Consider the following 131,448-nt stretch of genomic DNA (forward strand, 5'->3'; position numbering starts at 1 on the left):
AAGTCTGTACACGAACCAGACTTTTTAAACTTTTTAAAATATTTGGATTTTACATTTTTTAGATGTGATAATCTGGGAGTAAACCAGGGTGGTTTTGAAAAAGCAGTCGAAGGAATTGACTTAGGAATACACACATCTAAGAGGGAGTTTAGGGTGATATAAAAAGAATTAATGGCTGTATTCATATCAACTGAGTCATATAAGAAAGACCAATCGGTTGAATAAATAAGCTGATTCAGCAAGGAATAATTTCCTTTGCGAAAGCAATAGCGGGGCTTATTGGCTGATTAGCACGAAATGGAAGGATTACAATTTAGCATTGCAATCTCTAAAGTTGGATGATAGACATCCTCAGGAAGAGATAAAGGAGGTGACCTAGACACATTAGAAATAAGGTAGTCGTTAACAAATACAAGGTCAAGTGTTCTATTCATATGATTAGAAATTGAATTGATTTGAAACAACGAAAGATCAAGCATGCAGTCTAAAAAATCGTGCTGTGCTGAGGGCACTAGATAATTTTCAGCAGTGAATAATGACCAAGAGATGTTCGGCAAATTAAAATCACCCAACACCAATAATAGGTCATTATCCCGCACGTGTGAAGAAACTTCTTTAATACAAGTAATATGATTCATATAAACTTGAATATCAGAAGAAGGTGGGACATAAGAGCATGTTACATAGATATTCCGTGTAGGAAAAGACACCTTAACTGAGACAATCTCAGCGTCAGTAGGCGTACTAAAACAGAATAGTTCAGACTGGAGAGTGGCTTTAACGGCAATTAACACCCCACCACCTCGAGTCGGCCGATCATTTCTAAACAAAATAAAGTTATTCGGTAATATCTCAAAATCAGATATGGTTGAGTTTAACCATGTTTCTGAAAATGCTATTATGTCCGAATCGAAGGAAGTGCTGGCAATAAAAAGATTTTTCAGCTTTGAAGTGAGACCTCTGACATTCTGATAATGAATAAAGATTTGGTCAGAAGATGAAGCTAGTTTTTTGGGGCAGAAATGGTACCCTGTATTGAAGGGACTGGAAGGGTGACAGGCTGGTTACGCTTTTTAGGCTTGAACTCATGAACAATCATGTGTGGTGGCCAAAATTTGGGATCACAAATGATTGGGAACATATCATGTGAAACATTTATTTTGAATGATGATATTTCACGAGGGGTGGAGAAATTAAATTTAGTTATTGACACGCTAGCAGAAGATTTGCTAGCAATATAGGCTGCCAATGACTCAGAAGTGGTGTCCGACGAAAGTCGAGACACAAAAACTTGCCTACGAGGGGCAACTACCGTTAAAGTAGGCGCTGATGGGGCTGTAGGTAATACAGGAGTTGGAGGAGCTAACGAGGCACAATGATTGCTTTTAACAATCTGCGCAAGATTGCGCGCAGGTCTACCTTTGCGGCCAGGAGCTGACGGGGCTGAGGCAATTTGATTAATTGGGACGGAATCAGGTACGGGCTCTACTGGGTCTAGTACAGGGCTTGAAGCCGGGGTAATTGGACAGTCGCTTGGAGAAGGCGATAAAGACAACATTGGAGATACCTCCAAGTTGCTAGGAAAAGACAAGAAAGTCGTAGGAGTCTGAACAGACGTAGAGGGCAATTGCAAAAGTTGAGGCTCCAACCGGCGATTGGTTGGAGACTCAAATTTATATTTGCCTAGCAAATCGAAACTCGAGTCAAAATTACTCGAGAGCTGCTTAGCCACATTATTTAATTTTAAGAATTGACTTCTCACAGAATTATACATTCTGGAGAAATCAATTTGCTTGTCGATGCATTCTGGGCACGACCAACGCAAGCCACCGCAGCCCTTCTTGGCAATAGCAGCGATCTTGTCGCAATCACGCCCAGTGAGACCTGCACATTTAGCATGCATCATATTCTCACACAGCCAGCAATTAACAAATTGCGGCAGTGCAGAATCGTCAGCCTGCTTGAACGTGCACGGTTTCTTACAGCACGACATAATTATTAAATGCACAAGCAACTTGCGAGAGCGCAGAGCAAAACGAAACGAAAACGGTGCACAAGTAAACACTCAAAAAACAATTATTCGTACACAAACAAATTGTTTGGTGCGAAAAGCAATAGAAAGAAATTTGTGAGAGCGCGATGCACAAGCGGAAAGTATGCAGCGAACACACGCACAAACAAGTGTATGCACAGGGGAGCACAAAGGCAAAAGACTTAAAACAGCCAATAACAACAAACACGGAACTGACGCCGCGTTTTATAAAATGTAATAATTAACAGACACGCTGCACAACAGATGACACTTTGCACAGTTTATAAAAGCTTTTTAAATAAAGCACCGAAAAATGCAAAATTTTGAAATATAAAGCAAGATAAAAGCGCAAAAATATATAAAAATCTTGGAGCACAAGTAAAACACGTCAATCACTCTCAACTGAGAACTCTCTCTATTCACACAAGCACCAGCATATGGACTACTGCCGGTGTCTTCGGAGACATTAAAGGGTAGGAAAATGAAACTGAAACGTTAGTACGGAGGATATTGGCAGCAGTTGCTACGCGGCTGTTAAGCATTGAGGTGCTTGGCCGCGCAGCGGTGTCAGCATTGGCCTATCTCTTAAGTTTGAGACGTAATTCATTGTGGGTGCGTTGCCGTTCTCAGCACTCTCTGGAATAGTGGCTCTATTGGCATCGCCACTGGCTGGGTGCATGTCAGCAAGGCAGCACAGACGACATGCTCATTTAAAACAATTTGCTATGTCAGCATGTAGTTATGTTTTAATTTGTAACGTTATTTTCTTTATGTTTGTTTGTATTGGGTCACAATAATTGATGCGTTGCAATCTTTGTGTGGGATTAAAAAAGCCGCGTTTGGGCGTTTGAGCGTGCATACGTATTTCAATTTTTTATTTTGTGTATTTGCCGTGTTTGCTGATCGTGGTCAAAATTCCCTAGCCTCGCATGCGTCTGCCAGGGTTGTTCGTTGTTTCGCGGTTAGTTGGTGAAATTTAAAACGCTCTGCGTAAATGTTTCATTTGCCAGCTTCCATAATCTCGCTGAATTGTAGTGTCTCTGGTTGCCACTTATCTCTTATGTTCCCTTGCATTATGGTGGTGGTCAGCATAAGGAATTTCACTCAGTTGCAGTGTCCATTTGAATTGTTGGAAGAAGTCTTGTACTGTGGAGTCTTCTCCGCCATTGAAGTTTGAAAATGCAAACGCTGGTACTTTCGTAGACTCACATTTTGGCCATCCCAGATGTATGTTCTTATGTTTATTATTCAAAAAAGGCGATAGCATGCTAAGAAGTTATATTTATCGATAGTAGCTTAAATTTGTAGCGGTAAGCGCATGATTAACTGAGGTTTCTATTAATGTCCGTTATTGTTCTGAAGATATTGTCATATTTAAATCATTTTCTCCGATCTCTTAAACTTCGTGGCAATTTATTATGAAGTCATCAGTGATTTATTGTTAAAACGAGTAAGTCTTTTATTTTACCATCACTCATATTAGCATATATTTTATAATTTCACTGAGATTGGGAAAACAGCTTTTTTGTTGTAGTTTTGTTTTCAATATAAAATTGCAGGATATCAATTCTAATGATTCTACAGGCCAACATAGAATACAATAGAACAATCCACTTGGTTACAAAGAAACGTCATATTTACATACACAATCCTCACAACTCACCTCAGAATTAAAAAGTAACGTCCTTAAAGCACAGAATTTACAAATGCAAATACTAAATGAAGTAAGATCAAATATAAATATCCAAGTAGGAGATAAATTCTTCACAAGATCTAATAGCAGGCTCTGAAATAAAAACACAGACGTGTGTATAATAAGGTATCAGTAGATGAAGACTAAGGAACTACAGTCTTAATAAAGGAGAGTATGGTCTGATAATGTAGGATAGCTAAAATACAATTTTCTTTCCTACGGACACTTCAGGATGTGGACTATCCTACTTCTCACGTTGGCAACTCGAATGCGGAAATGACAAGCGAAACAAAGAAGTGAGGAATCATTTTTCTCTGTCGCGTATGAGATAAATACAGGACTCGCACATACGACACATAAGAACAATAAATATCCACCATGGGCACGCTAGAAACATAATGTATTTCGCACCGTTTAAAAGGCTTGGACTTCGGACTTTGATGACTTTAAAAGACTTGTTTGTGGGGGAGGCGTCAGAAAAATAATACTTAATTGTTGAAAGAAAAATCAGTGGTTATTTGGTAGTGGCACTTTATTAGAAACTTTCGGCTGCACATAATGAACTTTAAATTAGAAGTGTTTCTTCATATTTTTTTTGGTTGGAGTTATGAAGGTGGAGTGGAGACCGTAAGGAGAGTGCTGAGCGTATTCGGGATCGCGTGAGTGAGCCTCTGTCTATGAGTCAATCTTTTTTACTGAGCGACTCTCTCTCCCTGAGTGAGTCAGAGTCAGTCAATGCTACGTTCAGACTAGCATTTAACTGGCATTACCAAGAATAACAAGTAAGAGGTTCTAGTCGGGAGCTCCAACTCCAAACAAATAAAAAAAAAAAAGTTCCCTTTGCAGGGTTCGCAACTGACCTCATTACTTGCTGTCGACTCTACTTAACACCAGCAAAAAAAAATACTTTCCCCGGTAAGGCTCGAGCCGGCGACAGACCGCACCACTTGCTATGCTTCTACTCAGCAGCCACGCCAATAATTAAGTACTTATGATAAAAAGGAACTAAAATAGCATTACAGAAAATAGTCGCAATTAGCATGCTGTTAGAATGCGAAGCAGACGCGCATGAATGTGTGTGTTTACATGTATATAGAAATTCTTAAGGCTGCTGTCCCATCCAATTGCGCAGTTGCATATAAATTTGGTTTTTTCTCAACCAATCTTTATGCACTTTTCTACAGTATATCTTATTTTACCATAGAATATTTATCTATCCTCAAAAAGTAAATTGCATTTAAATTGTGGCTAAGATTGGTTAGCAATACAAGTTGGATTGTTAACATGATTTAAAGCTTTGCGGTGGTAGCGGGATACTTGACAAATATATAATATTCTAGAAGCAACACATCATTGGTGACTCAAGCTCTTATTAATAACCCAATTTGCGCAAAAAACAAGATGTCGATATAGATTTTTATCGATTGCTTGGACACGGAGTAAGTTGTTGATTATCGGAAACATACTCGATTTGCGCGGACACTAGTAGGACCTATATTTAAAATTTCTCTAGCTCTTATAGGTTCTGACACTAACCAAACAACATATAGACTGGTCATCCCATACAAACAGCGTTGTCACAAAAACTATCGGAGGCATCTGGTCCAAAATCGCGAGTAAGGGAGTAAGATATACATATGATGTATTTTTGAACCGCTTACTCTACAGGAAAGTGCTTGGCGCACTCTCTTCCATATGATTTGTGCGATAGAACGACAACGCTGTTAATTTTAAGCTCGCTTGCACTTACTCTCAGCTCTCAATGCTCTCTCTTTATGTTTAGGGATCGTTTCAATGTGTGTGTGTATGTGTCCGACAAGCAAAACTGCACTGCATAAATGCTTCTATTCATACACAAAATATGCAAGTATGCGTGTATAGCGAGTCCAAAATATTCTAAATGCACACATGGCAACGCTTGGGTACCCTTACCAACGATAGCGAACTAAAATACGAACTAAAATGCCTTCAAAAGGGTAGAAATGCCTCAGCATTTGGGAAAAATTGAATTTGTGCGCAGTTTTGCTCGTCGGACAAATACACATACACACACATTGAAACGATCCCTAAACATAGAGAGACCATTGAGAGCTGAGAGTAAGTGCGACCGAGATAAAAGCTAACAGCGTTGCCGTTCTATCGCACAAATCATATGGAAGAGATTGCGCCAAGCACTTTCCTGTAGAGTAAGCGGTTCAAAAATACATCATATGTATATCTTACTCCCTTACTCGCGAGTTTGGACCAGATGCCACCGATACATTTTGTGTCTACTTCTGGTACTCATGTCTAGTCTATATATTGTTTGGTTAGTGGTTCTGAGATACTTGCGTGCATACATAAGGACGAACAGACAGACGACGGACAGACAGACGGATATGGCTAGATCGACTTGGCTGCAGATGCTGATCAAGAATCTAGAAACTTTTTGGGGTCGGAGATGCTTCCTTCTGCCTGTTACATACATTTGCATTTTGCACAAATACAATATACCCATTTTACCCATTTTCAATGGGTTCAGTGTATAAAATTTATACAACAGGAGCTAATTCAATTAGAAAATAAACAAAATAAAACGACAAAAACCATTTAAAAAATAAAATAATAACTAATTAAACTAACAGGCGCAGCTGACAATCTTATGAAAAATTAAAAAAAATACACAATGAATAAAAAAAACACTTATCAGAAACATTGACTTAAAGGAAAAGGATATTGATTTCGGAACTTAAAACTTTAATGCTATCTGTTATACTCAAAAAGATTTGAATTTTTTACCCAGCATTAGTAAGTTGCAAAGATTTACAAAACATTCCCATCACGGTCTTGATGGGAGTAGCCCAAATCAAGATTCTATTAAATAATAAGTCGTGCTTACTTTTTATTTAATATGTAAGAAAATAAGAAAAAAGAAATACCCAGTAGAGCACATTAACAATATTCGTAACAATCCCAATGAAAATACCAAAACTTTTTACCGTAACGCAGCGCTTTACACACAACAACTTTCTGAAAAAGGTTACCGTATAAGATGTGCCAAGCCATACCGAGTCACTCGCGCTCATCGATGACGGCATCATCATCATCAATGTAGATACCGCCATGATCATAATCATTGATAATAAGAAAAAAATAGTGACCTCGCCGGCTTGGTCATAGATTCTCAGGGGCACTTTCATCACTGACCCTAGCTACCGAATATACCATACAGGGTATATATGATTCGGTTTCACACGCCAAGCCGCCGAGAAACGGTGGCGGTAGTACAGCATTGTGACACTATGTTGCAATGCTGATCCAGCACTTTAACAGAATGTTGGTTGCGACAGTTGTCGTGCAATTTGAACTGCTACATCGGCAATACATGTTGCTAGATTTTAAGTAAGCCATTGTATTCATTTAGCTTAACTGAAGCTTGAATAATAAATAGATATTCAGTTCAGTTTGGAACATTCAAAGAAAACGTTGCAGTGTTTTATAACAAATAAATATATATATATTACCTTATCGCTTTGACGATACTGGTAAATATATATATATTACCTTATCGCTTTGACGATACTGGTAACTCCCCAGGTCAGCACAATCAACATCGACACTGCTACACTTAACGTCTGTAGCGAGCGGTCTTTTATAAAACTGCAGGTGGCCCTAGTCGGGAGTTCCCGACTAGGAAATACCAAGACCATATGCAGTTCGTTTGCTTCAACAGGAATACAAAATATTATAATGTTAAACAAGAAGGATGTTCTACTTGGGAGCTCCCGACTAGGGGATACCCTGAACTCTCCTCTTTCAACATCAAATGCATATATATATTTTATTTTAGAAGCTATATGTCAAGTTTGGTGACTCTAGCTCTTATTATTTACGATTCTTATCGATTGCTTGGAAACGGAGTAAGTTATCGATTATCGGAAACAAACTCGATCTGCGCAGGCACTAGGAGCACCTACATCTAATTTCAAGTCTCAACCTCTTATAGGTTCTGAGATCCTTCCGTTCATACGGACGGACGGACGGATGGACGGACGGACGGATGGACGGACGGACGGATGGACGGACAGACAGACGGACATAGCTAGATCGACTCGGCTATTGATGCTGATCAAGAATATATACCTAATGGGTGCGGAGATACTTTCTTCTGCCTGTTACATACATTTTGATTTTTCACAAATACAATATACCCTTATACCAAAGACAATATAAACACTAAGATGAGTAACGCCCATACATTTGAATGCGACGCAAAATTTCTAGCCTGGCCTTTGAGGCTTCGTCCGGCATGCCTGCCGACTGGTTGTTCGTTCTCCAAAGACCAGACGAACGAATGCCGGAGTCGCGGCTTGCTGATGCTGACACGAGCTACGAAGTTAGTCGCCAGCCTGCCTTCAGCAAAGCTGGTCGATGCTTCTTTGCGTCGCTACGTTTTCGAAGTACATTAAGCGAAAAAGTTTAGAACTTACGATCGACGCAAAATGCTTGTGCTTTATCCATGAAATGCATTCTTTATTTAAATGATATATTACCATAGATACTGACGATTAATTTTACAGGAAGATTTAAGAATTAAATAATATTTACACAAGGCGCAAGGCGCATAAATTGATTTCACTATTGTTTTTGGACAGAGAAAAGTTCTTGTCTCAGCCAATGGCGTGCAAGCACCTTTGGTTGTATGCGTGAATTACACATGCATAAGAACTTTAAAGTATGTATGTGTTGTTATTCACTGCTCTGGCTTTAGCTGAAAAAAAATTAATTTTTTTTTTTTCTAGCCCAGATCATGAACTATCCTCAATTTGTGTTGATAGATAAATGCATTTTGTGTACTGAGAAAATATGTATTTCTAAGTCGATGCAAATATTTACATAATTTCTTTAAATTAAATTAATATTATTTTTATTCTCTAATTAAGAATTAAAAGAGTGCTAAAAAATATAATTACATAATTATTTGATTCACTTAACTTTTGATTCAATATTTAGTTAGATATTTTATTAATTCAATTTAGATTATTGCGCTTGGGATAGGGGGTAGGTCGTGAAAAACTAAGAAAATTGTTTCTTTGCCAGCCAGAGACTTTGCCAGAGCAGTGGATAACAACCCATTCAAATATGCTCTTATGTATGTATATTCACACGCATACAAACATAATTGCTTGCACGGCCCTCATAGAGCCGAAGCTGAGAGCACATTCTATTTTTAGCTTTTTCGTTCTCTCGGCTGTGAGAGCGCAATGCTACAGATTTCATTTACGTTCTCAATTTTCAAAAAATCAAGCTGCATCGTAGCATTTTGTTGTATGGCGTTACTCATCTTAGTGTTTATATTGTCCTTGGTTATACCCATTTTTAATGGGTTCAGGGTATAAAAAATTGGTCCCTCAATAGGACTAAAACCCGTAACAGACCGCACAAGCCACAGTCTCCACTTGACGGTGACACCAATAATTAATTTTCTTCCAAAAAGAATGACATTGAACAAAATAAATGAAGAAATTTCGTTATTGGCAAACTTATTACTAAGTTATTGGCGCAGCCTGACAGCGTTAAATTTTTGTTAAAGACCTTGGAACTACTGAAAAGATTGTATAATACCACTTATCAAGGTAATTTACGTAATGGTGCAATGAGCTTGAGGCTAAGATAATAATTATAGCTAATAAGTTCGAATTAGTAGGGAATTTAGATTGTTCCGAATTGTACACAAAAGCAAAAAATACCACTGCTAAAAATTTAATTCACAAGAAGCTACCTAATAGACTCCCTATGTCACTTGCAAAATATAATATTTCGACTATTTCCAACCTAAAATAAGTAGCACAAATGAAGGGCCAGCAATGTTATCAAGTATAGACGAAAAACTAAACCTCAATTTATCCAACAGTTTCTTGCAGAATCGGAAAACACTGAATTTGAAGCGTTCATCCCAAATCTCAACCACGGACGAAGCCTGGTTATGGGTGTCTCCTAGCAAACTCTGCACACCGCTTCCGCGGCAATCGCAAAAGGCAAAGGATATGTTATTGGCAAAGTCCTGCTCATACTTCAACTCTTTCTTGCTGATATTTACCATATGCTCTTTGAAGCTTTCAACTTCCCGAAAATGCCGAAACATATCATCCAGCCAAACGTCTAACTGACCAGCATCACTATCAAAGTGAGGCAAGCAGCCAACTACGAGCTACTACCCTGTCTTTCAAAACTAGCTGATCCTTCAGTAGAGATGATTGTGTCTCCGAGACCTGTGACACTTGCCGATATCTGGTTTTTCTTATATAAAGCCCCTGTGCAAAATGGGATGAGACTAGGTACAACTGAAAACCTGAGTCTTATAAAGCCCTACATATTGCCACTACAGTGGCCAAAACCAGAACACCAGACTGAAAACCTTATACAGCAAGGGAGTTAGTGGAATGAGCGTGAGTCAAAGGGGCGGTGTTCGAAGCGGACGATATATGTGATGGTGTCGACACTTTAATTTCTAGTGAAATAGTAAAATGCAGCAGAGTATGATGATGTTCTCCAAAACTAGGGCAATGACTACAATGACTGCAAGAACGAGTTTGATGCCTCTTCTTTAGGAAATTATAACAAAGAGCCAGTTTTTTAACTTCCTAATTTAGGATGGATGAAGACAAATTTCCAATCAAAGTCCCCATTTGCTGTAAGTCTGGGTGTTCAAGTTTTGAAGCAGCGCATGAACTCCAAACTTCCCTAGGTCTGCAATGCAAGCATATGCGAAATGACTTAGCTGACTCCCAATCTATACTCTTGATCCCAAGTATCTCATTCATGTGTGTCTGGAAAACGAACAGTTTATTACTAAATCATTTATTTAAAATATCCAGAACCACAAGATAATTGGCCCTGGAAAGCTCTAATGATTGGACCGAATCCAATGCTGGGCCAGGCAAACACTAGCGGAGATACTGCAGTAATGAAATCCTAATATTCTCTATTCGAAAACATAGGTATATGAACACGGGAAAGCGCATTCTGTTTGCCACGATCGTGAGCTTCGATCATGAGTATCAGCTCGTTTAAATTATCGCGTAATTTGCTGCCAACCTCATACAAATTCGGCTCTTCTAGAAATAAAGCGCGGCATTCATTCAATTAGTAAAATAAACGCATTCAATTAGTAAAGTCGACGGCACAAGAGGTATATATTTTCTCCTCAGATAAATCCCTTTCAATATCCTCGGCTCGTTCACACAATGCAGCCCCTTTTAGTTATTTTATTAAATAGCTTTTATTCATTTATTATTTATTAAATAGCTTTTAGGGTCGCTGATACCTTTGCATGTCTTAGGTATGTATCGCTTGGTTTGTAACAATATAAAAACTTGATTTTGATTTGTTCCGTTATGTTGTTTAGTTGACATATTTTTGATTAAACGATTAAACTATCAGGTAGTTGAACCGGGGAGGTGGCCGCGTCGCCCCCGGGTGGGAATCGTTGAGGGGATCTTTAGATCTTTGTAAAAAACGCGGTTGCGCATGTAGCATGGCGCTTTTGCCATCCGGCGGAGTCTTGCTTTGAATAGATTGAATGGCGTATGTATCTCGAGAGTATAGCCAGATGGGTACCACAGTTTGTAAGTAAACTAGCCGCTTACTTGCAAGAAAAAGTTTGTTACGGGGGTTGAGGGATTCAATTTAAGTGCTTATCAAGGGTAACGTCCAAGTATTTTTATCTGGGATTAGCTTTAGTCCGTTTACCCTCAGCGCTGGCGGTGCTCCTATTCCTCTTATGAAGCACTCAGTTATGCTTTTGGCAGGGCATAGTTTAACGTTCTAGTGTCGAGCCCCGGTGCTAAGAAGGTCCAGACGCGCATCATCTGCAGCAACAACTGTGGACCTGGTGCTAACCATTGCGCAGACGCCGTCGGCATATGAGGCCATTAGAAATGTGCGCGAAGGCAGTCAGAGTAGAATAAGCATATATGCGTAGAAGAGAAAATAATACTGGCAATAGTATACTATCTTGAGGGACGCCAGCTTGGATGTGATGGATGGGCGACTGCTCTGCCCTTACTTTCACCCTGAAAGAACGACCCTCCAAGTAGAATCGGATTAGGGTGATGTAGAGTGATAACAGCCCGCACTTCAGTTTTGCAAGCAGCCCTAGGTGCCAGATTCGGTCGAAGGCCGCATACACAGAAACATTTTTTGTCAAATGCCTCCAGAACGCGGTTGACGACCCCGTGTAACAGTTCCGTGGTCCCGTTCCCTGCGCGAAAGCCAAATTGGTGGTCTGAAATAAGGCGCCATGACTCTTCAATGGCCATTAGTCTTGCTGCACCTAGTCTTTCTCAGACCTTAGATAGTGCAGGCAGGTGACTAATCGGCCGATATGACTCGGGGTCGTCCTCCGGCCTTCCTGGCTTGTGAATTATGGTCACCATGGAAATTTTTCACGCTTTCAAAAAGTACTTCACCCTCATTAGAACGTTGAAGATTAAAACCAGCAAAGGGACGGAAGTCGCTGATAGCACTTTTAATGTACGACTGCACACTAAGTCGTACCCTGGGGCCTTGTTTGGCTTCAGGCATTGGAGCAGTCTTCCACCTCATCTTTGGTAAATTAAGTTGACTCTGTTTCTGAGAATACAACGGCTCTAAACGTGGACAGCGAAGGTTGCAGCCTGCTCTGTGTTCGAATAGCACCAAGCGCCGTCGGGTTGACGTTTTTTGCCGCGTTTCGCCTTTTACAGCGAGAACTCCGCGTTATGTTGGGACGGCATGTTCGTCAACATGTTGTCAAAATGTCTTGCCCGTTGAAAGTTCGTCTGCGATTCTGCGTGCAAGATACCCCTGCGGATAAGAATTACGACGCCACCCCAGCGTCGTTGAGCGGGGTGATTCGCTGGGTAGGAGGAGTACCCAGGAATGCGGGGAGCGCTTAAGAGTGCGATGTCTACCTAGTTGAGTTGCATGTAGAGCTACAACTCAAGGATTTTGGTTGGAACGGCGCCCAAATTCCAGCACAGAGCCCTGAGCGTGTTTTGAGAGAAGCGCGCTAAGGAATACGAGTTCGTGCTATTAAAAAAAATCTGCATCGAAGTATTTAGAGTTTCGTTTGCTTCAAAAAATCGATCATGGATGGATAGTTTTAGGTGTGGTTTGCTGCTGATGAACAAGCTGTGTTGGGGCGATGAACTGTCCAACAGTGGGCCATTAGTCTTGTAGGGGTCTTTGCCACCGACTTGGCCTGCTGTAGGTGTGCAGGTTAGGCCAGAGGGCCCACTCACTGCCCCTGTAGTTGGCTGGGTGGCCCAGGTCGCAGTTGGCACAGATCGTTCGTTGTTCTGCAAATTTGATGTGATGTGCGTCTGTCAGCAGTATTTAGCTGAGTGGCCAAAAGGCTGCCATCGGCTGAACTAAATTAGTTAGTTATTGCTTTTTGTGGTGGTCCTCGATAAAGCATCTCTGCCCAGCAAGATAGCGAATGTTACGAATTCGGTCCTTGTTGCTATCAAGGGCTAAGTTAACGAAGAACAGGTGAAATGGCTTGTTAGAGCCTTAAAATATTTGCGGATCTTGGCGTGAGATGTTGACTCCTGCAGTCCTTTTATAACTATTTGGTACGGCTGCGCCTCTTTGAGCTGATACGTGTAAAAAACGATGTTAGCAGTTTTGAGGAGTTTTTGAACTGCTCTGAATGTGTCTACGTCTTGGGCATATAACCGGGTTATACCACCTACCGAAGTTATTGGTTCGAGAAGTTGCTAATCCTCTGGAGAGAAATTGGAGGAGGTTTGGGCTTCGCTAGTTGTGGCCGCCTCCTGTTCTGAATCGCTGGGTGCGGGCAAATTGTTCTCCACGCGAGAACGAGTCTGCGTAGGTGACGGAGATTTTTTCCATATTTCCGCTATTCTGTTGGTTGTTGCTGTCGAGAACGACGGGGAGGAAGTAGCGTTTTTTGTTTTATTACTCTTGCCATTGGGCTGAGCAATGGGAAAAAGTTCCTTCGCAACTTTGCGTTTGAGCAGCATGCAGCCTCCTTGCGCTTAAAAAAACGGACCTTGTTTGCCTGCATATTATTTGTGTTTCGGCCTTGCATGATTTGTTGTTCACAAACGCTAAACCAGAACACCAAACTAACTAAAGAACATTAAGCGTATGCAAAGCACACAGTGAGCGCGACGAATTGTTCGACTGCTTAAGTGCAAGCGTATGTCTAAGCTGAGCCGGCGAATGACCGCACAAAAGGGAGAGCGCGAAAGTCAACTAGGCGAATTTTCGGGTGGAAACTCAATAGCAATCTCCAAAAAAATTAATTTGAGATGTGTCTAACACGTGTTGCAAAATGCAGACCGCTTCGATGGAAAATGTGTGTAATTTTTGTTTTTTGCGGGGAAGCTCTAATATGTCCGAAAGGCGTATCGAATATATTCACATCAAGTATCACTTATTTTGCTATCGTTCCAATCAAAACAGCGCAATCAAACTATATTCTAAATATCTGTTCTCATGATCGTCTTGTTCAAATAGATACACAGTCATGACGATATCGACTCAACCATATATATCTTATATTGAGAGATGAGTCTCCTTGTGCGTGTTTTAAATATATTCCGCATTTTTTAAATTTACATTTTTCAAATATTTCACTGTATATAAATGGTTTCTTTTTTTTATTATTCTAATACAAGCAGTCTTTTTTTAACTACGTTTCCCACTCGGTAAATATTTTTCTTTTAACTGTATTTTTACTACATAATTTTAAAACAATTAATACGAATACTAATTTTCCCAAATACTCTGACAACAGTTAACTACATGTTGTGGAGAGGAAGATTTATGTTTCATGAAAAAGCCTTGTACTTGGGCTGGACTAACTGCACGAGATGAAGCGATAAGTTTTTGAGCAAATTCTACAGATTTTAAGGTTTCATTTTCACCAAAAAAGTTTTTAAACATTTCTTCAAGTTGATATTGGCTGCAATATCCTATATATTCTTTCAAATCTATTCGACCAGGTCGAATTAATGCGGGATCCAAACGATCTATATAATTAGTCGTCATAAAAACGATGCGCGCTTCGGTAGATGCAACGCCATCTAGGCAGTTTAGCAATCCACTAAATGTTATCCTGTTTAAACCATCATACGCAGATTTTTGTTGTAAAGTAGACTCTCGAGAGACAAAGGCAGCATCAATGTCTTCAAGTAATATTATTGTTTGTTCTGGAGCTACATTTAAAAGATGATTTAATCTATCATCAGTAAGCCCCCTTTCCGATAAATTAAGCAAACAGATTCCATATTCTAACTCTCCCGCCAAGGCAGTAATAAAACTTGATTTACCACATCCTGGTGGTCCATATAACAAGTAGCCCCTACGGTAAGGAATTCCACGATTTGTATACCACAATGAATTTGAAATAAAATCATTGCAATCAGCAATTATTTTTTCGGATATCCCAAGGTCTAACACAACTGAAGTCGTAGGTCTACGTCTTCGAGGATGCCCAAATGGTCTCCATTCAGAGCCCATAGCTGTATACATGAGTGTTTTTCCTTCTGTTGCCTCTAATGCTAGTTGACGCGCTTCTTCTAGGATATCAAAATATATTTGCTTATTGTTACCAAACGCTGTCAATGTTACGGATTCCCAAGGAACACCCATTTGTATATCTAATGTCTGCTGTTCTCTCGTCCTCTCAACTTGAATCCAATTATTTTTGTACCGAAAAACGTGTTTTCCAATACTAGGAATAAAATGGTAGCTTGTTTTAACCTGGCCATTGTCGTTTTGTAAAAACGATGTTTCTACACTTAAATGCTGAGTTTTTTTAGCTCCCTTAACGGTTATCCATTTTAATAGCCATTGATACGACTTATCTCTACATGGTACTTCTAATGTTATCATTAAATGTCGTCGAAATAAAATTGAGGCTCCTTGTAGACCTTTTCTAAGAATTGCTGCGCTGGCACCAACTCCAAATAAACCAAAACCCGCTCCAAAGTATGGATTTGTCGAAAGATTTGACAGCAACTCCGTCCAGGTCATCTTATCTTAAATGACAAAAGAAAATAATTTATATTACACATAAACAGCAAGACTTAATTGAATTAAAATATACATTCATATGTTGGCTTTGAACAGGAGCTAAAATTAAATTGTGGAAAACAAAGATTCGCTTGAAATTGTTCTATAGAAATACCTATCCTTGAACCAACAAAAATGACGACTCAACAATATTGTAGCTTTCTCAGATGATGATTGAGGAATCGTTGTTTGTCAAGTTTCGCATTTGTTCACGTTTTAGCCCTTAGTTTATCGGTTTTAGATCTTTGATCAAGATGTTGAGAAAAAATCTCCTTATTCAAATATAAATGAATGTCTATATTTAAAAAATAATTATTTTTAGTTAATATTGTAATTTATTGTATTAAGTTTCATTAGTTGGGATATATTCACATGTGAATAAAAATTTGGGATAGCTCATGGTCAGCGCTAGAAAACTAACAACACTTATTTCTTTGACAGCAAAAGCGAGTGCCGTGAATTACAACACATTTATTCATATTTTCATATACGCATACGCAATTCACATGCAAAGATATGTGCTTGCACGCTATTGACTGAGGCAAGAACTTCTTTCCAGCATACAGTGTACACGTGGCCTATTTTCTAAAGATAGGTTTTTCAGGTTTTTTTTAGCTCGCTTGTCTAAATGCGACAATTTATGAATAGGTCTTAAAGCTTGCTTACAGTAGCTGAATGAGGCAGTACAACAACGCCCTTGATTCGTCCAGCTGGATTTGTTTTCGCAAGATTGTGCTGAATATCCATTATATATTCGCTTAAAAAGTTTACTTTGATATGGTTTTGTCTGGATTCTGCTGAAAAGCAATGGTGAGCGGCATGTGGTCGGTGAATACGGTTCTGCGTTTATGTTCTTCGTGGCTGCCATGTGTAAAGGGCTTACTCATTGACTATTGTTTGGACTACAAATGGCCTACATAAACGTGTAATAAAGTTTCCGCTTAGCTATTGCTAATTTTGCAAAGGTTACCCGACTCGCTTTTGATACCAAGGGCCGGACCTTTGTGGAGATGGTCGAAGAAGTAACACGAAGTGGTTTCTGCTTACTGGAGAAACAGTGTGTAATTGTTCTAACGTCACGTTGTGCCCCTTGTATACGGCTTTTTAAACCTATCCGTAAGAAGTTTTCTGTACGACGGCCAGTAGAACATATTCGTGTAGGAAACCAGTTCCTATAATTGGTTTCGCAAAATCAGCGATGATAAGATGCTGCGTATATATTCTGTGCTGAGAGCGCCGATCTCTAGCAGGTAAAATAGAGAAACAATCCCCTTTATCCGATTTGCATAGCAACTGACTAAGTTGCGAATAATCGACGATTAGTAACCCCTACTTTGTCCGCCATCCCGGCCAGAGAAGCTTTTAGTTTTCCTCATAGCTGTATACCGATTGAACTTTTCTCCATTCCGTGCGTAACTTCTCGATTCAGGCATAAAGTTTGGAGTTGTTGAAGTCGTTTTACAATGCGCATACCGTTCAGTGGCGCTGAGCTTTCGATATTTTGTCGGCTTGCAGAGAGCCGAGTCGCCGTCAACAATCAATACAATCAAAATGCTTTATACTTCGTCGGAAATCGCCCGACTGCACTTGGTGGAGCTGGTAGAATTTGAGCTCATCGGAATCGGTGTACTCTGTGCTGTCAATAGATACACCAAACACGGCGAATTGTGGCTCTATGTGAAGTATAAGACCGGGTGGTCCTTGAAAAATGATGGCGGCTTGACGCATACCCGAAAAATTGTATAATTAGCCTGAGGTTGCGAAGTAATATTTCCTTTCTTATTTATTACTTGTCAATTTTATTTTTTACAATTAAATGATTACACAAATCTGACATCTATTTTGAACGAGTCGCGTGGAGAACTGAGGTCTGCCTATGAGACTGCCACAAGTACAATAATATCATTATTAACAAAGTCACCACCCAATGAATAAGTCCAGATAGCCTAATATTTCAATGAGTGGAAATTTATTGTTTGACAATCACCATTTATTTATTCAACTACTTTTGTTTTATCAGTAACCCAAGCTAGATTACTTTTGCGGTTACATATATTGGAAAACCACATTACAAATGGGTTTAAATTTATAACCCTGAACGTTATTGTGTAAATTTATGTAATACGCAGAAGAAATCATCTCCGACCCCTTAAAGTACATATTGTTGATCACCATCAATAGGCCTGTCGACCTAGCTAAGTCGGACTGTCTGTTCGTCCGTCCGTATGTCAATGTTAAAAAGATATTTGAAAACACGCCTTAAAAATGTTTATCGATTCCTGCCAACGGATTTTAACTAGGAAGGTCCACCAAATTGTTAAACCCCCGGGATTTTTCTAAAAGTATGAAAAACCTCTAAAATGAATTTTAAAAAACTTATATTTGAAAATAAGCAAGAGTACTCTAATCTTTTGCCAATAAAATATGCATCCCGTTCTACAAGCTAGTTTGCTGGTTTACGCTAGTAGCATTAAAAAAAAAAACAGGTAAGCATTACTTGGCGACTCTACTCAAGAATCACACAATCTAAGAAATAATAAAATAAAATAAATAAATAAACTGCACCACTTGCTATGCCTCTACTCAACAGCTACACCAATAATTCAATATAGTTGAGAAAAAAACAAAATTAAAATAGCAGCACAAAAAACAATCGTAGTTGCAATGCTGTTATTAGAATTCGAAGTTGACGCGAATGAATGTGTGTGTCTACATGTATACAGAAATTAATAGAATTTGAAATATTCTGCAGTATATCTTATCTTACTATAGAATATTTGTGTATTCTCAAAAAGTCTATTGCATTAAAATTGTGGCTTAAATTGGTGGGAAATTAGGTTGGGTTATCAACTTGATTTATAACTATGAGGTAGTAGCGTTGAGGTCGCAATAGATAAAAATTAAATATACTTGATATATGTATAATTTTCTAAAAGCAACATATCATGTTTGAATATCGATATCGATTCTTATCGATTGCTTGAAAACGGAGTAAGTCATCGAACATCGGATACAAACACGATCTGCGCAGACACTAGGCTCTCTAGCTCTTATAGATTCTGATATCCTTGCGTTCTTACATACGGATAGACAAATAGATGAACATGGCCATATCGACTCGGCTATGGATTTTGATCAAGAATATATGTACTTTATGGGGATGCTTCCTTCTGCCTGTGACATACATTTGCACATAAAAATTATACCCTTTTTAAGCATGTACCGAAGTCGATCTCACAACTCTTGGAAAATAAAATCCTTGCTATATTGTGCTGTAGCTATCGATCTTTCCTGTGACAGCTATATTAGTGTGGTGCGATGTTAATGACATTTTGCATATACATACATTCATACAATTATGAGGATCATACTGAATGTCATAAATGCCGAGATGGGTCAAGATGTCTTGATAAAAAAAAATATGTATGTCGGTTGTATGACATAATAGCCCGATGTTGATTAGATTGTGCATATATATGAGGAGCATAGTGAAACTAATAAATCAATCAAGATATCCCGACAAACAAAAAATCCTGTCTACAAGAGCCTCATTTTCGGCTGAGCTATAGAATTATATATAGAATATAATATCCCCTACAAGGGTATAAAAACTGAACCTTATACACACAGCACGGTATTTAATACAATCAGAATTACAATTTTCTATTTGTGTGTATGGATTTGAGTTTATGTATACACATGTACACAATTCTTGTGCTTTGCGTATGTAGCCATATAGCTTGTTAATATTGCCACATATTTTCTTGAATAACTTCTGTGGCTCTTAAACAACATTACTAACATTTTCAGAAGACCTTCCCGTGCAATAAAATATTCTCTAAAGGACAACGGTAAAAAATTGGGGCTTGATAAAGTGGATAGTTCAACTTGACTTATTTATTTGATTAATAGCTAAGGGTAGAGTCGGGGGTGTCGTTACCTATTAAATTTAAGTTGCCTAATTTGTATATACATATATTATAGAAACTATACATCTAATTTGGTGACTAGATCTTCGATTAGAGATTTTCTAAAAAACCGGCTTGAGATATCGATCTGTATAGACCGCTTCGACTATTCACAGAAGCTTAACTCTTCCAGTCACGTACGTTGACACAATACAATAATACCATTTTTACCGATTTTAGATGCTTGCAATGATTAAAAGATTTGCTTTAAGATTTGGTGAAATTCGATGTGTACTTATATGACCGCCTCTTTAGGAATGCATACAGTAACTGTGAATATGTACACATATGTACATCAACATATTTTCTGGGCTTTCATTCATTACCAATTACCTCTAAATATCAAAAACTTTTACTGTTAGTTCAATAATTTATACTTGATTAAGTAATAATAGTAGTGATGGTCGATATTAATTTAAACCCTATTCAAGGATCGAGTATTTAGAAGTAACTAGTTACTGCTTTTCCACATTATAAGGTAACAGTGACTAAATCCAACGTATAAAATGAGCCGATTGTGGAAGATCTACTTTTTGATGGTTATTAATGCAAAACCCTCTAAAACATATATTTATTATATACCTTACTCAAAGCATGACCATTTGACATATCGTTTATATTGATATTGTATTATTTTTGTATAGAATTCAGCACTGTATAACCGATCCTTACTCAGGCCTTTTATACGTGCCTCAAATTTGAGAATCGCTATAGCAATTAATTGATAGGAATTTAAAATAAACACAAAATTTTCTGCTTATTCCTCTGTCGATTACGTGGCTTGTTAACAGAACCACAAGCTTACTTTATCAACCTAAGTGTTTTTAATTGATCTTGATGATATTCGGACGAGCACCTATTGTGCTGTACCTCTTATACACGTATAGTCACATAAATCACATGATCACAAAAATAAGGACTTAAATTAGTTTTTTGATCTGTATATAATCTTCTAACAGGCTCATGTAAAACCTGGAGTTTTAAGAATTCACTTCTTATCGATATTTTATAACCTTTATGACAAAACGGCTTCTAAGAAAATTTATTGATTGCAAAGAAAAATACAGCTTAATTCCACAAGCACCCAGTTTAAAAAAGTCACCAGAACACTCAAGGTACAAAAATAACAATAAAACGGTTTCTTACATTTATATAGATATATAAAGACATAACCAAGGCCATTTAAAACAGTAAAATGAGTAACGCCATGAAACCAAATGTTCTTAGCTTCGTCTTAATGAGTGCTGTGTGATAAATTATATATGTAAATGTTTGAACGTACATGCATAAAATCATATTTTTATGTGTTGTTCCACACTGCAGTGGCTGTTCAATGTGCCTAACCCCTAAAAGGGGATATAGAACGTGTACAGGTGTCGTCGATTTGAGAGCCTACATATTAAATAACATGTCTGCAGCTATAAAATAGTCCGAAAATTATCATAATGGTATACCTGCATTAACTACGGTGTTCCAATTCTGCGTTCCAAAATGTATGCTTATGTATTATAAAAGTTTGATAAAGTACCTTTTCTATATGTTCTTATCGATAATTTTATTAGGAAATTCAAGTAACCCAGCACTAATACAATTTGATTGTCATCATTGAATATACTGAATTGAATTGACTTATTGTCGGCTAAATCATAATGGTATAAATTGCAATTTTTATTTTAATATTATAAAACATGTTTATAATTTCAGTTTCGGAATCAATATGATAGTGATGTTACAGTTTGGAGTCCTCAGGGTCGCTTACATCAGGTTGAATACGCTGTAGCCGCCGTTAAACTCGGAACTGCAACTGTTGGCTTAAAAAATCGTGACTATGCCGTTCTTGTAGCGCTTTCAAAGCCACCATCTGAGTTGTCGGCTTCCCAACGTAAATTAATTCCAATTGATGATCATTTAGGCATATCAATTGCGGGCATTACAGCTGATGCGCGGGTGTTAAGCAAATACCTGCGATCTGAGTGTTTAAGCTACAAACATTCTTATGAATCTGCGTTTCCTGTTTCTCGATTAATTACCAATTTGGGCAACAAAATGCAAACGACAACTCAACGCTACGACCGTCGACCATATGGAGTGGGTTTACTTATTGCCGGATATGATGAAAAGGGACCGCATATTTATCAAGTAGAACCTTCTGCAAACTTTTTTAATTGTGTGGCTATGACTATTGGATCTCGATCTCAAAGTGCACGCACTTATTTGGAGCGCAATCTGTCAGATTTCATTAACTGTTCCAAAGACGAAATAATTTGTCATGGCATTCATGCCATTCGTAGTTCATTACCAAATGATGAACTATTAAGCAAAGATGAAGGCGCATCTCAATTGGTAAAATATATTTTTATTAAACTAAGATCACTTACATTTATAAATAACTTTTTTTGTACAGAATATTACTATTGCAATTGTTGGCAAAGATCAACCATTCAAGATACTTAATGAGGAAGAAAATATTTTTTATCTAAACATGGCTAAAAAGAGAGGTGCATCAAATATAATATCAAAACCTGAGGGAGATGATGATGACAACTCTTCACCTGGCGATGAACCTGAGCCGTCAACTCGACGGGATCCACTAGTCGCAGTTGCTACAATGGAAAACCAATAATATAATCGAAATACTTTTTAAATTATAACTTCCAATAAAGAAGGCAAGTGCCTGGATGACTGGGCAGATTGTGTTTTGGTAAAGAAACAAGCGATCTGGTCGCCCTACATATAATAAATACGATCTGCGCATATGTAAAGTATACACATATGTAGATATCGTTCATAGACTTAACCGGGTTATCCATATTATAGGTTTCAGGAATCTTTTTCCCATTCTTCAAGAATAGCGCAGTTTTCAATTCGTCGCGAGATTTCGTACTTCGTTTGGGCATTTTTTTCTTTAAAAATGACCAAACTTTTTCAATTAGATTTATGTCTGGACTCTGTCCAATACTTTTTTACAATTGTATAACAACCACACCTTCACCATATTAGTCTCATGCTTAATATGCTCATTAACTTGGTAAAACTTGAAATTTGGTCTGCTGCCATCGTAAAACCCAATAATATGAGCGCTACTTACAACGCCTCTGCTTGATATGCAGCCCCATATCATTACGGAAAGTTTTTCAAACTTTACCGCCGATAATATGTTTAAGGGCTTCCGCCAGACTTTGGATCATTATCCATCATTATAAAAAAGCATAATTTTAGTTTCGTCACAGAATATGACGTCATTCCAATACCCTGCTGGTTTCTCCAAGTGCATTCGCGCGAATGTAAGCCGCTTTTCAATATTATTATTTGAAAGGAGAGGCTTCTTACGTGCAACGCGCGATGTATAGGCATTGGAATTTTGACACCACTTTCATAATCAAGATCCCGTGAAATGTTTCTGATAGATATTTGCGAATTTTTTCCAATTTTCTCAATATTTTCCGCTCGTCTCGATTGAGACCTTAGTGTCAAGTCTATTTTCATTTTTTTCTTGGTCCAAGTTGTTATATGTCCATGGTTTGTCTGGACAACACAAACATAGCGGACAACTCCATTACAGTTTTTCCGATTTGGTGGTTATAATAAGCCGGCCGGGCAATATCAAAAGATGTTCTCGTCCCTGGGCTTCTTGCTTGTTCACATAGTTTAACAAACGCTCAAAATTCCATCAGTAAATGCAGAATTTATAGGCAAAGTAATAGCCTTTCTCCACTCACTTAAGACGTCACATTTTCAAATTTCACTTATTGGTGTTACATCGGTTGTCCGTAACTAGTAAAAAGCTGATCTAGTTGCTTTAAGCACCGCAAAGTTGTTTCTTCCAAAAAAAAATATAAATACTCTTTTCGACATTTCGCCATGTTTAAATGTTAAAAACTGTGGTAGTTGAACTATTTTAAATGCCTTATTTAAAGTTGCCGCTTGTCGTAGTAAATATATCATCTGTTTATGGTTGTGGTACTTTCACATTGTTTACAACATCGATACAAGAAACTCGATTAATCATCGTAAAAAACACGAAATGTTCGTGCCGAATTTGCACATGATAATTTGTTTTCTCATGGAAAACATATAGGCCGAATTTTTCACATTTTACAAAACTTACACATTTCAAAAATTTGTAATCAATTTGGTCAGTGGGCAGAGACTATAAAAGGAAAAATATAAAAACGAATTTTTACGGGATCGCATCAAAAGCGAATTACAAAATCGATTACAGTGGTTGTTAAAACAATTTCTGGACACCCTTAAAAATAATTACATGTTATTTATTATTTTTTTTTGTCAAAATTATGTGGAGCAATATGTATTATTTCTAACTAGTTCTAAGAAAAATAAATCGATAAAGAATGCTGTTTTAAGTGCATATTTAATGAAAAATATGTATTTTTCGCTCTGTCAAAATTTCCTGACATACTTTATATATATATCAAACTTGCAACGTTTTCACGCGTCCAATAAAAATTAAAATAATCTTGTTTTAATATGTTTAAAGTTATGCCCACTCAATACTGTAAAAAATTGCAATACTACATTAAAACAGTGGCTCAGTTCACGTAGTAACTAGTGTTTTTTTTTTTACCAAATTTTCACAATTAGCTAGGTGCGAGTGGCGGGTCCATTATCTCTGAATTAGGTCGTTTAAAGAATACTGAAACCGTAATTTTCCAACCCATAGGCTTACCCTTATTATAAGTTGAAATTGAAAAACAAATGAATGTAGACGATAATATAATATACATTTGTTCATTAAAATTTATTTGGGTTCGTGCTTTAAATGATTAACAACATTAAAAAAAGTAACTTGTTACGAAACTGATTGTTTCTCGGTGAGCCGCGCCGGCTAGATCATCGGTTTCTCTGGGTGTAGTCCCGTCCTTGGCCCGCAGTCGCCACAATCGATAACAACAAAACTACACGTCTGTAGCAAAAAAGAGTTACACAGCACTATGCAACATAAAACACAAATCGATAACACCAAACCATCGGAACATCAAACAGATGAACAACATAAACAGCTGTGACGATAAGTAAATGTAAACAACATAGGTGAGATGTTAATGTAATTTAAAAAAGAAAGAAAACACTATTAATCCACTTTACTCTTCCAGATCGGGTCGCGGTTCTGGACACAGCGTACCCGCCCTACCATAGGACGATAACCTACTCGTCTCCTACATTTTGGCCATTAGATGGCCTGCACAGCCTGTACCGGCTGATACGCCCACTTTCCCCATCATAGAAAATTTAGCCGGACATTTCTCTCTTCAGGTACGGTATATAATTGCTTGCATTTTTTATCGCCATTAACATTTAAGCTTATTTCTTATTCCCCTCGAGGATATCTCCAAGCTGCTTTTTATAAATTCGTACACGCGACCATTTCGGGCATTTTAAACAGGTCCATACGATAAATTGGTATTTTCTTATATTTAGAACAATTGATTTTACAGGCAAACGGACACTTCTCTAAACTTTCCTTCTGCAGGGGCTTATGACGTGTTGCATCATTTCATATTCATGACAATTTATATTATTCTTTAAAATTTTAAAATCAGTACAGAATGCTTTGTTTTACAAAATTTATACGGAACAGGAGACGAAAATAAGGTCTAAAATTATTGCCAGTCAACAAAAGAAAGAAAAACAAGGGGAGACATATGTGTTTCCAACGAAAGGCGTTATGCTCGTCAAAAGCGCTTGTAATACCTTGCCTGCCTAAAGAGCTCTCTGGGTGGGCAAGGGCGTAAGGTAAGGTGTCTTCTGCACCTGAGGTGATTAACATATATATATATATTTATATTATATATATATATATATACGTATAAGTGGGAATCACTCTTGCAAGTTAACCAAAATCAAAAATTTTAATTTTTATGTTTACTTGGCAGACGCAATAATCTTTTAACCATTTCCTTCCCTTTTCGCACTTTCGAAAATTTACTTAATTGCGACTAGTCGTGAGTATATTATGTATTTAATTTACAAACAAAAACTAGAGTTAACAATTTAAAAAAAAAATCTGTTCTCTTTCAGGGAGCCTCAAATATGGGTCTGCTTCGGCCTCTGCCTTTTACTCAGGCGAGGGAAGGACGACGTGGAACGGAATTACTCAGTGATGAAGGGAGCGTGGTCTCGCCTATGGCCAATTCTTCGTCGTTGGAGTCCCGTCCGTGATGGCTCGTCTCGCCGTCGTGATGGTTACGCCGACGCTTGGCCGTGCTTGGAAAATCTGGCCTGCGAATATCTGGGTTGATCTGCCCAGAGTCCTCCGGCGCTGGATTCATGCGTTGTGTGGCACCAAATGGCTGCTGCTGCTCTAATGGAGTATCCCTTTTCTTATTGTTTTAAACGCCGCACGACAGTGTATTATTGGTTCGTGTATTATTGTTCTTGTGTACTATTGCTTTATGCAACACGTTAGCACTTAAGGAATTATCTTTGCAATTAAATAATAAAGAGAGCCCGTCGTGAATAAATATATATACTTTGATCTTTGCGAGCGCATGCTTTCCGGCCGGCATAGAAAAAAAATATCAAACTCCAAATTTTTCTTCGGCTCGAATGACGGCCAAGGGCATCTTCAAGGGGATGCCGTGGATCGCAAGCCTGGAGTTGCCACTCCTTCATAATTTAAGCGCCAGTGTGCCCAGCTTCACCCCGATACTCTGCCCCTAGGAAAAACGATGTCGGCATGGCCGATAATAAAGAACGCAACCAATTTTAGTCAATATCGATGTCGCCGGTATGTCAAATGCAACATCACCACGCAGATAATTGTATACGCGAACTCGACCGTTACGATGAATCTATGTGCGCATCTCCTATCCAGTTTACCAGCCGGCCAAATAGAAGAACCAACGGAGGCCACACCCACGACCCTGATCTACACCCGTATATCCTTCGCATGGAACACTCCTAAGGCCTTCCCTTTCAAGTCTTCCAGCAGGTACGAGCTGTTGCCTACACGACGCACTACTCTGGTCTTAAGGAACTTTCTTGCAAACTTGGCGTTGAAAGCCTTCCCAAAATCGCTCAGCATAAAATTGCGTCGGTAAATTTATTGGCCGGTGTCACGGTGTGTATGGCATTGCGTATGGATTCTCTATTTCCGGCCGTAGGGGTCCCACTCGCGGTGATCTTGCTCTAGATACGCCCGGGTGGCCGACAACACGGTACGATTAAGTCGCTCGCTCGCATTGCTCTGTGGTGCGTAGACTGTGGTGCGCATATGCGAGATGTCGAAAGCTGAGCTCATGTTTTGGAATATATTGGATATGAACTGTCGTCCGTTGTCAGAGTGGATGACCTCGGGTACTCCAAACTTATAAAAAACCTCGCTGACCAAAAACTCCACCACGTTAAGAGCCGTAGCCTCTCGCTTGGCTTTTAAGAAAGTGCATTTTGAAAAATTGGTGCGTGCTCTTGCTTCGAAATTGGGTACTTTCCCAGAAAGTCAATGATTAGTTTTTGGAATGGTCAGTCGATCACTACCTCTTCTCCTAGACCCACTTGCATGCGAAAGTTCGGTGCCTTGACTTCCTTGCATGTCACACACTGTCTCAATCTATATATCTTACCTGACTAACCACGTCGGACCAGTAAAGCCGCCTGTAAAGTCTTGAGCGTTTTTACGACACCACATGACCAGCCGTCTCATCTACATGAGCCCGCGCTATTAATCCGGCTGTCAACGAGCTTGGCACCCACAACTTCCACCCGGTGCCTTTTAGCTCGTCTTTCAAGTGTACGAACCCCAAACGCTTGAAAAGTAAATTCCCTTCAACCTGCAAATGCGGAAGTTTTTCCTGATTCGAACGTACTTGTTCGAGCAAGGCCTTATATTCCGCGCAGTCAAACTCGGTGGTCTCAAGTTCGGAGAGGCTTTTCGTAACCTTTCCCACGGATTCGATTCTGCGCGATGGTGTCGGTGTCGGCTACTACGTTCTCACTGCCTTTACGGTGCTCGATGGTAAAGCCGTAGCCTTGCAGCTGCAATGACCAACGTGCTAGTCTCCCTTTTAGGTCCTTCGTGGACATCAGCCATTTTAGGCTGGCGTGGTCCGTGATGCATGTGAACGGCATCCCTTCTATATAGGGTATGGCCAGTATTGACGCTAAGCACTTTTTTTCAGTGACGGAATAATTCGGTTGGTGTTTGTTCAACTTGGCTGAAATGAAGGCTATGGGTCGTTCCTGATCTTCAGTGTCTTTTTGAAATAACACCGCTCCCACACCAAACGCATCGGACTGCACGAAGAAGGGCTTGGAAAATCCGCGTGCACAAGTACTGTGGCTGTGGTCAGGGCGGTCTTCAATTATTCAACGGCTCGTGTTGCCTCGCCACTCAATACGAACTTTCCGCTATCCTCCATGGGCTATTGCACTCTTCTATAACCTTCGAACGCAACATTTTGTCAATTTCGTCATGACGATAATGGGTAGGGTCTAATTTTGAACGGTTGGGCACCTTCCACTAAATAGTGTGCTGCTCTAAGTCTGTCGTTCCTAATCCGCTTCTACTAATTTTCTCCCGGTGTCTAGCAACCCGTTCATTTCGGCGAACAGGCGTGGTTCTGGGGTATCCTCCCGATTCACAGCTTCGGTGACCTGGTGTCTCGTTATCTTGCGTCTGCGGAAGCGCGCCCGAGCCTTGAGCACTCTTCTGGTGGCCAATGTAATCCCCTTTAGCTGCCGCTCACCAAATATCCTATTCCGGGTTGACATGTATGCCCGGGCACGTTCTTCATATGGTAAACCTCTTAATGGTTTTCCTTCATTATTATACCCTGAACCCATTAAAAATGGGTATAAGGGTATACTGTATTTGTGCAAAATCCAAATGTATGTAACAGGTAGAAGGAAGCATCTCCGACCCCATAAAGTATATATATTCTTGATCAGCAACTATAGCCGAGGTGATCTAGCCATGTCCGTCTGTCTGTCCGTCCGTCCGTATGTATGAACGCAAGGATCTCAGAACCTATAAAAGCTAGAGACTTGAAACTAGAATTGAATTAGATGTAGATGCTCCTAGTTCCCGCGCAGATCAAATTTGTTTCCGATAATCGATAACTTACTCCGTTTCCAAGCAATCGATAAAAATCGATGTCGATATCCTGTTTTTTGGGCAATTTTGATAAATAATAAGAGCTAGAGTCACCAAACTTGACATATAGCTTCTAAAATAAAATATATATATGCATTTGGATGTTGGAAGAAGAGGGTTCAGGGTATCCCCTAGTCGGGAGCTCCCGACTAGAACCTATTGCTTGTTATCCCTCTATTTATCCTTATCCTGGTCCATATGGTCCAATTTCTTCTCCTTTACAACTGTTATTGGTTTTGATAGGTGTTCTTGTTTGTTTTTCCGCGGTCGCCGTCCCTAAACACTTCTGTCCCGCCTTCAGCGCGCTCCTTCTGGGGTTTCTTAGACAATTTTCACATTGTGCACAGAATGTGTCCGGCTTTTTGTATCTGTAGCAGAATATCTTCCGCTCCTTAGATAGGCAGTCTCTTAAGACATGGTCAAATTGCCTACAGTTCCAGCACACTAGCCGAGATGATATATTGCCTCGCACGAGGCTCTCTCCAGTTGTCTAGGCGATGATTCCGCACGATGTGGTGGTACATCGTGCTCCGTCTGATATCCCGTGAGCTTGTGTAAAAGTGCGTGCCGCAGTTGCAACCAGCTATCGACCGTAGAGTGCCGCACGTGCATCCAGTACCACTCGCGGACACGGCCGGTCAGTAGCAGGTGAAAACCGCGCAGGACCTCCTTCCAAGGGCATTGATATTGCCTCTGCAGGAACGAACTTGACGTTCAACCGCTCGAGCTTCAGGTACGCTGCTTTCGCACGTTAGCATACGCTTCCTCTGGCATCAAATCATCGGCTCTCCGGTCCACCACTCGAAAATGGCGATTATTCGGATTCAGCTAGTTTCTTGCATGAGCATCGGCGACATATACAATACAGACAGATCCTAGCACAGGCTAACTTATCTACGCAATGCACAGTGGACAACATTAAAGCGTTCGTCAAATGCTTAGTTCGTCAGTTTAACTGGCGAGCGGCAACGGCAGAACGTTACCTATTTATATTTCTGTCGCACTTCTGGACAACCACATGACATGCTGTGTGACGATTGCGGCGCAGGATCGAATCTATATCGTCCTGGGTCACCTGGCTCCGAAGCTCGTTTAACTACGGCCAGCATACACCACATGTAAACTAAGAGTGCGACAAAACAAATAGTGAACCCTACCTTAATATCACATTTCATCACAGGATATTTTGTCATAGCGGCTACCAACAGGCGATTGATGAACGGTCGCGAACGTTTCGCCAACATGTGAACGTGACTTACCTCCATCAACTTTTACAAGAAAAACATATCATGCTTATGGATATTCTGATAATCTCTACCTCCGTTGTGATTCTTGGATTCCACGACTCGACGCGCGATTATGGGCCACCAATTCGTGCCACATAAGACTTCAGCGATCAGGATACTAAGGCCAAGGGAGTCCTTTTCTCTGTTTTACACAACACTATGCAAAACGAACCACAAATCGATAACACCAAGCCGTCGAACCTTCTAACAGATGAATAACATAAACAGCTGTGACGATAAGTAAATATAAACAACATAGGTGAGATGTTAATGTAATTTAAAAAAGAAAGAAAACACTATTAATCCATTTTACTCTTCCAGATCGGGTCCCGGTTCCGAACACAGCGTACCCGCCCTACCATGAGACGATAACCTACTCGTCTCCTACATTTTGGCCATTAGATGGCCTGCATCAGCCTGTGCCGGCTGTTACGCCCACTTTCCCCATCATAGAAAATTTAGCCGGACATTTCTCTCTTCAGGTACGGTATATAATTGTTTGCATTTTGTATCGCTATTAACATTTAAGCTTATTTCTTATTCCCCTCAAAGATATCTCCAAGCTGCTTTTTTATAAATTCGTACACGCGAACATTTCGGGCATTTTAAACAGGTCCATACGATAAATTGGTATTTTCTTATATTTAGAACAATTGATTTTACAGGCAAACGGACACTTCTCTAAACTCTCCTTCTACAGGGGCTTATGACATGTTGCATCATTTCATATTCATGACAATTTATATTAATCTTTAAAATTTTAAAATCAGTTCAGAAGAACAGGAGACGAAAACACGGTCAAAAATGATTGCCAGTTAAAAAAAGGAGAAAAACAAGGGGAGACATATGTGTTTTCAACGAAAGGCGTTATGTTCGTCAAAAGCGCTTATATTACCTCCCTACCTAAAGAGCTCTCTGGGTGGGGGCGGTAAGGGCGTAAGGTAAGTCGAACAAAGTCAAGCTCCCCTCTTCTACATACAACATCAAAGGTGCCGAAATTCGGTTCACGCATACATTTAAATAGGGTTAGCATTGCTGCCCAACTGCACAGCTGCATTTCTTTGGATGAACGGCTCGAATGACGGCCAAGGGCATCTTCAAGGGCATGTGATCCACTCCCTTTTTTTATCTTTGGGAGCGAATCGGGCAGCCAATAGCAATCGCCAATTTTGGCGCCGTGGATCGCAAGTCCGGAGTTGCCACTCCACCATAATTTAAGCGCCGTTGTGTGGCCGGTTTCACCTCGATACTCTGCCCCTAGGACAAAAGATATCGGCGTGGCTGATAATAAAGAACGCAACCAATTTCAGGCAATATCGATGTCGTCGGTATGTCAAATGCAACAAACACGATATTTAACCGATTGCTTACGATGGCATCGAGCTTCCGATCTTTTCCAATTTATGAAATGCTTATTATTTGCACGCCTTTTGAATATTTAAAATTGAACCTTTTGTGTCAGTGACTTAACGGATATTTGGTGTGTAATTAAAATGCACTGTTTGGTGTAAAAGTCGTAGAAAACAAACATAATGAAATTTTCACTATAGTGGCCTTATGTGATGAAGGTGCACGTTAGGACGTAGGTTCGGGAATTTCCACCCACATGTGTGTGAAATCACGATTGCTTGAAACTTTTTTGTTCACCATCCGATAGGCGTCAGACTCATTTACTTTATTCAAATTCAACTCCGTATAACGGAGGGAAGAGAATGCATGTGTTTGACTAACGACAGGGTAGAGACGTAGTCCACCCTAGCATCTAACAAATGTCTTGTTACTTGTTGGCCCTAGTGAAATTGAGATTTGCCCCGGCCAGTATCTTCTTTACAGCTTAAACTATTCAGCAGTAGTTTTCAGTGTCCGTTTTGTTGTTTCCTCGCTTGTTTTTTGGTGTGTTTGCTATGTGTAACATATTTTATGTCCTTTGTTCTAGTGCTGTTCTTGTTGTAAAATTGTTTTCGCATCGAAATTTGGTGTTTGGCTGCAGTTGGTTGTTAGTGCTGTTTCTTGCATATTATTTAGAAATTTTCATTTGAAGTCCGATTTGTGTTAAGTCATTCTTGTTTCTATTTTGTTGTACCGATGTACACACTATTACAAATGTAGTTATCCCCACAACTTTGAATTTTGTAATTTTGATTACTTGGAATCGGGACAAGTTATCGATTATCGGAAACAAATTTGATCTGCGCAGGCACTAGGAGGACCTACATCTAAAATTTCAGTCTCTAGCTTTTATAAGTTTTGATATCCTTCATACATACGAGCAGACGGACAGACGGAAAGACAAACAGACGGACATGGCTAGATCGACTTGTCTATTGATGATGTTCAAGAATATAAATACTTTATGGGGTCGGAGATTTTTCCTGCTACCTGTTACATACATTTACATTTAGCTAATATACAATATACCCTTTTTACTCATTTGGGTATAAAAATAAAAATATCGCGCGGATAAAAATTATATTTGCAATAGTATGTACAAATTGAACTTCAAATTAAGATATCAAAATAATATACAAAAACCTGGCAGCCCCTGCCCATTAGCAACAGCAGAGGAGGCAAAGAAGGAGCTCAAAAATCAAGTGGCATCAGGAAAACCCTAGAAATAGAAGATGAGTTCAAGTAGGATGGTGATGATATTCATTTTTTACTTAAAGCAATTCTTAATCGACACGGGCGTCCAAATAGAATATCAAGACCTGCCCAGGGTGTACAAACGCGGTTCCTATAGATTCCATCTGAACGATCCATTCCATTCACATACCAAATAATATTAAACAAAAACGTTTGTTAAAAATATTTGGCAGAAGCAGCCCATTCTCATGTTCATGTCATCAGCTTAAGGACCAACGAAAAACATTTCGAAATGCTAGTTTAACCAAAATTCCAAATAGCTGCAAAAGCGAAATTTGTTGAGTTCCTCAAAAGCAGAGCTAAAGCCATATAACAAATCTGTAGTAGCCACAATCAAAACAACGAATAACCCCCTCATTTATTCAAAGCTATATCCCTACACAATGGAAGTATCGACTTCTAAACTCGTGAAATTGAAGACCTTCTGACGAACGGCATTATCAAGGAGTCACGATCCCCATATAAAAATCCAATATGGGTGGTCGATAAAAAGGGAGTTGGGATGAGTTGGGTTATAATATAAAGCGGGTGGTTATAGATTTCGGTAAGCTTAACTCTTCCAGACAAGTACCCGATGCCGGATATTTCAATAAGTTTAGTAAATTTAGGGATGGCTAGATATTTTACCACCCTGGATCTTAAGTCAGGCTATCATCAAATGTTCTTTGCAATAGACCTCAATTTCCATTAACGGAGGGAAGTGGGAGCTCTATCGACTTTTATGTGGACTTATAAATGCAAGAAGAATAGTTTAGAGGGCTATTGATGAAGGTCTGCGCGAACAAATCGACAAGACATGCTATATCTATGAATCCGATGTGACTATTTTCTCTGAAAACGAGATATATCACATCGAGCATATCGACTTGGTCTCATAGTCTGGCCCTAAAGGAGTACATTCAGCCGAAAATCTTGTTTGAACTCACCTTATTTCGGGCTTAGCTAGGTTTTACAGAAGATTTGTGAAATTATTGCCCCAACAAAGCTGCTTCATCAACTATATGGAACCATAGATACAAAAACGTACATTAACCTTCAAGCCATACCATTTGCTGACTCAGAAAAGAGCTCCAGCGCAAAAATTAAGTTCAATGTTTAATTGAATGTAAGGATTTCTACAAGCCCGGTAGGGAAAATCATGCTGCTTATGCCTTGTCACGAAATAACTTTAACGCGTTAGAAAACCAGTGTGATGCGTCCGATGCAACCACTATCCACAGTGAGCCGACTGTGTGCCCGTTTCCCCCTCAAGCACGTTCTGTTCGGCAATAAGACCGTCCACTCTCAAAGAGTCTGTGCTAAATTAAATAAAAGCAGCGTTTATATTAGACGTGGTCAGCGCGCTGAATTGCGACCTTCCCACACTGGCGTTCCTTCAAGATAATCTGGTTCGGAACATTCCAGCTACAAATTTTCGCCACTGCAAAAACTTCGTGTCAGACATTTTCGACAATACAAGGGCCGTGAAATTCTTGTGACAGAATACAACCGAGCGCTTAGGGATGCTAAAGAGAATATGAAACAGCTCATGTCCAATTATTATTTTCCCAAATTTACTTCCTGCACCATAGTGGACGAGAAAACATGTCTTATCCAAATAATCAATACTTTTCCCGTAATATATACTGCGATGTGGCGTCTCTCGACTCAGAGACAAAGTGGTTATTGTTGTCAATTAATTGTGGGGTGACATTAGAGAAAGCACCTCCGTTAAACAGCATATCAAACGGTGATGAAGAGCGTTTTCCCAGCCCACTCATAGAATTGGCATGGTGTTCAAAGATAGAGAATCAAGTATATCTCCACAAAAATTTTATTAGAATGACCACACAATTCACTCAGTCACCAATCGAAGACTAATTGACATAATGTTCAATTCCGAACCAGGTTGGCAGGAACAGATTAGAGCCGGAATTCAAAAGGCACAAAGTGTCCAGCGGTCTTGAGAAAACCGGACAAGACAGAACAGTGTATTCGGTGGCAATTTTCGTCATAATAGGAAAGTGCGTGTTTATCTGCGGCTCAATTTTCCTATGGCAGCTCGTAAGGAAAAAACCGATATGCACGCCCATACCTTTTTGTCCATTTTGTTCAAAATATAAGAGAGTTTAAAGAAAAAGAAAAAAGATTAAAAGACAAAACGAAAATAGAGAAGAAAAGGCAAAAAGAAGCAGCGTATGATAGGACCAATAATAAAACACCAAATTCTACTGACTTGAAAAAGGATTTAAAGACAAAGAAAAAAAAGGAGTCAAGTGAGTCCTTAAGCTCGAGGGGCTGGTAGCGAGCTATCAATAAACATACGGGAGAGCGTACTTGAGGACCCCTCAATTATATGAGCAACCACAGATCGCAACTCTTGCGTTGAGTTTCCCAGCTATATCCGCATGGAGGGAGCCCACTAGATTTAAAACATGTGAATTAGCAGATATCGATGGCAGCCGACGGCAGAGAATGCACTGCATTAACGTTTCTGGGGAGGGATTTCTCACAATAGCGGGTTTTGCCATTTAGTCTGTAAATTTGTTCTCATCAGGGATCTATGATGAGCAACGGATATGCGAGGAGGAAATCTGAACCAATCCGCAGAAAGTGGAGGCGATCCGTATACTAGAGGCCCCGATTAATTAAATAAAGTTGCGTCAATATCTCTGTACAAGCTTGTGGAACATTCGTTTTGTAGTCAATTTTGTAACTCATTTACAGCTGAAAAAGTTCAGGGAAATGGTCGTGGAGTAGGGAACAAAAGGAGGGACTGCCACAGTTAAATGGGAGCCTGAAGATTGGCCCTGCTCTGGCTTGTCCTAACGTTGTCTTGGAAAATGCAAGAATGGGTGATAACCTACGCGAGTCGTAAGTTGCTAAAGGGCTAGGTGAACTTGCGAGAGCGCAGCTTAACTTCTGCAGTGCAGGCACTCGTGCGAGGTTAAGTTGCAAAATCTCATGGCTGACTCTAATGCTTGGGTCGGCGGGGAGAAATTGGCCATTTTAGTTAAGCAGCGCGTTAAGTTACGCGTAGTCTGCTAAATAATAATGGCGAATTATCAAAAACCTTTGTGAATTTACAATAAAACTCATTATTTTATTTCTTATCTCAATTCAACTGAATGCTGACGTCCTAATCTACAGATGCAGGGCGAGATGTATACCGTCATTTGTGAGAGGAATCCCTGCCTCGTCAAGCAGAATTATATCGCATTCTCCGTTTCTGGTCGACTTGAGTAATATTCGTGTTGCCGACAACCAGAAAAACTCATTGCTTGCCTCTAATACTTGCCATCTAATGGTCTTACTCGAGGTGCAACAAATGACTTTTGCGTTCATCCATTTGCATCTGTGGCCAAAAGGCGGTATAAAAACCGTTGTGCGTGCTTTGGGGAATCGAATTATATGTTGCAGAGCCTTGGACGCAGATTTTTTTTTTACTAATGCTAACTTTGTCGAAACTAATTTGCTGATGGTCAAGTGGTTCTTTCCTACCTAATTTGGAAAGTCCCTCATGGGAATTTTGGAAACTGTAGAATAAAGAAAACTTAACGCCCGAATGACGTAATTAAGATAAAAAATATCCCGCCTTAAACAAGGCCTCTTTCCTGTTTAGGAAATTTAAATTCACCATACAGCATTCGCAATGCGCCTATAGTATACGGCACTGTAGCTCGTATCATAAGCTTTCCACACACCGCATCCGGGGCTTGCCCTTTTGAGGCACTTCTGAAGCCGGATGAGATTTTCCTCATTGCTGAATCCACATCTCTCTGTGGATTGCTCATAATTGCTGATAAAGGTCAACCATTCCTCTGGTTTGCCAGTAAATATTGGTAAATCATTGCTGATTACGTGTCGCGCACTGATTTGCGCAGATGTCAGCGGTCCATTCCAAGGCGTCGCAGCATTAGAATGTACATTATTGCTGCCGCGGCGTGTGCTCTATCGATTTATTAGGCGCTCCCAGACCTGTGTGGCCCATGTACGCGGCAGTACTGGACTCCGTAGCCTGCTTAAACACCGCCGTGTTTGCTTGATATGGCAAACAAGGGTGTACACTCCAATTAGCCGCAACCTGTTTCTGCTTGCAGATCACACTCTGGCATCCCAAAGGGTTGAAGAATGCTCCCTCTTTCTCAGTTCTTTGCTGCGCCGGTGTTGAACTTTCCCTTGGACCAGTAGCTGCAGACGACGTAGACGGACAGCCGCTATAAACTTCTATGTTTGCTGCTCCGCTACCCTTTTCTAGGCCGGCACCTTATCTTGAACTCCAGCGAGGACAGGCGATCCGTCAGCTTGTCCCGTTGACCATGCCGTTACAAGCGTTGCAGTTCCACCGGGTTGATTACTACTTGTCGTCCTTCTCGCACTTGCATCTTGTTCATCAACGTCAGCCATTTCGCCACACCGATAAAGTGACGTCCGCTTTGAGGTTATGGCAGCACGTGTCTCTACAGGCAGTTCAGGTTGTGACTTTACAAGTCGCTTGCTTCGCAGAAATCTCCGCCGTAGCAGATAATACCTCAGACCGAGTGTCGCGCCGGGCGCGTATTTGGCAGGGATTTCTAGTGTCTAAAATAAACAACATTCGATTCGATGTACGGTACGACACGATTCAATTCGCTACGTACGAACTCTTTATTATCTTTCATTATTTAATGATCTACATATTTTTAACAAGTTTAAGAGACCTACATCAGTGATCCGCACGCGCTTATCTTCTCTTACACTTCTGCTCAGCTGCAAGCTCAAAACGAAACTGGACGAAACGAACTTTGACGAAAGGGCAAATTGTGCAGCTGCGTGATATCGACTTCTGTATGTACAAACTAATTCTAACGGTGCAGTTCCAGCGTAAGAAGCGAGCGCCGCTTACAGAAAAATACCCATGCCCATTAGGACTTTGTGACAATAGACATTTTTACTTCGCCTCGTAACGCTATCACGGGGAAAAGTGCAATATAAATTTTGATTGCATAGTTTTAAGTTTCGTCCGATTCGCTTCAAACTTAATTTCTTTTTGATGTCAGCTATTAATGATCATTTTTTGAGTCTTAATCAAAGCAGAACATAGCTCCTCTTGAATGATCGGTCCAACCATAAGTTCATTCAATTTAAGACGAAGTCTAACAGGCTGCGCCGACATCAATGCCTAACTTGATCGATGCGCTTTGTGGTGAAGGCAGACTAATGCGGAAGGAAGTAATGTGGAGTAATTGGCAACTGATTATCTATTACCTAATGTTAAATATTAATTCACGAATTCCAAGTGTATGACTAGCCTCGAGATCTCGAAATAAGTGGCTTTCAACCGACCGCCACTTAGCACTTACCTTTAGATGCGGAAGACGAGTGCAGGACTTTGAGACCTCAAACCTTTAAACGAGCTTATGGCGGTAGCCAGAGTTCTTCTAGCTCAACACGACAATTATGAGCTGGTTCAAAAGTGTCAGATATTTTGCGAACATTACTAATTTACATACTGACTCTGTAGATTCTACGATTAGTTTACCTTTAATTGTTTAATAATTTAAGTGTACTATGACACAATGTGTTTGTTTTTTGAATCGATAAAAAAATTCTTTAGTTGCCAAGTTTAAATTAAAATTCGATCTAATCATTATTAGTTTTAATTTTTTATAACATTAAAATAAATTAACTATTTAAGCTGTGATAAACTGTAAGTGATATGCTTGGTTGAGCTGGGGTGGGTCGAAGGCTTCCGTCGTCGTTTAGCAAGCTTCGTTTTACACTTAGCCAAAATATGGGCTCGGAGTTGGAGGCCAAATATACGCGATCTCAGGAGCATAAGAGCCAGCGCGAAACCATAACGGATGCTGACGCACCAGGTGACGGAGCCTAGGACCATCCTCTACGTCGAGGGCGTAGGCCCCTTACCATGCTTGAAGGACGGGCATACAATGCTGTTGGTAATCCACAACGCGTTCAGTAAGTGGGTAGAATTGGTTCCTTTGAAAAGGGGGACAGCGAAACATTTACAGAGGTCGGTTCAAAACCGAATACTATGTCGATTTGGATACGACAACGGAGTTTACGGGGGAAGGTTGTAGCGCGGGGTCTTAATGACAATGAAAATAATTATATAATCTTAAATATGAATACTAGAAAATAAGCATGCAATTTTCAAAGTCATTTTACTAATATTATTATTATAAAGTTAAGAAAATGTGTATAGGAAATCGATTATTGTTTAGATCTAATTAGAAACAGCTGTGACTCCTAAAATAATTTCAGGAAGTGCAGAAGAGCGAGTAGACTTTCGTAGTATGGCGAAAAGAGTTAGAGAGACTGATCAGTAACTTCTTTTTGGATACTACAACCGTGAGTATCGGACGTGCGGACGGAAAGATTAGAAAATAAATGGGAATTAAACAAGTTGAGAGACGGTCACGAGGTTAAGGAGAGTTTGAATCAAGAATTGATGGTTCACCACGCGCACAGAACTATACGCAATAAATAGGGGCAATAAATCAGTGAAACAGAATGCGTTATCTTATTCATTTTGCCAGCCATTTGGTGCTGAAGGCTGAATCGAGAATAATTTTTTTTTAGCTCTCTTAATCAACCTACGCCGCGGCGCCATGAAACTAATTACCATGTGGTCGAGAGATCCCAAGAGTTCCCAACCCCCTTTCTTTATCGTAACGCAGCAGTCTACAAATTTATTATAGAGTGTACAGGTGTGCTCGGTCGAAAACCAGCAGCGTGCACACAAGAAAATGCAGCTGACGTCGGAGCCAACAGGGAGCAAATCGTTTTGGCATCAGTGATAGTAAAAATTTGTTGTGTAAAAAATAAAATATAGCAATAGCAAAACAATAAAAAAAACTAACTAAGGCGAGTCAATGCTGCCAAAAAATTAAAAAAAATTTTTTTTTTCTCTATTGACTAGGCCTGTTTGTTCAATAGAAAACAAAATAAAGTAAAGTGAGATGAATTAATAAACAACAGTAAAGTAAGCGTGATATATAATTGCAAGTACGGTATCACGGTAAGGGATAGAGCACAGCCAATAACAGTGCATACTTTTTTGGGTGAAAAAAAGAGAGGAAAACCCAACTGAATCGCAATTCCATGATGCTTCATGTGAAACACTTCTTAAACCGGTTTTCGTAACGATTTTAGGAAATAAACTTGAACAAATTACTTCACCCGCCAAATCTTTGACCTCCATTTATACCGAGGCCTCCCCTCCCAAAGTTGCGAAACACCCCTCATATGTATTGAACAAAAATCTTCGAAAATAAGTTTCAGGCCGATCGTGTGGTTATCGAAAAAGTTTCAAACGAATGTTTTTAGCATATTTTTTAGTACTTTTTTCGTTTTTTTCCATATTTTCAGGTGGAATTTCCATAAGCTCCATCTTAGCGTGCACCTTATCTGCATTAGTAATGTTACAACAGTAACATGTTTATATTCGAAGCTATTACGGATTGGGCTGTGCATTGAACGCCAATAAGTCAGTCAGGACAAACAGTTTTATATATACCATATATATATTTATTATTATATTATATTATATATTATATTATATAAATATTTTTTTTTGGGAATTCACCTCGTGACAAGCCCAACTGCCAAAAATCAAAACAACGAGTAAGTCCCAGTTAAATTGAAATTCAATTCACATTCAAAATAATTTATTTTGATTATTTTTAGTTCCTTTTTTAATACAAAAAAGAATTAAATGTATTTATCACTCAGTTAAAGTTTTGACCATTTTAAGGGATTTTCCAGAAGGAAATTAACGAGCTAAGCTAGATACCACCGATGAAATGAATGATTTAGTAAGCCTGATTAAGAAAAATTATACGATGTAAAATATGGAGTGATGTTATCAGTGTTAGTGAAATTGATCATTTGGGTAGGTTGTGGCCAGGTACAAGGCGTTGATGTTCCTTATCTGCAGTTCGTTGAGAGTATCGAGTTGGTCTTGCATGACTTGGGGAGCCTTTTCGATGAGTGCAATATCATACGCCACATATGACTAGCCGGCTGAGGTATAGGTGTTATATAGCTAGGGGCAGTACGCTACCTTTGGGAAAGCCTGCTCTTACGACCTTTATTGGTGCAACTGCTTTTTCACTCTTTACCTGGCTCTGCCTGTTTACAACAGGAAGCTATTGGCCGGAGTATGAGTCTCAGTCTCACCAAGCCCAGCGACTTACAAGACATTTATAAGTTCGCTAGGATTGAGGGTTTAAGGGGGGGTTGGAGGGGAGGGGGCCAAGTCCTACCTCCCTCTCTATGTCTACAACAACTACTCCACTAGGTCACAGCCCCATACTACCCATTCTAGCGGGCAGTAGCCTCGCACCAGCCACGCTAGCGGGCCTGGGTCACGCACCGGCTACACTATCGGCCCTTGGCCTCGCACCAACTTCACTAGCGGACCTTGGCCTCGCATCTCCTGCACTAGCGGGCTACGGCCTCGCGCTTCCTGCTCTGCCGGGCCTTAGCCTCGCACTAACCACACTAACCCCTTAGGTTAGGGTGAAGCTCCGATATTTCCGATGTTTAGTAAATGCATGTGACCCAACGAGGATATGAAAGTCAGCATTTTCTTTTCGTTACTTTAATTACACTCACTTTATTCACTAGTTTTATTCACTTCTAACCCACTAAGCTTGCTTAACTGGGACCCTGGAGCCCTAGCGCTTCGCTGTACACTACTTCGTTATCACTCGCACTACTTGCTCGACACGTCTACTCACCCTGATCATTGTCCAAAAAGTGCCGGCTCGCTCACTTGCGAGCCGTGCGCTTGCCTCGGCCGATCAACTTCGCCGCGAGCTTTCGCAGCCTCGTTTCGGAGCTTTCGCTCTTCGCCGCCGAATTGAAGCTGTGCTCTCGAAGGCAGTGTTGAGCAACCGATCAGCAACGCACGGTTGCAGCGGTGGCCGGCGGTTAAATTCCAACTGGGCTCCTTGCCCTTAATTAGCTTCAATACCTCGGTTTTGCTCTTGGTTTTGTGTGATGCCGTGATGCCAGACTCTGTCGAATGCTTGCTTGCCATCGAGCATAACGCAGCAGTCCAAATGTTGATGGCTTCTCAAAGTCATGACAGCTGTACAATATGGAATGCTGTTGTCTACGAGCCAGTTTACGAAATTGGCAGTGTTGGTAGTTTTGTAAATCAACTTTTTGCTAACCGAGGCGTTGATTCGGGGCGTGACAGCGCGTGTGGTCCGCTATCGTCTGAATCCTCAGTGGATCGACGCCATGGGATATGGCGAAGTTCAACTGGGACCTTCTGCGCATCGGTTGTTCAGTATATTGACGCACCATTGGAGTGCCAGTTGAGGCTTAAAGTCTAGATCTCCCTGTACAGCCCTGTTCCCTTTGGATTGCTTGCACTGGTGCTCCACCGGGCATGCTTGGCGCTAATATCATTGCCTGCAACAAATGGGAACAAGGATATTTATCAGCTGACCAATCTCGTCATCTCTGGCTTAGTGTTTCGGTGGACGGTAGGCAGCAGCAATTACCCCAGGAAAGTACTGTTATTTACCTCCTGTATAAATGCGAGCTTAATTATTTTAAGCTATTCTTGTAAAAATGATAAGCATTGCCGCTCCATCTCGAACCCTTCCGTTAAGATGGTTGGCGTGAATGTTGTCGCGTCCTTATATTGGCTATACGACCTTGATGTAAGATGTGTTGGCGAACGCATGTGCACTCGCTTGCAGAGACTGAACGCGACGGAGTGATTACCATAAGAGAGTAAATTAAATTTAAATCAGCGTGGATTATCCGCAATCATATCTACGTTACGAGGGGTCTAATTCTAGCACCATAAGCAACAAGAACATACATTTTTAAAATACTCATTACTTATCCGACCGATCAGATACAAATAGTAAATTATATTTTTAATGGACATTTATTGAAATATCATTTTATATTATAATTTCTGATTACTTTACGATTGTTCAGTCGTTACCATGTATCGATCAAAACATAAAAAATGCATTTATACTTTATGGTTTTCTTATCAAATATCCATCTAATCTAAAATCAAACAGACAGAATAATTAATTTGTGATGGCCTTTTTATACCCTGAACCCATTAAAAATGGGTATATTGTATTTGTGCAAAAGCCAAATGTAAGTAATAGGCAGAAGGAAGCATCTCTTATCCCATAAAGTATATATGTTCTTGATCAGCCCCAATAGCCGTGTCGATCTAGCCATGTCCATCTGTCTGTCTGTCCGTATGTATGAACGCAAGGATCTCAGAACCTATAATAGCTAGAGTCTTGAAATTTTAGATGTAGGTGTTACAAGTGCCTGCGCAGATTGAATTTGTTTCCGATAATCGATAACTTACTCCGTTTCAAAGCAATCGATATCGACATCCTGTTTTTTTTTTTGAGCAAATTGGGTAAATAATAAGAACTAGAGCCACCAAACATGATATGTTGCTTCTAGAATATTATATATTTACCAAGTATCTTTCATTTTATACTTATCGCCACCTCCCCGCTACTGCCACACAACTATAATTCAGGTTAATAACTCAATTTTTATTTCCAACCAATTTAAGCCACAATTTAAATGCAATTGACTTTTTGAGAATACACAAATATTCTATGGTACAAAAAGATATACTGTAGAAAATTTCATAAAGATCGGTTAGAAAAAAACAAAGTTATATGCAACTGCGCAATTGGATGGGGCAGCTAGCGAAACCTTAAGAATTTTTGTATACATGTACGCACACACATTCATGCGCGTCTGCTTCGCATTCTAAGAGCATGTTAATTGCGACTATTTTCTGTAATGCTATTTTAGTTCCATTTTTTATCATAAGTACTTAATTATTGGTGTGGCTGCAGAGTAGAGGCCCAGCAAGTAGTGCGGCTTGTCGCGAGCTCGAGCCCTACCGGGGAAGGAATTTTTTTTTTTGTTTTTTGCTGGTGTGGCTGTTGAGTCGAGGAAATTTATCATGACTAGATTAACCAAAGTCTCAACAGAATCATGTTAGTGACTTGTGACGTGAAAATAAACATAAGGGATATAGTTTCAAGCTGATGCGCTAGTTCGCTGCATGAAACATATCATATAAAAGAGTTTTTAAAAAAAAAGATTCAGAAATATATAATAAATAACGCTTTGATAAATAACACCAGTTTTGTTAAAACTTATTTGCCACGAAAGTAAGCAAAAGGAAACCTAATTTAGGAATTATACGTCAGTTAGAAAAATCTAAAATCACTGTGTGAGCGGTTTTGGTGCGAATGAGTGACTGTGACTCCGACGTACACGATCAGGGACACAACGACAGCGACGATAGTGTTTTTGCTCGTTTAATAGGAGGATTTGATATATAACAGATATCAAGGTGTGCTGTTCTAACTGAACCAGACACAAACGCAGCCATGGATCCTGAGCAGTTGCGCATGATAATTAATGCCGCAGTGCAAAGCGCGCTCGCAGCACAAACGCAAGAATTCGTGAATAGGGAAGCTGCGCTACGGCAGGAGCTTCAACAACAGATTGCGTAGGTGTCAAGCAAGTTAAAAAAAAACCAAATAACTTTCAGTCCCAGAAGTGCAGGTGAAATCATAAACGGGGTGGAATGTAACGAGCCGTTCGACGTGGTAAAATGTTTACTGAGTTCCAAGGGAATCAAAACAATTACTTGTCCTGGAGGCAAGCCGTGCATGCCGCAACATGACGTATCACGTCACTACCAAGCCACTGTAATCATTAGGAGTAAAGTGAGGGGCGCGGCAGACGCGGTTGCCGCCTCATTTAACACGCCGTTAATTTTTTGGGCTATCATAGCGAGGATTGACTTTACTTATAGTGACAAGCGGCCTATCCAAGTGATTGAAAAGGAAATGGGTACGCTTATGCAGTGCGACATGTCCATTCTACAGTACTACGACGAGGTTGAGAAAAAACTCACGTTACTTACGAACAGAGTCCATATGACGTATGACAGCAATTTGGCGGCGGGCATGTCTGAAAAATTCAGGGGTGACGCACTTCGCGTATTCTTCTCTGGACCAAAACGTAGTCTAACCGCTGTGTTGTTTTCGGCTCACCCTTCGGATCTGCCGACGGCACTAGCGATAGCCCAGGAGGTTGAGGCTAATCACGAGAGATATGCCTTCGCAATAAGCTTTGCTAGGGGACAAGAAGAGCGAGTTCGTCCAGAGCAGCGCCCACAAGGGCGCCAGCAACAACAGCAACAACAGAAAAAGCAATTCTCTCAGGGTAGCCAGGGCAAGAATCCTCATTTCAAGAAGCATCCACAGATAGAGCCCAGAATAGAGCTTCAGCCGATAATTCCCATGGCAGTCGACCCTTCTTCTTTTTTCGACAACCCACAAAATTTTCGAATTCCCAAGGCTCGGCTAAGTTTAACGCCAGCCAAGGTCAGGGAAATAGATGCCCTGCGAGATCAGACCGCGTCCACGTCCAGGCAATCGTGGCTAAGAGCGCAGGGTATGCCGACGCGTCACAAGAGGCATCAGACGAACAACAAGACGAACATAGCCCTGATTATGATAGCGAGAGCACCCATTTATAAGCGGAAAGTCCCTGCTACCGTTCATTCGACGGAGAATAGCGGGGATAGATATGAAATTTTTAATTAACACGGGCGCGGCAAAAAACTACATCAGGCCGCACAAACGGCTTAGGCGCGTCGACCCTGTCGAGCCCCCTTTCGTTGTCCATTCTGTCCATGGGGTCAACAACATCGCTGAAAAATGCAAGTAGTCCATGCTTGGGTGCGACACTTACTTTTACCTTCTAGACTCCTTATCCCCTTTTGATGGAATTATAGGGCTCGACCTGCTAAAGCCTACATAAAGGTATGTTAAAATTTTGTGCGACTTCTCGTTGCAGTACCATAAATGTGCGAACGTAAACCACACAAAGAAAAAAGAGGTCGAGGCACCACCTGCGGTGAAGGCAGATTTCCTGCGAGTACTTCACCGAAACAGCAAGGCTTTCGCGAACTCTAACGAGGCGCTGCCTTACAACAGGGCTGTTTTGGCAACAATCCGTACGACCGACGAAAGTGTGGTCTACTTAAAACTATACACTTACCCTGGGGGTGTAGAGGATTTTGTCAATTCGGAAGTTAACGAACTTCTTATAACCTCTGCCTACTGAACACATTTCTCGCAATTTCAGAAAATGTCACTTTTTTGACACAAGTGTGAAATGCGCGCTGTGCGTTTCCCCATAAGAAAACATATTTCACACATCTTTCAAAAAAGGCACATTTTTAAGATATGTGTAAATTCGCCCCGAACATTTCGTGTTTTTTGCGATGATTATTCGAGGTTTCTATCGATGTTGTGAAAAATGGTAAGGTATCGTAAACATAAACAGCTGATATATCAACGAAGGCAAGCGGCAACTTTAAATAAGAAAGTTAACATTAAAATAATCCCACAGTTTTTTTTATTTAAAAATGACGAAATCTCCTAAAGTGGAGCCCTTATTTCAAAAGTTTTGGAAGAAGAACTTTACGGCGCCTATTTAAGTTAAAGAAACTCGATCAGATGTTTATATAAACAGGCGGTACTTTCACACTCATATGTTACCGACAACCGGTGGAACACAAATATGCGAAATTTGAAAATGTGGCATTTCTTAAACCAGTGGACAGAGGCTTTTAAAAATAATAATATTAATAATAATAATAATCTTGCTACTTTTATGTAGACGACGTCATCGTGTTTTCGGAAAACAAGTCGGACCATGTCAGCCATGTCGACTGGGTATTAGGGAGCCTTTTAAACGCAAACATGCGTGTGGCGCACGAGAAGTCACAGTTTATTTAAGAAAGCGTCGAGTACCTCAGCTTTATAGAGATATGACGGTGCGAAATCAGATCCAGAAAAGGTAAGAGCCATTCGGGTAGCCAACTGAGCCAACTACGGTGTTTGAAGTAAGATCCTTTTTGGGATTGGCAAGCTGTTATCGCTATTGTATCAAAGATTTTCTAGCAATAGCGAAACCAATCTCTGACATCCTAAAAGGAGAAAACGGATCCATTAGCAAGTACAAAACAATTCGACTTGACTACAGATACCTCAACCTACGGCATTGGCGCTGTTCTGTCACAGAATGGCCGCCTCTAACGATGATGTCCCAGTCTTTAAAAGATAGTGACGCACTGTCGCGCCAGAACGGGAAAGCCCTGCAGGGCGATGAGCCACAATCTGACGCGGCTACAATTCACAGTGAATTGCCCCTGTCTTACACAATCGATTCGACAGAAAAGCCTCTAAACTGCTTCCGGAACCAGATGGTATTAGAAGAGGCACGCTTTCCTCCGAAGAGGAACTTCATACTTTTTAGCCAAAAATTCGCCACATGATAAATTTTACCGGGCCCTTATCGAAACAATAAAGAGCGTCATTAACCCAAATGTGGTTAACGCTGTACTCACTGTACTCTCCCGATCTTGGTCAGTTTCCAGCATGAGTTGGTAAGAGCCTTTCCGACTACGAAGTTTTGGTATTGCAAAAACTTCTAGGCCGACGTGGTCGATGTCACTGATGGAAGAGAAATCATCCCTAAGGAACACAATCGAGCCCATAGGGCTCAGGAATATGTGAAACAGGTCATCACGGAATTACTATTTCCATAAATAACCAAAATGGCTAATGAGGTGGTCCTTAACTGTAAGACTGTAACTGTAACCCAAAGAAGCTCGAACAGCCGCCACTTCCCTCAAAGACAGGAGAAACGTTACATACCGAAATTTTCTCCACAGACAAAATTTTTTTTTTTTGACTTGCGAAGACAAGTTTTTAAAGTTTGCGGTGGTCCAGCCTATAGCATCTCGAACGATAGAAGACACGAGACCGCCCCTGCTAGTTAAGCAGGTATACTGCGACAATGAGCTCGCATTCAAGGCAGAGATTATTAGGTCTCTGCTTCTGGAAATAGCTTGGTGCTTAAGGCTATAAAAGCTACAAAGCTACACTATCGAATATAATAATTCCATTCACTCAGTGGTGTCGACCAAAAAGCCTAAGGACATTTTGCATAACTCTCTCTCCTCATTGAGGGGAGGGTGGTCCACAAGGACCACCTCCATTGTACTTAAAGCACAATTCTTTCATTACCGTTTTCATAACAGTAGTTTTTTTACTTTAAGGATTACGTTCACCATACTTTTAAGCATATCAATGACAACGGCACGGGTGACGGACTACTCGCACGCGGACTACATACCAATTTGGACGGACACATCTTACCATGGGACAGCTACGGATACTTACGTCACACTACCAACCTCACTGACTACGAGAAAATGATTGAAGAAACTATGAAACTAACGGGTCTCTTTCCGCATCCCCATATAAGAAAGTTGCTGTAAGTTGACATTGGACACGTACTGGACATGTTGTCCGCCCCGATGTGCACCATCGTAAGGTAAGAAGTCTCGACTTTTTGAAAACAGCTTTTAAGGTTGTAGCGAGCTCTCTGGACGCAGACGACTATAAGAAAGAAGAGCTAATGCAGGCGCAGCTGGTCACTGCAAGTACGAGTCATTTTTAAATAAATTCCAAAGTACAGGAAAAGATTAATCAACTAACCGGCACTGTAAACAAATTTCAAAAATCCTCAAAAGATAAGCATGCCGACACAGATCATCTTTTTGAAACCCTAAGCACACGCAACGGAATGATGACAACAGAAATAGGAAAACTTATGCTTACATTAACATTAGAAAAAATAAATGTAATAAATCCAACAGTTATTGAACACTCTAATTTACTAAATATTCTCACTGACCAAGTCACAGGGACCCCCATAACAGACATATTGAAAGGATCTAATATTAAACTAGAACATAAGAACAATGTAATAACTTTCATAATTCCGTTCCCTATAATAAGCAAGCAATGCAGGAAGATATCATATACCAGCCGTCCACAATGGTTCTGTACTTCAAATTCACGACAACTTGGTGGCTGATTGCGATGGCCAGATTTTAGCTGTAGCAAATCGTTCACAAACAGCAACTGCCATGTTCTGGAATCGGTCCGAGAGCAGCAGCTGCGCGCAAGGCTTCATGCAGGAGGTACGGCTCATTGCCAAACGTGGATGACGGCATTATCATCATAAACGACCGCAGCGCAATACATAGCTATGACTACTGTGCCGCAATGAAAGTAGATGGGACAAGCCTTGTCATCATGGCCAATGCCATGGTGAATGGCACGCGATTCTTTAATTGCATGAGCGTGAAAAATCGTTTCCCGGCAGTAGCGGCATCCCCGTGACTATACATCAGTGGTCACGTCACGGTGCTCAGCCTTCTCTACATTCATCGTCTGAGTGAGGACGACCTTAACTACATCAAGGAGGTTAGAGACAGTGTCGCAGTCGGTAACATATCGGCAATTTCCCTCAGCATAATGTTGTTAATTTGTGCTGTGGGAACTAGCGCCTACTGGCCTCATTAGCTGGTGATCAAACGCCGAAACTACCGAAAAATCTCGCAGATACTGGAAAACTTGAAAGCGACCGAGAACAGTCGGTTTTCGAGAGGAGGAGTAGTTAACCACTGGCAATTGGTATTTGCTGACCCAGCGTTCTGGGGAAGCCAATGACCAGAGTCATGATCGCGACAGATATGTCGCAACTATGTTGCCGGCCTCGACGGTCATCCGACACCACACAAGAGGCGCTAACGCTGCACTTTTGGGGGCAGCGACGGCGACTCTATGAAAGCGACGGAGGCTCTGTGCTTATTATAACCAACATTTTATTTCATTAGTCTAGGTTTGGAGATGAATAAAGCGAAGCGTACCGCTCTGTTTTTAGTTAACTCAACTGCTTTTATTAATGCAAATAATCAAAACATATAAAACTGCATGTATAAATGCACTTATATATATATATATATATATATATATATATATATCTATATATATATATATATATTGTTGGTCTGTTTTATTTGAAATTTTTTAAATTAAGTTCCATAATATGCTACAATTATACGCACCTGGTGAAGAAATGTTCGCTTGTATAAAATTATTAGTATTCCTTCCTGCAGGGGAATAAGAAGTAAGATTAAATGTTGATAGAAATAAGAAATGCGACAAATTATATACAATTACTGAAGAGAGAAATTTTCATTGATGAGGAGAGGGGGATTAACAGCCGACACGGGTTAATGCAGGCCATCTAGTGGCAAAACAGAGGGAGACGGGTGAAGGTGATCGTCTCATGGTACGGCGGGTACACTGGGTCCGAAACCAGGACCCGATCTGGAAAACTTGAGCGTTTAATAGTGTATTTTGTTAATTAATATTAGCGTCTCACCTGTGTTGTTCACATTTACTTGTCGTCGCAGCTGTTTATGTTGTTCAGAAGTTAGATGTTCCGTTTTGGATAGTGCTGTGTAGGTTTGTTATGCCACCGACATGTAGCTTTGTTGTTATCGACTGTTATCGTATTGCGTACCAGGGATGGGACTACACCCAGAAAAACCGATGACCCAGGCAGCGCGGCCCACCGAGAAACAATGCAGTTCCGTAACAGGACAACATTTGAAACTTTGCCCAAAAACTCTTTGAAGCTTTCAAGGAAGCTTGGATTCTCCAAAAAGTATGATTTGAGCCCAAAACTTAACATATTTGACCCCCATTTCTACCAAGGAGGGATGGACTTTCCAAAAAATGCCAAACACCCATTAGAATCTGCGCATTTAAGCAATAACCATTTTTTTATAATCATAATCTAAATTAAAAGTAGAAGTTATAATGAAACTAAATGCTAAAAAAACGTTATACATAATACATACATACATATACATATCATACTATTATTAATTTTCATTTCGCCTTGGTAATTAACTGTGTTGCACCATTCTCCTTGGAAAACATTTTTTCCGTTTCTTGAAGCTGATTTCTGATTGGCTGTTGGATATTCCACGATTGTATCTGTGCAGTACCGAACCACTGATAAAACATATAAGTCACCATAGCAATAATTCCCGATACTTCAAAAACTATTCGCCACTGATCAATGGAATCCTAAAAAAAAGAAACACATCATGAAAATTATGGCACTTGTATATGTTTACGGTTATTTCCTTATACTCGCAAGAGTTGTATTATTATAATGATAATTATTATTACTTTGTGATGAATCTAAGGATCCAATAAATAATGTTTTCAGATCGACCAAACATTGGGGGACCTATTTTCTGCTGTGTCAGCCCCATGAGTAAGTTCATTTTGTTATACCCGATTGCTGAGAGTGCTATGGAAAACAATTAAAGAAGTTTGTATGTACATACTTATATTGTGAATGGGTAGACGCTGTCTTTAGTGCCTGCGACAACAAATATTCAGGCATCATGAGAAAAATCTGACTTATTTTATTTTATTAAAAGCTAAATGACATCAATTAAATAATTTTAATTTTAAGGAGATATTTTTGTTGATTTCTGTAGGAACCAATTTCGTTATTAGAAGAATTCTTATGAAATGGAAAATAGCAACAGAACATTATTTCGACGCTACGATATCAATGAGAGCACTGAGATCAAGTCTGTTCTCTTTCAAGTAGGCACTGAGCGAAAGATTCAGGCATCCTTTTACAAAATTTTCATTATTCATGCGTCTAGTTGGTATGGGAACCTGAACGTGGAAAAATTTCCATGAACACTATTTAGTGCGAGTAAGCACGCGCACTACCAAATGAGTTTTTATATACATATATTACCAATTTAATGATTGTGTTAAAATTATTGGAATAAGAAGGTATCCCTATCCGTGCACAGATTTAACATTTTTGGACATCCAAATTACTACTACTACTACAAATAGTGTTCATTTGTGGAATTAGTCCAAACTATATACCCAACGAGATGAATATAATCGGCACACCCAAAACCTAATATCCCTATTTTATTTCTTTTAGCAAAGTGAATGACAGCAAAAGAGTAAGAAATACATATGACATACAGGAAACTGATTTCGCTTACTCCCGGGGCTCTTTCAATTTCAGTAATTACCGTTGTACTGTCTGTATGCGCATTTGTCCGCACAAGCAGAAATGCCCACAAATTCAAATTTTTTCAAAAGTCGGTTGTTTTCTTACCTTTTAAAGGGACGAGCAATATGAACGAATGAAAGGAGTTGCTACGTCGTCACGAAATTTCTGCATTTTAGCTCGTTATCTTTGGAAAAGGTACCTAAGCGTTGCCTTTAAAATATTTTAGACTCACTATTCACGTATACTTTCACTCATTGCTTTGCGCATTGTGTGAATCTGTTTTTCCCTGCATCGCTTCTCACAATACCCCGACATACATATGTTTGTGTTGTGTGGATGTGTGCACAAGTAGATTACGGCGTTTGTCGTGAGCCAGAGGTTATTTCATCAATTCTGAGCTTTTTGTTCCAGTGGTAGCAAAAGGCACACACATTCAAATACTCTATTGTGTATTTCTGGTATTAAAATAGGTATATCTCAGTCGTATTTCTACAAGGGTAATTCATCGTTGGATTGTCGAAGAATTTTAAGAAAAGACCAAAAATTTACTGTTCAAGCTTTGCGACTTGCTTGATGACTATTAGTATTTGCTGACCAGAGTTCTTGGAGAGCCAATGACCAGAGTCATGATCGTGACGGATATGTAGCAACTAAGTTGCTGGCCGCGACGGTCATCCGACACCACACACGAGGAGCTAACGCTGCACTTTTGGGGCAGCGATGGCAACTCTGCGACAGCGACGGCGGCTCCGTCTAGCTTTACTTATTATAACCAAAATTGTATTTTATCAGTCTTATTTGCGATATGAATAAAGCGAAGCGTACCGCTCCTAAAGTTAACTCAACTGCATTTATTAATGCAAATAATCAAAACATATAAAACTGCATTTATAAATGCACTAATTGGAGCCCAGCGTACAAACTCGCAAGTAATCTTTGATAAATAAAAACCCGAAAGTCAAAAATTCGGGGCAACAAAAAATATAATAAGCCTACAAAAGGAACTACGCGCAAATATAAAGCCACAATATGACGCTCCACGAAGAATACCTTTTGTGACTGCAGTGCAGGAGTTCATCGTAGTATACTAGATTAACCATAGTCTTAACAGAATCATGTAAGTGACTTGTGACGTGAAAATAAACATATTTGATATACTTTCAAGCCGATGCGCTAGTTCGCTGCATGAAACATATCATATAACAGAGTTTAAAAAAAAGTAATATATAATAAATAATGCTTTTATAAACAACACCAGTTTCGTTGAACCTCATTCGCCACAAAAGAAAACCCATTTTGGGAATTTTTTTATACGTCAGTTTGAAAAACCTTAATCACTCTGTGAACGGTTTTGCTTAAAATTTTGTTTAGGTGCGAATGAGTGACTGCGACTCCGACGTACACGATCAGGGACACTACGACAGCGACGATAGTGTTTCTGCTCGTTTAATAGGAGGATTTGATACATTACAGATATCAAGGTGTGCTGTTCTAACTGAACCAAACACAAACGCAGATTTAGCCATGGATCCTGAGCAGTTGCGCATGATAATTGATGCCGCAGTGCAGAGCGCGCTCGCAGCACAAACGTAAGAATTTGTGAATAAGGAAGGCGCTAAGGCAGGAGCTTCAACAACAGATTGCGCAGGTGTCAAGCAAGTTAAAAAAAAACCAAATAACTTTCAGTCCCAGAAGTGCAGGTGAAATCATAAACGGGGTGGAATGTAACGAGCCGTTCGACGTGGTAAAATGTTTACTGAGTTCCAAGGGAATCAAAACAATTACTTGTCCTGGAGGCAAGCCGTGCATGCCGCAACATGACGTATCACGTCACTACCAAGCCACTGTAATCATTAGGAGTAAAGTGAGGGGCGCGGCAGACGCGGTTGCCGCCTCATTTAACACGCCGTTAATTTTTTGGGCTATCATAGCGAGGATTGACTTTACTTATAGTGACAAGCGGCCTATCCAAGTGATTGAAAAGGAAATGGGTACGCTTATGCAGTGCGACATGTCCATTCTACAGTACTACGACGAGGTTGAGAAAAAACTCACGTTACTTACGAACAGAGTCCATATGACGTATGACAGCAATTTGGCGGCGGGCATGTCTGAAAAATTCAGGGGTGACGCACTTCGCGTATTCTTCTCTGGACCAAAACGTAGTCTAACCGCTGTGTTGTTTTCGGCTCACCCTTCGGATCTGCCGACGGCACTAGCGATAGCCCAGGAGGTTGAGGCTAATCACGAGAGATATGCCTTCGCAATAAGCTTTGCTAGGGGACAAGAAGAGCGAGTTCGTCCAGAGCAGCGCCCACAAGGGCGCCAGCAACAATAGCAACAACAGAAAAAGCAATTCTCTCAGGGTAGCCAGGGCAATAATCCTCATTTCAAGAAAAATAACGGACAATTCACAGATAGAGCCCAGAATAGAGCTTCAGCCGATAATGCCCCAGTTCCCATGGCAGTCGACCCTTTTTCTTTCAGTTTTAGACAACCCACGAACTTTTCGAATCTCCAAGGCTCGGCTAAGCTTAACGCCAGCCAAGGTCAGGGAAATAAGCGCCCTGCCGAATCAGACCACTCGACGGGCCAAAGGCGGCAAAGGGTACACCACGCCCAGGCAAGCGTGGCTAAGAGCGCAGGATATGCCGACGCGGCACAAGAAGTATCAGACGGGGATAGATATGAAATTTTTATTTGACACGGGTGCGGCACAAAACTACATCAGGCCAGACAAACGCCTTAAAGGCGTCGTCCCTGTTGAGTCCCCTTTCGCTGTCCATTCTGTCCATGGATCCAACAAGATCGCTGAAAATGCAAGTTGTCCATGCTTGGGTACGACATTTTTTTTTTCCTACTAGACTCCTGAACCACTTTTTATGGAATAGGGGGTCGACCTGCTAAAGCAGGCGGGAGCGGTTTTATGCCTACAAAATGGTATGTTAACATTTTGTGCGACTTCGGAAGCGTTGCAGTACCATAAATGTTCGAACGTAAACCACACAAAGAAAAAAGAAGTCGAGGCACCACCTGCGATGAAGGCAGATTTCCTGCGAGTACTTCACCGAAACAGCAAGGCTTTCGCGAACTCTAACAAGGCGCTGCCTTACAACAGGGCTGTTTTGGCAACAATCCGTACGACCGTCGAAAGTGTGATCTACTCAAAACTATATCCTTACCCTAGGGGTGTAGAGGATTTTGTCATTTCGGAAGTCAACTAACTTCTTAAAAATAGCATAATCCGAAAGTTTAAATCGCCATACAACAATCCGTTGTGAGTCGTCGATAACAAAGGCACAGATAAGTTAGGTAATAGAAATAAACGCCTGGCGACAGACTTAAGGCAGCTTCACCCTAGGACTGTTGCCGACAAATACACAATGCCAAGTATCGAAATGGTACTGGCGAATATGGATAAAGCCAAATACTTCACGACGCTCGACCCGATATCAGGTTATCACCGGATTACTCTGGCAGAGCAAGACCGTGAGAAGACGGCCTTTTCGATCAATGGAGGAAAGTACGAGATGTGTCGAATTCCCTTTGGTTTAAAGAATGCAGCGAGCATTTTGCAGAGAAAGATGACGCTCTGCGGAAGCAAATTGGATAATCTTGCTACGTTCATGTAGACGACGTCATCGTGTTTTCGGAAAACAAGTCGGACCATGTCAAGCATGTCGACGGGGTATTAGGGAGCCTTTAAAACGCAAATATGCGTGTGGCGCACGAGAAGTCACAGTTTATTAAAGAAAGCGTCGAGTATCTCAGCTTTATAGAGATATGATGGTGCAAAATCAGATCCATACGCTGATACGCTGAGCCGACTACGGTGTTTGAAGTAAGATCCTTTTTGGGATAGCGACCCAATCTCTGACATCCAAAAAGGGGAAAAAGAATCCATTAGCAAGTACAGTTCTGGAAAGGTCCCCTTACAATTCAACGATGCTCAGCGCAACGCTTTCCAGGGACTTATTAGCGTCGGAAAACGTCACACTGATATACCCGGACTATAAAAAACCATTCGACTTGATTACAGACACCTCAAGCTACGGCATTAATGCAGTTCTGTCACAGAATGGCCACCCCCTAACGATGATATCCCGGTCTTTAGAAGATAGTGAAGCAAACTACGCAACTAATGAGAGATTGCTGGCCATCGTTCGGACATTATGCAAACTACGGCACTTTTCTACAAGCCTGGCAAAGAGAATCATGTAGCTGAAAACCGCGATGAGCCAGAATCTGACTCGGCTGCAATTCACAGTGAATTCTTCCTGTCTCATACAATCGATTCGACAGAGAAGCTTCTAAACTGCTTCCGGAACCAGATGGTATTAGAAGAAGCACGCTTTCCTCTGAAGAGGAATTTCATACTTTTCAGCGAAAAAACTCGACACTTAATAACTTTCACCGATAGGGACGCCCTTATCGAAACAATAAAGACCGTCATTAACCCGAACGTGGTTAACGCGTTTCACTGTACTCTTCCAATCTTGGCCAGTTTCCAGCATTAGTTGGTAAGACCTTTCCGACCACGCACATTCGTATTGCAAAAAATTGCAAGGATGCGAATTGGAAGAAAACTGCAAAGGTAGTTTCAGGTCAATGTGACTACTTCAATAAGAAACAATACTAAGTGATATTGGCAATTATATCCAAAATTAAATACAAACTGTCAGGTAGGTCAAATAGCAAAACAACAGAAGAGAGGGCGAAATCAGTTCGGCAAGATTGGACCAAATCAGATGCAACAGCGAGGAAAGTCAATGCAGTAGATGTATTGCACAAATATTTAGATGAAACGCAGGTGGACATTTGGGAAAACAACCGTAAAATGTTTGGACTCTGAAGAAAGATAGAATTTCTTTGCGAAGAAATGCAAAATGAAATACAATTCTTTAAACAAAAGTTTGACAGCAACGCTACGTTTATTAGGAAAATGAAAACGATAGAATTCGATGTACAGAACATGATAAAAGAACTAGCAGGACAGATGCAAGACATTTGTCAATAAAAAATAGGGGGATACCCACCTTCTACGGGGATTCCAAAGAGTGGGATCCCTTCGCCGAGTTGTTAACAGAGTTGGTTCAATCGAGGATTTGAGTTGAGCTCTTAAATTTAACTATTTGAAAACGGCACTAAAAGGAGAAGCATGATGCATGGTATCGCATTTGCACATACGCTCCGCAGCAAATTGCAATGCGACTTAAGAATTGTTAACCAAGCGTTTATGAAAACAAAAGGAAAATATTTTCCGAACAATTAAATAGGCTTATAGAGTTCCCAGTACTGTGCAGTGATACCACAAAGCACATTAAAGCATTTATTGATTCAATTAAGGAATCAAATTATTTAATAAAATTGAAAATGGGCTTACCAGAAAACGCATATGCATTTTCACACATGATTCATCGCAAGTTTAATAGCAAAACATTGCAATCATGTGAAAATCATGTAAGACAAGTAAGAGTTTCTAGTCGGGAGCTCCCGACTAGGGGATACCGTGAACCCTCTTCCTTCAAATGCATCAAATGCATATATATATTTTATTTTAGAAGCTATATGTGATGTTTGGTGACCCTAGCTCTTATTAGCTCTTATAGGTTCAGAGATCCTTGCGTTCATACATACAGACGGACATGGCTAGATCGACTCGTCTATTGATGCTGATCAAGAATATATATATATATATATGGGGTCGGAGATGCTTCCTTCTGCCTGTTACATACATTTGGATTTCGCACAAATACAATATACCCTTATACCCATTTTTAATGGGTTCAGGGTATAAAAAGAACAAAAGAAGTTCAAAAATTGTCCGATGTATTGGAGTACTTAGACTAAAGGTTGAATGCTTTAGTTTCATTGAAGGATGAGGAACAGAAACCAACTGTAAAGTTTCTGGGCATTATGCATTACAATGCTTTAAATTTAGAGGCTTAGGCCCAAAGGCTAGAAGCCGCAAGAAAGGCACAATTATGTTTAAGTGCTTAAAACACTCGAGTACCAAGAGATACACGAGTGAAATTTTATGTGCTAAATGCAACAAATACCACCACACAATGCATCACTTTGATAGAAGAGAAGAAGTGAACACATGCGTGGCTGTACGGCAAGGCGCTAATAGCCTCAATATGGTAAAATCGAAAAATTCCGTTTATTAATTGATAGTGGGTCGCAAACGAAAATAAATCTGTAAATAATATTGATATTAAATGATAAAGCTATATATTAACTGATCCACAAATAAACAAACCAGGTCAAGTAGATCTGGTTCTCGGCACTGACCTACACACTCATTTTTTTAAAATTGAAATAATAAAAATAGACGGGCTTCTCGGCCAGAACACAGAATTCGGGACGAAATTCAAAGGAGAGGAAAAATAGTCGCGTCAGCCATTGAGGTTAAAGATTTGGAAAGATTTTGAGAGTTAGAAGAATAAAACAAAGAACATGCAGAATACCCTGAACCCTCTTCTTCCAACATCAAATACGTATATATATTCTTCTCTAGAAGCTATATGTCATGTTTGGTATCCTAGCTCTTATTATTTACCAAAATTCCCAAAAAACAGCATATCGATATCGATTTTTATCGATTGCTTGGAAACGGAGTAGTTTATCGATTATCGGAAACAATATCGATCTGCGCAGGCACTAGGAGCACCTACATCTAAAATTTCAAGTCTCTACCGCTTATAGGTTCTGAGATCCTTGCGTTCATACATACGGACGGACGGACGGTATACGGACGGACAGACATACGGACATGGCTAGATCGACTCGGCTATTGATGCTGATCAATATATACACTTTATGGGCTCGGAGATGCTACCTTCTGCCTGTTACATACATTTGGATTTTCACAATACCCCTTACAATATACCCCTATACCCATATTTAATGGGTTCAGGGTGTAAGTTCAAAGTTCCCTTGCCAGGATTCGAACTGGCAACTGACCGTATTACTTGCTGTCGACTCTACCCAACAGCCACACCAGCAAAAAAACATGTAAGACGTTCTAGTCGGGAGCTCCCGACTAGGGAATAACCTGAACCCTCTTATTCCAAACCAAATAAATTTTAATAAATGTTCCCTTGGCAGGGTTCGAACTCGCAACTGACCGCATTACTTGCTGTCGACTCTACTCAACGGCCACACCTGACAAAAATAAAAGTACTTTCCCCGGTATGGCTCGAACTCGACACAGACCGCACCACTTGCTATGCCTCTACTCAGCAGCCACACCAATAATTACGTACTGAAGTATGATAAAAAAGGAACTAAAATAGCATTACAGAAAAAAGTCGCAATTACCATTCTGTTGGAATGCGAAGCAGACGCGCATGAATGTGTGTCTGTACATTTATACAGAAACTCTTAAAGTTTCGCTGGCTGCCCCATCCAATTGCGCAGTTGCACTTTGGTTTTTTCTTAACCAATCTTTATGCATTTTTTTACAGTAATCTTATTGTACCATAGAATATTTGTGTATTCTGAAAAAGTCAATTGCATTAAAATTGTAGCTTAAATTGGTTGGCAATAAAAGATGGGTTATTAACTTGATTTATAGCTCTGTGGTGGTAGCGGGGAGGTGGCGATAGGTATAAAATGAAAGACACTTGGTATATATCGGTATGTATCGATTGCGTGGAAACGGAGTAAGTTATCGATTATCGTAAACAAAATCAATCTGCGTAGGCACTAGGAGGACCTACATCTAAAATTTCAAGTCTCTAGCTCTTACAGTTCTGAGATCCTTTCGTTTATACATAGGGACGGACGGACGCACAGACAGACAGACGGACATAGCTAGATCGACTCGGCTGTTGATGCTGATCAAGAATATATATACATTATGGGGTCGGAGATGCTTCATTCATGTGCATTTTTCAAAAATACAATATACGCTTCTTACGTATTTTGAATGGGTTCAGAGTATAAAGAGACTGGCAGATGATAATGATACAGCTAACAATATGCACAATATTAAGGATATAGCTTTGAGATGGATTCTTACTATCTTATGTTTGAATGAACATTCAACAAATGCTAAAAATGGCAATCAAACAAAAAAAATGGGCTTGGAGTAGTGCTAGTGAAAACACCTGCGAAATTTTACCTTTTAAACCAAACAGACCATCGAATTGTGTTTAACAGCCAAAACATACTGGGTAGAACTAGAGGGCAAGAGCAGTTTGCTCTTTAAGAACCTGCGTAACACGACACTGCGAAAAAAACACCACCAAAAATAGTGAACTTGTCAGAGCGAGGAATATTATCTATCAGATCTGACAGTACGGCTAGAACAGAACATAAATTTTAATTGCTCATCACAAAATGCAATCAGAAAGGCAAGAAATCATTAACATCAACTAAGATTAGTACTTGTTAGGAATAAAATAAGCTGCTCAGTACAGTCCAAGAGTTAAAAGACCACCACGTAGAATTGAAATATTTAAATTTTGACCAAAATTCCATAAGCTACCCACGCTAAGAAATATATCACAAGGAGCACCTTAAAACATTACAAGATGTTGGTCACAATAATTTAAAAAAAACTGTTTTTCATATAAGGACACACTTTTGTGTTTTGAATTTTGTTTATCAATCAATTGAAATTGTTCTAGTCGAGTCTGCGCAAAGTGAGACTTAAGACTTCGGGTTGCCTACTAGAGAGCTGCATGAATAGCAAACTAGTAAGCGGTTCTAGTCGGGAGCTCCCGACTAAGGGATATCCTAAACCCTCTTCTTCCAACATCGAATGCATATATATATTATATTTTTTAAGCTATATGTGAAGTTTGGTGACTCTAGCTCTTATTATTTGCCACAATTGCCCAAAAAACAGGATATCGATTCTTATCGGTTGCTTGGAAACGCAGTAAGTTATCGATTATCGGAAATAAAAGACGAAAATTAAAAAGAAGACAGGAAAAAAAACAAAACAAAAACAAATAAATGCGCATGCACATTACATACGGTCTCCCTGTTTTTTGTTCGTCTATTTTTTTTTCACTGGTTGCGTTTGCTGTATAAAACCACAAACCAAACAACATGTAAACTGGATAATCAGAGTACATCGATGGCTGGTCCAAGGTCACCTTCGTTTTTGTTTGCGTTCATAAAACGGTATCGCTGCTTTTTCATTCCTTCGCACTGCAGGAAACTGCTTTAGCTTACTCTCAGTGCTTTTTCAATTTGTGTATTTGTCGTTGTACTTGGCAGAAACATCTGAGCATAAATTTTGTATTCCCAGGGCTTCGTAAGCTCGAGTATTGGTATCCTTCAAAAGTGAGGTTCACAAACTATTGCTCAGCAAGGGACCCCCAGACACAGAAAACCTTCTCGTTCGCAAAAAAGTCCACATAGTAATACCATATGGCTGCTATATGAAGACAATTAAGATATTTCCAAGCGACATTACAGTGACCGACAATGGCTAACTGCAGATTCGCGAAAGCAACGATTTCCCAAAAACAAGACAAATTTGGTAAATTCTTCTTAATATTCAATCACACCTCTAAATCAAAAAATGTCGATGCAAGCTAACTACAAACAAAAAACTAAGTTAAGTTTAAAATGTACATAAGCGCCAATTCTAAGAAACACATTCGCAATTGAAAGGTAATCTTTATTAAGTAGTTTATAATATAAAAACTGAATGAACTGAGATGCGAAATGAAGAGTTTTAATGAAGAGTCGGGTTAATATTATAAAAGTATATATACAAGATTATACTTTACCTCTTGAGTTACTAAGAATCCAACGGTCAACGGTGATAGGAAAGACGCCGACATATGAATCGTTTGGCAGAAAGCTAATACTGCTCCTGAGTGTCCATAGTTTGGCGCGATGTCTATAATATTGGCCATTGCTCCCGCGTAGGATGCCGTAATAAAAATAACTGCTATGAACCAGGTAGTCAAAAGAAACGGTATGCTATCTATATAACCTATACATAAAATAAGTAATCCTGGAACAACTTGCGATAAGGCAGTAAATAATTTTCGCACTGTTGTAAGACCCAAAATTTTATGATATAACAGTTTATCTGCAATATAACAAAAAAACACCGACGAAATATAAGAGCAAAGAAAAGGCATTCCCGACAAAATTCCATTTGTTCCAAACTCAAACTTAAGAATATGATTCATAAAAGTCGGACCATTAACTATAAAAACATAATGTATAAATATTCTGCCGAAAGTTGTAACTGCAATTGCCCAAACTGGCAAGGATCTAAATATTTGCCCCCAAGGTACTTTCACTGTATATGCATTTCGAACATCTTCACCAATATTAAGCTCAATGTAATTTAGTTCCTCTTTGGTTATTCTGGGATGTTCCTGTGGTGTGTTATAAGCTAAATTGTACCATAAAATGCACCATCCAATTCCTAATGCACCGGTTGTATAAAAAACCAGTTGCCAACCAAAATTTGTAATAATAAACCCACACAGTGGATACGTTAAGCCAATTCCAATACTAAATCCTTGAAAGCTTGACATAAACCGTGAACGTTCCGTCGTGGGTATCCAATAGCCCACCATAGCGTACATTGCAGGCCAAGTTAAGCCAGAAGCAAATCCCTGAATTGATCGTAAAAAAATTACGACAGCATAATGAAATTCTGCAGCTAATGGCATAAGTAGACTGCATAATGCAGTTGCCATCTGTGACCAACCGAATACACACTTGGTTCCAAATGCTTGAGTAGAAACTCCACCAACTACTTGAGATAGCACGTAACACCAATAGAATGAACTTATTATCACAGATTTCACTATTGATGAATGGTCTTCAGAGCCACTGCCCTAAAACGTAAGATAAAGTTCAATCTTTCGAATATGTAACATTTTATGAAGCTATGTATTACCATATGTAATGTATTAGATACATTTTGATTTTCAGTCAGTGTTTCATTGCCATTTGATATCATAGCAACCAAAGCAAAATTCATATCATTTCGCATCATGAATGACACCAGAAAACCAGACCAGGAAAGAAAATATAAAACCAACCGAGCTGGAATTTTATCTGTAATTAAATTATTTGAGAACATAAATACACGTAACATAAGCAGATTAAAAATTATTTTCGGGATGCCGAAGATAAAACAAATGTTCACTTACAGATTTGTCATATATCGTTGCTTTATGCTTTCTCCAATTATTTCTACTGATATCATATAGTGGTCCGATGTTGAAAAGATTTTGCATATATATTAGGATCATAGTGGATCTAATGAATCCCGGGTAAGACCAAGTTATCCTAATAAAAATAAGTAAAATAGGTCTAGTCGGAAGTGATCGACAAGCGAAGACCATAAACCATTTTCTACAAACACGAAATGCAGTTTGCGTATCGCGCTTGATTGCATTTGCATTTAATTATATATTTGAAAAAAGTTACTACCCTGGCCTTCCTTGCCACCGCCTCATTATTTTCAACTTTACGAATTACGAATGTAAATTAGTGCATTTATAAATGCAGTTTTATATGTTATATGCAGTTGAGTTAACTAAGTGCGGTGATTTATGGAAAGGAGCTGTACGCATATCCAAACTTTGACTTATGAAATACAATTTTAGTTATTATAAGCAAAGCTAGCCTACGGCGCCGTCGCTGCCACAGAGCCGCCGTCTCTGTCGCAGAGTCGCCGTCGCTGCCCCCCAAAAGTGTGTGGTGTCGGATGACCCCTGGCTTCCCCAGAACGCTGGGTCAGAAAATACAAACAGTCAGTAGTTAACTACTCCCCCTCTCGAAGACCGTCCTCGGTCGCTTTCAAGTTTTCCAGCATCTGCGAGATTTTTCGGGAGTTTCGGCTGCCGATACTGTCTCGAACCTCCTAGATGTTGTTAAGGTTGTCCTCACTCAGACGATGAATGTAGGGAAGGCTGAGCACCGTGTCGTGACCACTGATGTATAGTAACGGGGATGTCACTACTGCCGGGAACCGATTTTTTACGCTCATGCGATTAAAGTATCGCGTGCCATTCACCATGGCATTGGACGTGAAAGTGACAAGGCATGTAAAATCTACTTTCATTGCGGCGCGGTCGTCATAGCTAAGTATTACGCTGCGATCGTTTATGATTATAGATTCGTCATCCATTATGGTGACAGGGTCAGGGTGATTCGGCTGCGTTTGGCTATGAGCCGTACCTCCTGCATGGAGGCCTTGCGCGCAGCTGCTGCTCTCGGACCGATTCCAGAACGTAGCAGTTGCTGTTTGTGAACAATTTGCTACAGCTAAAATCTGGCCATCGCAATCAGCCACCAAATTGTGTTGAAGTTGAATATGGTTATCTTCCTGCATTGCTTGCTTATTATAGGGAACGGAATTATGAAAGTTATTACATTGTTAATAATAGATACTTTCAATATGTCTGTTATGGAGGTCCCTGTGACTTGGTCATTGAGAATATACAGTAAATCAGAGTGCTCAATTCTTGTTGGATTTTTTATTTTTTCTATAGCTAAGCATATAGTAAGCAAAAGGTTCCTTATTACTGTTATTATCATTCTGTTGCACGTACTTGGGGTTTCAAAACGCCCTATCCTTGAATACTGCTCTCGCATCTGGTCTCCACAGTATAACCAAAGACAATATAAACACTAAGATGAGTAACGCCATACAACAAAATGCTACGATGCAGCTTGATTTTTTGAAAATTGAGAACAAAAACGAAATCTGTAGCATTGCGCTCTCACACCCGAGAGAACGAAAAAGCTAAAAATAGAATTTTCAGCTCTCAGCTTCGGCTCTGTGAGGGCCGTGCAAGCAATTATGTTTGTATGCGTGTGAATATACATATACATATTTGAATGTGTTGTTATCCACTGCTCTGGCAAAGTCTCTGGCTGGCAAAGAAACAATTTTCTTAGTTTTTTAGCGCAGATCACGACCTACCCAAAATTTCTGTTGATATATGATTGCATTTCGTGTACTGAGGTTGGCTCCTTACAAAAATATTTGTATTTTTAAGTCGATGCAAATATTTAAGTAATTTTTTTTTATTTGAAATTATTAATTAAATTATTATTATTTTTAAGTAATACAAAATAAATTTAGGAAATAAAAGTGCAAATTGGTTGTTTTCAAAGATACATTTAATAAATTTTTATTATTTTTTATTTTATTATTTTTTGTTCGAATCATAAAGAACAAAGTAAGCAGGGAACACCGCGAGGAGGCCGTTATAATAATTATGGGGTCATAACTAAATATGACCTTCGAGTCGACTTGAAATGTAATTGTATTTTTAGCACTCTTTTATTTCTTTTTTGGAGAATAAAAATAATATTAATTAAATTTAAAGAAATTATGTAAATATTTGCATCGACTCAGAAATACATATTTTCTGCGGAGCCAACCTCAGTACACAAAATGCATTCATATATCAACACAAATTTGGGATAGGTCATGATCTGCGTAAGAAAACTAACAAAATTAATTTCTTGCCAGCTAAAGCCAAAGCAATGAAATACAACACATACGGACATACTTCAAAGCTCTTATGTATGTATAATTCACCAAAGGTGCACGCACGGTATTGGCTGAGACAAGAACTTTTCTCGAGCATACACTGTCCAAAAAGAAAAGTTAAATCAATCTATGTGTGCTATTTTCTTAACATAGTTATTGCGCAAGAAGCGCCTTGTGTAAAAATTATAAAAGTTCTTAAACTTTCCTGTAAAATTAATCGTTAATATCTAGGGTAATATATCATTTAAATTAATCATGCATTTCTTGTATAAAGCACAAGCAATTTGCGTCGATCGTAAGTTCTAAACTTTTTCGCTCAATGTACTTCGAAAACGAAGCGACGCAAAGCAGCATCGACCAACTTTGCTGAAGGCAGGCTGGCGACTAACTTCATAGCTCGTGTCAGCATCAGCAAGCCGCGACTTCGGCATTCGTTCGTCTGGTCTTTGGAGAACGAACAACCAGTCGGCAGGCTGCCGTACGAAGCCAATGAAGGACAATTCTCGGTGTTGTCCTTCTACATAAGTTGATTATTGGCGACATAGATTCTCCTTTTCTGCTAGGGCGTCTTCAATTCTCTGCTCCGGCTAGACCAACCAGAAATTATCGTCCCTTATTACTATCTACGTGCACAACAGACTACGCTATGCACAATCCTTTTCGCGACCTATGTAAAAATTATAATAGTTTGCATCACGTTTTCTCTACCGAACTTTCTCTACCCCTAATAAAATCGTTGCTTTTAGGATACCTTCGGGAAGTCGCTGACCATTCCCAGCTATGAGCAGGGGCATAGCTTGCCGGACAGGCTGAAAAATTTTCCCCCACGGTGATCGGTGATCGGTCGGTGATTTCCCATTACTTTTCTCTTTGTCCTATCTACTTAACACTCTTTATCTAACTTACATTGTTTTACTTAATTAACAATCTTCTTACATTCTTTTTTCCTATTTATTGTATTTTCTTTATTAATATAGCAAATTAAGATTATTTTTATTTTATTTGAGAACATTTTTTTCCTACTTACAACCTTCTGCTTGGATGTAGGCTCTAATAGCGTCACTGACAAAATTAGCTGTGAAAAGGGGCACAGCTGGCCGGACTGGCAAATAAAACACCTCTATCGGTCGGTGATGCTATTTAGAAAATTTTATTCTTTAACTAGGCTTTTAGCATATAATTCTATTGTATAATCTATTTAATAATGAGGAAGACACTCGTTTTGTCGACCATTAATAAATAAATAAATAAAAAATAAATAAATAAATAAATAAAAAGGTGAATCTGTGGCGGCCTGCCTATCTTTTGTGGAATTTAGAATTTATTGGTTAAGTTGGTTAATCAAATCTTGTACTTAGGAATTTATTGAAATCTGCATGTCCAGTGTCAACATCCGGCAATTTCCTCATATGGGAATGCGGAAACAGTCCCGTCAGTTTCATAGATTCTTCAGTCATTATCTTGTAGTCCGATAGGTTGTAGTGTGACATAAGTATCCGTAGACGTCTCTTAGTAAGATGTTCCATTCCATAATTGGTATGTAGTCCGCGTGCGAGTAGTCTGTCATCCGTGCCGTTGTCATTGATATGACTGAAAGCATGGTGAACGTAATCCTAAAATGTTAAAACTACTGTTGTCCTTGCGGACCACCCTTCAATGCGGACCATACCTATAGTCCGTCCGCTTCAACCTTTTTTTAACTAAACAAGGGCGATAACTTGTTGCCTAGTCTGCGGTTCGTCTTATCCTTTTCACGTACTTTTAAGACTGTGTTCTGTCACCTTTGGTTAGCCCTGGCGTTCTGCTGAATTTGAGCCCTTTCTATCTTGCCTCTAATCTCGCGGGTAGATTCCCGCAGAGAGTTAAGCAAAATGTCCTTAGGCTTTTTCTCGATCACTAAGTGAATGGCATTGTTATATTCGATAGTGACCTGCAGGATGAGGTCGACCGTGTCAACTTTACCCCTTTGTAGGTTTAAGCACCTAGCTATTTTCAGAAGAATGCTGTGAAAGCGTTCTACCTGCCCACGTGCTATGAAGGAGAGGTGCATTTACCATGCTGGCGCCGTAATTATTCAATAGCAGAGACCTGATAATCTCTGACTTGAATGCGAGTTTATTATCGTAATATACCTGCTTAGCCGAAGGGAAAATATTCATAAAAGCTAGCAGGAGCGGTCTCGTGTCTTCTATCGTTCGAGATGCTATAGGCTGGACCACCGCAAATTTTGAGAATTCGTCTACGCAAGTCAACGGTATTTTTTGTCTGTGGAGAAAATGTCGATATGTATCATTTTCCTGTTTTTGAGGGAAGTGGCGGCTGGCCGCTGCGTGCTGGGTGTCTGTCGTATTTAGCTTTCGTGAAAATGTGTTCTCTTCTATCACTGACGTCGGCCACGAAGCTTTTGCAATACTAAAGCTTCGAGGTCGGAAAGGCTCTTACCAACTCATGCTGGAAACTGGCCAAGATCGAAAGAGTACTGTGAAACGCCTTAACCACATTTGGGTTAATGGCCGTCCTTATTGTGTTGATAAGGGCGTCCCTATCGGTGCAATTTATTATGTGGCGAATTTTTTTTGTATGTTTTTGGAAGAAGAAGGGTCGACTTCCATGGGAACTGGGGCATTATCGGCCACAGCTTTATTCTGGGCTCTATCTGTGGATTGGCCGTTATTTTTCTTGAAATGAGGATTCTTGCCCTGGCTACCCTGAGAGAATTGCTTTTTTTACCCTGGACCAATTAAAAATGGGTATAGGAGTATATTGTATTTGTGCAAAATCCAAATGTATGTAACAGGCAGCCATGTCCGTCTGTCTGTCCGTCCGTCCGTCCGTATGTATGAACACAAGGATCCCAGAACCTATAAGAGCTAGTGACTGAAATTTTAGATGTAGATGCTCCTAGTTCCCGCGCAGATCGAGTTTGTTTCCGATAATCGATAACTTACTCCGTCTCCAAGCAATCGATAAAAATCGTTATCGATATCCTGTTTTTTTTTGGCAATTTTGGTAAATAATAAGAACTAGAGTCACCAAACTTGATCGGTTAGACTGCGTTTTAGTCCAGAGATGAATACGCGAAGTGCGTTACCCCTGAATTTTTCACACATGCCCGCCGCCAAATTGCTGTCATACGTCATATGGGCTTTGTTCGTAAGTAACGTGAGTTTTTTCTCAACCTAGTCGTAGTACTATAGAATGGACATGCCGCCCTGCATAAGCCTACCCATTTCCTGTTCAATCACTTGGATAGGCCGCTTGTCACTATAAGTAAAGTCAAGCCTCGCTATGATGGCCCCAAAATTTAACGCCGTGTTAAATGAGGCGGGAACCGCGTCTGCCCGGCCTTTCACTTTACTCCTAATGATTACGGTGGCTTGGTAGTGACGAGAACTTCTGTTGTATGTTTTGAAAATGTTATAGGCGGCATGCGCGGCCTCCCTCCAGGACAAGTAAGTGTCTTGAATCTCATGGAACTCAGTAAGACATTTTACCACGTCGAGCGGCTCGTTACATTCCACCCCGTCAATGAATCCAACTTCCTTATAAGCCTTCACTTCTGGCATTGAAAGTTATGTGTTTCTTAACTTGTTTGACACCTACGCAATCTGTTGTTGAAGCTCCTGCCTTAGCGCGGCTTCCCTATTCACGATTTCTTGCGTTTGTGCTGCGAGCGCGCTCTGCACTGCGGCATCAATTATCATGCGCAACTGCTCAGGTTGGTTCAGTTAGAACAGCACATCTTGATATCTGTAATGAATCAAATCCTCCTATTAAACGGGCAAAAACACTATTGTCGCTGTCGTAGTGTCCCTGATCGTGTACGTCGGAGTCACAGTCACTCATTCGCACCTAAACAAAATTTTAAGCAAAACCGTTCACAGAGTGATTTAAGGTTTTTAAAGCTGACGTATAAAAAAATTACCAAAATAGGATTACTTCTGCTTACTTTTGTGGCAAATTAGGTTTAAGGAAACTGGTGTTGTTTATCAAAACGTTATTTATTATACATTTCTTTATATTTTTTTCTAAAAACTCTCTTTTATGATATGTTTCATTCAGCGAACTAGCGCATCGTTTTGAAACTATATCCCTTATGTTTATTCTCACGTCACAAGTCACTTACATGATTCTTTTGAGACAGTGGTTAATCTAGTAACGATAAACTCCCTAGCTCCAGTCACAAATGGTATTCTTCATGCGTCGTATTGTTTCTCGAGTTTTCACGAATTTTGAACGTACGCGGTTTTTTAATTATTAGAAATTGTTTCTTGTTGCCGCGAATTTTTGACTTTCGTGTTTTTTAATTATTAAAATTTGTTTTTTTGTTGCCGCGAATTTTTCCCTTTCACGTTTTTTTAATTATTAAACAATTAGATCACAGTTCATTTATAGCTGCAGTTTTATATGTTTTGGTTATTGCATTCACAAATGCAGTTGAGTTAACTAAGTGCGGTGATTTATGGAAAGGAGAGGTACGCGTCGCTTTATTCATATCCAAACTTAGACTAATAAAATACAATTTTGGTTATAATAAGCAAAGCTAACCTACGGCGGCGTCGCTGCCACGGACCCGCCGTCGCTTTCGCAGAGTCGACGTCGCTACCCCCAAAAGTGCAGCGTTAGCGCTTCGTGTATGGTGTCGGATGACCGTCGCGGCTGGCAACATAGTAGCCGCCAAATAGACGTACAAATGAATATAAAACCACATACTTTCTTTTAAAACATCTGAGTTTCTGAATTTTCCTGACTTCGTTGAGTAGTATAGTACTGTAGCATTTATATATTAATATTGTCGCTTACATTGGTGGGTAGTTTCAATCGATTTACTTATTTCATTTTGCGATAGCATGAAATAACATCCACTTAATCTATAAATGGGATTTCGATATTAATTTTTGTCGATTGCTAAGAAATGGGGTATGTTATCGATTATTGGAAACAAACTCATGCTACTCGGTCGGCTCTCCGACTCTAGTTCTAGTTCAATTGTCTTTAGCATTAGATTCGATTTTTATATCGACAAGAGTACGTGTGCCTGGTGTAACAAACGTCTCGTTCACAACCGGTCCTATCTTTCATTATTAGCTAAAGCGGATCAGCAGGCAGTCCAACTCCTAGTAGTGCAAGTAATGCAAGGTGATATACTATTTTACACCCAACTGTGCAAAAAATACCCCTACTAAAAAGTACGACAACTGAGCTATGCAAAAAAGAAAAAGTGAACCGAATGCTTCGATAAATATTATTAAACAAACAACGAAAACCACGCAGACTGCGGCAACAAGTGCAGCGCACACATAAGCTTGACGCCGAAGCCGCACGTGCGCTTCGGGCAGCGGAGAGGAAACCAAAATAATTGCGTGGGCAGATCATTAAGTCTCGAGAATAATAGAGAATAATGCCGCTCTGAAACAATACATGCTGCGCTGCAGCAAAAGCTTCGAGAGCATCCAGCAATAATATATAATAAAAACTTGAACAATGTTATCGCCACGTATGTTTAATGGCAGGTCCGCAAGTAAGACACTGATTCGATATATTCCAATCACACACTATAGTAAATCAAAAAGCGTGCGATGAAGGAGCTAAGCGTACGCGAATAGAAAAAGCACCTACTGACAAGCTGAAACTAGATGGCACTGCGACCCAGCTGAGTCTTAAGTTGACAGGTGACAAGACCAAGAACGAGTCCGAGTCTATGTCTGTGGCTGTGAGCATATCAGCTCCAGAGCATAATGCTGGGAATAACCAAAGAAAAAGGTGTCGGACACCTTTGGAAGCATTTATCTATGCTTCCTAGAGCACCACGCTTCGTCTACATATTTGCCAACGAAGTGCGGCGCGTGGGACAAATGAGGCTCACTAGAGTCACTAGGTGCGAGCGTCTCCTCACAGCTGAGATCCAAATAAGATAACGGAGGGTACAACAATCTATCTGGAAGACGAAAAAACGCTGGCAGACTGACTTGCTATGGTAGCTTAATCGCACGCATCTGCCATGGCAATTAAACTCCTCGAATGATTAGAGGAAAAGATGTCAAAAGACCCACTGAAAGAGTTCATGATAAACACGATGTGTGACTACAATAACAAGGGATATATTCGCCGGCTGAAGCCACCAATCCGAGCAAGAAAATACGGGCCTGCTATGGAATGCGGCCGCCACAATTAGTGGCATGTCGACTTGTTAACTGACACACTAGCGTCTTTGAAGGATTCAGGGTATAATAATGTGTTCAACGCGTTCAGGGTGTAATAAGACTATCTACTGGCTAGGGATAGAGAAATTTAATTGGCTAGTCAAATCAGAAAAGTCGATTTTACCAGCAATTAATTTATGAATAAATATTACACCCAGCATGGTTCTACGGTTAATTAAAGAAGAAAGGTTACTCAGCAGAAGTCTTCTGGATTATGACGGTAACCGCACACGAGGATCCCAAATAAAACCTTGAAGGAAAAACCTCAAGAACTGTTTCTGAAAGGCTGGATGGAGTGATGGATACCGTATTGTGGTGACCAACTACATGAGGCATACTCAAAAATAGGTGGTCCTAAAGTTATATAAAGTGTTTTTGTCGTGTACGGATTGTCAAACTCCTTCGACCATCGCTTGATAAAGCCCATAACTATTCTTGCCCTATTGACCACGGTCTTAACATGAGAGTCGAATTTATGTTAATCATCACGGATGGCACCTAGATCACTAACTCCATTAAATGTACTGTTAGCACGCTCGAGCGGTAAGTTATCAAAGATATAATAAACCAAGTCGGGAGGGCTTCTTTAGAAGGTCATTACCTTACATATAGAGCAGTTTAAGTTTAAGAGGTTGGCTAGACAACAAGCCTGAAACGCTTTAATGCCAGCTTGTAAGAGATAACATGATGTCATATTTTTATATGCAAGACATACTTTTCAATTGTCAGCATACATTAATTCTTGAGAGGTTCAGAGTATCGAGGTAAGGTCATTGATGATAAGAGTAAGGAGTAGCGGGCCAAGATGACTTCCTTGAGCAACGCCGGAAGTCACTAGAATACGTATAGAAAACAAATTTATGAAAATAACCTTTTGAAGTAAACTCAATAAGGTTAGTGGTTGTAGATCTTTATGCTTCACGATTCCGTGCTGGAAAGGTGAAATAATACAACTACATAAATGTTGCAGTTGAGAAGATACAATTCTCTCGAAAGCATTAGGTATAGCGGATAATTTTGAAATACCCCAATATATATGATTCCTTCCAAATGATCGGAAAAGATGAAGTGTTAACGGACAATTCAAAAAGTTTTAAAACAGGTTTACAAAATACTACTATAGTGTTAACATCGCTACGAAACGAACTTTCTATAATAATTGGATGTAAATGCAGGAAGCAAAATAGATATTCATTTAGAATTGACAAAGTTAAAAGTAATCCTTATAGAAGATAGAATTTTAAGTGGAAAAATTTGATCGAGCAACTGCACAACGGGAGTAATCAGAGTGATTTACCGATTTTTTAAACGTTTTATAAAACTTCTTCAAATTTTTATATCTCTTAATTTCACTTGAGAGCCGAGAGGCCTATCAGGCCTCGCTGGGTGCTCAAGAAGAAGTGTAAGCGGATTGATACTGTGCATAACACTGTTGAACGAATCCAATACGAAAATTAGATCAAGCCATCTGTTTCTTGAATGGCCCATACGATCAACCTGCAGTAAGGACATTCAATGTAAACCATCAATAAGTTCCTTTGACGAAGACGTCAACAGAACGTTTGAGTCTGATGGCGGTGACTATTTAACATCTGAAAGATTCAAGTCCCCAAAAACTACTATCAGAAAATAGGCAGGAGATGTGAATATGACTATGATGACTATTTATCATCTGAAAGATTCAAGTCCCCAAGAACTACTATCAGAAAATAGGCAGGAGATGTGAATAATAGGTGGAAAAGTGAATAGAGAAGGTAAACATAAACATGAAATAAAGATGGAAAAAAGTTCAAATACAACTCTTACAGCCACCAACTCAATCCCTAAGATGGGAAAATCAACGCGTTACGACGAAAGGGTACACTCGACAGCTATGAGTACGCCTCCTCCACTGTGGGAAGCTCGATCACATCTAAGTGGTGTATTTGTGTATTTGGATATAAAAATTGAAGAGTTTGAGATGTTCGGTTTAAACCAGGTCTCATTGAAAGCAGGTAGTGCGACCGACGAGCCTTCTTGCGGCTATAAAATTAATTATTGCTGACGCCCTTTCGGAGCTCCTACGACAGCGGACCGCACGGATAATTCAACTGGTTTTTCGCGTACCGATATCACACTTTTCGGGACATAATTACTGACCACCGTTGACCTTACAACTACCGAAGTAACAAACGAGATGAGCTTTTGTGTAATCGGTGTAATAGATTGCTGAATTGCAGTCAAAGGCTGACGGGTATTAGCCAACGGCAAATCACAAGCAGTAGGCTTTTTAGGCCCAGGAGACACATCCAATAGTTTAAGGCTATTAAATTGGGTGTCCAGGACTGTTAGCTGATCGTTAAATTTACGAATACCAACAATCAGACCCCTAAAGCCACTCCGGTCTGACGCATAAATGCGCGCATTTCACCATCAATCTCCCTACACGTGTCGTAACTAAACTGCAAACCATTTCGTTAGGCAATAGCATCCCCCACTAGACCATTTAGAATGCACGACATTATCACACAGCTGACAAGGATGCCGGATTGACTTGCCATAATTTGCATTTAGCAAGTTTTTAAAGCAGACATGTTTATGTTTCATTATTATGGGTCTCTACATTACATTACGCAGCCAAATGTAAAAAGAGAGTTGAATAGATTGGGTTAATAACGAATAGAGCACTAACAAGCGGCAGAAAGTAAAAAAATATCAAAGCATATGTTGAAAAAAGGTGAGACAGCGCAAGAATACGAGAGTAGTCTATTTTTAGATTGCTTGCTTGCTCAAGAAATCTTGGACATCAGAGAGGCGATGTGCAGTTGAACATAAACAACAACAAAAAGCTTTCCCAGAGATTTAATAACGCAAGCGCAACCAAATAAAAATGCACAAGAACATAAATTTAAAAGAAACAATATTTAAATAATAAAATGCAAAGGCCACAAGCATGCACTCGCGATAAATAAAAAATAATAATATTAATATATAAAATATAAATAAAAACGGAGAGCACAATAAAAAATACGCCTGTTCGCTTCAAGTGGAGAAAGTAATTTTTATGTGTTCGGTAATACATTATAACCTTTTTACCCATTTTTCAGAGTGTAAAAAAGTACATCTGGCAAACAATTGTATTTCTCGCCAATAGGAATTTAACGGATTATTGCTTTTGATAAAAAATACAAATATAATACAGAAATACCAACATAAAATAGCGAAGGTACCAGATGTAGCCTTGTACGAAGTATTCATTATAATGTACACGTTCCCATTGTTGAATTTAAAAATATTTTGTACAAAGGGAAAACATATATTTCCTCACATCGCATCCACACTGAAATAAATTATATGGCATATATAAATATTTTTAAATTTTATTTTTTTTAGTATATAGTTAATTCGTACGTGTCTGTGAGGAAATAAATGTTTATATTGTTATATATATATATAATAAGGGTCGAAGCGAAATGTGGCCAGTGTTAGTTTGTTTATGAGCGCTATGCATCTACGCTTAATCAACAAAAAAGAGTGGACCGCTCAACCGCGGCTCTTACACCCAACCTTCAGCGAAGAGGCTACGGGCTACAGTAAAGATTGCTATTTTGATGTAATTTAAAAACCCACTTTCCGACACCTTGTGACATTAGTGTATATAACCAACAAACGGTCGACAGAACTTTATCTCACAAACAATGAGAAAAAAAGCTGTTAGGTAACACCCAACTTAAAGTCCTCTTTAATCTTTAGTTAGTTTCGCAAGAATCGAGAACAGCGTTTAAATACCCACTGATCACCATCCAAGATTTCTTGATTTTTTTCTATAACACTCCCGTATAAGTACTGTGAACTAGGAGTGCCTTATAGTTAACCTGTGCGCGTCTGGGCATCCAAGCTCACACCTTCGCTGTGGGAACAGTCATTGCACAATAAAGTTCACCTTTCAAAGTGGAACGACATAAATTCCTTCCGTTTAGAAAGCTATGTCACTCTAGAGGGCACGTGGTCTAGCACAAGGACACAGATACACTCTAAACCAGCTCGACAGGAGACCCTTACAAAAAATATTAAAAAAAAACTTGCAAACTTTAATCAAAGAACAACCATCCGTTTTCCGCAGATGTTTGTTAATAATAGATCCAACTACATCAAACATCAAAAACTCTGTCTGAACTATTTCGTGAAAGGGGATCAATTATAATTGTCCAGTCAATATAATTTTTCATGTGTAAGGGTCGGCACATCCCTACACCAGCTGAAACAGAAGGTGTGCTAGTTGGCATTGCCATTATTAACATTTGTCCTTTGCGAACTTGTTACAAGATACATGCGCTCATCGATGCACGAAGCTCACCTTTGAAAGACTGTTCTATTGCATCAAGCGTTCCATTCATCCAGCTTGTTCAGCAAACCCTTCTCAACAAGACTGAGAATGCAAATAAAAACCTCTGCCTCCAATCTAGTAGGCAATTTGCATCCTCACAGCATTTTGAGGGTTCTACGATCTTCGGTTGGGTCCCTACTGGCCCAGTTCACAATAATTTCTGGCAGATCTGGCAGCAAAACTGGCAAAGAGTTAGACCCCCTTGGTGAAAATAAATTTACTCGCACCACCAAAAGGGATAAGACTGACAGATATATTGTTACGTTACCCTTCTAACTTAAAACATTCGAGGTTCATTGCACTCGCTAAGTCTCTGAGAAACGAAAGACGTTTTATGAGAAAACGGCTCAGTGATAAGAACTACCTGGACTTGGATCTTATGAAACAAATCCCTCCTAAGACCGATTTTAATAACTTTTATCTTCCTCATTAAGCTGTATTTAAGCTAGACAGCGCCACCACAAAGTTTTGCGCTGTGTTGAACGCATTTAGCCCTTCATCAAATACCAAAAGTATGAACGATGTCCTACACACAGGATTTGTTCTTCTATCCCATTTAATTATCCAGATCCTAAAATGTGGTCTTCTGCCATTTTTTCCACAAAAATATTATTAAAATGTATCAACAAAACCGTGTTAACTCCAAGCACAACTCATTTCAAAGAATTCTCTACCGGAGTAGTGATGGCGAGATCGGTGATTATTTGCTCAACACCGTCACCTTCGTTGTCAACTGCGCTTTGATTCCTGGAGATTCGGGTCCTGCAACAACTGACGTTCACCCACAATACTCTTTGGCGAGCGACTAAGCAGTGATATTCCAAGAGAACATCTACTCGAGCCGAATTCTTCGAAATTGAAGAAGATAACCATGCAACGACTCTACATATACGCTGGAAAGCAGACACAGATGAGTTCCGTTTCTCCGAATTCGTAAAAGCACTTGGAGTCATAGCATATTTGCACCGTTTCATACCGTTGTCAAAAACCGGATAATCAATTGCCGAAGGACATCTACAGCAGTGTGGTATCCGAAGTGCAACAGCGGCATGCTGCACATACTCAACGCGTTGAGTAGTACCCAAGCAGTATCAGTGTTGGTTTGATAAACAACTTATACCAAGCTTAAGTGCTACCATTAATCTTAATCCGTTTATTGATCAAAATGGAATCATGCAAGCACGCGGGCCTGTGAGAGCTTCGGAGTCTCCTTCCTTATGAAAGCACTGTCACATGTCTCCTCCTTCGCTTTACGCATCGCATCTCCCTCCATGCTGGACACCAGATGATGATGCGCCTAATCTGGATTTTGAAACAGAGGCATCTCGTCAATGCCACTATAAATTTTTGTCGATTATACTTGAAAGAAGTTGCAAAGCAAAGTTCTCCCGTCCGTTCAGGCATGCAGGCGTTAATTTCACTGGGACTTTCGACATCAAAAAAAAAAACAGCTCGAGCATGCTTCATCCTTCCGAGGAGTCGCATTAATTTTGCCTTGGCAATGGCCCCGGGCTTTCTGTAACCCTCATTTTTGTAAAAGCTGTTTGTACCGCATATTTCAGCACAAATGGGCCCAAGGACACGATAATTTAAGTTATGCTCCAGACTGAGATTTAATTCTTACCTCTATAACACAAATCAAGAAAAAATTGTCATTGCACTCTGTTAGGAAGCAGAGAAATAATGTCGATATACGACATAACATTGTGATTTACAATTTTCCATACTTATGTACCAAAATTTTCTACATCTTTCTATTGAATCGGTATTATTAATGTTACTCGTAAGTTTTTCAATTTGTTTTCTTTTCCATTTAATCTTAGAGGGTCTCAGATCACACTTTCAATGTAGCTGTAAAAGTTCCAAAATTTCAAAAGAATCTCACCTCTAACACTCGAATAATACGAATAAGGTCTTCGTTTTTCCATCGGTATAACATACATTATCTGCGCAGGATGTCCTTTTTAAATATATAAATTGCTAAAAAAAAATTATAAACAATATAGAATACATTAATAAGGCCGTTTGGAGCCGATCTATGCAGTCTGACAGTGTTGTTTGACAATATATTTAATAGCTGAATCCTTTCACAGGCAATAACTACTAATAACATTGTCGAGAAAGCTGATAAGTAAAAAAAATAATGTAGTAGGATACGTACGTTGTACATATATAAGGCTTTTTAACCTAGTTATCCTGTGGATGTGCTCAATAGTGTAACAGGCTTGAACACCCAGCAATGTGTAATAGTTCCTATAGGTGGTCTCATCTGCTAGGTAGCATATTAATTAACGATCTTATCTATTTACTTATGACAAGCATGACATTGATAAAAAGGGGAAAGCGTCACTTTAAAGCAGAGTTGATCGAACATGGATGTAAGTGAATGTTTCAAAAATTAAATTATGAAATGTACATACATATAAAAAAATGGCTATTAGAATCTCAGAAGTGGGATATTAACATGGAAACGGGATATATAACCGTTAATGATACACAAGGATTGGACTTTTGGATGTGTCCACAACATTCTCCAAGGCCGAAACAAGTAGTACCGCATGATGGACGGAACTGGCAATAAGTAGGAGCCGACAGACAGTTAGGCACGACAATGAAATATTATGTACTATCACTAACCGAACAACATATAGACTGGACATCATATAGAAGAAACATCTGGTCCAAAATCGCGAGTAAGGGAGTAAGATATAAATATGATGTATTTTTGAATCGCTAACTCTACAGGAAAGTGCTTGGCGCACTCTCTTACTCTCAGCCCTCAATGATCTCTCTTTATGTTTAGAGATCGTTTAAATGTGTGTGTGTGTGTATGTGTCCGACAAGCAAAACTGCGCACAAATTTTTCTCAAATGCTGAGGCATTTCTACCCTTTTGAAGGCACAAGTAATATGAAATAGAGAAAGGGTTTCCCACGTCGATGCGAAATTCTTGCATTTTAGCTCGCTATCGTTGGTAAAGGTATCCAAGCGTTGCCATGTGTGCATTTAAAATATTTTGGACCAGCTCTTCACGCATATTTTGTATATGAAAAGAAGCATTTATGCGCTTGTGTGCCTGTTGCTTGCCTGCCTGCCTGACACCGATGCAAATTTAACAAGATTTTAGGATTTCTAATTTTCGACCTCTACACACAGACACTCACATACAAATGTCTGTGAATGGGCTGATCACTTAATCAATACACTCAAAAGACTCATAATTGGCGCCCAACTAGTGGTAGTTTCGATTACCCACGCGATTCCAAAGAAAAAAATTCTTACAACGTGAACATTAAGTCGCGGTCACACCAACAGTGCCCCGCAGTGAACATAACAAAAATAAAATAATAATAATAATAATAAGCTAATAACTAATAATAATAATAGTGACAGTGAGTTAACAAATGCAGTTGCGCAGTGAACACTACAACAAGAAGCAATAAGCTGCAGTTACAGTGTATTAGCGATCATAATCTCGTGATTCACAAAGGTGCGCTCAAGCGCAGTGCGATTTACATATATTTTTACACCGAAGCCACTAGAGCTCTTCGGGAAGTGAGGACTGTGGCGAAGGGAGCGACTACGAATAACAAGTGCGTGACTGCGGCGTTGGACCCGCAAACGTGGCTAGTGTAGTGACTAAAATAAATCATAAAAATCATGTAAGTGGGCACTTTAGCCAAATCTGTTATTAAATCTGATCGAATTTAAAAAAACAAGTAAGAGGTTCCAGTCGGGAGCTCCCGACTAGGGGATAACCTGAACCCTCTTATTCCAACACCAAATAAATTAATAAAAAAAAAGTTCCCTTGACAGGGCTCGAACTCGCAACTGACCGCATTACTTGCTGTCGACTCTACTTCACAGCCACACCAGCAAAAAAAAAAAAATAATAATACTTTCCCCGGTAGGGCTGGTAATCGCGACAGACCGCACCACTTGCTATGCCTCTATTCAGCAGCCACACCAACAATTAAGTACTTATGATAAAAAAGGAATAACCATGCTATTAGAATGCGAAGAAGACGCGCATGAATGTGTGTGTGTACATGTATACAGAAATTCTTAAAGCTGCATCCCCATTCAATTGCGCAGTTGCGTATAGCTTTGGTTTTTCTTAACCGATCTTTATGAAATTTTCTACAGTATATCTTATTATACCATAGAATATTTGTGTATTCTGAAAAGGTCAATTGCATTTAAATTGTGGTTTAAATTGGTTGGCAATAAAAGCTGGGCTATTAACTTGATTTATAGCTCTGGGGTGGTAGCGGGGAGGTGGCGATAGGTATGAAATTAAAGATACTTGAAATATCTATAATATTCTAGAAGCAACATATCATGTTTGGTGGCTCTAGTTCTTATTATTTACTCAATTTGCTGGATCTGCGCGGGAACTAGGAGCATCTACATCTAAAATTTCAAGTCTCTAGCTCTTATAGGTTCTGAGATCCTTGCGTTCATACATACGGACGGACGGACGGACAGACAGACGGACATGGCTAGATCGACTCGGCTATTGGTACTGATCAAGAATATATATACTTTACGGGGTCAGAGATGCTTCCTTCTGCCTGTTACATACATATGGATTTTGCACAAATACAATATACCCTTATAACCATTTTTAATGGGTTCAGGGTATAAAAAAAAAACAAAAACAAAAGAAACAAAGAGAGGAGAAATCTTGCATGCGGTATATTTTACAACAAATCATCTGCTAGAGTAAGAACAAAAGTTTTTTGAGAATTCAATTTGAAAGCAGTAAACAAATTTTGTAAAAAAAAAATAACTAAAAAAAAATGTATTTGTGTTTCTTTTTATGCCACTCTAAAAATTGTGCTGCAACGGCACATACTTTCTTGCTTATGCACTTCTCGTGGTTCAGAGCGGTGGCGTAATTCGACCCATCTTTCGTCTTTCTGTTTTGTTTTTACGTCCGCTAGACCGCGCGTGCATTTATTTGTTTTTGCTTTTAATGCCCAGGAAATTATCTTTCGGTCAGTATAGGACCCCCGCAAGAACTCTAGCGACTCGGATTCTGACTGTGACAACCGCATCAGAATCCCTGCTCCACGACTTGCCCCTGCAGTCCCCCAACTTCGAACAAAATGGATCCAGAGCAACTTAGAGAGATATGCCCTCACAGAACAAGCCAATGCAAACCAGCAAAGAGAGCAGCTATTAGTGCAGAGAATTGATGAATTATCCGAACAAATGGCAGCAGCAAACGTTGCTGCCCACAAGTAGTAGCGTATGCTGCTATTGAGATCAGAAATGACATTCGCTGCGACGAGCCACTAGACGCCGTCAATTGCTTACCGACCAGTAGATTGTCCATTCACAATCCACTCGATTCATGGTAAAACTAGAATCACGCAAAAATGTTTTGTGCCAATGTTCAACATAAAGGCAACATTTTTTCTTTTATCGGACCTGTCAACTTTCGATGGAATAATAGGCCTCGACCTGTTAACACAGGCAGCTGCATCGCGTTGCTTAGTGTCAGGTCAGCTTAAATGAGGTTCAGAAATTGAACAAATAAAGCACTAATGTCAATTTCACTAACGTAGATTTCTCAGATGCACCTCTTTAGTAAAGAACAAATTCCTGAAACTGCTAAAAGACAGGAAAAGGGCCTTTGCAGACCCCAATGAGGCCTTACCACACAATACGTCGGTGGTGGCCACTATAAGAACAATAAATGAGGAACCCATGAGGGTTGACGTTGGACCTCAAGTCTGGCTACAATCAAACCATGCTCGCAGAACGCGATCGTGAGAAAATTTCCTTCTCAGTAAATGGGAAGAAGTATGAGTTTCGAAGACTCCCGTTCGTCTGCAAAATGCAGCCAGCATCTTTCAAAAGACCATTGACGATATCTTGCGAGAGCAGATCGGCAAATTTTGCTATGTCTACGTGGATGACGTGATTATCTTCTCTGAAGATGAAGAGTCACATGTCAAACACGAAGACTGGGTCCTGAAGAGCTTATATGAGGCAAATATAAGGGTGTCAATAGAAAAATCACGCTTTTTTAAGAAAAGTGTGAACTTCCTTGGGTTTATAGTCACTTGCAACAGCGCGACAACAGACCCGGAAAATGTGAAAGCCATACAGGACTTCCCAGAGCCGAAAACGCTTTTCGAAGTCAGGTCATTTCTGGTTCTCGCAAGTTATTATAGATGTTTCATTAAAGACTTCGCAGCAATAGCAAGGCCTATTTCGGAAATTCTAATATGGGAAAATGGAACAATCAGTAGGCATAGAAATTGGAACATTCAGGTGCAGTTCTTCGAAATGTTATATTATGTTATTATTATTATGTATGTTATATTTTGGCATCAGAAGATGTCATGCTGAGATATCCCGACTTTAAAAAAGCATGCGAATTAACAACCGATGCTTCGGCCTATGGCTTAGGCGCAGCTCTTTCCCAAGAGGGGCGTCCGATTACAATGATTTCACGAACATTGAAAGACAGAGAAGTTAATTATGCTACCAACGAGAGGTAGCTGTTGGCTATTATATGGGCGCTTTCCAAGTTGCGACATTACCGGTATGGGGTCAAGGACATAAACATTTTCACTGATCACCAACCGTTAACCTTCGCAGTATCGGAGTCAAACCCTATTGCGAAGATTAAACGATGGAAAGCGCGCATCGATGAGTCGAGTGCGCGGATTTTCTACAAACCTGGCAAAGAAAACCTGGTTGCAGACGCTTTGTCCAGACAACAACACAATGTGGTAGAAGGACAAGAAATCGTGTCTTGTGCGTCAACGATCCACAGTGAGGTTTCTTTGACTCACACCATTGAAACAACAGATAAGCCTCCGAATTGCTTTCAAAATCAGATAGTATTGGAGGAGGCGCTTTCCTTTGAAGCGCAGTTTTATACTGTTTGGGAACAAGAGACGGCACTCGATAAGCTTTACATGCAAGGAGTCTTTATTAGATGAGCTGGGAGACATAATCATACCAAGTGGTGTAAACGCATTTCACTGCGACTTGCACACTCTCGCGATGATACAAGACGAATTGGTTCGAAAATTTCCAGCTACAAAATTCTGGCACTGCAAGAATCGTGTGGTTGACATATTCGGGGTTGAGGAAAGAAGAGAAATCCTCACAGCTGAGCACAATAGAGCACACAGGTCTGCTCAAGAGAACTTGAAACAGGTTCTCCCCGAATACTTCTTCCCGAAAATGGCCGAACTAGCGAACGAAATTGTGCAAAACTGCAAAACGTGCGCTAAGGCCAAATACGATAGACACCCTAGAAAACAAGAGTTGAGTGAAACACCAATCCCGTCGCATGTTGGAGAGATGCTACACATAGACTTCTTCTCGACTGACAAAAAATTTTTTCTTACTTGCATCGACAAGTTTTCAAAATTCGCTGTCGTACAGCCTATCTCTTCAAGGACCATTGCTTCAGCTCATGAACTTTTTTCCAAATCGATATACTGTGAAAATGAACCAGCATTGAATTCACAGACGATTTCAACCATGCTGTACAATAATTTTGGAGTGAGTATGTCAAACCCTTGCATAGTGTGTCGAATGGACAAGTAGAGCGCTTTCATAGCACGTTGTTAGAGCTTGCCAGATGTTTAAAAATCGACAAGAACATAAGCGACACCGTTGGGGTCATTTCACTGGCAACTGCGGAGTACAATAAATCAGTCTACTCGGTCATTAAAAAAAGACCAGTTGACGTTGTTCAAGCACATCCGGATGAGCCTCAACAAGAAATACAACGCAAAATTAAAGATGCACAGATCGCGCTCAGAACTAAAGAGAACGCCTACCGGCAGAATAGAGTCTTTGGTCGGTGAAAAGGTTTTAGTCAAGTCCAACCGAAGGCTTGGAAATAAACTCACGCCATTGTGCGAGGAAAGAACTGTACAAGCGGACCTGGGGACCACGGTCCTCAGGTCGCTAATTAACCACTGTTGTCGGTGGAATTTTCCAAATCGCTGAAACACGTATTTATAAAGTTCTTATGTAGAGCTCTGAAAAAAAGTTTGAAGCAATTTGGGCACCACTTAAAAATGTAGAGCTCTGAAAAAAAGTTTGAAGCAATTTGGGCACCACTTAAAAATGCGCCCAAAAACTCTTTTAGCCGCATTTATTCCGAGGATGTTTTGATTCTGAGAAAAATGAGAAACACGTCTAAAATGAAACGCGAAACGTCATCCCCCAAATCTTAAGCCCCCATTTCCGCAAAGGAGGAATACACTTTTGGAAAAGTGTGAAATATCCCTTAAATGAATTTGAACAAAGAACTTTGAAATTGAGTTTGAGACCGATCGGATAGTAGACAAAAAAGTGTCATACAAACGTTTTTCGCAATTTTTCCATACTTGCGGGTGGTAAAGTAACTACAGCACGGTTTTGGCTGTGCGTTGATCACCAATCAGTCAGTCAGGACAGACAGTTTTATTTATGGAGATACAGATTTATCAGCTAGCAATTTTTATTATTTATGTAAATATAATTAAAGTCCATACTTTACAATAATTATTTTACTTAATATTTATATTCATATGTGAATACAAATTTGAAATAGGTCATGCTCAGCGCTTGAAAACTAACAAAATTGATTTAATTGGCAACAAAATCCAGTTCACATGTGTTCTTATTTTGATGTAATCATGCATAATTCGAAATGCATTAATACAAAATATGTGCTTGCTTTTGGGGAGCCGAGAGGCAGTCAGATGACGTGTCGTTTATAGTTGGAAGAGTTGGGTGGTACTTATCTTAGTGTTTAAATTGTTTTTGGTAAGGCAAACTGGATTAATATTTGCGTATTCAATGGTTTAATAACAGTGAAGATGCAACGGAACTCGCAGATGTACCTAGCAGGAGCATTGTGTATTTGGTGTAAAAGGCACAACTCAAACTGAATGTAAGTAAGACTGTGCTCTACTAAGGGACAAATTGTTTAATAGAATATATTAGGAATATAGATTGTTAGGCTTTAATTTGTTAGATAAAGAACGAATATATGCAGAAACATTTAAAACAATTTTAGATGTTAATTTAAAAAGAACATGTCGCTTATATAAGCATTTTACACACAGTCTCATTAGAAACAGTGTAAGTATTTCATTGGAGAACAATAAAAAGTGATGATAAAGATAAGTTCATACAGTTGGTCGAATGAATATATGTAAAGGCGATAAAACCTTTTGGTTACATTAATTGAATTTTAAAGTCAAATTCTACAACCCTTACCACAAGTAAAATATTTCGATTTTGGCAAGAGCTGCTTTATTTAGTATACATAAGAAAGTGAATATTCAGATGCGCTGCTGAAGGCTAGAGAGCTCGACCTGGAAAAAAGTTATACATACTCTCTGTAATTTGGTTAAATTCTAAATTAGTGTTAACAGACTTATCAACGACAAACAAGTAAGAGATTCAGTCAGGAGCTCCCGACTAGGGAATACCCTAAATCATCTTATTACAACACTAAATAAATTTTTAAAAATTTTCCCTTGGCAGGGTTCGAACTCGCAACTGACCGCATTACTCGCTGTCGACTCTACTCAACAGCCACTCCAGCAAAAAAAAAAAAAAATACTTTTCCCCGTAGGACTCGAACTCGCGACAGACCGCACCACGTGCTATGCCCCTACTCACACTTATGAGAAAACAACCAACTAAAATAGCATTACAGGTAAAAGTCGCAATTACCATCCTGTTAAAATGCGAAGCAGATGCGCATATTTAACTTTGGTTTGTTCCTAACCGATCTGTATGAAATTTTCTACAGTATATATTTTTGTACCATTGAATATTTGTATATTCTCAGAAAGTCAATTGCATTTAAATTCTGGCTTAAATTGATTGGCAATCAAAGTTAGTTTATTAATTTAATTTATAGCTATATATAGCTCTAGCTCTTATTATTTATCTAATTTGTTCAAAAAACAGGATGTCGATATCGATTTTTATCGATTGCTTAGAAAAGGAGGCACTAGGAGGACCTACATCTAAAATTTCAAGTCTCTAGCTCTTATAGTTTCTAAGATCCTTGCGTTCACACATACGGACAGACAGACGGACTAGAATAGAATATATATACTTTATGGGGTCGGAGATTGCTTTTGCACAGTTACAATTACCCATTTACCCATTTTTAATGGGTTCAGGGTAGAAAATATCAAAATGTATTAATTTATGTGATGCCAGATCGCCACAGTACCCCCTTCTAGACTTTAAGTTGTGAAACGAACGGGGAATCTAACTGTGCGGCGAGGCCTTGTGCATTGTTGAAGCAGTATATGTGTGGTGTCCTTGGATGCGTCTTGTTGTTGACATAAACGATGTTGCTTCTGAGTTGGTTGTCGTTGACTGTTGCTGTTTTCCTGAATCCAGGTTTACTGATAAGTATGTTGAAAAAATTGGTTTATTTTGATTTTACTTCGAATGGTCCGTCCTAGGGCGTTTGAAGCTATGCACGAAATTAATCAGCTAATTGCTTAAAGATTTTAATGAGTCGTGTTTGGAAGTTTTGAATTGTTCCGATTTCGCGTATCATCTCTGTTAGATGCTTGGCGATAACTGTTTGTGGTTGAAATTGACTAGAGTTGTTGAAAACTTATTCAGAAAGACGAAGAGCTGTGCCATAAACAAATTGTCTGCCTTTCTCCGTGGTAATGCGTGCTGGAACTCAAATGTTGGGACTCCTCCGTGGGCAGTGCCATGTATATTGCTAATAATATTTCTTCGATGGGGCTGCGGTATGAATGGTCGCACTATGGAAGCAGAAAAAACGTATCAGATTGGCGTACTTGATTGCGGTAAGTTGATAGATTAAGTAGCTTTTTTTAGCTCTGGACAACTTGCTTGTGAAATAGCAATCTTATTGTAATTGATGATGTTCAATAATTTCGATGCGAGAGGGTATATTAACAGTTATGTTATCGACATCTGTGCAGAATTGATGTCGTGACTTGTTCGATAAAATCTAGCTGACGAAGCTGCCGTGGAGAAGCCTTTTCAGACTTTTGAGTAAAATCGTATACCAATGGTTTATGGGCAGTGTGGAATTCAAACATTTTACCTTCGAGGTAAATTGCTATTAGCTGTCGATCATATGTTCTGTAACTGCGTTGTGCGTCAGTAAGTTTAACAATAAGAAATCCCATTGGCTGAAGCTCATTGTTGACGATCTGGTGCAGTACAGCACTAACGGCTGTATCGAAAGCGTCCGTGCATCTGGAGCAAGATATACCAAAAGTGTGTGATGGTTTTAACTTTGTCTGGTAATGGTTTGATGCCACTATGATCGATCAAATGCATTTGCTACAGTTGATTTTGGGAGGAAAACGCCGAAGTCGTTTAGAAACTTGCCGAAGATGGATTTAGTGTTGCTCCATATTGTCTGATGCATCGACGATATCATCTATATAGACGAAAACAAAGTCCAAGCCCCTTACTGCGGAATACATGTACCTTGGGAAGGTTTTTGCAGCGTTGTACAATCAAAATGTAAAATCAAATAATCCAAATGGTGCGGTTATTGGAGTCTTTGTGATGCCGACTCGTTCTATGAGGATCCGGTGATATACACGGTTAAAATACATTTTTTAGAACATTTTCTTACACTGAAAAATATGTGTACAACCATGTATGTGTGGAAGTGGATTCCCATTCGAAACAGTGCGGTAACCACCACATGGCCGCTATTCCCCTGTTGCCTTCGGATCATGTGCAACGGCGATGGGTATTCACTTTTTGATGGTCGGCACACCTATTTTAAGCAAGAACTAGAATTCCATTTTGGCAGCCTCTGGAGTGAGTCGAAGAGTACTTGCAAATGCAGGCGGGCCTTTTTTCTCAATACAGTGAGTTACACTAGATGTTGTGTGCTTGAGTGCTAAAGCATTGAGTTGTGTGATGTCCCTGAATTCCTCCTGCAGTCGGGCAAATATGTAGGATGCGTAAAATGTTATAAATGTTGTTGAAGATCGAAGGCAGCAGACACTTTCACTTGCTATCAACGTTTGAGCGTCGACTAATTTCCTATATTTAATATTGACAAGAATGTTATAGTGCTGTAGAAAAGCTGATTCAAGGATTGGAAATTTTGTTGATGATTTAGGGCTTAGAGGCGGTAAAGAAACTTTCCAGTTCCCTATAAGATTTAATTAGATTTGTCTACAGTTGCGAAACCAATGTATGAATTACTAAATAAAGATAGAGTCTTTAAATTCGAACAAAAACAGCTAAATTGGGTTTAAAACTTGAAAGACAAAATTGGGTCACAACGTATCATCTTACGTGGCAAACTATTGGTTAGCTACTATTCCGACGAATGTGTGCCGTCTAGCTTGAATCCAACGTGTTTGACTGTTTAATGTGTGCCTCTACATCCAGGTTGGGAAATCTAAATTACCATAGCAAAGTGTGCGTAGACATATAACACATGACCTTGAACATCTTTCTTATACCCTCCTCAGCAAGATCGTGAATTTGGAGCCACTGTTCAACAGACAGGCATTAAAAGATGCGAGCGTGTCTTTCCAAATTTCTCCTCTTGGTGATGTTCTTTTTTTTCGATTTCATAGCCCACTCATTGCAGACGCCGCCGACGATCACTTACCTAATTTCGCTTTTATAAATCCTTTGTAGCCAAGTTGTTGGCATGGAGCCCGTGCATCCACGCGTCCGGGGTATCCATGTGTAGGGTTCGCTGATGATGACTACGTTAATAACTGCTCTGCAGTGATTGATGTTAAATTGAAAACAGTTTTGTAAGCCCTCTTTTAGTTTGGGCAGCTTCTGCACTCAGTTGTATATCATGCATCAGTAACATTTTTTCTCAATCTTTCTGGGTATGCGGCAATAGCAGCTTCTAGCAGCTTCGGACCGAGTCTCTGTTGCAGTGCCACACAATGTATGCTACACCATAGATCGTAATGGTGCTCGGCATTGTTGTCGCAAGGATCTCAATACCTATAAGAGCCAGAGACTTGAAATTTTAGATGTAGGTCCTCCTAGTGCCTGCGTAGATCGAGTTTGTTTCCGATAATCGATAACTTACTCCGTTTCCAAACAATCGATAAATATCGACATCCTGTTTTTTGAGCGAATTGGGTAAATATTAAGAGCTAGAGTCACCGAACATGATATGTTGCTTCTAAAATATTATATGTACGTTAAGTATCTTTCATCTTATACCTATCGCCACCTCCCCGCTACTACCCTAGAGCTATAAATCAAGTCAACTTTTATTACCAACCAATTTAAGCCATAATTTAAATGTAATTGACTTTTTCAGAATACACAAATATTCGATGGTACAATTGAAAAATTTCATAAAGATCGGTTAAGAAAAACCCAAAGTTAGCTTTAAGAATTTCTGTATACATGTACATACACATGCACTTCTGCTTCGCATTCTAACAGCAATGTAATTGCGACATTTTTCTGTAATGTTATTTTAGTTTCTTTTTTTATGATAACTACCTAATCATTGGTGTGGCTGCTGAGTAGAGGCATAGCAAGTGGTGCGGTCTGTCGCGAGTTCGAGCCCTACCGGGGAAAGTATTTTTTTTCCTGGTGTTGCTGTTGAGTAGAGTCGACAGCAAGTTATGCGGTTAATTGCGAGTTCGAACCATGCCAAAGGAACTTTTTTTTAAATTTATTTGGTGTTGGAATAAGAGGGTTTAGGGTATGCTCTTGTCGGGAGCTCCCGACTAGAACCTCTTACTTGTTTTAAACTGTATAGGTGCATATAAATAATTAAATTCAACTGAGGTGGCTTTGGGACAAATATGTGAGCCCATTTAAAACAGAAATCATCACTTATCAATATGATAATATAATATTATATTGCCAAAAAATTTGAAAATGTTTAAAGTTTTCCTTTGCAGAGTCATGTGTTGACTAGCGGGTATAGCCCTGCCTTGCTAGTGGCACGTATATGCTTTCAAGCAAACGTTTTCTTCCAATTTACCACTGTTGCGGGTGGAATTTCCCAAATCGTTGAAACACGCATACGTTATTTTTTTATGTAGAGCTTTTATAGAGAGTAAAATAATTTTGAAGCAATCGGTAAAAATTAAAAACATCAACAAAAAAAACTTTGTCTTACACTTTTTAACGAAAATTCTTTGATTCTGCGAAAAATGTAAAACAGGACTCAGATATTTTTTCTTATGGATTATTGGAAATGAATTTAAGCGCGAAACTTCACCCACTAAATCTTTGACACCCATTTCCATCAAGAAATAGATTTTTCAAAAAGTGCGAAACACCCCTCAAATGAATTTGAGCAAAGATCTTTGAAATGTAGTTTGACGTCGATCCAATGGTTAACAAAAATGTTTCACACCAACGTTTTTCGCTAATTAACCACTGTTGTCGGTGGAATTTCCCAAATCTCTGAAACACGTATTTAATAAGTTTGAAGGAAATCGGCCACCACTTATAACTGCGCCCAAACAATTTTTGAATCGTATTTATACCGAAGTAGTTAAAATTTTGAGGAAAATGTAAAACACGTCTCAAATGATTTTGCATATAGATCTTGAAAATGAATTTGAGCGCGAAACGTCATTCACCAAATCCACTATACACCAGCTTCCTATCTCTTACGTTGATCACCAATCAATCAGTCAGTCAGTCAAGACAAACAGTTTTATATAAAGAGATAAAACATTCTCAATCAGTGCGATCACAGTCGACGATAGATAATAAGTTCTCGCTTATTTTTGAAAGCAATTGTGTGTAAATACGCTCTACTTAGTAGTAACATGTGTGGAGATCCGACTTTCGAAAAAATGGCATGTTTTATGCAAAAGCAATATATTTCACTATAGTAATTAAAAACGAATTTTGAAAAGAGTTCGGGCCGATCCGCCCATTGCTTACATAAATGTATTAAAAATTTAATGTATGTTAAGTTCAGGGCGGAACGAGAGCGAGTTTGCCTCGCTTCATCGCCGTAAATTTATTTAGGCTTAAGAAGCTTGAAGTTTAAGTCAGTTGTCGAAGTATAACTAAGCTGATCAGCACGAAGCGCATAAAATCGACTTCTTTTAAAGACACCTGTTTTTCTATTAATAACAAATTTTCAGAAAGAATAAGACAAGCTTAATTTACAACACCGATTTTAGCTTTAATTTTCAAGTCCTTACATATGCTATTTTCCTTCGCGTGCTTTATAATGTGTTTCTAAGTTAAGTAAACAAAATGTCTCACACATTAACAAATGCCCGTGCCTTATCTCAAAAAAGGAATATAAAGGTAGCTTGGGTAATCGTGAAATAGTAGCCGAATCTTTCATTTGCTTTTACGTATATTCGCAAGAGGCTTTTGACTTTTGGCGATAGAACATCGTTCTGAAATTAGCAATGCGTGCAATGACGAATCACCAATGCGCATGTGACATCAAAACTGAGGGTTGTTGTAATTGCGAAAATAAAGATTTTTGGTGACTGCTTGACTTTGTTTAAAATACGACGAGCAATTATTTAAGATAACTCAAACATGCTTATGCTTCAACATTTTGATTTCAGTTTTGTTGATCTATCAATTGTTTAAACAACAAAATAAAGTCAGTTTTTCAATGTTATACCTTTTAACCTTCAAAATGCAATTTTACTTTTATTTTTGCACAGCGTATGCTGGAGAGAAGTTCTTGTTTCAGTGGCATTCATGCATCTATGTTTGTATGTGTAAATTATGCAGGCATGAGTCCTTAAAAATGTATATGTATGTGCTGTTATTTACTGCAGTGATCTTTCTGTCGAAGATGTGTGCGGGTCCATTAACGAAGTGATGGCGTATTCACAAGCAACAAAATATTAAACTAGCAAAACAGTGTCAACAGTGACAAAGAACCAAAATTTGCTGAAACGGAATGAAGAACGATGTATGAATGTATTCCTTAGTCGGGAGCTCCCGACTAGAACCTCTTGTTAGAATTTAAACATGGCGAAATCTCGAAAAGGGTACCTAAAATGGAGCCCTTACTTCGAAAGCGCAATTTTTGAGTTTTCGAAAAACTTTACGGCGCTTATGTAAATTAAAGAAGTTCGATCAGGTGTTTATTTAAAGAAGCGGTACTTTTGTCACTCACATGTTACCGACAACCAGTGGAACACCAATATGTGAAATTTGAAAATGTGACATTAATTAAACTACTAGACAGACGCTATAATTCATTGAAATTCATTAACCTAGTGGTGTGAGCCGCGTTTATGCGCATTAAAATAAACAATTTGAAACTAATGGCGATAGTTATACCAAAGACAATACAAACACTAAAATGAGTAATGCCATGCAACAAAATGCTACTATGCAGCTTGATTTTTTGAAAATTGAAAACGAAATCTGTAGCATTACGCTCTCACAGCCGGGAGAACGAAAAAGCTAAAAATAGAATTTGCTCTCAGCTTCGGCTCTATGAGGGCCGTGCAAGCAATTATGTTTGTATGCGTGTGAATATACATACATAACAGCATATTTGAATGGGTTGTTATCCACTGCTCTGGCAAAATCTCTGGCTGGCAAAGAAACAATTTTCTTAATTTTTTAGCGCAGTTCACGACCCACCCAAAATTTCAGTTGATATATGAATGCATTTTGTGTACTGAATTTGGCTCCGTACAAAATATGTATTTTTAAGTCGATGCAAATATTTATGTAATTTATTATATTTGAAATTATTAATTAAATTATTATTATTTTTTAGTAATACAAAATAAATTGAGGAAATAAAAGTGCAAATTTGTTGTTTTCAAAAATAAATTTAATTAATTTTTATTTTTTTTATTTTATTAATTTTTGTTCGAATTATAAAGAACAAAGTCGCCGCTCGAATTAGCTACCGATGCAAAGTCGGTACCCAGGGAACACCGCGAGGAGGCCATTATAATTATAATGGGGTCATAACTAAATACGACCTTATATAAGTTCTTAAATTTTCCTGTAAAATTATTTGCTAATATCTAGAGTAATATATCATTTAAATTAATCATGAATTTCTTGGATAAAGCACAAGCAATTTGCGTCGATCGTAAGTTCTAAACTTTTTCGCTCAATGTACTTCGAAAACGAAGCGACGCAAAGCAGCATCGACCAGCTTTGCTGAAGGCAGGCTGGCGACTAACTTCGAAGCTCGTGTCAGCATCAGCAAGCCGCGACTTCGGCATTCGTTCGTCTGATCTTTGGAGAACGAACAACCAGTCGGCAGGCATGCCATGCTGTACGAAGCCTCAAAGGCCAGATGAAAGGCCAGGCTAGAAATTTTGCGTCGCATTCAAATGTATGGGCGTTTCTCATCTTAGTGTTTATATTGTCTTTGGTATGACCATGTACATATGTATCTTCAACAAGCTTACGATTAATTGCCCTTGCAGAAATACGACTGAGACGTATGCTAGCAAGAACTTGGGGCTCACTCGCATTTAAAATTCATGTTTCGATTTTTTTTTTTTTCAATTTCATGAAAAGGCTAAGTTATCGATTATTTAGACATACATAACTGATTCGTGCGATCAAGAGAAGGCTGCTTCACGTTTTTAGCTTATGTTTTCGGGTGTCGACACGCATATATACGGACATGCAGACAAACCAACCTGGCTAGATGCATTAGGTTGTTGACTGTTTACGGAAAAGAGAATACATATATATGTATATATATAGTTAAGTAATTGTTTTCACACTAGAAAAAAATAATTATTTTTCTACTTTCTCAGCAAAAGTTCATATTTTTTAATATTGTTAATATATTTCTTTAAATTTATTATAGTGGCTTATAGTATTTACTAATAGAATGATATTTGAGAAATAATTCAAAAACCAAAAATAGTTGGTTTTGCCGCTGTCCAACAATTGTTTACACAAAAATGTTCTGCATTCCTCTTTCCGCTTATGCAGTAAATAGCGGTAAAATTTACAGTAACTTTGGCCTTGCACATGCTCTGTTCTACGAATTTGGCTTGTTATGAATTGAACATTTTCGGTTGCTGCGCGTCAGAAATTATTTAGACACTCTTAAAAATGCCAGGCAAGAGATTGTCGTTTGAGGTGGTCCAGTTAGTGTATTTTAATCACCAATTTGGTAAAAGTGCGAAGGAATTATCAGAAATGTTTTCTATAACCCGCAAGACCATTTATAATATTATAAAACGCTCTAAAAGCGAGGGAAGATTGGAGCCAAAGAAAGGAGCCGGTCGGAAGCAATAAATAAATAAACGAGCGGCGTGCGCATTGGTAAAAAAAAAAACTGGGCCAAAATCCGATGCTTTCGACGAGAACTCTTGCAAGAGATCTTAAGGAAGAGTTGGATCTGGATGTATCCCACGAAACTGTACGTCAGGCCATACAACGACACGATTACAAATCAAGAGCTGCTCGCAAGAAACCAATGCTCTCTGAAGTTAATGTTGGAAAACGCTTGTCCTTTGCCACAATGTACCACAACCAACCTGCCGAATATTGGGATGACGTCATCTTCTGCGATGAGACGAAAATGATGCTATATTATAATGATGGGCCAACAAGGGTGTGGCGTAAGCCCTTAACATCTTTAGAAAACCGAAACATCATTCCGACAGTCAAATTTAGCAAACTGTCCACAATGATTTGGGGGTGCATCTAAAGCCAAGGAATCGGAGATTTGGCTTTTATTGAAAACACGATGGACGCACAACAATATTTAAGCATTTTGAAGAACCAGTTGACAAGCAGCGCGAATAAATTTGGGTGTATAAACAATAATATGCCGAATATTAAATTTTATCAAGATAACGACCCAAAGCATAAGGCGCATATGATACGCTTGTGGTTACTTTATAACTGCGGTAAAGTCTTCGATACACCTGCGCAAAGTCCTGATCTCAATCCCATCGAAAATGTCTGGGCTTTGTTAGAGAAAAGAGTGGCTAACAGGCATCCAAACAACCGAACAGTACTTAAAACTGCTATACTACTAGAAGAGTGGCAGCAGTTGCCGAGCCATTATGATTTTAAAAAGCCTAAACGAAGTCAATAATGGCAATGGTGACCATACAAAATTAATTAATTAGTTAATTAAATATAAGAAAAATATGTAATTTCACTGCCTTAAATTAATTTAATTATTACTTCTGCCAAATGTGTTAACAATTGTTTGACAATGAAAAAAAACGACTAGTTTTTGTTTTTGTATTATTTCTTACATATCATTATACTTTCTATTACTATTTTTATGAATTCTATTAGTAAATACTATAAGCAACTATAATAAATTTAAAGAAATATATTTACAATATTTAAAAATATTAACTTTTGCTGAGGAAGTAGAAAAATAATTTTTTTTTTCTAATGTGAAAACAATTTCTTGACATACTGTATGTATATTATGATGTCGGATATGCTTGGTTTTGCCTGTTATACATAGTATTTGAGCAAAATCTGTGTACACCTAATGCTTATTATTAATAGTTTGAGATAAATGTAAATAGTCGGACTCCCAATCGCTGTGCGAATTGTTAACACATCTTTTGAGGGTTAATGGCAAACATTTGCAGTTCTATTATCAACCAAAGCAGGAAGAACAGGCTGCTGAATATAAAATACCCTAGCAAACGTATGCAAAGAGTTAATTGAAACGTGATAATAGACCTACATACAATGTATATTAACGGTACATTTTTTTAGCCGATGCTGGATGGTTGATTTTGTTGTTTAACTTTAATTAGTAGTAGTTAATAATATGTTTTCTTTAAGATCGTGGAAAACTACAATTGTCCAGCATTTTCAGAGCCAGACAACCTACAAGTGTCATATACATACATACATACATATACTCATTTATTTTAAGCTGCACGAGTCTACATTCAGTGGCTCACAGCTTATTTATGCAGTACATACTTCCGAATTAAAAGGTATGTAGCAACAAAACTATTAGGAATTTAATAAACATATTGGCACCATTTGAAAGTGCAAAATATCTTCTTTAATGAGGAGCTTATTTTATGCAGACACTTCTATGTGCAGCGGTACTTTACTGTTGCGCTACCTAACGGTACTTTATTTTTGTATGCCTCTGCTATGCTTCTAGAAATGTTTTTGCAAGCATTTTATTCTGTATGTCAATAGGAGGGACTAACTAATGATGGACAAACTAATGTACCTTCAAATTTAGAAAAAAAATATTTGCTGCAAAGTGCTGAGAATCTGGACATACGGACGAATTTTTGCTTTAATCAGCATAATTACCCAAAACATAAAGCGAAGTTATATGTAGTTCAGTCGTGGCTTATTTATAACTGCATGTGATGAGTCCATCAGCAGTCACCAGACTTGAATGTAATTGAAAATGTATGATCGATATTGGAAACACACATTCGACAACACAAATTTTCTAATAAAAACGACCTTGAAGTGGCACTGAAAACTGAATGTCAGCAAATTTCACTAGAAGTAACCCAAAAGTTGATGGCATCGATGCAGAATCGCCTTAAATCAACAATAAATGCAAGGTATTGAACATATTAATTTAACCATAATAAGTAAAGTTATCCATATCCCAACTACCTGCATAAAATAAGCTGTGACCTAAAATTTTCAGTAATTTTTGTTTTTTTTTTTTTTATTTTTAAGGTATATAGTAACTATATGTTATTAATAAATGATGATCCTTATTTAACAAGACATATTACTCTTTAAAATGGTACTAAAATATTTATTCAATTCCTAATATGAGTATTCACTGCATAAAATAAGCTGTGAGCCACTGTACCAATTTTGCCGTCTCTATCTCTTAGTCACGGAATTCAACACGTTCACATACATATGTACATATGTATGTATGTATACGGCCTACTGGCGATCACGACTAGATCGATTGTTAAAACTGATCAAGAATTTATGCATACACATGTATGTATATGTACTCACATACATACATATATGCATAATTAATGATTTGAAGATGTATCCTTCAGCCTGTTACAGACATTTGAATAAAGCCATTATATATTGTTTACTTATATTTAATGTGTTCAGGTTATCATAAAAAAAATTTTCATGTAATGTACTTATATATGTACGTACATACGTACGTACGTACAATAACGTATGCATGAATACGCACGAGCATAAGAATGTACACAAACATGCGCATTAACACGAACTAGGTTTTGTACATTTCTATGCCAAAATGAAAATGTACCATTGTATGTACATACGTACCATATAATGTTAGATTTGTAGTAAAGTTACAATTACTCAAATGTTATAATTGTAAACTGCATTAACAAATTGAAGATATGGATTTCCCGCACATAGGCTAGGTCGCACATATGCACATGTTCATATAAATATGTATGTACTTATATTATGTAAAGAAAACAACGAACGTCGATGTATCGAATATCATCAAGGCGATACTTACCGAGTGGAAATCAATGTTATTTTTCGATGCATCACTTTATCGACCGGCAATTCATAATTGCAACGGCTAAGCAACGCTCTTATCAATGGGGTATGGTGTCTTTCATTTCGTTTCTTACCAGAATACAATGTGCGACGGTCGAGACAAAGATAATTTATATACATAAATCTGATCTAAGTAACACTATATGGTTAATAAGTATCTTGTTCTTAAAAAAAAATTGAGACCTAAGACGAAATCTGAAACTTTACGCTGTCACAACTTTAAAACCTAAAACTGCTTGCGCCGATGCTAATTTAATAATTAATATGAATTTGTTTTATTTTCCAACTAAACATAAAGAAGCACTCTTGTTTTATTTATAAATTTCTAATTATTAAAGCAACTGTCTCGCAAAACGCAAACAGAGGCAGGCGGCATAATTATGCATAATAAAGGGAAACAAATTTTCTAAAACTTTCTAACACAAAGTCGGACGTCAGTCGGTGGCTTCGTTATTCTTGCCAAGGAGCTCCTATCCATCCGGTGGTGCAAATAATTTATTTGCAATTTAATACCCTTTAATTCCAGACTTCAGATGGCACCTATCCCCTCCATTAAAAATGTAACTAACATGTTGCTTTTCATAAGGTTCGTTGAATCGGACACATACACATAGAGCCCTAAGCACCTTTGGAATGCGCCCCGAATTTCGAAGGGATAGCAACGCCTAGCTCAGGACCTACTGTCTTAACTCGATTCGCTCGGAGGCGAATGAGCGAAACTATGTAATATAAAAATTATTATTAATTATTATATATAAAAATTACGCTTCTAACCTTATATCTAATATAAAACTATTTGTCCTGATCAACACACAGCCCAAACCGTAAGAGCTAGGAGGCTGAAATTTTAACTGTAGTTACCTTATGTGAGTTGGGTGCACGTTAAGACGAGGTTTCGCAAGTGTGGAAAAATCGCGAAAAACGTTTGTATGCAACTTTTTTGTTTGCCTTCCGATCGGACTCAAACTCATTTTCGAAGAAATTTGTTCAAATTCATTTGAGGGGTGTTTTGCACATTTTGGAAAATTCATCCCTCCTTGGTCGAAATGTGGATCAAAAATTTAGTGGGTGAGTTTTCGCCCTCAAATTAATTTCCAAAGATATATTTTAAAATTCATTTCAGTCGTGTTTTTCACATTTTTCGAAAATCCAAATTTTTTTCGTGAAGTTTTAATTTTTCCGACTTGCTTCAAACTTATTTTCAATGCTCTACATAAGAATTTAATGTGTTTCATCGATTTGGGAAATTCCACCTGCAACAGTGGTAAATTGGCGAAAATTGGTTGTATGAAACCTGTTTGTTGACCATTCGGTTAGTTTCAAATCGTTTCAAAGCTTTCTAAGAATATTTACTTTATACGTTTCACGGGCAAGGCCGGGATATACCCGATAGTATATATATATATATATATATATATATATATATATATAAACTTTAAATATCGTGGCGAACACAAAGAAAATTAAATTTGTTGTGTCGAGTACTAAAATTTATTCAGCTATTTGCCGTTCAGCCCAGCTTCAAGATTACCAGTGGACTGGAATGACTACCAAAATTGACAATAATGAAAGAAAATGAAAAAGAAAGTTACAATTAATTCGTGAAATACAAATAATATAAATAAAAGTAAATGCAAAGGAGTGATTCCGGCACTTAAATGAGCCACGCGGAAGACGACAGGCTCGTCCACTAAACTCACAAGCCCGTCAGCCGTGGCATGGCTAACCTCATCGATGCGTGCGGAATGAGTGAGTCCATTCTACAAAGTCCATTATCGCCCAGAGCAAAAAGCTTCTTATTGGGCCTTCTAAAAAAAAAATTTTCTATAATTAAATTTATTTTTTTTGGTTTGAATTATATGTGCGTACGCGTAGAGCAGACACGTGGTCAAAGTTATAAGTAATTTGTTTAAATTTGGATTTCTAGTGAGAGGTAAGTAATTAACAAGTGTAAATTAATAACAAAATTTTTCCCTTTCAGAATATATTTAAATAAATATACAAAAATTAAAAAGCTATTAAGTTAAATAGTTGCAAATAAAATTATTTTATATTATGTATTCACTTTTTTATAATTATAAGATTGCTTTAAAAATGTCTTTTATCTTAAGTTAAATTAAATGTTATTTATTTTTAAAATACAATTTGAATTAAAATGAATATTAAAAAAAAAAAAAATAGCAACAAACATTCTTATGGGAAAAAAATGGGCATGTAACAAAAAAAGTTTCGCAAATCATATTTCATGAGAGCCTTTTGCGATATCTTTTAAGAGAGTTTTTTTAAATATTACAAAACGCTCGCTAGTCGTATTTCTTGCGACAGTCGTAAATGAAACTTTGACAGCCACAAACTGAACGACATATGATTCACATTGCTATCGTTTCCCGATATGTTTGCGAGAGTTGTGTCGGGTAAAGTCTTGCATTTTACCAGTTTGCGATATCATTTGAGACAGTTTGCTCCGCTGGGTATATACAGCGAGGGAAAGACCTAAAAGGAGTTGCATCTGTTCAGAAACAATTCACACATACTTTAAAATACCGTATCTGTCGCCGCTTACCCACCCCAGTGAGCTCTTTAGGCAGGATAAACTAGATTTTTGGGCAGCTCTAGCCGCGATCTATCGGCCAATATATATCAGGACTATCTCTAAGCGGCCATTCACAAGAAGAAGGCAATCGGCCAATATATGTCGGGCCTATCTCTTAGCTGCTATTTACGAGAAAAAGACAAAAGGATGCCAATCGGAGAGAACAGAAGACGAACTATTTCATAATTACAATTCGAACTATTTTACAATTAAAATTGATTTCACAAATAAAACTAATCGGAGTATAACTAGCCGAGAGGCCAATGTGGTGACGTTAAATAGGATATTACATACAAAACGAGTACAATTTTTTGAGGTCGACGTCCATAAAACACAATTTGTGACACTTACGAATTTTTCGACGCAACAAACATGGCGACCCAAAAACGCAGGCTTAATGAAAAACTTCAAGAATTGAAGAGGTAACTACCGCAACTTCAATCGTCGCTTGCACGGCCACTAGCAGGAAATTTTCAGCAATGCTCACAGATCAACGCTCCAAACTTCAAGAAATTCAATCCTGTGGTTTGCACCATGCCTGTTTCTCTTGCATAATGTTGTATCGGATGATCGCAAGTTCGACTTGGTGTCGGTACACTTGGACGAGGATATTGTCACCATCCAGGATCCCATCACGAATCCACCTCTGAATAACAAATACTTCTCATTGAAGCAACGGATCCTCGAAATTTTTGTGGAATCAGAGGTCTCAAAATTAAAGCGACTTCTGCAAGGTCGCGACCTGACCGGCAAGAAGCCGATGGAATTTCTTACACACATGCGTCGTTTAGCACCCGCTAATGGCTGCGAAGGCTTTATATGCACTCTATTTATCGCCAAGCTGCCAATGGCGGTTCGTCCGATAATTTCTGTCTGGGAGGAAGACGACCCAAATAAGTTAGCAAAAATCGGGGACAAGATGCTGGAAAATAGTGGAAGCGAACCGACTTCTGAAATGTCGACACAAACTGCAACTGCTGAGCAAAAACAGCAGAATATAGAAGAGGTCAGTAACAATAGCCCCAGCTTAACTGATGTTGCGGCCGCCTTGCACGCGCTTTCCCAGTAAGTCGATAAGCTGCAGAACGAATGTCGTAGCTCAAAACAGACATATGCACGCTCACCAAAACCGAGAAACGACGAGGAATGTGGGAATAAATTATCGGTCTGCTTCTACCACAGCAAGTTTGGTGGTCGCGCACATAAATGCCAACCAAGCCGCCCACGAAGCCAACAATTAAATTAGAGCGGCTGCCGTTAACTCAGCTAGGGCGGCAGCATTCCCTCCACTAGCAACCATTTAGAACTGGCGACGGATCTGCATACTAATCACATTCCTCATTAATTCTGGATCGGTGCTGTCAGTTGTGCCTTGCACAGTGACAAACAGAAAACTACAAAAAGGTAAGCTGCAGTTCTATGCCGCAAACTGAACCATAATACAAACATATCGCAACCTACACCCAGAGCTCGACTTGAGCGTGGGTCGTGCTTTAAAGTGGTCATTTATGTTGCATTTGACGTTATCGGCAGCACCGAGGGTTTACTTAGTTGGTTGCGTACGATATAATCGGCCACGCCGATTTTTGTCATATGGTCAGTGTATGTGGGGTGAAGCTGGGCCCACGGCGGAGCCCAAATTTTTGAAGGGTGGCAACGCCAGACTTGCAATCCTCGGCGCCAAAAGCGACGATTGCTATTGGCCACCCAGTTCGCTCTTAAAGAGAATATAAGGAGAGTGGTTCGCATGCCCTTGGCCGTCATTTGTGCCATTGACCCAAAAAAATGCAGCCATACAGATGGGGAGCAACGGTGCCCACCTCGCCAATGTATGCGTGTTCCGAAATTCGGCACCGATGATGTTACTGCCCAAATGTACGAGGAGTTCGACTTTGTCAGCGGTCTACAGCGGACGTGCCGGCTCACAGTTAAGAATTTTTGGAAGTTCGATATTTTTTTTTTTGCCGGCCACGGAGCATGTGCTTAACCAAAAAGAAAAAAATCAAAGGGCATACATTTGTTCATGACGGGCTTTCTTTATTATTTAATTGCAAAGATAATTCCTTATGTGATTCGTATTGCAAAAGAAATAGTGCCCAAGAGCGATAATACGCGAAACAATAATACACCCGAAACACACTGTCGTCATTTAAAACTACTATAAAAGCGAAACTTTGTTAGAGCAGCCGCAGCCATTCTGTGGCACACACCGTTTGAATCCCGCGCCGGAGAGCGTTATCCAGATCAACCGATATTCACGGGCCGGATTTTCAAAGCACGACGGAGAGACGAGCCATTACGGACGGGACTCACACGACGAAGAGGCACGGCAAGACCACGCCCATATCATCCGAGTGAGTCTGTTCCATTTCGTGCCTCCTCGCCTGAGTAAACGGCAGAGTCAGACGCAGACTTCCTATTGTGCTCCCTGAAAGAGAACCGTTTTTTTTTTGGAATTTTTAACTCCAGTTATTTTGCTATTAAATACAAAAAAGAAAATTACTCACGACTAGTTTAAATTAAGTAAAGGAAAGGGCCAAAAGATTTCTGCGTCTGGCAAGTAAAGAATAAAATTAAAAGGTTTAGATTGTGGTCAACTTATGCACGAGTGATACCCACTTATGCGTATATATATATATATATATATATATATATATATGTTACGCATGTGCCCCCCACCCAGAGAGCTCTTTAGGCAGGCAAGGTAATAAGCGTTTTGACAAACAACGCCTTTCGTTGGAAACACATATGTATACACGCATTTATTTTAGCGGGTACTTGCTTCCCATTGGTGCAATAAATACCTGTGTTTATATTTCTCCCCTTGTTTTCCTTTCCTTTGTTGACTGGCAATAATTTCTGGCGGTTTTTTTTTGTGGGCTCCGGTATCATACGAAGGTCGCCATAAGAACAAGAAATTCTGTACAAAAAAAATGGAAATTTAAAATATTTAAGATTAATAGAAATTGTTACAAATATGGAATGATGCAACGCGTTATAGGTAATCGTTAAAGCGAAGTTGAAAGAAGGAAATAAATTGAAACTTAAAACTTATATCCATTATTTTAAATATAAGAATATACCAGCTTATCGTATGCACCTGGATTAAAATGCCGGAAATGTTCGCGAGTACGAAATTATAAATAACAGCTTGAAGATAACCTGCAGGGGAATACGAAATAAGATTAAATGTTAATAACGATAAGAAATGCAACCAATTATATACCGTATCTGAAGAGAAAAATGTCCGGCTAAATTTTCTTTGATGGGGAGAGTTGGCATAACAGCCGGCACAGGCTGATGGCCATCTAATGGCAGAACGTGGGAGACGAGTAGGTGATCGTCTCATGGTTGGGTACGCTGGGTTCGGAACCGGGGCCCGATCTGGAAGAGTAAGGTGGATAAATAGTGTTTTTTGTTAATTTATATTGAGTGTCTCACCTTTGTTGTTTACATGTTCATAGTTGTTACAGCTGTTTATTTTGTTCATGAGTTAGAAGTTCCGATTGCTTGACGTTATCGATATGTTGTTCGCATTGCATAGTGTTATGTAAGTCTGTTTTGCTACAGGCGTGTAGCTTCATTGTTATCGATTGTGCGGACTGCGGGCCAGGGATGGGACTACACCCAGAGAAACCGATGAGCCAGCCGGCGCGGCCCACCGAGAAACAAGCAGTTCCGTAACATTTATCATTGCTGACGTGCAAATGGTAAAATTTGGCGCTGACTTTCTGTTACAGTCAAATTTGCTCATAGATATCAAGCAACAAGGTTTTATCTCCACACGAAACCCCAAATAATGCACGAAAATCACACAGTCATAGCCCTCACGCAAAACATACAGAGGCTGTCAACATGGTCAACAACTTACACAAAACTCGCCCATCACATGCAGTTTGCCACTACATCATCACAACTGGAGCACCAGTAGCATATCGTCCACGGCGACTGATGGGAGAGAATAATTGGCATCAGCGAAACCACAAATCCATCAACTGATCGACAAAGGAATCTGTCGCTATTCCAAAAGTCCATGGGCAAGCCCGCAGCATATGGTAGCAAAAACCAGTGATGGTTGGCGGCCTTGTGGCGATTACAGGAAGCTAAACGCGATAAAATCTCCTGATCGTTATCCGATACCTCACATATATATTTTCACAACTTTAGACTTGGAACGCGCATACTATCAGATACCGATGCCACCAGAAGACATTGAGAAAACAGCAGTATGCACTCCGATTGGTTTGATTGAATTTGTATACATGCCATTTGGACTCAAAAATGCAACGAAACCTTTCCAGCGTTTCATAGACCAACTTTTCCGAGATATCGACCTTGTGTTCTGCTACATAGACGACATCTCGATAATGTCAAACTCAGTTCAGGCGCATAAGCTTCAGGATTATCGACAAAAATGCAATTTTCAAATTAAATGAGATATTGTTCTTAAGTTACACAGTTAATGGCAGCGGTATAATTTGCATTCGCAAATTGGAAAGCCACCATTGCAAATGCAACCACTCTCGCTCATCCTTCTCCACACGCCGATCTGACTCGGGATGCCTCCGACTTAGCCTTCGGTGCGGTAATGGTGCAATACAATAGAGGTACACGACGGCTTTTTTACTTACTACTTTTTTTTTCGAAAAAAACTAAGCGCAACGGAAGGCAGTCATAGCACATATGACAGGGAGCTACTAGTAACCTATGAAACAATTAAGTATTGCAAGCACATGCTAGACGCAAGGGTTTTCGTAATAAGAACTGATCACACGCTGCTGATATACGCATTCGCCCAACTACGCCAATTAGGATTTATCTCCCAGTACTCCACAAAGATCCTACAAGTAAACGGCAGCAGACGTGCCTGCCAGGATCAATGTAACGACGATGCCGACTACGATCGACACAAGGAGCATTAAAGCGGCCCAAGCAACGGACAGTGAACAGATACGTATTTTTAAAGGAGAGACGTCGTTACAACTACAGTCAATGCAAGGCAATGTGCAAACTTTTCTGTACTGCGAATTACCGACAGCAATTCCTAGACCATATATTATAGAAAAATTTAGATGCACATATTTTCAAATGTTCACCGACTCTCTCATCCTACTGGCAGGTCTACAGTCCAACAAATTTGTGCTAATTATGTTTGGCCAGCGATGCGTAATGACATATTGGAATGGACCATATACAACTCGAGATTGTCGTGATGCCCTTGGTAGGTGATTACAGGAATTGCGTGATGATGATCGACTGGTTCTCTCGCTGGCTGGAGGCAGTGCTGAATTATTATACGGGTGCACACTTTACCCCTCCAACGAATATTTCAATGTCCTGAGCGCATTGTTGAATCAATGGCAGTTTGTTAGTCAGTTTCGTACCAACAAGTCCGACTCCAGCTTCGCATCATAGCAAGTCGAAAATCTCTCTGCACAAAGCCATACATATGCTCTCTAGTATTCGTCAAGACTGACGCGGAAAAGCAGCTGTTGGTGCTTCCATACTCAGGACCGTATGAGGTGATATCCATCTTCGTCGTGCGGGTCAATGGCAAAGAATTGTATTGTCGATCGACAGATTAAAACCTGCATTTATGGCTATTACCATTCCTCCCAAATGCTCGGTAACCAGTGGGGTAAACGTCAAAAGCCCTGCCTTTTAACCTTCTGACATTCGGCGATAAAGTCCGTCCAAAGGAAGGAATAACCTAGCGGTCAGAATAAGTTTGTAGAAATAGAGAGATGTAGAAATGCGAGTAGTAACACACCGCGACATATATCAACAGTTGTGCACCTTCTATTAGTCGATGATATTTTTCTTAAGGTCCGTCATTGCCAATCCATTATGCTCAAGAGACCGACCTTACAAATGTTGCAAGTGGAAGGGTCCCCGCCCTGCCAGCAATGGCTCATGCGGATGTCGCGCGTCAAATGGCGAGGCAATACGCCGGAATGGGGTTAGATGCGCAATGGGTATTTAATAGGGGTGTGTAGAAGAAACAGTTCGCCAGCGCGTATTGTATTCTGTTTGATATATGGGAACAGGCTCTGCCTAGCTTGTTGCCGGCGCTTAGGAGCGGGAAACGGGCAGTGGCGTGGACACACCCACGTAGAAAAACAACAAACGTTGGGTTAGAGGTCGGCTTGCCTTGGAAGGTGATCGTCAGTCTGATGGTCATTATGCCCTCCATGGTGGGATCCTAGGCATGGAAGTTCGTTGTGCATTGCGGCATTGCAGAACTGGTCATTGCGACAGTAACAGCACTTCCTGAATCCAACCTCGGTCAAAAGCCGATAGAAGGTCTCTCACTTCTGGGATGGCGAAACGGCCTGGAAAGGGACCAAGAAAGCGGAGGCAAGGTATTGCTGGTCTGCCTTGGACACGTGATGAGACGGGAAAGACCTCGGACTTATCTAGGTAAAGGACCCAAATAATTGCAAGGAGTTGCGACAGTGCTTCGGGATGACATCGTGGTAAGTGTGTTTCGAGCCCAGTCGATCAGTTGACGGCGCTCCTAAAGAATGGAAATGGTCGTGGAATGAGGATCAGAAGCATGCGTTTCGTCAGTTCGAGAAGACCCCAACGACTGCCCCTACTTTAGCTTGTCTCGGCTTTTTCTTTAGGTTTTTCTTGAAGACTGACGCGGGCGAGAATAGCCTCGATACAGAGCTGACGCAGACAATAGAGGGGCAGAACGGATAATAGCCGCGATTCGAGAGCATACCACAATTTATCATAAGTCAACGGAGTTCGTTAGACCTTAGATATCGCTGGCGATCAATCCCAACGGGACAGACTCGGTAGGTTTCAGTCTGGCATTTTTATGCAGGGTAGAGAACCTACGAAGACAATAATGGTCGCCTTCGCTGGAATGACCGGCAGTATCAACCTTGCAACGCTATTTAGGGCTTTATCACCAATCTGGCCCAACATCGTGTATCTCGCCAAGACAATCGGACGCAAGAAACGGATTATCAATGCGGAGTCAGCTAAGTAATGGTTATGTTTATAAATAAATTAATTTTGCAGAAGGACTTAGAGGTTTTATCTTTTTCAGCCGACGAGGTGGTTACGACTACGGCAGTGACGGTACGGAGCCGGTTTCTGAACCTAATGCTGGAGGCCTTCAGCACGACGGCTGAACGAGTATATACCATTTCGTCAGTTCTTCCAGGGTATGTACTTGACGTTATGGGTCATGGGACTCATTATAAAAGAAATCCGAATCTGCCAGGCTCGGTACCTACGGAAAAACTTCCAGGTGACCGAGGGTCAGCAAGACTGTCACAAAAATAACTGTTTTTATGGAAACAGTAACGGCGTTGAAAAAGGGCATAGCATCCCTCCAACAATTCCTAGCTAAAGGCATGATCCGTTGAACTTATCTTGAGTTGATTTGAGTTTCTGATCTCAACTTAACAATAACTTAATAGAGACCGAATTTACCGATACTGCACCATTTAATTCCTTTACGGCCGCCGGAAGTGCTCTCTAAAAATTCACTTTCATAGCAGTAATCGTTTTCTGCATCAAGTTCTCCAACTACGTTACTATAGTTAGTTGCGCTTGGATTTTGCAAATTTTGCTGTGTAACATTATTTACCCCCTGGCGCTTTTGGCCAAACATGCGTTCAGAGGATGGTAAAGATGGTATTCTATGCCGCTTACAATAAACTGATAAAGGAAGACAACGCCAAGGATTGTCTTACGGTTGGTTAACGCTAGACGAATAAGAATTAGATGGGAACCAAAGTTTTGGATCACAGTTTAAAAATTGTAAGGACAAAAGTAGAAATTGCTTTTTTACTGATTCTATTCAATGTTGCAAATTTTGATACTACGGGGACTAAATACATTAGTATTCTAAGATAGGGATCGTGACTAATCGCTTTATGAATCCAATTAAATTTTTTGCCACACTGCCAATGGTAAAGATGGAGAGATTCTATTGTGAACCGGTTCTCAAACGAATTTTAACAGATATCTTTCCTATAACAGTTTTCCGTCAATTTCCAAATAAGCTAATTTTCGTTATGTTCTTGAGTAGGGCTTTGAAAATAAGTTTGGAGCGAATTGGCCAAAACATAAAATTTCGCTCAAAAAAGAGTGTACTCTCAGTAAGATTCTTAGAAATTTAACCTGAAACTTAAGCCATCTCATCTTTGACCATAGAAAGATGGATTTTTCAAGGAGTGTGAGGTACCCCTCAATTGATTTTGAAAACAATTAAGAGGTTCTAGTCGGGAGCTCCCGACTAAAGAATACCCTGAACCCTTTTATTCCAACACCAAATAAATTAATAAAAAAAAGTTCCCTTGGCAGGGCTCGAACTCGCAACTGACCGCATTACTTGATGTCGACTCTACTCAACAGCCACACCAGCAAAAAAAATAATTAAGTACTTATGATAAAAAAAGGAACTAAAATAACATTACAAAAAAAAGATGCAATTACCATGCTGTTAGCATGCGAAGCAGACGCGCATGAATGTGTGTGTGTACATGTATACAGAAATTCTTAAAGCTGCTGCCCCATTCAATTGCGCAGTTGCATATAACTTTGGTTTTTCTTAACCGATCTTTATGAAACTTTCTACAGTTTATCTTATTGTTCCATAGAAATTTTTGTATTCTGAAAAAGTCAATTGCATTTAAATTGTGGCTTAAATTGGTTGGCAATACAAGTTGGGTTATTAATTTGATTTATAGCTGTAGGGTGGTAGCGGGGAGGTGGCGATAGGTATGAAATGAAAGATACTTGAAATATCTATAATGTTCTAGAAGCAACATAACATGTTTGGTGGCTCTAGCTCTTATTATTTACCCAATTTGCTAAAAAAAACAGGATGTCGGTATCGATTTTTGAATCGATTGCTTGGAAACGGAGCAAGTTATCGATTATCGGAAACCAACTCGATATGCGCGGGAACTAGGAGCACCTACATCTAAAATTTCAATTTATTTCTAGCTCTTATAGGTTCTGAGATCCTTGCGTTCATACATACGGACGGACGGACGGACAGACAGACAGACATGGCTAGATCGACTCGGCTATTGGTGCTGATCAAGAATATATATACTTTATGGGGTCGGAGATGCTTCCTTCTGCCTGTTACATACATTTGGATTTTGCACAAATACAATATACCCTTAAACCCATTTTTAATGGGTTCAGGGTATAAAAAAAGATCTTGGAAAATGAGCTTGAGGCCGATCGAAAAACAAAACTTCATGCAAAAATGTTTTGTAATTTTTCCATAATTTGGGTGCACCTCCACCACATAAGGAACCTACAGTGATAATTTTAGATTCCTATCTCCAACGGTTTGGTCTGTGCATTGATCTCTAATCAATCAAAGCAAACAGTTTTATATATAGAAATGACTAACACAAATAATATAAAAATGATTCATTCTATCATCAAGCAAATTGCTAAATATTTACATCAGTTCGCAAAAAGTAGCTATTTAAAGAATATCCCGCATAGTTTATCACCAGAATATACTTTTTTGCTTGTAACAATAATAAAGGCAACCTACTTCCTTTTAGTGTTTATAACTTAGTTGTTATGCTTAAGTTTCGCTTACCCTTAAGGAAGTCATTAAAATGTTGTCACATAGTTTGCACAATGCAGACAGAAAATCAGCTCACTTTCGTTGCTTATACCTTCTTAATGTGATTGTTTACTTGTTAGCTTAAAACTTATTATTGTATTAAATTTCAGATAAAAAATTGTCAAAAGTCTTCAATTAAATTTTACGACTTTTAGCTGCAAGCCTGCTAAGATCCATGAATAATAATAGTGGTTTGTTAATTGTAAATAAACCAAAATGAAAACCAAAAAGAAAAATAAGAAATATTTTTTTTATTTAGTTAACAAAGCTTTACATTTACATTTACATTACATTTTTAAACAATTATAAAATTACGATTTATGTGAACTGTTGAACATACCCCCACACCAGAAACATAAAAATATGCGCACAACTTATTATAGAAATTATTAATGGCCAAATGTCCGGATACCTAGCCGGTGGTTCTATTATTAAAGAAGCAAATAAAATGGAAATCATTAAAATTTCGGAGATTTTTATGATTAATCCTATCCAATTTTTTCGAATCATAATATTCTGGTTAGTTTCAAAATAGCTACACATGAAAATCAACTGAAAAATAATCATTAATGCTAATGTTGGAACAACCAAATTATCCTTCTTCAAAAGTGGTGTCATACTAAAAACTGACATCTTAAGAAACCAAAGCATTTCATTGGGCCACCAGGCAAACAAGCAAATTGATGGCAATAAAATAAGTAAAATGGACTTCTCGTGGACCTGAAAAAGATGTTTTAGGCGCCATGGTTGGAAGCGTAATATACATATATACTACATACTTGAAACGAAAACAGGAAGAATGCTGCGGCCGTATTAAATAGAGTTAATATGAATGTGTATTTACTTCGTCTGCAAAAAAGTTGCACATTAGTTGGTAAGACAGCCAATAATGTAGTTCCTATGCAAATTAAAGCCATCTCGTGATTAACAATGTGTTTTCTGAAAACAGAACGTAAAAATTAATACATAGTTTTTTTAATTAACAATAGTTTAAACTCACTTCAATTTATAAATAACATTAATACTGCACCAAAAATTTGCAACTTTGTCTTCAAATACGCCTCGTCCGAGTGGAAAAAGACGGTATAAAACTTGTGCAGTTGCGTCAATTGAACTTAACCAAGGATACCATAAAATAAAAAAAGTTGCTAGCACCGTTGTCGCTATCATTAAAAGCTTTGTAACAAACAATCGTAAGCTGTTAAAAGAAAATAATTATACACATTTAATATTTGATTAGTTTCTATTCTGAAAAAAATTGTATGTATATCACTGTTAAATATTATTAAAAGGATTTAAATATCAATTTCCAAACGACAAAATATACCTTCTTAAAACTAAAGCAATATATAACAGTATATAGCAAGCAATAGTAACCAATTTAGTTACTAAGAAGGCTTTTTGCTTTTGAAACACCAAGCCTAACAAACGAAAACCATAGTCATGAGTTGCTAATGCTGAATCAGTGGTGGAAATTATTTTTGCTGATTTCATAATAATGAATAGAGCATCCAAATGTTATTCGCAATGAACGAAGTTGGTATAATTATTGAACAAAGAGGTTGGCGCCGCTTATATATAACTAATAATTAGCTAATGAAAATAAACATATATATATTTTTTTTTATAATTTTGCAATTATTGTAAATATAAGGATCGAATTTTTTGACGAGCCACAAAAACACAAAAGTGTGGTTCGTGTATATAAAGAAGGAATATTTTTTGCCATTTTAGACTATCCAGCAAGAGCTCGAGATATGTTTGTTTGTAGCCTAAAACATTGCAATAACTTTAGCTTTGCTTCAATAGGCTTCAGCAGCTAGCCTAAACAAATTCATGCAAATAATACGTTTTTTCTTATTTCAACGAGAATAATAGGGAAATTAGGCTAAGTTAAAACAGAGTATGCGATGACTATCTATTTGGCTGTAGGACAAACTTTGGCCAAGCGAGTTGAAATTAAATTTTGATGTTGAAGCTACACAAGAAAAAATTCAAAAAGTAAATTTATTTCATATGGTATTAAAGAAGAATATTTTTTTACAAAATTAAAACAAATTCTTTATAAATCAAGTATACAAATGGAACGTAATTGTTAAATAAAAAATGTTTAAGTTAATTTATACCTAGAATATGAATTTAAAAACACTATACAAAAATGAAATAAATAAAAATTAATTAAATTAAAGACGTATGTGCTGGGCAAACAGCCCCACAATATTGCAGGAATTTTGTGGCATAGCTTATAATACAGTTGTATCCAAGACATGTTTTTATACCCTGAACCCATTAAAAATGGGTATAAGGGTATATTGTAATTGTGCAAAATCCAAATGTATGTAACAACAAACAGAAGCAAGCATCTCCGACCCCATAAAGTATATATATTCTTGATCAGCATCAATAGGCGAGTCTATCTAGCCATGTCTGTCTGTCTGTCTGTCCGTCTGTCCGTATGTATGAACGCAAGGATCTCAGAACCTATAAGAGCTAGAGAAATTTAATGTAGGTGCTCCTAGTGCCTGCTCAGATCATGTTTGTTTCCGATAATCGATAACTTGCTCCGTTTCCAAGCAATCGATAAAAATCGATATCGATATCCTGGTTTTTGGGCATTTTTTTATATAATAAAAGCTAGAGTGACCAAACTTGACATATAGCTTTTAATATAGAATATATATATGTATTTCATGTTGGAAGAAGAGGGTTCAGGCAAAGATAATATAAACACTAAGATGAGTAACGCCATACAAGAAAATGCTACTATGCAGCTTGATTTTTTGAACATTGAGAACGAAAACGAAACCTGTAGCATTGCGCTCTCACAGCCGAGAGAACGAAAAAGCTAAAAATAGAATTTGCTCTCAGCTTCGGCTCTGTGAGGGCCGTGCAAGCAATTATGTTTGTTTGCGTGTGAATATACATATACATATTTGAATGTGTTGTTATCCACTGCTCTGGCAAAGTCTCTGGCTGCCAAAGAAACAATTTTCTTAGTTTTTTAGCGCAGATCACGACCTACCCAAAATTTCTGTTGATATATGAATGCATTTCGTGTACTGAGGTTGGCTCCGTACAATATATGTATTTTTAAGTCGATGCAAATATTTATGTAATTTTTTATATTTGAAATTATTAATAAAATTATTATTATTTTTAAGTAATACAAAATAAATTAAGGAAATAAAAGTGCAAATTTGTTGTTTTCAAAGATACATTTAATTAATTTGAATTTCTTTTTATTTTATAATTTTTTGTTCGAATTATAAAGAACAAAGTACACAGGGAACACCGCGAGGAGGCCATTATAATTATAATGGGGTCATAACTAAATATGACCTTCGAGTCGACTTGAAATGTAATTGTATTTTTAGCACTCTTTTATTTCTTAATTGGAGAATAAAAATAATATTTTAAATGAATTTAAAGAAATGATGTAAATATTTGCATCGACTTAGAAATACATATTTTCTGCGGAGCCAACTTCAGTACACAAAATGCATTCATATATCAACACAAATTTGGGGTAGGTCCTGATCTGCGCTAGAAAACTAACAAAATTAATTTCTTGCCAGCTAAAGCCAGAGCAGTGAATATCAAGACATACATACATACTTTAAAGTTCTTATGCATGTATGATTCACGCATACAACGAAAGGTGCACGCTCGCTATTGGCTGAGACAAGAACTTTTCTCAAGTATACACTGTCCAAAAAGAAAAGTGAAATCAATCTATGTGTGCTATTTTCTTAACATAGTTATTGCGCAAGAAGCGCCTTGTGTAAAAATTATCAAAGTTCTTAAATTTTCCTGTACAATTAATCGTTAATATCTAGGGTAATATATCATTTAAATAAAGCATGAATTTCATGGATAAAGCACAAGCACTTTGCGTCGATCGTAAGTTCTAAACTTTTTCGCTCAATCTACTTTGAAAACGAAGCGACGCAAAGCAGCATCGACCAGCTTTGCTGAAGGCAGGCTGGCGACTAACTTCGTAGCTCATGTCAGCATCAGCAAGCCGCGACTTCGGCATTCGTTCGTCTGGTCTTTGGAGAACGAACCAGTCGGCAGGCATGCCGTACGAAGCCTCAAAGGCCAGATGAAAGGCCAGGCTAGAAATTTTGCGTCGCATTCAAATGTATGGGCGTTACTCATCTTAGTGTTTATATTGTCTTTGGTTCAGGGTATCCCCTAGTCGGGAGCTCCCGACTAGAACCTCTTACTTGTCTATTCTTGTAAGTACCATTTTAGTTTTTATCAATTTAGTCCCACTTATGGTAAGTCTTTTTATATATGGAGCTAAAAATGATGATCAAAGTTGACTATAATTTTCCAAAAAGAATCTGATTTTTAGGCGTACCCGCACATTCTTCATTATTCATGTTTATATTAAATATTTAAGATTATTTGCTTGGCAGGGAATAGGGCAGGCTTGCGTGCTCCTTGGATGTGAATAATACTGTCGGCCAGTCTGGAACACTCAGCGTAAATATTTGTGGCGAAATACTTTCAGTATTCTTTATTTGGTTTTATTAAATTATTTAATTGCCCTTTTTTTTATGTCGACACCGGCGCTATCCCGTTGAACACAAAGTCAAAAACTATCTGCAATGGGAAAAGCTGATCGGTGCAGAAAAATTAGCTCACGCATACCTTCAAATCATGACAAAAGTTTTAGTCACCGAAAACAGCTTGAACGGTTGAAGCGCAATAATGTGCGACTTTCTAAATAATTTAGAAATATTGCTGTTCAAAGAAAGACAACTATTTAAACAACATCCCAATCAGCTTGGTAACTCCTTCGAGATATACGTCTTTTTTGTCGCATGACACACTAGGTTATTCCGCATCAGTGCGTTTTAAAACCACAAAGCACATAGACGAAGTTATGCGTTGTTTTCGACGCGTCATGTGGGACATTGACTAAAATTGCGTAGAATGATATTCTTATTGTTTGAACGATTATACAAGAGGAGCTGCATTCGACTCACCTTTAATATAGACTACAAATATGCGATGAGAGCTGACATCAAAAAGATGTATGGGCAGGTTATGGTGTATGAAGTAGACTAAAATTTCCCATCTGTCTCTATGAAATCCTTCAGGCTAAACACTACAACGGACGGTACTGCGCCTGCTTTGCCAGTACGGTGTTAGTGTTAGTGATACGAGCGAGCCATCACACCCTGAAGCTGCAGACGTTATCGAGTTTGAACTAACCAAATGGTTTTCGAATTTTCCTGAATGCTAGCCGATAAAATTCTAAGAGTCTGACACAACTAAAACACTTGCCGTGTTGTGGTTATCAAATGAAGATGCTTTCCAAATGAGGATAGACGATTTATTCATGGGCCCCAGAGCGACAAAACGGAATATTATCTCGGTGAGATTGCAGCTATTTGACTCCAAAAGCTCTGACTTCACAAGTAAGACCTGGATGAGTCTATATGTACGCAGCTATAGTTGTTGTTGACATATGAATCTAAGATATTTGAGTAGAATTGAGTGGCTGAAATCAAGAAAGCTGAATGGCGCCATGTACCTATAAAGCAAAGCCCAGCAGATATCGTTTCTAGAACCTGCGATGTTGATTATATTCTTCTGCACCGATTTGGTTTAATGGCCTTTATTTTTTAAGGACCCACGAAAATCCTGGCTAGTAAATATCTGATACCAGATGAGATGCGTACCTTAGATACACGCAAATATATACTGTGGGACCAGCAGCTATGCTACACCGACCAGATATATTGGAAAGGATCGATAGTTTTTCTTCGATAGGCTGCTGAGAGTTTTTGTTTATGGGTTTCGCTTTATTGAAAAATGTAAAAATCGACCATTACAACTTGAAAACCTTTGCTTCGCCTCCAAGGCGGTTCACTTGGAACTTGTATCTGACTTATCCACTAATACGTTTTTAAAGACATTTCAAAGGTTCGTCGGCCGTTGAGTCCCACAGACAGTCCATTGCGACAATGCAAGGAACGTTGTTAGATCATGTTTCTAGTTTCGGGAGTTAAGAATTCGAATCGAAAAAAACGGCGAACGCACAACTCGCCATTTCTCATCAAAAAGCGAATGCGTCCACACCGCCAATAGCTCCGCACTTTGTGGGGAGGCAGGTGTGAAGACTGGAAAGCACTTATTCCAAGCGTCGGCGAGGCTTTAATGCCAGGCCACCTATTGGTGGAAGGCCTATTAAGGGATCTGGCGGCAAAGGCGACCCGGACTAGCAGGGTCCTTCTTGAATCGATGGCGAACTTTTTCATCGCTCGAGCAATAGTTCTGGTGATGTTCAAAGGAGTGTGTTCTCGGACTCCAAGCGCGGACCACGTGGCAACATCGCCTGTCAAATGTCTTCGTGGAAGAGTTGGTGGTTGTCGTAGAGGGCAAATTAAAGACTCTTTTCGCCAAAAATAAAACGCCTCGTAAACGAAGTATTAGCGAACTGAAACGTCATAAGTAAAGGACCAGTTGACGTTATACACATGTTCACACTCGAATTCAAAACAAATAAAGGGATAAAATAAAGATTTAAAGACAAAACATGATAGGACGTAACAGAACTTTTCAAGGATGTAACACATTGGAATACAAATTAAATTCTAGATAATAAACTAAAGTCCATGTATGAAGCAGTTCCAGTAGGGGAAGGAGGTCCATATCGGCAATTGAAGATAATTAAAATATAGTTAAAATTCATGACAGACTTTTCCTACGGATTGTAATTGACTTCCGTAAATATAAAGCACGGCTTTCATTGTAGCGAGGGGGTTGTTAACATCTTCGTCCACTATCAAAGGATGTTCAATCTTGACGAATGAAAACAAATAACCGCATTGTCTTAGCCTAGCATTAGCATTGTTCTCAGAGCTCCCCATGCGCGCGCTGGTTGTCCGAAATATAATTCGGTTAGACTAATACAAGTGAAAGGGCTAGCTGCGCTTTTAGAATATTTTTGAACTTAATTGATTTTGATTTAATTTGAATAAGAAAGCAGAACTTTATCGCTTCGTCCTAAATATATAATATTCTCATAATTAAAAAGTTTGTAGGGTCGGATCTGTTACCCGCTGCCTGTTCAAAATATTTGCACACAACATAATTTATACAATTTCAATGGGTGCGGTGTATAATAAATACAAAATAAATACAACAGACTAGGAAATACTCTAAGTTCATTTGTAAATTTTTTCTTTATGTGCATAACATGAACAAAAAGGTACACATACACACGTATCTTTTTGGGCAACCGTTTGTATGTATCCAAAAGTAAAATATAGTATATAAATGTGTACTTATACTTTATACTTTTATATAGCAGAACCGCTTTTATACAAATGTTTTATAGTTAATTTAGATAGTTTAGAAAATACAATTTGGTGAAGTCTTAAGGCATTACTTTCTTCAATGCAAAAATTAATTTTTAACCATGTTTATAAGATTGCTGTTTTACATATATATATGAAGCATGGTGAGACCTTTAAATTCAAATCGGTCAAGATATTTTGAAGATCCAAGCTAGTTTATCATACTCGTATTTTATCTACGAGCTATCGTTTCTATGGGAAAAAATTTTCGAAGTTAAGAAAGACATGCAAGAAGCATGTTGTAACAAGTAAATGCCAAGTTTGTTAAGAACATCGAGGGAAAAACAAAAGTCGCTCACTCAAAATTTAATTTTCGACCTATTATTTCTATGGCATATACATACCTGTAATAGGTAAGCTGATGCAAAAATTCAATAAGCATGAAATTGAAAAAAGTTTACATAGAAACTAAGACAGACACTCGGCTTGTCGGTTGGTAAAAATCAAGAATATTGATCACAAGAACATTAGTGCTTATCCATTTTGGCATGTCTGACTGATAAGAGTGACAGCTGAACGTGAAGCATCGAGAGCCGAAAGATCAGTGACAGGACGTAGTTCGCCAAGTCCATCATCGCTACGTAGAAAAATTGACGCAAGGGACTGCTTTGCAATTTTTTCTTGATTTGAAGACTATCTATTGTATGCTTAATAATAGGATTGAGGATTGTAAAGATCAAGCTCTTGAGGAGAATACATAATTCATAAATACGCTTTAAGATTAATACCTGTTTTGTGAAAAGCATACACTCAGTAGGTATGCAAAGAACGGCAGAGCGTGGTATAATTCCATTTGTTTATAATTCAACGCCAATGTGAAGGTAAGAGCGGCAATATTGTTTCTGTTACACAGTAACGCAGCGACGGCTAAAGCTAAAAATCCAAGTGATATATTGTTGTACTGAAAGTGTCCATTGTCGATGAGAATTTGCCCCGGGTATATTGCAAGAAGTACAAGCAAATGATGTTTCAAATTTTTCTCAAACGTGAGATCCATGCAAACAGAAATAGCTATTATAGCAGGCATATAAATCAAAATGTCCGCTGCTAAAACTGTCAGGCGCATAAAACTCTTGTGTTCCTTTGTTTCAATACCCCTACTGGTGTGTAGCTCAACATAGCTGTAATTGAGTAATTTAGCTACACGGCCAGTTAGGTAACTGTGATAAGCTGTAAGAGGCGGATAATCTAAGCCCCAATACTGCAAGTCGTTATGTGTACCATTAGTATACCAATTTTTAACATCTAAATTTGTTGTCACTTCTTGCCAGTGCCGCTGAGCTTCATAATCCCCAAACATCGGCGCTTGGTTAAATCCAGAGTAGGAGTTCATGGATATAATAGATCTTAAGGCCAATCCGCCAAAAATTGCAGCTATCATTTCCGAATACATATTGCCTAATGCAATGCTCTTATTTTTAATTAGACATAAATATGCACTTAGTGATGCACCGATTAATGTAATTACGATTTAGTACTCGATATTTTTAAACAAATTTTCTTGTACCAAATACTCTCGATATTTACTTGGAAGTAATTAAATCGAATGATTGGCCGTCAATCCTTAAAGCATCTTTTCAGTATTACCGATTTTTAAGTGTGGGCCTGTTCTAGCCCATTTCTAAAAGAGGTTTATATGTTGGGAACATCACTATTTCTATATATTTTTCCTTTCAAATGTCATATAATATGGCCTCAAAGTAGGGAATCCACTAAACACATTCCTAACAAGGTTTAAAAATCTTTATATGCAAAAACATAAAGATTGGTAACATTTAATATTAAAATTTCAAGAGACCGCTTCTTCGTATGCTGTTTAGGGTAATGATACTTTCATATTTTCCATAACAATCATGCGAACATCTACTTATATTGAAAATGTAACTTTTTTGCAGATGTAAAAAAAAATGAAGCTGCTTGACTTGGACAAGGAAAATATTGTTTACAATAAAAAACGAGTTTAAACAGATGATGTATGCAATGAGTTAGAATTACAGCATAAATATAATTAATAAAAATTTAAAATTAAAAAAAAATTATGAAGATTACAATTGAAAAATTTATTAGACCGCCGCGACAATTGACAAACTGTCTTACTAGACTTGGTCATAATTATTGATTGAACAAGACATTGCTCAGTAAAGAAATTTTGCAAAATGGCATTTAATAACTCTGAAACCTACAGCAGCTTTCTGACAAATAATATATTCTCTCATGAACAATCACTTTACGTTCGGCAGAACGGATAAGTATCTGCGCAAGCTCTAATATTGCTTATAATACGCACCTATACGCTCCTATTTCTCATACGTTGCTCCACAGCGAAGTCATTATAATTTTTGATTGTTTTTATTATACTGCACGGCTCCTAATTTACAAATTGCAGTTGATTAGGATCAATTAAAGGCAATTTACTAACTAATGGAGGCTTCACTCCCAAAATACATAGTTGAAACATAAAGTTAAAATAAACTCAAGTTGAAAAGTCTAGATAAGATAAGTTTTAAATCTAACCATAATCACATCCAACCACATCCAACTAAAACACACTGAAATACTTGTATAATAATACAATGAAATAATAAGTCTGATTCCTAATAATCAAGAAGTTCACACAGAGCGAATTTTTCGCATACATTATAACGACTGAGGGTAAACTTAAATGAAAAGCACAATCTTCAGTTTTACCATTTACCGATACAAAAACAGCGGTAAATTTTTATCCGGCTCTCCTTCTGCAGCCTATGCTTGGCGAAAAGCCACCAACAATGAACACGGAAAACCCCATGGGAAACATGGCAAAATCCTCTTTTGATTTCCTGAGCCTCAAGGATACTAAAAGAATTTGACGAAAAAGTCGACAATCTAGGATCACGTGCAAGGTTTCGGTATCAGTGATAACAATCTAACTAAAAGTCTACGCAAGAAACTTGATAAAAGCTGAAAAAAACTTGCACAATACGATTAAAGTTAAGTGCATCGGTAAAAGTCCAATCAGTTAAGGTACGAAAGGCAAAAATTGTGAAGGATCGGCAGAAAATAAAATCATTAAAAGCTACATGAATGCAACTGGCCGATCTGATACAGCACTGGAGTATTGAAATCGTCACCACAATAACGAATAGCCTCTGTCCACTGACCACATTACTTACACATTTTTGAAAATGTCACAAATACATTTTTACAATGTTACATTTTTGAAAAATATGTAAATTCGCCCCGAACATTTTATGTATTTTGTAAACAGATGATATATCAACGAGTTAAGTTTTGGGGGGCTTATGTAAATTAAATCAACTCGATCAGTTTATTTAAAGAAGCGGTACTTTGCCATTCAGATGCTACCGCCAACCGGTGGAACTCCAATATGTGATATTGGAAAATGTGACATTTCTTAAGCCAGTGGACAGAGGCTATTAGTAAATACAATGTTCTTAACCATTCTGACGTATAAAGACAAAATCAAAATAAGCTTTACCCAGTTCCGCTAAAATAATATGGCGATTGTTATTAAATTGTCGTCAAATCAATTTAAAAATCGATACATAAATTCTATATACTCATAAGGATGAAATTAAATCTCAGATATATAATTTATGAGCAAAAATAATCGTAGAATACAAAAATTTACTCTTACTGATTCCGAAGAAATGATTGCCAAGTTCCGCTTATTATTGTCAAATAATTAAATAATAATTAAATAAATAGATAAAAGAATTCCATAATAATGATATTCATATACAAATGATTAGAAAAAATATTAAGCAATAACCATACAAATGTTTTTATAGATTCAACTATACTAATGCAAAAATGTTAAAAGTGCTACAATTAACGAAAAAAGACAAACTTGATCCAATATAAAATTGGATTTCAAATAAAATTTAAAATTTACACCATATTAACAGTAATGATTATAAGCTTAGGACAGACAAAATATAAAAAGAAGTTACAAATAAATCCCAAACCAGTCCAATTTTTCCTTTCATGAAAAACGAAACTACCTAACTAATTTTCAAATTATTAAACTAACATTCCATGTAATACGAAAACGGGCCATTACCGAAATCGTATAATGGTATATAAAAAATAATTCAAAATAATTTAAACAAGTTTTAATAAAAAAAGACATTGTAGATAGGATAAATAAGATAACCAACGATTATAATGTAATAATTAAAAGGAAGATTCAGAAAACATCCAAAATATTGTTGCAACACAATTTAAATCTGAAATAGATTTAATTTAAGAACATTTACATTTTTCTAAGCCAATATATTAAATATCTTTATAATTTCTGAACAAAGAAACTAAATAATTAAGTAACACTTTTATAGAAAAAAAAATTCCATTTAATAATATAGAAAAAGCCATTAATTTTGTTATTTTCGTATTTAATGGGAAATAATTTATTTACGCAGTGCGGTTCACTAGCTCTCTAGCTGACCGTTATGCTTACGCTGCATATCCCACGCTCCATCTGAGCGCATTTCATGCAAGCTACTCTCTCTCTCTCTCTCTCTTTCTCTCTCTCTCTCTCTCTCTCTCTCTCTCTTTCTCTCTCTCTCTCTCTCTCTCTCTCTCTCTCTCTCTGTGTTAACCAATAACAGTATTGGTATATTCATGTACCCATATGCTAAGCACGAATCTTGAAATGGAAATAAGGACATTTTAAAGATCAATGCAAAAAAACATTGACGTGCATCTTCTAAAAAAAATTCACTGAGATATTACATGACAACAGTGACATGGTCATGCAACGAGGGAAGCAAATGATTACAACAACAACAACGAGATGACCAAAGCTACCACAGCATGCAAAAAAAATACAACAAAATACGTCGAGGGCAATTAACCTGCCGGTGGAAGTAAAAGGCAGCCAAATAAAATGGAGGATCAACCCGACATCAGCGGCACAATTGAGCAGCAGCAGCAGCAGAAGAAGCAGTATTGTAACGAGATATACAAATAATGTATTTTATATTTAACACTACAGGAAAGTGCTTGGCGCACTCTCTTCCATATGATTTGTGCGATAGAACGACAACGCTGTTAATTTTTAGCTCGCTTGCACTTACTCTCAGCTCTCAATGCTCTCTCTTTATGTTTAGGGATCGTTTCCATGTGTGTGTGTATGTGTCCGACAAGCAAAACTGCACAAAAATTCAATTTTTTTCAAATGCTGAGGCGTTTCTACCCTTTTGAAGGCATTTTAGTTCGTATTTTAGTTCGCTATCGTTGGTAAGGGTACCCAAGCGTTGCCATGTGTGTATTTCGAATATTTTGGACTCGCTATACACGCATACTTGCATATTTTGTGTATGAATATAAGCATTTATGCGCTTGTGTGCCTGTGGCTTGCGTGCCTGTGGCTTGCGTGCCTGCCTGTCCCCGATGCTTATTTAACAAGATTTTAGGATTTCTGATTTAGTGCCTCTACACACAGACACACACATACAAATGTCTGTGAATAGGCTGATCATGGGCGCAAAAGAAAATACATTATTGGCACGCGACTGACGCGCGCCCTTCTTTTTAATGATTTTGAATGAAATTTGAGTAAAAATAAAAATCTTTTAAATATTAAAATATACCAAATTAAAAAAAAAAGGGAGCGATTATATATTTATAGCTTTAATAATTTTGGTGATCAGTCACTTGACCTCCATATGCAGGTGCTTGCCAAAAGTTGACCCATTCGACCCGACGAACTGCTGCAGGTAATAAGGGGTCAACATTCATTCATTAAAATCTCAAAAAATAAAGTCGACAATCTAGGATCACGTGCAAGGTTTCGGTATCAGTGATAACAATCTAACTAAAAGTCTACGCAAGAAACTTGATAAAAGCTGACAAAAACCTGCACAATACGATTAAAGTTAAGTGCATCGGTAAAAGTCCAATCAGTTAAGGTACGAAAGGCAAAAATTGTGAAGGATCGGCAGAAAATAAAATCATTAAAAGCTACATGAATGCAACTGGCCGATCTGATACAGCACTGGAGTATTGAAATCGTCATCACAATAACTAATAGCCTCTGTCCACTGACCACATTACTTACACATTTTTGAAAATGTCACAAATACATTTTTACAATGTTACATTTTTGAAAAATATGTAAATTCGCCCCGAACATTTTATGTATTTTGTAAACAGATGATATATCAACGAGTTAAGTTTTGGGGGGCTTATGTAAATTAAATCAACTCGATCAGTTTATTTAAAGAAGCGGTACTTTGCCATTCAGATGCTACCGCCAACCGGTGGAACTCCAATATGTGATATTGGAAAATGTGACATTTCTTAAGCCAGTGGACAGAGGCTATTAGTAAATACAATGTTCTTAACCATTCTGACGTATAAAGACAAAATCAAAATAAGCTTTACCCAGTTCCGCTAAAATAATATGGCGATTGTTATTAAATTGTCGTCAAATCAATTTAAAAATCGATACATAAATTCTATATACTCATAAGGATGAAATTAAATCTCAGATATATAATTTATGCGCAAAAATAATCGTAGAATACAAAAATTTACTCTTACTGATCCCGAAGAAATGATTGCCAAGTTCCGCTTATTATTGTCAAATAATTAAATAATAATTAAATAAATAGATAAAAGAATTCCATAATAATGATATTCATATACAAATGATTAGAAAAAATATTAAGCAATAACCATACAAATGTTTTTATAGATTCAACTATACTAATGCAAAAATGTTAAAAGTGCTACAATTAACGAAAAAAGACAAACTTGATCCAATATAAAATTGGATTTCAAATAAAATTTAAAATTTACACCATATTAACAGTAATGATTATAAGCTTAGGACAGACAAAATATAAAAAGAAGTTACAAATAAATCCCAAACCAGTCCAATTTTTCCTTTCATGAAAAACGAAACTACCTAACTAATTTTCAAATTATTAAACTAACATTCCATGTAATACGAAAACGGGCCATTACCGAAATCGTATAATGGTATATAAAAAATAATTCAAAAAGAAATCCTAAAATCTTTTTAAATTTGCATCGGGGACAGGCAGGCAAGTAAGCAACAGGCACACAAGCGCATAAATGCTTCTATTCATACAAAAAATATGCAAGCATGCGTGTATAGCGAGTCCAAAATATTCTAAATGCACACATGGCAACGCTTGGGTACCCTTACCATCGATAGCGAGCTAAAATGCAAGAATTTCGCATCGACGTGGCAAACCCTTTCTCTATTTCATATTAGCCGTGCCTTCAAAAGGGTAGAAATGCCTCAGCATTTGGGAAAAAATGAATTTGTGCGCAGCTTTGCTGGTCGGACAAATAGACACACACACACACATTGAAACGATCCCTAAGCATAGAGAGAGCATTGAGAGCTGAGAGTAAGTGCGAGCGAGATAAAAGTTAACAGCGTTGCCGTTCTATCGCACAAATCATATAGAAGAGAGTGCGCCAAGCACTTTCCTGTAGAGTAAGCGGTTCAAAAATACCATATGTATATCTTACTCCCTTACTCGCGATTTTGGACCAGATGCCTCCGATAGTTTTTGTGACAACGCTGTTTGTATGGGATGACCAGTCTATATGTTGTTTGGTTAGTGATCATATGTATATCTCGCGATTTTGGACCAGATGCCTCCGATACCTTTTGTGACAACGCTGTTTGTATGTGATGTCCAGTCTATATGTTGTTTGGTTAGTGATATTACTTATATTCATATTGTTAGATATCGGCTGCTGGGAATGTTGAGATTAGAAAAAGACTCCCAGTTCAGGAGCTGATTTCTCAATTTAAAGCTTCAATTTTATTGAACTAAACAAAAATACTGTAATTATTAATTTGACCTATACAGAGCGTGCGTCCGTTGACTTGGACTGACGCTCACAGACTTCACATGTATCGCAAATTCCGCTGTTGCTTAGTAGGCAAATTCAATTCAACTCAACTCAACCGTGATAGCACGTGATCCATTGAGTGATAAGACATTACTTAAATTCGGCTGATCTAAGCGCTGGTGCATTAGGCTCTTAGGCCGGTGCGATTGCTCTTGCTTGTTGGTTGTAGCTCAAACATGCTCCCCACCTTGATGATTGCAGCATTCATCATCAAATTTACATCCACCAGATTCTCGGGCTTGGTACCTTAACTTAAACTGAAAAAGAGAAGAGTACAATTTAACATGTACGTAAATGTTAGTTGTCATTATCAAGCCAATTCTTATGTATGGGTAATGGACAGAGCTTTGTAACTGGCCGTTTAATAGCACCACTGCTTGTTTTTAGAGTCACAACTCTAACTAACCCATCTGTACCAGCATGAGTGCTTGTAATCCAACCCAATGGACACCGATGCAAAGTAAATCGTTCATCCTTTATTAGAACCATACAACCATCATCTACGTTTCTCTTCATCTGCAATCATTTTGATCTTCTCTTCAATCGTGTTAAGTATTCAGAGTTCTACCTTTTTCAAAATCGTTGTGAATAGTATTCACAGTTTCTCCACCGATGCACTAAACTCAATTGAGGTACTTCAGCTGTAGCAGGCGACAAGAGCACATCACCAGTCCTCAGGATCAGGAAGACAAGACTTAATTTATACTAACACTTTCGCAATTGCCTCAAAGGTTAATACTTGCTCTCCAATGGTTCTCTTGAGATGATACTTCATGGACTTAACTCCGGCTTCTCATAATCCACCAAAGTGTGGAGTTGATTATTAATTAATCTTGAAATGTATGAGTAGTATGCCTCCCTACCAGCTTGTAGTTTTTCGTTAGCTCCAACAAAATTTGTACTACAGTCCCTATAAATATCTGTATTTAGAGCACGTCTGGCTATGAATCGATGTAAGGCTCCTTAAAACGCCTCTGACGTTAAGTCTCCAACTGGGCCTAAATGCATAGTCTTGGTCACAAAACATATAAACACGGCAACGCATTCTTTTTGTGCTACACGTCTTCTTCACTTGGATGGCGAAATAATAATAGGTCAAGCATAGTCAACTCCGACAGACGAGAAAGCTCTTGAGGAACGCATACGCACCGCTGGAAAATTTCCCATTTGTTGACTTGCAAATTGAAGCTTCATTTAAAAACATGTGATACATTTATGTATACCAAAACGAAGTGCATTACGCCCATTGATGATCCAAAATTGCTTTCTTATATAATTGAGTGTGAGTGATGAGCCTCCATGCAAAGTATAAGCATGACTATAATTTACGACAAGACTCGTGATGGATGTTTCTCATTCATTGGCAACAATGCGACGCGCAATTTTCCTCCGAGTCGTAAGACATAAGAGGTAATAAGCTGCTATCTCTTGGAACCGGCTTGTTAGAAGAGAGTGCTTTCCATTCCTTTTCAAAACAGTCCTTTTGCCCCAATCTTATTACTTCTCTGAGGCTTTCCTATAATTCATCTGTTGATACCTTATTTCGCTTACGTTCAGACTCTATTATACAGGACAGTTTCGAATAAAACGTTTAACATATGCCATAACTCGAAGAAGTCGTGTATACGATGAATATTGACTTATTAACATCAAGCTAGGCATCTCTTCCAATGATATTCTGTGGCAAGTCAAGCTTCTTGTCTTGATCTTGTGATGATCTTGTGTTGATCAATATTATTGCAAGGCCATCCTTCTTCCGGCCCTTGTAACCACTGCGGTCCATGCCACCACATTTCACATGGCGTCAAATTAGATACGCTAATTCCTTAACTCAGATGGTCGGCAGGATTTTCATTCGAGGAAACATGTCTCCATTGTCTTCCATTCGAGATCTCCAGAATTTTGCTTATGCGATTTGAAACAAATACTTTCCAGTTTGCACCTCCTCCAACTGATAACTATCACTAAGTCGGTCCAAAAAATAGTATTGCAACAACTCCGTATGAAATGCGTGATCCCCGGCTGGAACACGTAAATACGCAACCGCTTCCTAGGCTTGAGTTGATGCATCACAAAAGATATGTAGTTCTGCTGCTGCGTTATATGATCCCCATGTTATAGATCGTGATATGCGTATGTCTGAAATATTGGGCAACTCCGTTAAAAACTTCTCCCATTCTCTTCTAACGGCTGCTAGCACTATGTCATCCCAGCCAATCTTATCCTTCCATAGGCGCTGCACCAGTATTTTCCCCGTTATAACAATCGGACTCAGCCATCCGATAGGATCGAACAACCTCGCAACTGCTTACAGAATTGTCCGCTTCGGTAAGCCTGCTGATAGTGCAAAATTAAAATGAAATCGAAATTCATCCTCCACGGGCTCCAGTGTATACCTAGCGTACGAATTGTGTCCTCGCCATCACTAGGGTTCCGAACTAGTTCCAAGCATAACTGTTAAGCAAGCATATTCCTCGATGTGATCATTCTTATCGGATTTCCATAATATGCGCTGATACTGGGCATCTTCCCTTGGAATATTGATGCACCTGTACATTTTTTCTACATCAGGCATAAGCATGAATCTTAGACAAGCAGCTGAAAGTGTAATTGTGGCCCAATGGCTAAAATATCATTCATTGACTATCCACTGCTTGTCTTGCTCGAGCCATCGAACACAACTCGGACCGTCGTAGTTGCTGATGTTTCCTTTATAACTGGGTGATGCGGTAGATAACAATGTTGAACTCCTTCTTCGGATGATTGCTTGATTTTATAAATCTGAGGCGTAACCCGTTCCATTTGGCCCAGCTCCAGATATTCATTAATGGTGTGACAATATGCTTCTTTTGACCTTGGGTCTGCACATATGCGCCTATCCGGATTATCTAGTCGATCCAGTGCGCTTCGATATGACGATCCAGATGAGATATAAAAGGTAGATGCACAAGATATTTTCCCGAAAATAAGCGGTTGGAGGCCTGGAGACTCATTGTCAAATTGCTCTAGTTTCCAAAACTTGCGTAAGACATTGTCGAGCTCCGCATTTGCATCATGATTGTGTACCTTCACTGTGTGCGATGATACCAATGACACAAGTTCGTTGATCTTCCAGACATCATATAGCCCAAATGCGTATTCTGTGCTAGAGGTGAACCTGTTGGTTCTCGGTATGCTTCACCTAGCATCAGCTCATCATAAATATCGCTCTTGAGCAAAATGTTGACACCTCGTAGAATAAAATAATTAGGATCGGCTAAACGGTATGACTTCATCCTTTCCGTTGATTAACTTTGTAGATACTTGCTGTGTACTTGTATCCGCTTTCTTCGGTGCGCCGTTTCTACGTGCGTGATGATTCGGACTAATACACTTAAAACACAACCGATTTTTCAATACAATTACCTTACGATCCGACTCACACATTTTTTTGAAAACATCACAAGTTCAAAGGGGTGCTTCTCCTTGCCGCAGACGATGCAGATATCCACATGTCGAGTAATAATTGAAGCTTTTGCGTTTGGGCTTTCACGTAAGCTATATACGCCTTGCTTTTTATTCCTGCGGCTTTCAATGTTCATATCTCCTCGTTGTACCGGACTCGTACCAGCTGCTGATGGTTGCGTTTAAATTCTGCGTTAAATTCTACCATCGATTCGAACCTGGGTTCAAGCTGGTTTTCCGTATGTGCTGATTCATCAGCCTTGTATGTTTTCAGTGATTTCTCCAACGAGGTTAACAGCGCAGATTGCTCAAAAGTTAAATACATGAGATTTTCGGCTATTATGCTAACACGTGAGTGTCAAATCGCACTCACCCTTTCAATTAAGTCCCATTGTCTTCAGTAATCACAATCCAATGTCTAATCCAAATGTTGAGATTAGCAAACGACTTCCAGCTTACGAGCGGGGTTGTTCATTTTAAAGCTTAATTTTTATTGAACTTAACCTAAATATTATCATTATTAATTTGACCTATAGAGCGTACGTCCGTTGACTTGGACTAACGCTCACAGACTTCACATGTGTTTCAAATTGCGCTGTTACTAAGCGAGCAAATTCAAGCTCAAATAGAATTACAAAATGCAAGAAAATAAGATAACTTAAAGTAACAGGACAGAAAGTTCGAGCGAGAGAGCCACAAAATTCAACTCAACCGTTATAGCACGTGATCCATTGAACTATAAGACATTACTCAAATTCATTTTCGTAATTCGCTCTTATCATGCGCTTTCTTATAATATTCGCTCTTAGGCCGGCGCGATTGCTCTTGCTGGTAGGATGTAGCCCAAGCAACTATCCTTGCACAGCTCATTTATTAGAGAATTTTTGTATTCAGTATCCATGTCCGTTATGAACGTCATCATAGGACCATACTTTACAACAAAAGATTCAAATATTGCTTTACCTACTGTATTTGCACTTTTATCTGTTACTAGTATTCTTACTAGATACAAAGTGAGATCGCATATTATAGTAATTGAGTACGTAATTCGATGCCATTCTCTGTACGAGGTAATGGGGCGATTGTCTCTATTAAAACAGTATCAAATGCAGTATTTGGGGTATTCGGTAATATCATTTAGTATGTGCTTTAGTATATGCTGTGATTTTTACTAATTGGCATTTCACACAAGTTTTCACATACTTTGTAATGGTCTTAAGCATTTGGGGCTAGTAATAGCATTTCTTTATTTTTTAACAAGGTACGTGTAATCCCTGTATGGCCTCCCTCTATAAGATCATCATTTCGTTTTTTTCGTCTATTTTTGTCACTTTTGTTAGTAGGGCTATTTTTAATTAATTTAAATATTTATAGCCCATATTTTTAAATTTATTTAATGATACAAATTTGAAAATTTGTTCATTTGGTGACAAGTTAGCAATTTTATGTATTCCGGCTTCTGTATTAAGCCTTTGGATAAGTTGACCTAAGTCGAATTTTCCATTAGAGTACAAATCGTTGACTGAAATGATTCGTTTTCCTCTTTTAAGTAAACAATTCATTTTATCGAATTTTAGTTTCACAAATTTCTTTACGTCGTTATTACTAACGACTTCATAGACATTGGGGTCTTTTAGCTCTTTTTGCAATTTTATTTTGTCATCTGCGCACATGTTTTTCTGTATTTTAGATGATCGTGTTTGAACCATTAATATTTTCCTATTCATGTTAATTAGTGGTTCTATGTTAATGCGTGATAATGCATTCGCTACATCGTTATCTTTCCGCTTAAGGTATTCTACCGTAAATTGATATTCTTCCAAGTTTAGTCTCAACCTTGTTAATTTTAATGTTTGATTTTTCATCGAAAACAAATAAGTTAAGGGCCTATGGTCTGTTTTAACTAAATAATGCCTTCCATAAGCATATGGTCTGATGTGTTTTATTGGCCAATCTAAAGCAGCTTATTCCTGCTCTATAATTGATTTATTGGCTTTTCCCTGTGTGAAAGCTCGGGATGCATATGCAATTGGCGATTGCACACCGCTGTTCTTGCATGTTTACTTGCATCTGTGGTTATGGTTCAGCAAAATTCTTTGCTGAAGTCAGGGTATTGCAATAATGTTGGTTTCATAAACGCCTTTTTTAAATATTTAAATGAATTTTCGCATTCTCTTTTCCATTCGAATTGGACATTCCTTCTGCACAATCTAGTCAAATGACGTAAGTGCTGTGCAAAGTTGTGTATAAGACAAGCGTCTTTCGAGTGAAAAAAACGACTCTTAGCAACCTCGAAGGAGATACCAAGCTGATTGGGAACTGATTCAAATGGTAATCTTACTTTCAATCGACTTGACAGCAATATTTTCAAATTATCTAGAAAGTGGCTCCCACATAACTGCTGTTCAACTGTTCGCACCTTTTTGGCCGAAAGTAACTTATACAATGACCAAATTTGCTGCACTGTTTTGTCTATCGCGGTAAAAGACTATTCTTGGAAAATCAGATTGACAGCATGAGGCTGATACAATCCAGCCAACAAGTGTCTTTGGCAGAATCGGACAATTCGGACCTTGTTTAATCTGAACGACGGGCAGATGAGCATGTCGGTCTTCTGTGGCTCATGAAAACATGGATCAGTCAATTTGAGGCTCTCAGGGATTTTGCAACCATTGACATTAACCGTATGGTCAGGCAGGTATCCCGAAATGGACTTCCAAATTCACAAATCCAATGAGAACTCATTGTTATGAATCTTCTTTCTTACTTGAGTATTACATTACGCAATCGCAAGTAAGCTGATACTAGCCTCTTCTCTACGCAGCTGCAATTGTTGTGCTGGCTCGTCTGTTACAAAATTAATTTGTGATTCAGAATAAAGTAAAGCTCTAGCCAAAAAGCTATAGCTCTTTTTAACGCTAATGACTGTGGTACTAGGATTACACTGTCAGACACATTCGCATGCATAGCATGTCGATGGTTGATCTCTCTGTTGCGCGGAGTCAAGGGGTGATGGTAACGCTCGAGTGTTAGAAACGGCAGAATATCTATACAACCGTTTGTAATGGGAACGAATGCATACTCTGCAGTTGTTTGCCTCAAATTTGACAACAGTGTACCCCTTCCGAAGGCAATTGAATGGCCACAACATAAACATTTTGGAGTCAGTTGATCGGATGTTCCACTAGCCACACAACATGAA

At 38.8% G+C, this 131,448-nt stretch overlaps 5 protein-coding genes and 1 long non-coding RNA gene across 20 annotated transcripts; 3 read left to right on the forward strand and 3 right to left on the reverse strand.

Moving 5' to 3' along the window:
- Window positions 1-14,283: 14,283 nt before the first annotated feature.
- On the reverse strand, window positions 14,284-20,214 carry Bcs1 (Bcs1 chaperone). Of its 2 annotated transcripts, none has more exons than XM_015168323.3 (2): window positions 19,931-20,049; window positions 14,284-15,757 (listed from the first exon to the last, which is right to left on the reverse strand). In XM_015168323.3, exon 2 carries the CDS (start codon window positions 15,750-15,752, stop codon window positions 14,484-14,486), a length of 1,269 nt encoding a protein of 422 aa, XP_015023809.1. In that variant the 5' UTR covers window positions 15,753-15,757; window positions 19,931-20,049; the 3' UTR covers window positions 14,284-14,483. The 2 variants fall into 2 exon arrangements, with proteins under 2 accessions (XP_015023809.1, XP_015023810.1); XM_015168324.3 differs by lacking the exon at window positions 19,931-20,049 and adding an exon at window positions 20,093-20,214 and having other exon boundaries at window positions 14,286-15,757.
- A 1,047-nt stretch (window positions 20,215-21,261) lies between these two features.
- On the forward strand, window positions 21,262-22,446 carry Prosalpha6 (Proteasome alpha6 subunit). Its single transcript, XM_002060072.4, has 3 exons — window positions 21,262-21,411; window positions 21,464-22,102; window positions 22,164-22,446. Exons 1-3 carry the CDS (start codon window positions 21,409-21,411, stop codon window positions 22,380-22,382), a joined length of 861 nt encoding a protein of 286 aa, XP_002060108.1. The 5' UTR covers window positions 21,262-21,408; the 3' UTR covers window positions 22,383-22,446.
- A 1,365-nt stretch (window positions 22,447-23,811) lies between these two features.
- Window positions 23,812-26,250, forward strand: LOC116649971 (uncharacterized). 8 transcript variants are annotated; one of them, XR_004302942.2, is made up of 6 exons: window positions 23,812-24,811; window positions 24,874-25,033; window positions 25,103-25,180; window positions 25,251-25,513; window positions 25,654-25,722; window positions 25,799-26,250. It is a non-coding gene; the product is annotated as an uncharacterized lncRNA (long non-coding RNA). The 8 variants fall into 8 exon arrangements; XR_004302941.2 differs by having other exon boundaries at window positions 23,813-24,811; window positions 25,103-25,163; window positions 25,216-25,513; XR_011417298.1 differs by having other exon boundaries at window positions 23,815-24,811; window positions 25,103-25,163; window positions 25,359-25,513; window positions 25,799-26,249.
- Window positions 26,251-50,492: 24,242 nt separating this feature from the next.
- On the reverse strand, window positions 50,493-97,235 carry MFS17 (Major Facilitator Superfamily Transporter 17). 5 transcript variants are annotated; one of them, XM_070210921.1, is made up of 6 exons: window positions 97,076-97,234; window positions 77,755-77,849; window positions 62,688-62,848; window positions 61,555-62,625; window positions 50,604-50,835; window positions 50,493-50,539 (listed from the first exon to the last, which is right to left on the reverse strand). In XM_070210921.1, the coding sequence occupies exons 2-5, from the start codon at window positions 77,810-77,812 to the stop codon at window positions 50,635-50,637; spliced, it is 1,491 nt and encodes a 496-aa protein (XP_070067022.1). In that variant the 5' UTR covers window positions 77,813-77,849; window positions 97,076-97,234; the 3' UTR covers window positions 50,493-50,539; window positions 50,604-50,634. The 5 variants fall into 5 exon arrangements, with proteins under 5 accessions (XP_070067022.1, XP_032289175.1, XP_070067023.1 ...); XM_032433284.2 differs by having other exon boundaries at window positions 50,493-50,835; XM_032433286.2 differs by lacking the exons at window positions 50,493-50,539; window positions 50,604-50,835 and having other exon boundaries at window positions 61,709-61,862; window positions 62,507-62,625; window positions 97,076-97,235.
- Window positions 97,236-100,286: 3,051 nt separating this feature from the next.
- On the forward strand, window positions 100,287-100,983 carry LOC138911563 (uncharacterized). Its single transcript, XM_070210935.1, has 2 exons — window positions 100,287-100,336; window positions 100,425-100,983. The coding sequence occupies exons 1-2, from the start codon at window positions 100,287-100,289 to the stop codon at window positions 100,981-100,983; spliced, it is 609 nt and encodes a 202-aa protein (XP_070067036.1).
- An 8,783-nt stretch (window positions 100,984-109,766) lies between these two features.
- gny (ALG6 alpha-1,3-glucosyltransferase garnysstan) lies at window positions 109,767-118,378 on the reverse strand. 3 transcript variants are annotated; one of them, XM_070210925.1, is made up of 4 exons: window positions 118,136-118,375; window positions 110,531-110,728; window positions 110,310-110,469; window positions 109,767-110,250 (listed from the first exon to the last, which is right to left on the reverse strand). In XM_070210925.1, exons 1-4 carry the CDS (start codon window positions 118,294-118,296, stop codon window positions 109,849-109,851), a joined length of 921 nt encoding a protein of 306 aa, XP_070067026.1. In that variant the 5' UTR covers window positions 118,297-118,375; the 3' UTR covers window positions 109,767-109,848. The 3 variants fall into 3 exon arrangements, with proteins under 3 accessions (XP_070067026.1, XP_002060109.1, XP_070067027.1); XM_002060073.4 differs by having other exon boundaries at window positions 117,632-118,372; XM_070210926.1 differs by lacking the exons at window positions 109,767-110,250; window positions 110,310-110,469; window positions 110,531-110,728 and adding an exon at window positions 112,987-115,981 and having other exon boundaries at window positions 117,632-118,378.
- Window positions 118,379-131,448: the final 13,070 nt, after the last annotated feature.

This window comes from Drosophila virilis, unplaced genomic scaffold, assembly GCF_030788295.1.
Source record: "Drosophila virilis strain 15010-1051.87 unplaced genomic scaffold, Dvir_AGI_RSII-ME tig00001590, whole genome shotgun sequence".
Taxonomy (NCBI): domain Eukaryota; kingdom Metazoa; phylum Arthropoda; class Insecta; order Diptera; family Drosophilidae; genus Drosophila; species Drosophila virilis.

Bases quoted from the DNA above. Each gene is read 5' to 3' on its own strand.
- Bcs1 (XM_015168323.3), bottom strand. From the start codon at position 15,752: ATGACCTGGACGGAGTTGCTGTCAAATCTTTCGACAAATCCATACTTT.
- Prosalpha6 (XM_002060072.4), top strand. The intron at 22,103-22,163 runs GTAAAATATATT...TTTTTTGTACAG, and splicing joins ATGAAGGCGCATCTCAATTG to AATATTACTATTGCAATTGT.
- MFS17 (XM_070210921.1), bottom strand. From the start codon at position 77,812: ATGTATGTTATACCGATGGAAAAACGAAGACCTTATTCGTATTATTCG. The intron at 62,849-77,754 runs GTGAGATTCTTT...ATTTAATTACAG, and splicing joins GTATTATTCGAGTGTTAGAG to ATAAAATTCCAGCTCGGTTG. The intron at 62,626-62,687 runs GTAATACATAGC...CTTACGTTTTAG, and splicing joins TATCTAATACATTACATATG to GGCAGTGGCTCTGAAGACCA.
- LOC138911563 (XM_070210935.1), top strand. From the start codon at position 100,287: ATGGCGACCCAAAAACGCAGGCTTAATGAAAAACTTCAAGAATTGAAG. The intron at 100,337-100,424 runs GTAACTACCGCA...CCAAACTTCAAG, and splicing joins AAACTTCAAGAATTGAAGAG to AAATTCAATCCTGTGGTTTG.
- gny (XM_002060073.4), bottom strand. From the start codon at position 118,296: ATGTATTCGGAAATGATAGCTGCAATTTTTGGCGGATTGGCCTTAAGA. The intron at 110,729-117,631 runs GTATTAATCTTA...TTCTTTTAACAG, and splicing joins GTATGCTTTTCACAAAACAG to CTTACGATTGTTTGTTACAA. The intron at 110,470-110,530 runs GTGAGTTTAAAC...TTCTGTTTTCAG, and splicing joins AATGTTATTTATAAATTGAA to AAAACACATTGTTAATCACG.